Source organism: Rousettus aegyptiacus, unplaced genomic scaffold, assembly GCF_014176215.1.
Source record: "Rousettus aegyptiacus isolate mRouAeg1 unplaced genomic scaffold, mRouAeg1.p scaffold_m13_p_7, whole genome shotgun sequence".
Taxonomy (NCBI): domain Eukaryota; kingdom Metazoa; phylum Chordata; class Mammalia; order Chiroptera; family Pteropodidae; genus Rousettus; species Rousettus aegyptiacus.
In genome coordinates, this window is record NW_023416310.1 from 57765864 (window position 1) to 57910042 (window position 144179).

Genomic DNA, 144179 nt, shown 5'->3' on the forward strand with positions numbered 1-144179 from the left:
GAACCAAGCTGGGTCAGTAACCATTAATATTCTCATTAAGATGCTAGAATAAGGGCCAGCGACATTTAATGTTACTAGTGGCCTATTCTGAGAACTTGTCTCCATTTTACTTTATTCTTTTTATTAGTCTATTTAATCAAAACAAATATGTGTGCTAAAAAATATATATATATATTAAATCACAGCAGCAATATACACTGTTAAATCAATCCCTCTGATTCTACCTTCCAGAGCTAACTACTGGGTATACATATTACTGTATCACTGCAGACTTTTATCTGCTTGCCTGTCACACATGTTCAGTGAGCACATACTCTGAACCAGGAGCTATGCTTGGCACTGGGCACATATGTGAACTAAACAGAGGTATTGTCTGCTCTGGGGAAGCTTACAGTCTAGTGCGATGCCAGACAATGAACACCCCCAAATGAAAAACCACCGTGACGAGTGCTTGTTCAAGCCGTTTCACAGGGAGGTAGATGGGGAGGGAGGGGGCAAAAATAAGGCACATTGGTCAGGATGGAGCAGTATCCCACCCCCTAACCTCACCCACAGTCCTCCCACCCCCTGCAGGCCCTGCTTAAATAGGGTTCAGATAGCAGAAAATCTGGTCTATTAAACACCTTAGAATTTACTCACTGTCCTCCATCTTCTCTGTTACCTCCCCAGTCCAAGCCCCATCTTGTCTCACCTGGACTATAAATCAGTTTTCATCCACGTTTACCCACCCTCTGAGCTGGGCTCCAGGAAGCAACCAGAAGAATCTTTTTAAAATCAATCTGATTATGTCTCCTCCAGCCAAACCCCTCATATTTCCTATTGTTCTAGGATAGTTCCTGATAAGTACCCCACTCTTGCACCTCTGGCTTCTACCTATTCCTCAGTCTCCAAAGACTAGCCACAACTGCCTCAACCCTTTCCAACCTTTCTATTAAATTCAAGCGCCTTCCAATCCTGGAACAGATAGATAGATAGACCTGCTCACGCTGTTCCTAGTGTCTCTACCGGTAATCCCTCACCTTGCCAACTTCTACCTTTTCACGCGTCTGCTAGATTATCACTTCCCTGCCTACTTAACCTCATTCATGCCCCTCTCAGCTTTGTTTTCTTAGTTGAGATGCTCTGTATTAAGAATATGGCCATACTATAGGGTAGGAAGCAAAGTTTGCAAAACAACATCCGGTTAACAGACTCCCTAGGGCATTTCCTTCTGTTTAGGGCTCTCTTCCCAGAATCCAGGAGGTTCCAGTCCACCCTTCTACAAGGGAACCTGTGGGAAGTTTGAGGAACTTGATCTTCTTCAAGCTTTCCATCTGAATCGACACCCGTCCTTCTTTCCATTGTTCAAATAAAAAACACAGAAGATATCCACTCTTTGTTTTTCTCACAAATGTTCCATTTGTATGTATGTACAACTCTTCTTTATATAATTGTCTATCGATGGGCACTTAGGGTGCTTCCATATCTTGGTTATTGTAAGTCGCACTGCAGTGAACATAGGGGTGCAGACATCTTTTTGAATTAGTGTTTTGGTTTTCTTTGGATAAATACCCAGAAGTGGAATTGCTGGGTCATAGATAGTTCTATTTTTAATTTTTTGAGGAAACTCTAAACTATTTTCCATAGTGGCTGTACCAATTGGCAGTCCCACCAACAGTGCACAAGTGTTCCCATTTCTCTACATCCTCGCCAACACTTGTTGTTTTTTGATTTATTGATGATAGCCATTCTGACAGGTGTGAGGTGATATCTCATTGTGGTTTTAATTTGCATTTCTCTGAGTATCCTTTCATATGTCTGTTGGTCATCTATTCTCTTTGGAGAAATGCCTATTCAAGTTCTCTGCCTATTTTTTAAACTAATTTTTTAAAATGTATATGTTCATTTTCATGGCTGTGTCGTAGTTTATTCTATGAAAAATATACATACATACACAATCACAGATCATTTACCCATACATCTGCATGGTGAATGTTGCTAGTCCAGGGCCGTTTTAAACAACACCTCCTGATATACATGAGTCTGCATCACTGTAGACTCCCTAGGAGTGAGATTTCCATGTTACATGGCATTGCGTATTCAGCTTTGACAGACATAGTAACACCAAATGTTTTTCAAGAGAGGTTCTACCAGGTAAATTCTCCCTTAGAAGTGTTCGAATACTTCACTTTCTTTCTAGTACTCGGAATCGTCAGACCTCACATTTTGTACCTAATTGTAATAATTAAAATCAAATTCAGAATAACAACAACAACAACAACAAATCGATAGGCATATTCTAGTTTACAATGATCCTGAGTACCTTTTCTAATATTTACTGGCTATTTAGATTTTTTCTTTTCTGAAGTTCTGCCCAAGTCTCTTGTGCTTTGCATCTTCCCTTATCTATATTTTGAAAACAAGCCACTTACTAGCTCTGTGTGTATGAGATCTCCTACTCTTTGCCTTATGTTTTCATTCTCTTTGTGGTACATTTTGATGGACAGACTTTCTTAATTTTAATGTTATCAAACTTAGCAATGAAATTTATAGAGTTAGTGCCTTTTTAAGACATTTAAGACATATTTTCCTAACCTTAGACCAGGGTCTCTCCACCTCAGTACTGTTGACATTTTGGGTTAAATATGTTTTGTAGAGGTTGTCCTGTGCATTGTAGGATGTTTAGCAGCATCCCTAGTGTTTACCCACTAGATGCCAGTAGCGACCTTCTTCTCCTAGTTGTGAAAACCAACAGTATCTCTAGACTTTACCACATATCCCCTGGGGGACAATATTGTTCTGGTTGAAAACCACTGCCATAGATCAGAAAGATATATTGTTATACGATGTTTTGTAAAGCTTCATAGGTATATGATTCAAATGGAATTGATTTTTGTGCAAACTGTGAGGTAGATGATGGGGTTCAAGGAAGGTTCCCTCAAAATATGACATTTCAGCATGTAGATTATTTTGAGCTAAAGACAATCAAAACTCAACAGACTAAAGAAAAGCTTTTATTGCCTCCTTAACTGACTAACGAATTTGGATAGAGAGCCTGTACCAGGAAGAGAGCTATTACCAAAGGTAACATTTTTTTTTTTAACATAAGAAAGACTGTTCCACATGGTATAGCAAACATTTGTTTACCAAACATTTGCTCTTCCCATCTCCCTAGGAGTTATTTTTCTCCCCTTTGAAATCCCAGTCCATACCCCTTCTCCTTAGCTCAGTATGGCACATACACCTCAATAACCTGACCGTTACGAGGCCTTCTCCTGTCTTTGTGGGGCTCCTGTATGTCTGAAATCAAATTTTCTTTACTCATGTTACTCTGTCTTATGTCATTTTAATTATTAAGTCAGCCAAAGGACCCCAGAAGAGAAGAAGGAAACCCTTTTTCTCTCCTATGGTTTTGACGAGCCAACCAGGAGACTCCAGCAGGACAGTGCTTGCTCCAGGGCTGCTGCAGGTAAGAGATCCTGGGACCTCTGACAAGCACTAGCAGAAAGAATTCGTATCACATCAGTCTCCTGGTTCTCCACCTGCGGGGTCCAATGGAAGAGAGAATAGTGAAAATCCTTCTCATTTTTTAAATTGAGATTAGCTGAAAATATTTGTATGAAAATTTGTTTTTCTCCTGTTAATGTATCTTATGTCAATTTTATTATTAGACCAGTTGAAGAACCTGGAAACACATAAGGAAGAATTTTTTTCTCCCACATAGGCATTGCTCTGCAGGTTTGGGGTACCAAAGCTTGGGGTGTGCCATTATGGAAGCTGGAAGAGTATGTGAGGAGCCGTGGGCAGATGTGACATAGCTTTATTCAGGTATAGCAGACACAGGCAGGCACAGGCACACTTCCAGCTCCCCCCAGCCTGTGCAGGTGAGGCTGTTCTTATAACAAGGTGCATAATAATGGCTTAAGGCCGGATACTGTAATCAGTCACAATCTACAGATTATATAGGATGCTTTATTTAAGGTTACATAGGATGCTGTATCTAAGGTCACCTGGGACGCTGTGGCTAAGGCTGTCAGGAAATCTACGTCAGGGAGGGAGCCTGGCTGCATCCATTTTGTTTGTCAGTTCCCTCACCCAAAAGGCTCCTACTTCATTTTGTAACTGGAAGGCAACTGAGTCCAGGGCTCATGCTGCCTGTGCTGCTCAGCCAGTAGACCGACACAGTAGCTGAGCTATTTAGAATAAGCATTTATTGTCAGAGCACCAGTGATCTGAGAAGGCAACATGTTAACACCTTCAGAAACTGCCTTGCCTTCTCAATCCAGCTTAAGGTATTTAAGGGGAAATCTTGGTATTATTCCAGGGGCTATGTGATGTTCTGGGAGTTCTGTTATGGTTCATGGAGCCTTCCCACTCACTGGCCATGTGTTCTTCCAGTGGCGTTGGCAACCCAGGAACAAAGATGGAAGTTGTCTGGAAAGAATGCTAGACCAGAAGGATTGTGGTCAGTAAGCATAAGGGTATTAATCATAAGTTTCAGGGCAACTTTCTATGGCAGGGATGCTCCAAGCTCTTGGGGACAATCTGTTAAACTACAGGGTAAGGAAAAGTGAAGCTAGGGATGCTGTGAGGCCTCTACTATGGGGGTCTCAACTGGGCCCTTCTTCAATTTGTTTTCCCATATCAATATTCACCATTTATTGAAAAGTCTGTCTTTCTCACTGCTCTGAAGTGCTGCCTTTGTTATTAATTAAATGTCCATCTGTCTGTTTATGGTTCTGTATTCTGTTGTATCTTTGCACCAATACCTTTGCAGAAAAATCAGACCAGCGAGAAACCAAGTACCACTCAGAGAGTTGGAGAACTCAGATTTTTTACGCTGGCGGTCCCAGAAGAGCTAGCACTCTGAAGATCTGGGCCCTGAGCTCAGGGGTAACCTTATTTTCATAGGGCTTATCCGCAAACGAGCAAAGGGGATACATCTGTTATCTAGACAGAACAACCACAACAATATGTCTGTTATTTAGAGAGCACAAGCAAAGGGGAAGGTGAATCTTCAGTTGATCTCAAGGTCACTCTGCCCTTTTCAACCTATGTGGCAAGCATGTCTACAGGAGCAGAACAAAGAACTGGTTACAAAGTTAGCCATTTGAGTGGAAAATTCCTCTTCGATACCTCTCTGTCGTAATTACTATGGTTTTATAATAGTCTTTATAGCTACCAAGCAAGACCTCTCCTTATCTTTTCCTTATTCAATTGTCTTAACTATTCTTGGCATTTTGTTTTCCATGTAAATTTAAAAATTGGCTTGTCAATTTCAAAAAAAAAAAAATAATAATAATAATAAATAAAATAAACGTTTGGGATTTTGCTTGGGATTCCCTGAATCTACAGACCAGTTTGAGGAGAGCTGATATCTTTTCAATATTATGTCTTTCAATACATGGACATAGTTTATGTCTCCATTCATTTGAGGATTCATTATTATTTTGTCTTCCCTGACATCAGTTCCTATGTGTGTTATTTTCCCCACACCATCAAGCAATTAATTCTGGCACCCTCTACTGGGAGTTAGCATTGGATCCCACAGGTTAAGGGCTGAGTGTTTCAAGATCCCTCACCCTGCCCTTCAGATGCCAATCACAAGTCCAGGTTGTCACCTGTGCTTCTGACCAATTGGCTATAGATCAAAGAGTCCACCTCCTTCCTTGGGTTACATTAATTTGCTAGAACAGCTCACTGAATTAATATTACTTACTAGATTACCAGTTTATTATAAAATATATATTACTCAGGAACAGCCAGATGAAAAAGATGCATAGGGCAAAGTATGGGGAAAGGGTGAGGGGCTTCCATGCTCTTTCCATGCACACTATTCTTCCTAATCTCCACCTGTTCACTAACCTGGAAGTTCTCTGAACCTCAGCTTTTTGGGATTTTATGAAGGCTTCACTACACAGTCATGATTGATTAAATCATTGGCCATTGAACTCAATCTCAAGCCCCTCTCTTCTCCACAGAGGTTGTGGGGTAGGGGTAGGAATGGGACTGAAAGTTACAACCCTCTAATCATATGGTTGGCTCCAGCCTCCATCCTTAGGTGACCTAAGGGCCTTCCAAAAGTCACTTTATTAACATGAAAAAGATATCTTTAATAATCTCGGCACTTAGGAAATTCCAAGAGTTTTAGAAGCTCTGTGCCAGGAACAGGACAATGACCAAATAATATTTCTTATTATTAATATCACAATACAACAGTGGTAGAAATAAGATGAGGTGGAGGACTGGGGCCCCTGCTCCACCCAGGCGTTTTCGGGATCATTGCCGCAGGCAGCATGTCTTGGGCACTGCTTCACCTTTGGACAACTCTGACTCTGGCTCAGCACGGTGAAATTCACACTTCATTATTGGCTCCCTGATGTTGAGCTCTAATTATTTGATATTCTGATTTAATTAACATGTATAGCATGGCACTGGCACATTTCATTTTTAGATAACCTCTTGAGATTAAAAAAAAAAAAACATGTTAAAGATGAAGAAAATGAAGGCTTAAAGAGGTTAGCCGGCCTGCCCTCAGCCACCTACAGTAATCTGAACATGTTCAACTCTGTCTTCTGATTCTGAGGCCAGTGCCTGCCCTCATTCCATTCTACCACCCTATTCTGGGTAGGGTTTCCTCCTGCTGTTTTGTAAACTCTGGCCACTGGGAAGGTATCTGATAAACAGAAGGCGGATGCTACTTACTGGCTGTTGGACTCGCTGAAGTGAGAGCAGGGGAGGGCTCAGGAGTCACTTCTTGCTGGTGTTGCCTAGACATAGATGCTGAAGCCAATCAGAAGGAATATTCTCTTTGCTGTTATGGGACAATTCCTGCTCTATCCCAACCCCTGAATACTCTCCAAGCCCTAAAATAAATCCTGGTGTAGAGCATGTATAAGCCAAAGATATAACTTTCTCACTTTATGCATTTCCCATGACTCTCTCTTATCCCTTCAGCTGCCCCTGTGCCTACAGATTCACCCACTATCCTGGAGTTCAACCAACCAAGAACATCTCTTGCTTAGCCCATGTCATCCGCAAAGGGAAACAAATACTGCATACTTCCAATATGGACTTTTTCTTTTGAGAACGTGGGATACCTGCGGTATGAAATTTGACTTGTCTCGTTTGTAACAAATGAGGCGAGGTGAGGCTGCTGCACAGCTTCTCTTTTGAAAAAGGACTATCCAGTTAGATTTTCATAACTGTTCTTTCCTCAGTGGACAACTCAATGCTTTCCCTGTCTTCCTTCAGTCTTGTCATAATGTACCCAAGGATGATACAAACCCATCTCCACGAGCAATAGAAGATGCAAAAGCACCACCCTTTAGCAATGTCTGTGTACTTGAATACTTAATTATGAATGAGCTTTTGCAAAGGGAATTTTATTTTATCTATAGAAACATAAGTGGCTCTATGGGAAATACCTTTTAATGCAGAAAGTAGATTCTACCCCAAACCAGGTGTAATACAGTTGACAGAGTTAGAGGTGCGGATACTCACGGAGTTAAAAGTTCCCTATAACTTTTGAATCTCCTAAAACTTAAGTTGTCCTCGGGTACCCCTGGGCCTTCTGTAGGTCCTTCTTTCACTCCCTGGGTGCCTTACTTATAATTATGCCATTAATTCATCTTTAATTCATGTTGAGAAAACTTGCTCATTTTAAATCTCACCTTTCTTATGAGAATATTATACTGAAAACATTAGCCTCTTTTGCAGACGTTTTTATTTGCCTCTTGGTTTATTAGTGACTTTTCGCATCCTTTTTTTTTTTTTTTTTGCCGGCAGGTTGCCAGGGCTGAAGTGCCAGTAAATTTGCACTCCCGCTCATTCCTAGCCCCGCCCCCCCGTCCCCCCTCCCCCGGGGCGGGGGGGCTTGGCTCCCGCCTGTCCTCACCAAGAACACAGACAGGCTCTTTAGGAGAGACTGGTTTGGAAAGCTGTCGACCAGTAAGTGCGGGATAAAATACAAGTTTTGCTCAGAATTAAAGGGAATTAAGGGTTGGGTGGCAGTAGGAATGGGGAGCGAGGCTGTTTCTGGAAGAGCGGTCAGAATTTACCTGAAGAAAGTGTGTCACTAATATGAATTAATGATGGAGAACAAGGTGGCCTCGCCACATCTTCAGTCTGGGAGGGAAGACAGCGAGCAGAGCGATGGAAACAAGGGTTGCCAGTCAGCACCGAGGGGCCTCTCTGGAGCGGGGCCTGTTATTTGAGCAAGGGGGACGGTCCGCCCACTGGAGGCGCAGCAGAGCCAACACTGACCACCGGTTTTGCAGCGCAGAAATTAAAGCAATGTATTGGCAGGTGCCAAGCCAGGAGATTGGTGAGCTAGTGCTCAAAATCTGAACTCCTCTATGGCTTTTTGTTGTTGCTCACTTCCTGCTGTGTGGCCCGGTTCCTAACAGGCCACGGACTGATTACTGGTCCATGGCCTGGGATTTAGCGACCCCGACTTTAGACTCAATGCTCTAATATCTAAACATGTTTATAGTTGACTGCTGGTTTCAGACCTTTGAGACCATCCAGTCCAACAGTCTCTTTTTCTGCCTAGAAACTGCCTGTTACCCCTTTTCCTTTCAGACCAAGGCTATAACCTCACTTTTGAAGGCCCCCCAGGTCTGTGCCCACTGTTCTCTGAATTTTCTCTCATATACTCGGAGGCCAGTGACTCCCTCCTTCTCTTCTATGGTAAACCCATTTCCTCACCCTTGGTTCCTCCAGGAAGCCCCTAGATGCCCCCTGGAATCAAGCCAGCACCTATCTGCAAGGTGCCTTTACCCATCATACCTCCTCCTGGATTCTATTCCAGCTCCTGTAAGGGGTGGGGTTCTAACCTCAGACCTGGAAGGAGACATTGTAACTCTGGATAAATTAGTGTCTCTGAGCCTCAGCTTTTTTCCACATGAAACAGCCAGACCAATGACAGTTCCCTTTGTGCAGCTGCGAGGATGAGATGTGCAGCAATGTTCCATGTTTGCCGAAGCCAGGGCTCCGTCAGCATCCATTATTATTAGATACCCTGGTCTCCAGGCATATGAGATACAGTTGGATGTCCACCCTGAGTACCATACTTTATGCCCCTGGAGGAGCCAGCTGAATCATGAAGTGCTCCTGCCTCCACTGTTTCCAGGGGAAATAGCATATTGTGGGGTGGGCAGGGAAGAGCCTTGAGTGCTCCCCACCCCCAAAGTGATTAGTACTGTAACCTGGGGCATGCAAATTCATATCTTGGCTTCTGCTGCCCCATCCTTCCAGTTCTTCCACATGCTCTTCTCTGGCATTCTAGATTGCTTACAACTTACTAAAGCAATGTGCCCCAGCCTGAGGGATGACTCCTCTTCGGCTTGCAGAGGTCATTTTATTGAGTATTTATGCTCTGCCAAGCACTTCACATATATTCTCTCATTTTATCCTAAAAATAGCTCTCCGAGGGTAATTGTTTTATCTCCATATTACAGATGAGAAAAACTGAGACTCAGAGAGATTAAGACATTCACCTAAAATCATGTAGTGTATAAGTTAGTTTTTGCTTCATCATAAATTGCTCAACAAGTTAAGATTTAAAACAGTAAACATTTATTTCTCACAATTTTGTAAGTTTTCTGGTTTGGCTCAGTGGTGGCTGCATGGCCAAGGGGCCTTGTATCTCAGGGTGGTGGTGGAAGGAGGAGTTCAATGTCAGCTGAGTGGGGACACAGCCATGAATTTCTCATTATTCAGCAGGGCTTTTACAAGGTGGCCGAGTTCTAAAAGTAGCATGAAAGCAAGCACAGTCACTGCCTAAATCTAGCTTGTATCATATTTGCTATTGTCCCATTGGCTAAAGCAGGTCATAAGGCCAAGCCCTTATGGGAGGAGACTATCCAAAGGGTGGATACAGGGACAGAAAATTATTGCTGTCATTTTCCCCAACAACAAATCTATGATATATTACCTGTAAATGTTCAACTGGAATTAAAAACCAAGTTGTCAGGTTTGAAAGTTCAAAATTGCCTTGGATTTATTGCCCAGGGTTTGGTAATCCAGAACACTCCATGCATTGCTGAACTAAGTTAACAACCTTTTGCGTGCGCGCGCGCGTGCGCGCGCGCGCGCGCACACACACACACACACACACATACACACACACCTGCGACTATTTTGCATACTGTTGTAATTAATAAACAAAAATTACAGCTTTATTTATTCTGCTTCATTGACCATCTTCTTTAGAGACTCCAAGTATATTCGGATCTCTGCTTATCTTTTATCATCTTCTTGCAAGATTTTTCTATTATTTTCTTTCCTTTTGTTGGATTATCATTATTCTTTCTATAGTGCTTATACTTTGTTATTCCTGTTAACTTTTATTTCTGAAATTGTATTTTTACTTTTTCTGTGTTTGTCAGTCATTGTTTAGCAACCACTTCTGGTTCAGTGAATATTTTTGACTGAAAAATATAATTACTTTTTCTTTACTGCACTATATGTTATTTTCCCTGGAATTAATAATTGTCTTTTTCAGCATTTTATTTGAGTTCTTTTTCTGCTTTATGTACTTCTCTCGAAACTTTTACTGTTTTCTTACTCTCTTTCAGCCTTGTTTGAAGTGTCTTCTTGTCAAAGTATTTTAGCTCATTTTTCTCTTGTTACACTTCATTGTGGCTAGATCATATTCCCCATCCCCCTCATCTTTTTCAAAGTTTAAATGAAATGTATTAACTTGGAGGACATTTCTGTGGAGAGAATGGCCTAGGGTACCTTTCCTAGCTTCATGGCTTGAGGGCTCCCTCTTTCTTATTGTGAAGGGCTCAAAATATGGCTACTTCTCAAAACTACTCCTGGCTTAGAAAGGTTCTTCTGCTCTCCTATAGGCCTATAGGTCTTGCCTGCCAAGGTAGTAGTCTTACCTTGGATGTTATATTTTGCTGTTACAGTACTATCGGGGTTCTGCTTCAGCTTGGACCTTTCCCTGCTTCCTACTATTTGAACCATCTCTTTCCCTCATCCCCAGTGCTACTTCCTTGCTCAATTTGGTTTCTCAATCTATCACTTTTCTTTTTAGGCAAGGCTTTGTCCTTCTGGAAGGATGTATTTGCTGGATATTTCTGAAATCCTCAGGGTTTAGAAGACCACATTATTCAATCTGTCGGTGCTTCTGTTACAAGTTTTGCACTCACCAACTCAGAGCCTGTGATGACTCCTTCCAGTTTTGTGGTTCTCAGACCTATTTGTCCTGTTCGGTACAGGAATAAATGATGGCTTGAGAAAGGGTGGTAGCAATGAAGATGTATAAGCAGAATTTGGTGATATAAGCAGGAGGAATTATGGTTGGGTCTAATGTAGGAAAGGAAGGGTCAAGGGTGAGTTTTTTGGCATGAAAAATGGAGTTTGCATCATTATTTGCAGATATAGGGAAGACTGGGGGAAGAATGATGGATGATGAGGGAAACAAGTGCTCTTGTTGTTCGAAGTGGAAAAAATATCAACGAATGCAGTTGGATATATCTAGAACTCGGGGGAAAGATCTAGCCTAGAAACAGAAATGTATAGATGTCATCAACTGTCTTAGTCAGTTTGGGCTAAGATTGGGTGGCTAAGCTAGCATTCTGGCCTCTTAAAAGGGCACTCATCCTATTCATGAGGGCTCTATCCTCATGGCTAATTATATCACAGACCCTACCTCCATATACCATTGCTTGGGGGATTAGATCTCAACATATGAACTTAGCAGTGGGGGAATATTCAGTTCACAACATCAACGTACTCATAAATTTAAAGCCATTGGCCTGGATGGGATCATTTATGATGTGCAATTAGAGCGATGGCATAGGACTGGCTCCTGATGCAATATACATGATGTGTTTATAGGCAGGTGGAGGCAGAACCAGTATAGATCACAAAAAGGAGGAGCTGTGGATGTAGGGAAAATCAGTAGAAAATGGTGCTATGAAGCTGAGTGAAGATTATTTCAGGAAGAGGGACTGACCAATCCCAGATGGAAGCTGTTGAGAGGCTGAACACAAATGAAAAATATCCACTGGATTCGACAACATGAAAGTAACTGGAGACCTTGACAAGAGCAGCTTCAGGAGAGTGGTAGGGATAGAAACCAGATTAGAAGAGATAGAGGAGAGAACGAGAGGTAAAAAGTGTAGACAGCTGATGTAGGCACATTTTGACATGAAAGCAGATAGCTGAAAGATGTAGGGGGTTAAGGGAGCTTTTTGTCATTTTGTTTTCTGGAGATAACAGAAGCATATTTATATACTAATGGTGCAGGAGAAGTCCTTGGGAAGTAAAAGGGTATAGGGTCCAGTGCTCAAGGGAAGGGATTAATAAGAGCAAGGACACCTTTATTGGTAACAGGAGAGAAATCAGACAACACAATACTAGAGGGAGTTTTATAGATCTGGTGGTAGGACAACAGGTCTTCTTCTGAAGGCTTCTGTCTTCTCACCTGAGTATAAGGTGAGGTCATCAGCTGAGAGAAAAGGTGTCTATATGGGAGGCAGTAGGGAAGAGGAGGTTTGGGAAGAGAGGAAATATAAGACATCTTTGAGAGTAGGAAACTTACTAGGGAAACCTCGATGGATTGAAGGTTTGTGGTCATAGTTTAAAATAAAGCTACATGCCAACTATCCCTTCTCCCCTTCTCCTCTCCTTCTTTGCTATCTGGGGCCTAGTGAGGTAGGAGGCTAGGCAAGGTGGTGACCTAGACAGGGGTCACGGATGAGTACTAAGGGGAGAGGAGAGAAAGTGGGTGCAAATATGAATAAACAAGGCACAGCAGATAAGGAAATTTTTAGAACTGTAAAGTGTGACCTACCCAAAAGATCTTGCCTCTTAAATACAAACTGCTCAGGTATCGCCTTCCAGAAGAAAATCATCATTGAATAGGAATAGATCACTGATACAGAACAACAAACGTAGAAATTGGCACACTTTATTATAAACATGTCTAGAATATAAACTGATTTTGTATCAACTCTTTGAAACTTTTAAAACTATATGAAACTTAACCTTATTATTATTATAATGTATTTTATTTTCTACTTTCCAATCTAGAAAATACAAAGAGCTTCAAAAAACAAAACATAGATCTAACATAGAAAAAAAAATCAATCAAATTGCTTCACAGAGAAAACTAACAAACCCAATCAAGATTTGAAAGCCTATTAACCCTCAATTTAAAATAAATGACTTCCCAAGGGAAAAATACTTCCATCATTGCAATTTGATGGATAAAAGCGAAGCCACTTTCATTAAGGGAAATTACATCATATATAAGAAAAATGTAATAATGTTTTTAGAAACTGAGAAGAAAGTAATTTACATGTTGGAGATCAAGCATACTAAATACTTTCTGTTCACTTGGACTTTGTTGGAAATGAAAGTACCTGTTTACATGAAAAAAGTGATATGAACATGAACATCATAAAACCAAGCTCTTCCTCAACTTTTTTTCAATTTAACTTCAGGAGAATCAGCTCAAAATCCAAGAATAGACTGGTCCCAAAGCATTTCCTCCTCTGTCCTTTCTTTGCCTTGTTCCTTTTTCTCTTTTCTACGCTTACGTTCCTCTTTCTTAGAGGCTATATCTCGGCTTTTTTTCTCCTTTTGATTCTTAAGCTTTTCTGTACTGATCCAGATTGTTTCCACCTCTGTTTTGTTTCTTCGGATGCTCTTGTGTTTGTCTAAATTTATTTCCTCACAACCTTTTTTCCTCTTATGCTTGGGCCGCTTCTCTGGTGTTTCTCTGCCTTCTTCTGGGTGCCTTTTTCTCTTCCGATATACCTGTTTATGACTGGCTTGATGGGCACTGGTAGTGTTTTCTGAGGAGAGGTGCTTATAAACTCCAGATTCAACACTGTATGAGCTATAATTATACTCTCGCTGACTAGGGTTCAGGGGTACTGGTTTTTCTGAGAAACAGTCCCTGGTGAATTGACAATAGTTGAGGGAGTCTAGTCTTAGCCCCCTGTCATGAACTGGAAGCCACTTAGGTAGCTGGTTTTCCACTGTCTGTGAAATACTGCATGATCTTGAGTAGGTTTGGATGGTTTCAGATGGGAGTCTTTGATCGAACATTCTATACCCGGGTCTGGAATCAATCTCTTCTTTGTACCTACAGGTTTTCAAATAGTCTTCTCTCATCTGTCTGAAACAAGTTTTTGGTTCTAAGCCTCTGGCTTTCTGCACTTTGATGTAATCTTCAAGTTCATCTTGAAAAGAGTCATATGTCTTCTTTGAATGCTTCATTAGGTTGACAACATGGGATTCTCTGCAGAGAAAATAAGAGAAAATTTTTACTCACTTATTTTGTTCTGAGTATATCCTTTGTTCTTGAAGAGAGCTTTAAAAAAATATAAGACCAAACAAATTAAAATCTAATTCATTATAAAGTTAAATATCATGACATATGCCAAAAAGGAACAGCAGGACAGTCAAATACCTGCCAGGCCACTCACAAGGAACTTTACCCTTCTCAGAAGTAGGATAAAATGGCAGAAAGTTGCTGACATATAGAATTGTACTGTAGGGCTAAAAATGTGTGAATAAGGACTACACATCCATGGTGGGTGACCTGATCTAAATGTTCATATATTTATTAAAGTTTTGATTTATCAGTTTCTTGTATATTATTTTCTAAGAGAAATAAAAGAAACATGAAGAAGTAATTTGACTTTAAAATCTTCAGTTCAAACAAAATTAAATAAACATACATACTCACCTGACTAGAGTACTGTAGGACTTAATAATAAAGGGATGTTTATAAAGTGTTTGGGAATGCTTGAAATTAGAAATTCAGCTATGAGATAAAAAATTCTTAGTACAGGGCATGAGGGAAGATGAAAGGACAGAGTTCTGTCTCTTCTGTATAGGAGTTGGATTTCATTCCGCTACTTATGATTGGTGAGAAATGCATTCTAGAATGCCTGCTGGTTTGCTTTCTCTCTCTATTAAACTACTGGTGAGAGGGTTAAGGGAGGAAATGGAGGTTAAAGCTGAGAGAGGAGTTGGATTGACAGAAAAGTTTCAGAAGAAATTTAGAGTAGATATACTAGTTTTTTGTTTGCTTGTTTAATTTTTTTGAGATGAGCAGTACTATTCCTGATTCTTTCCCTTTACCTTGCCTAAAATCCTGCAAAAGTACAAATACAGCTGAAAATATATGTACAATAAGATGACAATGCCTTAGATATTTTGGTGATACATTTTATCTCCAAAAAGTAGGAGGTAACATAACCCACGCAGAACTAAACATTTCTTCCCTTTAAAAGAAAAAAGTGTGACAGCATTCTAGAGTCACTAATGATCAGCTGTCTTACCTGAGAATTTGAGATTGAAAAGAAAGTCTATGTGAAGTCTAATTTGGAGTAAAAAAATTTAGCTATTATTCAAATTAAATAGTATAAAAATTCTGAATAGAATAAAATACTGTAACAAATATTTGATTAAATGTGGACAAAAGATATGAACCAACACTTTGGAAAAGAATACATGCAAATGGCTAATAAACACATAAAAAGATATCATTAGTCATCAAGTCAATGTCAATTATAACCATAATGAGATACCACCAGGCACTCACTAGAATGCAAAGTGAGCACAGAATGACAGAAATAAAAAAGACTGACAATACAGTTGTTGATGAGGATACAGAACAACTGAAATTTTCATATGTTGTTGGTGGGGATGTAAAATGGTACAACTTGGAAAACAGTTTGGCAATTTTTGAGGAAGTTAAATATACACCTACCACATGATCTGGTTATTCTACTCCTAGATATTTAGCCAAAAGAAAAGGAAATAAATACAAAGACTTATACATGAACATTCATAGCAGTTTTGTTTGTAATATCCCCAGAAAGGAAAACATCTACATGTTGATCAACAGAATGGATAAATCAAAATAAATAGTAGTATGTCCCTATAATGGAATATTTTCAGTGATAAAAAATAAACTACTGATACACTCAAAAAAATGGATGAAGCTTGAAGAAATACCAAGTGAGAGAAGCCAGTCCCAAAAGACCACAATGGTGCAGAGATCAATAAAGAGGTAAATGGAACCTTACCCTTATCAGGCTGAGAACTTGGTGGAGAAATCTGATCATATTCAACCATTAACTGCTTCACTTTCCTAGCATAACTTTCCCCAAATAGAGAGACTCTGCAACAATTACGGAGCTAAAAAACATGATACAGAGATTACAATATTTATTTTTGTCCAATACTCCACTCCCAGTCATCTGAAACCAACCACAATCTTGTTATAAAAATTAAATTATTCAAAGTTTAGATTACATCATTAACATGGATCAATTATCTGAAAATTCACAAAATCCATCTTCAATTTATCATTTTGTTTCCTGTAACTCTGAAAGTAAAGCTCACTTTTCTCACCCTGAGGGGCGGGGCGGGGGGGGGGGAATATATTTTCTTTATTTTAAAACAAAGTGACCCCAAATGTACACCTATAAATTTAAAGATGGCACTCATAATTTTTAATATATTTAGTCTGAAATAAGAGTTTAAGAACAGTTCTGCTTGCTTTCAAATCAAAGCATAAGCTTCAATAGAAATAATCCTGATTCAGAGGCCCTGTATTTTAGAACCTACTTTAAAATGTGAAACCTCTGTGATTCAAACTATTTTAACTACTCCTACATATGCCTTTTACAAAAGGTATTTATAAAAAGTTCAGTCTTTGTTCCTTCAATGTGATACCTATGAACAAAATAAAGAGAGAATAAGGTAGAAGGTCGTATTAAATATTTAAGGTAATATTTTTAATTTTCGACTAGATATTATTTCGCATACCACCTTGTCTTAATTTCCCGTGTGCTTGGAAGACTATAGTACTAGTTTTTTGCTCATTAGAATTTTAGTATGAAAATATTTAGTAAGCCTCTAATATTAAGTGATGATATATTTTTACTTAGTCTAGAAAATACCATTCTAAGGGAGAAGTTATTGGGGCACCAGTAGTAGTCTGAATAGAAATTGTCTGGGATAACAGTACTAAAAGGCTGGGCTGAGAAATCCAGCCTTGGAATTTTGTATTCTATAAAAGGCACAATCTCAAGAAACGCAGTCCATTTTAAGACAGTCACTGATTCTAGTTATACCACTAATATCACCTGAAGATCCCATGGGAGAACCACAAACCTCCACAGTTGGTACAAACACAACCACAAGCAAGGTTCACTAAACAAGGCTCAGACAAGCCATTCAAAGTTTGTCATAGTCATATTCATAGATTTTCTAGACCTTTTGCTAAAAGTGTTTCTCACAACAATAAATACTGTCAAAATTACTACATTTACACTTGAGGTCTATCTATACTACTATCTAAAGTTCCTAACAGTTGAAATTTTATTTTATAGATCTTTACTAGTTTATAAATATAATACTACTCATGGAACATCCAAATACTTTCTATGCAGCCATTTAAATGAATGAGTTGGAACCACATGTACTGTCATAGAGATATATCCATGACACATTAAGAGGAAATACCAAGATGTAGAACTATATCTACATTATCTACCTACCTGCCTATTGATTCACAGACCTAAAATACAATTTTAGTATAAAGACACTCAATCTACAGAAGCAAAAATTAAATATATACATATGTATTTACTGTAAGGGAGGAGTTAAAGAAGCTAGACTATAACCTGTTCACGCCTGTTCCTAGAGAGCGCGGAAGAGGGAAGAACGCAGGTGACTTTAGACCTCTGAGTAAACAGCCTAATGATATTTGCTAATGATATCTGAAATGTCATCAAGATATCCCTGGCTAAGATTGAGGACTAATGTCCTGAAGACTATCCCATAAATTAAACAATTCTCTGGGATATAAAATGTAGATGATTCATAATTTAAACGCTCCCACTGTGTGTGGTGAACCTTACTTAGAAACCTCAGATGCATGACCAATGTAGGAATTTATAAATTTATGTAGGAAAACATGATCTGAGGAGCCATCTTTTATGTACTAGACATCTCTGTTTAATTAGAGCCTATTGATTATTTGTACCCTTGAAATAATTAGCAGTTAGAAACTAGGCAATATTACTGATTCTTATGAGTCTGACTTGATCATCTGTTGTTAGCCCAATACCTATAGAAAACAATCTGAAAAGATACACACTTTGGAAGTTATAAAAGGTGTAGGGGAGAACATTTAATATTTTGCTCTCTGCACATGTCTGTATTTTTTTTATTTTTGCAAAGAACATATATTACTTTATAATTAAAAGTTCCGAAAAAATTAATTTAAAGGTTCTACAGGATAACTTCAAACTAAGCTTAATTCTTAGTACCAGTGTATAGATGAAGAGATTTACTTTAATATATTATGTTCAAGAATTATAAATAAGAAACATTTTGGAAAGGACTTGATGAATATTTAAAAATATTTCTCTGTTATGTATAGTATCTCTAAATTATTTTTAGTTGTTTTAAAGTATATAATGTAATTTACATTTGTCTCTAAAGTCAGAAATTTAAAAAGGCTTTCAGAACTTCCCTTATTCAGAATACACACAACCTGACCATGCTGATGTGACACTGATTTTTCTATTAAAGTTCTTTAATAAGAACAGGTCTATACTGTCTTTTGGTGACAACCAAAATTTAGTATATAGATGGAAAGTTTACTGAAGAGTAGTCATTTAGAAGCTCAAGATACCCTAAAACAGAACAATGATTTCCCTCTCCATTCGACCCTTACTACCAGATTTCCCATTTCTAAAAGTCAATGTTCTAAACTGTGTGGATGAAAAAAAAGGGGAGGTTAACTGAAAAGTAACCTCACATGGTGGTCTGATCACAAATTCCTAATTGGGCAGGTCACTGTAGGCGTGTAACTTTTTAGTAAAAGATTTATATTTGCCTTAAGCAAGGCTTGTCTATTGTTTCTGTGCATCTAGGTTAACATGCCTTTAAAATAACCACCCTTTAGATAGAACATAATCTTGTTAACTAACTAGTAATCCAATTCCCACTTTGCAACCCTCCCACCCACCTCCATGTAATCTTATTATCTCTTCTTAATTTCAAATGCATAAAAAAACTGCAAAGCTATTATTTTCTGGAGCATTTGAGATCTTGCTCCCTGGCCTGTGTTGTCAGTTTGGCTCAAATAAACTCAAAAATTCTCTTATTGGTTTGGACATTTCTTACACTGACAACTGACACTAAATTACCTTTAACCCTTTCCCTCACCAAGTTCTTACTTTAATTTTTAAATCTCCATTAAATAGTACCTTATTCCCAGATCAAAATCTCGTATTTCTATCAAGTTCTGACTTATGTCAATTCTAGCTTTATAATGTTTTTTCAAATCTATCCCTCTATATTGCAATTCCCATAACACTACTTAGTTCAAGTTCTTCGTGCCTTTGGGCTTTATTTATGAAACTTTATCACTACTGAGTTTTGTCTTCAAGGTACCATGGTGAGTACTTTGGGACTAGATAGGAAAAAAAGGAGATAAATATTTATTGACTATTTTTATGCCAAACAAGAGATTATTCTTTCAGTCTTTTACCACTGCAAGGTAACTAGAATTTCGCACATTTTTGAAGATTAAGACATCAGGATTCAAAGAAATTAAAATAACTTGCCACATGTGTTAATTGATCAAACTGGATCTTAAACTTTGGTTTGTCTGGACTCTTTCCATTATAAATACATAGTTGTTCCATGAATTGGGGATTATAAATACCCAAGACAATTCCTAATATCAAGGAATTTACAATTTTGTAAAAATGATATGCAAAGAACTATAATGCAGGACAAAACTGTGTTAAGTGCTATAAGACAGGAGAATGAGTTTGGTCTGATCCTTACAAAAAGGGTAAAATTTAAAGAAAAAATGAGTGAAGAAAGGGTATTCTGGGCAAGAGGATATTCAAAAAAGCATATCTGCTTAAGAAATAACTAGATATGCATGAAGGTAGTGAAAGATAGTGCAATAAAGGTAGAATGGGGCCAGATCATAGTAGGTCTTATTTGGGCATTTAATTCTACAGTCAATAGAGGAACAAAAGAGACTCAAAATGGAGATATTGGTAAAGAGGGTATTGCAAGCAAAAGATAACTGGCCTGAACCAGAAACATGGTAGTGAGAACAGAAAAGAAGGGAAGAATTTAAGAGATATTCTATGGGTAGAATCAAAGGAATTTTTGATAGCTGGGGAGAGAGAAGGTACAAGAATGGAGAAGCAACGATATCTAAGACTTTGATCCCAGGTAAAGTTATCTTTGTAAGCGAGAATAATGAAAAGAATAGAGTTATTGTTACTGCTGTTGTTACTGTTAAGGGTGGAAAATTTTCAACTTCTGCTTCTGTAATCGGCTTGCTTGTTTGATGTTAACCAGGGTGTGGTTCTAGGCTTTATAAACTGCCTCTTTTGAGAGCTCAGGACTGATCTCCTCTAACCCTGCGTGGTAGAGAGTCAGTAACCAGCCGGCTAATAGAGGCTCACAATTCATCTCAATTGGCTCCGTGGGTCTTAGATTTGATCGCGCCACAAGAGTTACTATTCCCTGGAAGGAAGGAAGTGGGGAGTGGAGTGGAGAAGGATTATATTAAAAAATGAACTTGATTTTGAAATAAACTAAGATTCTATCTATCGTTCACATCTGTCCTTATTTTCTTCTATTTCCCATTCCTTTATGTGTTCAATTCCTCTACATGAAACTGGGTTTAGATGAATCGAAGGTGTTTCTATGTGCCTTGAAATTCCCTACAAATTAAGATTACAAATTAACATAGTTGGGCACTTGAACTAATGGTGTATGTACCAAATTTTCTGAACATGGTGGGCAACAGGAACCATTAGAAAAAAGAAAGAAGGCATGGTAATAACTTCTAGGTGTTGCAGAAATCCTTTCTCAGAAAATTTTGATGCTACCTCTATTTTTTTTATTTTATATATTTTGTATAATGAGTACTATTCGCTTGTTTTATTACAAAATTGTAGCATTCTTTGAAGAACACAGACCATGATTATTGTGGAGTACAGTGAAATTATCATTTCTCCTGACCTGGATACTTTTCATTCTTACCATTTTATTTAGCTTAGCTTTTTTAAGTAGGTGCCACATTATAGATTTCTACTGACTGCTGTAATTGCTAAAATCCTCTCCTATTTTGGCTGTCTTCTCCCAACTGGTACTTAATGTAACTGATTACTTTTTCTAAATGCAGGACTTTATATTTCATCACGTCATGGGTTTAGGTCACCATTCTAATCTATGAGTATCTTTAAAATTAAAAACACTTTATCTTATAGTCTTTGATATTTGCTACAGTTCCCACACATAGTTTTTATATGCATTCAAGTCTATGCCTTCATTCATGTCACTGGTGAAAACTTTGAGTAGGACAAGAACAAGATGACACCTATGGCATTCTACAAATAATTCACCCTTTTTCTGCTTCTAGGATTGATCTTTTCATCAGCAATCTTTGGTTCTAATCAGAAAGATTAAGAATTTGATAGAATCTGAGTTTATTTGAAAATTAAATTCAGTGTCTTTCTGAATACTAGATGCTTCCCCACTCTACTCCCTACTTCTTTCTTGTGTATCTGATTACTCAAATCTATCTCCACTACATAGAAGTCTTACTTTTCACTGATATTTGAAAGATACATGACATGTCCTTCTAAACTACAACCAATGGTTCTCAATTTCAATCATTTTGACCAATGCATTCCATAGGCAGACTTCACTTGTCTTATTGCCAAGAGGTCTAGTGGGTATATAGCCTAAAGAGACCAATCACCAAAAAAATGCATTTCAAGTTTCATGGTTAACCTTAAAAACTCATGATCTTCCTGAATGGCAGTCTTAAGACAACCATTTTAAATAAAAAGTCTTTAAGTAATTTTTAAATAAAATGTGCTATTTAAATTTTAAGTACTTCCTGGTATACTGCTGAATATCTCAAAAACTTCATGGAAATCTGAATATCCATCCTCACTGTAAGAAACATTCCTCTGATCTACCAGATTTTCATAAAAGAAAATGAGGCATGGCATCCTTTGTGCTTTCACTAAATCCACATTGGTTTTTGATGTTCATTAAAACTTATCCAGCATTGCTCTTATCATGTTATATAGCAGATACTACTTAAGCGCTTATAAAAAGCAACTAATTTTATCCTCCTAAGAACCCTATAGGCTAAGTATTATCATGATCCACATTTTATAGAAGAAGAAACTGAGGCAGAGAAAAGTTACGTAAAGTTAGCAAATGACAGAAGTGGTCTAGCTTCAGAGTCTGTTATTAACTGTTATGCTTGGTTACCTATCTAACTGACCTAAAACTTCTCAGTCCCCACATTCTGAAATCTACTTCTCCCTTCTGAAAATAAAAACATTTTCTAATCTCTAGGCTTTACACATTTCTCCATTAAAAAAATGAAAGGCAAACCATAATGGGAGAAAACATTCCCATTTCATATATCAGACAAAGGATTTATATCTAAACTATATAAAGAACTCTTATGACAAATTCAATTCAAAATGGGCAAAAGATTTAAATGGACACTTCAGAAAATTTTATATATATATATACATGTGTGTGTATATGTGTGTATGTGTACATATATACACACACATCCATACACACACACACATAGCCAAGTTGAGATGCCAGTACACCATCACTAGAATGACTAAAATTAAAAGGACTGAAAATATCAAGTGTTGTTAAAGACGTCAAACTAGAACTCCTCTACATGACTAATTAGAATTTAAAATGGTACAACTTTAAAAAGCAGTTTGACAATTTCTTTAAAAGTTAAATATCTACCATATGACCCAGTTATTTCACTTGTATAAAAACATATGTCCATGCAAAGACCAGCACATAAGTGTCCTTGGAATGTTTATTTGTAATAGCCCCAAGTGGAAACAACCCTAATGTCTATAAACTGATGAATAAACAAAATGTGGTACCCATATAATATTTGGAATAAAAAGGAATAAAATAGCCATGCACACAACATGCACGAATCTCAAAATCATCGTGCTGAGTGATTCTACTTATAAACAGTTCTAGAAATGCAAAGTGATAGAAACGAATTAGTGGTTGCTGGGGATGGGGTGGAGGGAGGAATGCATTTTAAGGGGGCATGATATGACTTTTTGGGTTGATGGAAATATTTGGCATTTTTTTTTATGATGGTTTCATGGTAGTATCACCTGTCAAAAATGAATTGTACACTTTAAATATGTCCAGTTTATTGTAAAGTTATCTTAGTAAAATGTACTATAAAGGAGCTTAAAGATCTATAATGGATGTTTTGGAAAAAGAAATAATTGCACCTTGATTTTTTTAAATGGAATTTTAAATGTTAGCTTTGTTTCTAGAAAGGTTATCCACCTAGCCAAGTCACTTATGCTAAGCTACTGCCTGTCATAACATTACTTACGTCATTGCTCCTAGGAGCCAGACAAAGGGACTCTAGAGTCATTTCTGGCATTTATTAGCTGTGTAAAATTGGTCAAGTTTTTCAACCTCTCTGTGCCTTAGGTTCCTCATCTCTAAAATAGGTATGTAAAAAACCTCTCAAAGAGTTGTTGTGAGCCTTAAGAAAATCAATATGTGAAAAGTGCTTAGAAGAGTGTATGGCACATAGTAAGAATTGTAAGAGTTCTTTATATCATTTAAATATGTCAACAAGAGTGAGCTTTTTTTAGTGTTATTTAGGAGTTCATCTATTTAACTGACAGTGAAATGTTTTCCCAACTAATTACTTTAGTAACTACAGAAAGCCAAATAAAGGTAAACATGACAGGAGTGCCAGAAAGGATTACCTAATTCTTTGTATTCCGAGATAACTCACATTTTAGAGGGAGTTTTTAAAATGAAAGCTGAAAGTTGGACTTAATCCTTGTTGTCTTTTTCTGATTGCTTTGACTTTGAACCAATTCTGCAGATTTCAGTTTATGTCCTGTTTTAACGTGTACTAGATATACTTTAATAAGAAGACTATGGACTATCAAACAGAAACAAATAGGGATTCTAGGTATTTTATTAATTACTTATAGGCTAGCATTAGGTACCAAGCAAGAAATAGGTTTTCTCGACTGAAACTCATCTGGAGTATTTTTTAGAGGTACCTTTTAAGATTTTGGGTGAAAAAAATATAGCAAAATTCTGAAAACTTGATGTTCCTATTTGTATTGCACCTACACCACAAACCTAGTTATAGATGAACACCCACAAAGCCATTTACTTGCTCACTGACTTACAGGAATGACATCATAGTAGAAAGAAAAAGAATACGGAATCTTTTATTTTGGAGAAATGAAACTATTCAGGTTGTTATTCAACAGCTGTGCAAAGCTTGGCCTTTTTTACTTCAGTAAATATATGAAAGTAAATATATAAATTACTGTGTTAAATATGAAACATGAATAATATGAATTACTTCTAATTCAAAACTAACTAAAAAGAGCTTCATATCTTAATAAAATACTAAGAACCACTCTACTTTTCCTAATTCTAGACCTGTCAGAGAATTTGTTCCAATCCAACAACCCCTTTAGAAATCTCAAAACCTGAACCAATTAGTTTCAAGTATACAGTACATTGGTTAGAGACATTTATATAGTTTGTAAAATGATCCCAATTGCTCCCTCCCTCCCCTGACCCTGCACCTAGCCAAAGTATTAATGCTAACTGTATTCTGTGCCATGCTCCCATTCCTGTGACCAAATTAATTTCTAATTTGTACTTTAACCCTTCACTGAATTCTCCCAGCTCCCAAGCCCCCCTCCCCTCTGTCATCAAATTGGCCATCATATTTGTGAGTCTATTTTTGATTAGTTTGTTCTTTTTGTTCTTTAGATTCCACATATTTTAATAAGTATCAGGTCTGATGAATAAATCTACTGAATTTGAGTGAAAAATTTAATAAAAATTTTCATGCCCCACAGCACAGTATGTGTTGTGACATGGCATTTAAATATAATACAGCATAAAGTTTTTTTATGTTTATTTAAAAAAATGTTTTAAACTTTTAAAAAATGTTTATTAGAAAATGTTTACTTATTAAATATCTTTAATTTTTGAAGAAAAAAATTTTGAGCAAAATTAGGATGTTAATTTGGTCAATATTAGGTATATGTAGCTCAATTCTTCCTCTTTAATAAAGACATCAAATAAATGACATGGTCTTATATTTTTAAAACTAATTCACTAAGCAGCATTAGAAAATGTTTTACAGCTTTCCATTACTGGCATCTTTTTTTCTCTCAGTGATGTAATGTAGCATTCTCTGTATTTTGTTAAAGCTACAAAAAGTATTGTTTTTTGATGCAATATTAGTAGTAGTTTTAAAAATGTCAATTTCTAATTGCTTGTTGCTAACGTTTAGAAATACTATTTTGTATATTGACCTAGTATTTTGTGCCTTTGCTAAATTTACTTATTACTCTAGTAGCTTTTTCCTAGATTCTTTGAGGTTTTATATACAGATGATTGTATCATCTATAAATAGAGTGTCATTTTTTCTTCTGTTTTTATTTCTTTTTCTTGCCTGACTGTATGGCAAGGACCTTCAGTATGATGCTGAACAGAAGTAGTAAGAACGTACATTCTTCCCTTGTTCCTGCTCTTGAGTTTTACAATCTTATAATACCATAATAATCTCAGGAAAGACTAAGCAGAGCAGGGCACTAAGTTTTAGGACACTAGATAGCTTATTCTGTTATCTTTGCCAAAACATGTTCTTTTATTCCTTTTTACCTGAAGGTCAAATGCCATTTAAAGAGTTTTTAGAGATCTTAATTGTGCTAGAAATGAAGTCCAAGACCGGTCAGCATCATGAATACTCTTAGCTACATTAGTTATTAAGCTTGCCTTTCCAGGAAGTGAGATTAGTATCTGACCTATGAGTTTCCCAAGCTCTAGCTATTTCATACTAATACAATAATCACAAAAATAACTAAAGGCTTACTATGGCATATTTCCAATGACAAAATACAAAGGACTTAATGAAATCATTAATCAGGAGTACTTGCTACACCTTTAATATAAAATTTATGTTTTTCACTAAGTCTTTGAACATCAATATTGCTAAGTATTCTATGGCTAGCTAGCTCAAGAATCATGCTTGTTAAATTGATTTTACTTGAACCCAAGCAGATATCCTACATAGAATGCCATCTGATGCATGGTACTCCTTTCAAAGGGTAGTAAATGTGAATGTGTCCCTAAGAAGGGGGGTGGGGGTGGTGGAAAAGTGCCCTAACATATATGTGATAAATATAGCAGTGGAAATCTTAAGTTAATCATTTTAATATGCTTAGTCAATATTTTTTACGTATTGACACCTAGTAAAGACAAATAATCATTCATGTCTTTCTAGGTAGCCTCCTCCCTAACCATTCTAGCTAGCTGCCAATATTAGATTCACAACATAATGTAATCTGGTCTGTCTATAGCCCTGGACAGAGCACAGATTTATACAAAACAATGAACTACTCCTGATTATCTCAGGAGTCTGGCTAATCCGGATTTAAAATTGCACTTTTTCCACTTACTCTTCCCCTCCCCTACTACCTAATTTCACTAACAAACATTACTGCTTAGCTCGTTAAAAGAGCTGTGCGTAATTCATCTGTATATCCTTAGTACTGAGTATAGTACTTGGTACATAAGTGAAGCTCAATAAATGTTTTCTGAATAAATGTAAGAAGGGCTATTAGCTAGATTTTCTGTCACCTGACTTGAATCTATGGTTAATATCATAAACATAAAGGAAAACATTTTTAGGCAATTGCTATGTAAATGGGTTAATGATTCGGTAAGTCAGAAATGTTCTTTATTCTAAAACTGAGTCTATTTTTTTTTCTTAAAAAGCAGATAAGCAAGAATTGTTTGTTGAGGTTGTTTTTAGTTATTTCTCGGGAATGCCATTACTTGGTGAAAAACTTTTTAACTGTCAAAAATATTTAAGAAACCTCATTGAATGAATTATAAAGTGTCCTAGAACAATATTATGACACTTTGACCATAAATTCTATGTATAATTATTTTTTATATAAGTTTGCTCATGTGGTATTTTGGGTTTTGTAACTGAGTTTCTCAATTTCCTATTTGTGATCTTAAAACTTCTATATATTCCTTGCTTGCTCAATTTTTAAGCCTTACTGACATCTGTTCATTACCAAGTACAATACAGATGAGCTCTTTATAAGAGTGTTACAGCTATAGGTGAAAAGAGATAAGCAGATGCTTTTCAAATCAGTCTTAAATATCCCATCAGGATCTTGAAAGTAGAATTTTAATAACTGGAAGCATAACAATTCTTTGATATCTTTTGGAGGAATCTCCTGACAAAGCTTTTTTTTTAAGAAAAATAAGATACTAGTTAAATAACGAGCAAAATTTTCTCCTTATGTACTTTTTTAAAAATTAAATTTATTGGGGTAACATTGGTTAATAAAATTATATGTTTCAAGTGTACAATTCAAAAATACATCATCTGTATATTGTTCACCACCTTGTTTACGTACTCTTAATTGGCAATTATTTAAGACATAAATATCTAAACTAAAAATGTACTGAGTCTCACTAGTGTTTTAAATAGTATATCAAATATTTACCATTTAAGTAGCCATTAATTGAACAGTTAATGAAGGATATTTACCTGAAATAAAGTTATAAGAGGTAATTTTTTAGGTACTAAATTATATATTTTTTCAAATCCTAGTGAATAGTCTTAATCCTAACTCAACAGAGATGTCATTACCCTCTGACTGTCATCCTGTGGCCATTATAGATCAATTTTCATGTGTTATGAACTACCATTCTAGTACACAGTCATGCTGTGAAATGATTATCAATATGGAACTGTAAATCAGTTGTAAAGTTGTAAAGCTGTCAAGGACCTCAGAGTTTAGTTGGTGCAAAGTTCCTCAACCTTAACAGTACTTATGTTTTGGGTAGGAGAATCCTTTGTTGTGTGTGTTGGGGTGAGTGAGGTGGCTGCCCTGTGCATTTTAGGATGTTTGCAGGATTTCTGGCCTATACCCGACAGATACCAGTAAGCCTGCTTTATCCATGCTATTCCTTGCCCAGTGGTTAAAACCAAAAATGTATCTAGACATTGCCAAACGTATTCTGGGTGGGGTCAAGGGGCAAATTTACCCCTGGTTGAAAACCATGCAATTGGGCTAATCCAATTTCCCCTTTCCACAGATGACAAAACTCAAAGAAGAAAAATGTTTTAGACTTTGAAAGGTTGAAAGAAAAATCTGGGACTTACTTGAGGTCATACAGTGGAGAAACTAGCACTAGATCCTATTTCTAGTCAAGAGTCCTATTCTAGAATTCTTATTATACCATCCAGACATGGTGTAGAAAGGTTTCTGCTAGTATTGTGTGAACTGACATTGTTAAGTCTTTAGTGATTTTTGTACATATTCGGCCATCACAAAAAAATACAAAAAGAAAATGCCAAGTCAGGCAAAAAACTGTTTTCCATGAGAAACTGTTTCCAAATCTTCCTATGATCTGGCCACTGGAACCAACTAAATTGTGGACTTGCCACCTACCAACTGCGCAGTCTTACTTGGTGAGAGGCAGGATGTTTGGTATGAAAACAGAAAACCTACATTTTATTTTTTCTATCAGAACAATGATATTAACCCAGGCTGATTGAAGACACTAAGTCTTCCAAATTGCCCTAAGAACATCGTTTGGTTGCAATGAATTTCTGATTTCCATATTTAGTGATTGAAATTTACATTTCACACAAAAAAATATATCGTGGAAGGTGAAAATGAAATTATTTTATGAGGTAATATTTATTAGTGTCCCTCCAGGAGAAATAAATTTAAATTATTCTACAATAGTTAGGCATCCACCAACTTTCACTCTGGAGACAAAATGCAACTTAAGGCAATACAGCAAATGCTAAGGATTAATTATTAAAGATAGTTAAATGTTTTACTGAAATGATGTGCCGTGAGATCAAGCTCCATCTGAAATCATTTCCACTGCCTTACAGCCTTATCTCAGTTCGGAATAAGCATGCTGTTTGCAAGTAAATAGTCTTGTAACTTAAACATCTCTTAAGACTGAGTGAGATAATCAAGAAACAGCTTTTCATGTAAGGGGAAATGTGTTGGTGAGAACTTTAAATATATTTTTCGCATTCGCAGGTTCACTCCTAAACCTCTGAACAAACAGACTTGACCAAATTCTAATCATGGCCTCTAGGAGCCTAAGGAGGAATCCACCCACCCTCCTTTGAGCTGTTAGGAAAAGCTCAGGGTTATCAAAAGAAATTTACTGTTTGTTTCAGCCAACACCTGATGATAGGCTCCTGATCTCTCTCCTTTTAAGAATACTTAACTAAAAACAGCTTTCAATTGTAAATCATTCCTCTGACCCTTGAAGATGTATGTGTATTTCTTACAACTTAGAGGTGTCTTGAGGACCTGAAAGTCATTTCTTTGAAATGCAATCATCAGGAAGGATGGGCCTCAGTCTCCTTAGTCACTGCGGCAGGGAAGAATCCTAATTTTCCTTAACACCTGCAAGTAGACCCAGCTAACTGCATTCGCACTGACCAACCTTTGTAATCTTTCACTTTCCTGACTGTACTGAACCCCACCTCTCTTTCATTCCTCATTTTCCCGTTAGAACGCCCAGTCACCTCTGAGCAAACTGAATGGAGCTCAGCTTTCTGGCCTGCTGTCAGTAGTTATTGAATAAAATGTTTTCCCGGCACTAATGTCTGGCTTTGTTCTTTTGACATTGGTAGATACACATTAAAAGTCAGACCAGTATCAAGGTAGGCCTGTAAATCTTAGAAGCTTGTTTTACAGGGTGTTTGTTGTCCTCGAAAAGCCAAGGAAAACTCTCAAAAACCTCGCCCCCTCTTTCCTTCCCCTAGGGTCCCTGCAACTTTAAACTCTCATGCTACTTCCTACCCTACCCAAGTTCCTAACTCTACTTCTCCCTGATTATCCTAACTACTTTCCAGGTTGTCAAATTTCACCCAACGGAGGTTTGCGCCCTTCCACTCTCCGGCCTTTAATTGCACCTCTGTGTCCAGTCTTGGGGTTTCCTCACCAACGCTCCTTCTCGTTCCCTGACATCTACCTGGCCGCCTCTCTTTCCCACTCTCAACTCCACACTCCATTTGGGGGCCCTGGCGCCCCTGTACGGGGGGAGGGGCCGGGGGGGGGGGAACGAGGGACTCGGGTCCTAACCGAGTCGGCCATTTCGTACACTCGGGGCGCGCCCAGCTGGGCACGCAGGGCCTTTCCTGGGCCTCGGCGCTGCGGGGCTGAGACGGGGCTGCCCCCGCCGCCGGGGCGGGAACTCACCTTCTCTGAGGCAGGGGCGGGCGTCTACAACTACTGTCCCCCACCCCGCCAAGGCCGCCGGCCGGCGGACAGGCCGAGGTGGAGGTGGCGGAGAGGCTGAGACAACCGCTGCCGCCAACACCGCCTCCGCCGCCGAGCAGGCGGGGTGTGGGGAAGGAGGAGGCGGAGACCGGGAGTCCTGAAGGGAAGTTGCCACCACCACCCGAAGCTGACTGGACAGCGCCGACGCCATGGCGGCGAGGCGCGCTATTGCGCCTGCGCTGCTCGCCCGTCGCGTAAAGCCCCGCGGGCCCCGCCTTCCTGCTGCGCCGTCCGCTTCGCCCGCCTCTCGCGGACTCTGCTCTAACCCGGCTTGCGCCGGGCGTTCCCTAGCAGCCTCTCCGCCGTCACGTTGGGGGGAGAGGGAAGCACGTGGGGCCTCTCACGTTTCTGACAGTGAATCTGAAACCAAATAAGAAAAAAAAAAGAAAAGTAAAAAGGCTGGAATCCTTGGCTTCTACCTCCAGAGCATCTGAAAATACACAGTTCTTTCTTAGAAAAAATGCTTTATCTTTCTTTCCTTTGCCTAGGGCCTTTAATACTCAGGGTAGGTTAAGCAAAATCCTTGGTCATGATATGCTATCATCGATGGTTCATAAACGATCTTTCTCTTGCTCGCTCTCTCTCGCTTTCTATCAAAATATGTATAGGTCCATATACGCGCCCGCACACATGTAAATCTCATATTATTCTCCACCTCCCAAGGACATCACTACCCTGCTTTGTAGTCATCATTTCCTTACATATAAATCTTTATCACGTGTACCTGTAGCTGAAAGAAATTTAGGTTGTTTTTGAATTTCATAAGATTTATGTCTTTATGCAGTCTTACAGGACTGTTTCACTCAACATTTTGAGGTTCATCCAAGCTGTTGTATATAGGTGTTATTTGTTCGTTTCATTGTACAATATTATACCCGTTTTCCTGTTGATGGGCATGTTTTCTGATGCATGGTATAAGTTACTCTTGGGTATCCTTTCCTGTCACATTGCTGTTGCTAGTTTGAGGTTCTTACTATCTTTTGTTAGAACCATAGTAATAGCTGCCTAATTGATATCCTTCCTCTGACTTCACTACTCCAATCTACTGCATATTGCTGCCAAAGAGTTCTATCTAGAAGTCATTCCTGGCTCCCTATCGTCTGTTGGAGAAATGAAACATGAGGCCTACAGGACTTCTTTGCACTTCCCTGATCTCCTTTTCCACCTTTTACCTTCATCTCCCCAACCTCTTTTCACTTTATGATCCAGCAATGTTAAACTTTTACCGATTCTTGTAAATACTAAGCTATTGTATAACTCAGCTTGTTATACATGTTTTTTCCTCTTCCTGTAATGCCTCATCCCTACTTCTTAATAAACTCATCCTCCCCTCAGAAGTAACTACTACCCTGAATCCAGCATTTCTCATTCCCATTACACCTCTACTACATATGTATCTCTAAGTAAAATGAAGTATTGCTTTGCATGATTGAAAACTATTTATTCCTTTCCTATTTGTTATTTTATGACTCACCATTTTTATATTAATGTATACTGAGATATGAAGTTCTAATTCATTCACTTTTACAGCTCTATAACATTCCACACTATATGAATACACCATGAGCTGTCAGTTGTCCTATTGATAGATTTTGAGCTTGTTTCCCATTTTTGCTGTTACAGACAGTGCTGCTCTAACATTCATGGGCAGTCTTCTGTGCACATATATTAGAGTGTCTCTGAGAGATATTACTTAGGAGATATTGATGCTTTTTAACTAGGAGGCCTTGATAATACCCACCTCAAAGGGTGTTGTGAAAGTATATGAAATATTGTTAAGTAAAGAACACTTTCAAGCATTCAAAAGGTTATTGTTGCCTTTAGAATAGCTTTGAAATGTATGTAACACACTAGGACATAAAAGGCAATAGTCTGGTCCCAGAATGATAAACAGAAGTATAATATATGTTCTTCTGTAGCTCCCTCCAAACCCAACGGATTGTAGTTGTCTGCACATGTCATGCTATTTACCTCCACATCTCTACTCATGCTGCTATGTCCTTGGGCCCGAAATGGTCTCCTCCAGTTCTGGTTCTCCTCTTCCCTACTTATCTTCATTGACCACTTCTTCTCTGAAGCCTTCCCTGGATACACTTTCCCCTTTGCCTCCTATATCTCTTTCACCATTTTTACATAGTCTTCCATTATCCTCTCTAAATGGCCAATGTCTTGAAGACAGGGCCTGCATTTTATTCATTCTCGTATCAGGGCACTCACTGAACATAGTGCCTGATACATGTGCTGAAATATGCATGCAGAATGAGAGAATTTAAGAATTCTTGGGAGAAAAGCAATTGGCAGCTATAAATATCTTGGAGACAAAGGAGGAAAGATGGAAGCAAGCATGCTATTTTAGCAAGAATGTCAGAGAGAGTGAAGTTTTATGGACTATTAAGTAGGGAACCTACTCCAGTCATCCTGGAATATAAGTGCTAAATATGCACAAGCAGTTTTTCTTTGATCTTGTCACTCACAGTGATTTTGAAATGAATGGGTAATGAATGTATATGAAAGGAGTGAGCTCCTCCTGGCCTATTTAACATTGCCAGGCATTAACCTATTATTATTATTATTATTATTATTATTATTATTATTATTATAAAGCAGGGGTTGGCAAATATTTTCTGAAAAAGGCCAGATGGTCTTTGTTGCAAATATTCAACTCTGCTGTTGTAGTGTGAAGGAAGCCATAGGCAATACATAAGCAAGTGAGTATGGCTGTTTTCTAATAAAATTTTATCTATGGTCATTAAAATTTGAATTTCATATAATTTTCACTTGTCACGAAATATTCTTTTCATTCCCCACCCACCTCACCAACTGCTAAAGAAAGTACAAACCGTACTTGGTTCAAAGGCCCAAAGGAACCTTGTTGAATCTGGCCTAAATGAAATTTTGCTCCAGGTACAAAGGAGGTCACAACCAGTGATAAAGGGCTGTTCTTTTTTTTTTTTTTTTAATTAGTCTCAAGTATACAGTACATTGGTTAGATATCTATATAGTTCATAAAATGATCCCTCCAATTGCTCTCTTCCACCCCTGACCCTGCACCTAGCCAACGTATTAATGCTAACTGCATTCCCTATGCCATGCTCCCCATCTCCATGACCATCCATCATCTAGTAATTTGTACTTCTTTAATCCTTCACCCCATTCTCCCAGCACCCAACCCCACCTCTCCTCTGTCTGTCACCAAATTGTCCACTATATTTGTGAGTCTGTTTTTGATTAGTTTGTTCTTTTTATTCCCTAGATTCCGCATATAAGTGAAATCATACAGTGTTTATCTTTCTCTGTCTGACTTAAATACCTTCTAGGTCTATCTAAGCAATATCTTTTTTCATTCCCTTCCTTTTAGTCTATGTGTGTCTTTTAATCTGAAGTGAGTCTTTTGTATTTTTTCTTCTTAAAGAAGTCCCTCAACATTTCCTGTAATATTGGCTTGGTGGTGATAAATTTCTTTAGCTTATTTTTGTCTGGGAAGCTCTTTATCTGTCCTTGAATTCTAAATGAAAGCTTTTCTGGATAAAGTATCCTTGGTTGTAGATTCTGGGTCTTCATCCTATCAAATATTTTGTGCCAAGCCCTTCTGTCCTGCACAGTTTCTTTTGAGAAATAAGCTGCCAGTCTAATGGGTGTTCCCTTATAAGTAATTAGTTCATTTTCTCTTGCTGCTTTTAATATTCTTTCTTTGTATTTAACCTTTGGCATTTTAATTATGATGTATCTTGGTGTGGGCCTCTTTGGATCCCTGATTTTTGGAATTCTCTGAGTTTCCTGGGGGTTTTATGTACATTTCCTTCACCAGGTTAGGGAAATTTTCCATCATTATTTCTTCAAAGAGCTGTTGAAAAATCTCGATTTTCTTCTGTTACACCGATCAGATGGATATTTGGACCCTTAGTAGTGTCCCATATTTTCCTGAAATTATTTTTATAGTCTTGGCATCTTATCTCTTGCAATTCCCAAAAGTTTATTGAGCATCTTTATAACCAGTGTTTTGAATTCTGCATGTGGTAGATTACTTGACTCTATTCTATCTGGATCTCTGTTCTGTTCTTTCATATGGTTTCTGCTTTTTTGTCTTCCCATTTTGGCTGCCTTTCTGTGTCTGTTTCTATGTACTCAGCAAAGCTCCTAAGTCTCCTGTCTTATTAGTGTGGATTTGTGAAGTAGGTGTCCAGTGGCACAGTCCTGAGAGGGGTTCATCTGCAGGCCAAATTTAGCCCAAGCCTCTACTCTTCCAGGGTTACCCATTAAGGTTTAGCAAGTAATCCACAGATGCTGTGCTTATAGTTGCCTCAGAAGGTCACACCAGAAACCAATGCCAGCTGCCTCCAGTGTCAGTCTAGGCGCTGCTCAGCAAGGAGCACCTCATTCGCTGAAGATATACCTGGATGTAGCTTACGTGGGACCGAGAGATGGGGGAGGTGGAGTTTCAGGGAATCCTCTTGGGCAGAGTGACCTCTGTTATCCCAGCTATGGCAATGATGTGTCCACACACTGGCAGGAGGGAAGGCTCAAGAGAGAACAATGGATACTGCCAGCACCTCTGTACAGAGCAGATCTCTACTTGGCCCTCGCTCGGACAATATCTGCCTGTAAGTCCCTGGTGCCCGCTGTGCACAGCCTAATCAGCACTGGTGCTCAGAGTGAGTAGATCCATCACTGTGAAAATCCACTGGTGGATGCGGCCCCTTTAAGCGATGTCTCCCATCACCTCCGCCTCTGCCTCTGCCTCTGCCTCACTCAGCTGCTCAAGACCAGGTATCCCCGCGTCCTCGCCCTATCTTACCTTCTGCAGTTGCAGGGTGATTTCTTGGACTTCTCCTTAGCTGTATGGCTTGTTCACCTAGATCCCACGTGATTTTTCCTTGCTGCTGCTTCTTGTTTCTGTCACAACTTTGGTCGCCAGAGGGGTAAATAGAGCCTCTATCATCTACGTCATTTTTTGCCTTTCTAAGGGCTGTTAATTTACTAAATCAGGCTTTTAAAAAGATTTAAAATCTTGCTGCTCTCTTGATTTTCCACTAGATGGTGGTCCCTGCAGGTGCGGGGATCAACCAGTGGGTCTTTCAACAGTGGGGATGATTGGAGTTTCTAGGATACAGTAAGATAAGCAGCCACAGTATTATAGGCACATAAACTGTACCAGTGATTCAAAAATTAGTATAAATCATTACTTTGGGTTTTATTTACATTTCTACTTTCACATTTATTTCTATATATTTGCAGAATTGCAACATGTCCAACTAAACAGAACACAATCATTCCCTGAAGGCCTCTTAGATTATTTGCTCAAAAGGGCCAGGACAACAATATGAGTACAAACTATGGTTAAAGATTTGGAGGCTGCAATGTGAAATCTGATAACATATTCTACCCAAGATGCTGGTTAACAAGTGGAGTTTATAGTGAGAGGATACTTGAAGTCTGTGTCAAATCTTGTGAATGATAACTCTTTCCAAAACAGCTCCCACTCTTGACCTCTTAATGTCACCTCTTCTACCTTTGAGGTGCATGACTGGGGACCTGGCATTATCCTTGCTTAGCATTATCCTGCAACAGTTGCCTCACTTTAGGGTATGGGAATACTAGTTAGTCATAGTAATGTTCTTTGTACATGTGTAGGGACTGAGTTGGAAGAGAAGTTCAACTGAAATAGAGGTAGTAGATAGACCCATAGTAGTCATCCTTGTAATCTCCTTGTCTAAAATCTCCCAGCTCAGACCTTTCTCCTGGACCAGCTTGAGCTTGAGTTGTCTCATTTTCTCCCTTCCTTACCACCCTCTTTATCCAGACACATGAAAGAAAGAAACTGCAGGGCTAGTAAAATCATTAACAATGGGAAAAGTTTCCATCTTCTTAAAGTGGAAAGGGGTTCAACAGAAACATGATTATGAAAGTCTGTGAAGCTCAAGTCTACAATCTTAACCACTATACCATATTGTCACGTGGTTATTTCTACTCTGGCCCCAAGTTTGATCTCATAGAAAATGCAGAATGAATCTACTTCTTCCATACATTAATGTATGACATTGAAGAAAGCTCTCATGTCCTTCCTGAATCTTTTCTTCTCTGGCTAACCATCTCCAGCAAGGCAATAAGAAATTCTTTTGAAATTATCTATGTACTTTTCCTGATGGCTAAGACTAGCAATTATCAATGGAGTCAAGTACCGTCACTTAGAGGGCACCTTAGAAATGTGAAGGAAGCTATATATGGTTGTAACAGTCATTGTGAGGTACAATTTGCATATTGTAGGGAGGGTCGGGGCCATTAAGAAATGTTTGTATTCCAGTGGGGGGAAAAATTGGAGTGGGAGGACAACAAGGGCAGATTAGCAAAAAATTTTTACACAGGATTTGTGTTGATGAAACATAGGACGACCTGTGTCCCTTTTCCCATTACCAGCCAACAACCTGATAACTAATGCCAACACCTCCAGTCTCAATCTTGGACAGAGATGCCAGATGTCTTGCCAAACAAGGGACACCTTGATATAGTGTAGAATCTTTGCCCATCCTGCACAACCTCAAATATCCAGGTGCTCATTTCGGGTAGTGAAAACTGTTTTTATAATTATCTAACTCCAGAATTCTATTTTATATTTAATTGTAGAGTAGTTTTTGTAAAGTTTTAAAATGCACTAAAGTTTTCAAAAATTCAACTTCTCATTAACTGAAGGAAGATTATACTTTCTTTCATTCAGAACTTGACTAAGAGTCAGTCATCATTTCAGAAAACCATGTCACAGACAACAGTGCCCTATGTGGTATTTGTGTTTCCAAATTCAACCTACAATTTTAGCTTTCACTATCACAGTGATTCTACTTAGGAGCAAACATCTGACTTCATCATATTTTCTGATGTAGTTGTACCCACTATACGCATAGTGAGCACTTGACATATTTAATTTACAACAAACATATATAATTTTATTATAAGTAACTTTCATTATATTTCTCTTTTATTAGGTTAGATTAGTGTCAGTTCATTTTGGTGGTAATGACAAAACACCACAGACTGAGTTAGCTTATAAACAACAGAAATTTATTTCTCACAGTTCTGGAAGCTGCAAGTCCTTGATCATGGTGCCAGCAGCATGGTCTGATGAAGGCTGTTTTATTTAGGTTACAGACTTCTCATTGTGTCCTCATAGAAGGATCTAGTGATCTCTTCAGAGCCTCCTTTATAAGGCATTAATCCCATTCATGGGATTATGAGGTTCTACCCTCATAATTTAAGCACCTTCCAAAGTACTAATACCATAATTTTTGGCAGGGAGGAGAAGGATTTCAACTATTGAATTTGTTGGGGGACACAAACATTCAGAATATTGGAGTTAATAATTTATGTCTTTTAGGTATGAACTGGTAGATTATATTATGTATGAATTTCATTTCGAAGGAGCAAAAGAGATGTTATATAACATTTACTATAATGAGACATAAGTATAATACTTTATGTGTTAGTTTCATGTTGCTGCTGTAACATTACCACAAACTTAGTGGCTTAAAATAACACAAATTTATTATCTTATAGTTTGGCCCCTTCCTCCATTTTCAAAGCCAAAAATATAGCATATTCAAATGTCTTGCTGACTCTGACCTTCTCGCTTTTATGTCACACCTCTTTCTCTGATACCGACACCCCTGCCTTCCTCTTATACAAATTCCTATGATTCCATTGGGCCCACTTAGACTATTTAGGATAATCTCCTTTTCTCAAGATCCTTAATTTAATCACAAAGTCCCTTTTACCATGTATGGCAACATATTCACAGATCTAAGGATTTGGACCTGGATATCTTTGGAGGGCCATTATCCTGTCTATCATGTGTTAATAATATAATACTTATTCTGATAAGGTTGAGACTCACAGATAGAACTAAAGCATTGGGCTCGATGCTCTCTCTCTTTCTATTCTTAGGACAGGTAGATTTTGTCCTCAACCTTGGTTTAGGCTGAACCAGTTTCAGGGATACACTGTTTAGAGTAACATAATCCCTGCCAGACTGAGGGAAGGCTCTGGTTGTTGCAAGGACCCGAGTTGCCAGGGTATATGGGACTAGGCATTTATTTGAAGCTAGCCTGGATTGAATAACTCTAATATTTTTTTTGGAAGCATGTAATGTTTAATTTTTGGGGTACCCAACTTTAAATGTCTTAAGTTGTTTTGCTTTTCTGCATACATTGGGAGTCACTGAAATATTCTCTAGCTCTAGGAACTATTTGTTCTGACCTGCAAATCAGGATATATGGTATGTCAAAGGATATTTGATCTGCTTCTAAGAGTCGAGGAGTTTCAGAAGATGCGGTTTGGTTGAAGACATATTCGAATTTCTAGCACATTTTGATAGTTTTGGGAAGACAATGTGACAAAAAATTTCTAAAAAACTAAAATAGGTATCATTTAATGAGTTCTTTATGAAGTACCAAGTACTATACTACGTCCTTTATTCATATTATCTCATTTAATATTCATGACAATTCAGAGAGGTAGAAATTATTACTCTTGTTATACAGGTTTTATCTCAGAGTTGTAGTAGTAGGCTCAGAATTCAAATGCAGATCTGACTCAGAAGCTAATGCTTGAGGATTACTACACTTAGAGATCTAGAGCACAAGGTTCCCATAAATAGATGTATCACAGAAACTAAAAATATTACATGGAAGATAGCCATAGCTCCAGATCTGCAAGTGTCTTTCTTTTCAACCTGAGTGAGAGTTGGTATTTAGTTCACTGGAGATTTTAGAATGATCTCTCCCATGTTTTCACTCCTGCATAAGAACGGCAAAGCACGTAGGTATTTTCCAGGCAGTAATAACAGGTTAAAGAGAGATTTGGTAGAAAGAAGTGAGGTTTTTATTTTAAAGGCCTGCCTCCTATCATCGTACAGCCTACATCCAGCACACCTGCCTTATCAGGGAGCTTCCAGACTTCCATACCCTGGTGGGGGTGCTTTGGGAACTGCAGGTAATACTGGAGAAGAAGAATGCCCCTTGGAGTCTAAATTGTACTGTTATGTATATGCCAAAGTGATAGTACAGTGTCTACCATCAACTTTCAATTTTCTAAAAATAGTCCAACCTGGGAGAGAGAATAAGCGGACAAGGGGCCATCTCACTTGAGAAAGTATAAGCCTGACCGATGAAGGGTCCCAGAGCAGCAGGCTTCATCTCTTCTCTTGGACAATTTCAGCTGTCTACTTTGGATTGACAGAGGCATCTGGCTGCTAAAAATACCCTATTGACCAAGTGCTCTCTAATCTAACCAAAGCTGAGCACCACTGCCATCCTAGACCGAACTTCTTGAAAAGGAACTTTTCAAGTTTTCAGGCCCACTCTCAGAATCACACGCGCCCATGGTCATTTTTTGCTCTGTCAGCTTTGCAGGGTGATGAATGACACCCTTCCCACATCACTGTCTTCTTGCTTGCCCATCTCTGCCTCCGGGAAAAGTGACAGAGGGGGAGGTGAGGGCCCAGTGGTGAGAGGGGGAAGGGAGGGGAGGTGGCTTGTCCATTTATAGGCTCGTTCTTTGGGATGCTGAAGGTGCTGAAATAGCAGCAACAACAAGCGGCTTGGCTCAGTGTTAAATATCTGCAGTGCTGCCTGAAAGACTGTGAGATGACAATAGGGAGAATGGAGAACGTGGAGGTCTTCATTTCAGATGGCAAAGGCAGGAGTCTGAAGGCCGCTAAGGAGTTCTGGGCTGCGGACATCATCTTCGCTGAGCGGGCTTATTCTGCGGTGGTTTTTGACAGGTATGAAATGTGGGGAGCTGCCTTTTTTCTCCTCTTGGTTTGGTCGATGCCAAAATCTAAAGCTCTTTGTTCTCAAAATCATCAGGAAAAGGATAAAATCTAGGTGATCATTTTGAACAAAATGGCATTTCTACCAGTTGTTTTCTGACATAACTTTCTACAAAGAGTCATTGCCAATGTGATTTGCTCTGGTCCCTAAGAGGGTTGTAAAAGTGACCAAAGCTTTGGGGTGCTTTCTCACAATATCAGTGAAATTGGCTGAGTGGATGTGCTGGGAGTGGGAGGGTGGAGGCAAAGATGTGGAAAAGTGTGAGTGGTGCTGTAGTAAACACCTTCTTACAGAAGGCTCCATGTTTTAACTTCTTGGATATAAGAAATGTATTAGAGGATTAAATAATTGATGAGAATTTAAAAAAGAAATTATAAACACACGAGTAACACTGGGATGCATTTACCTTTGAAAAATTAGAATATCACTAACAATGTTAGAATCCCTTATCCTTGTCCCCTCCATCTTTTCCCAGGAGTAATTCTTGTTATGATTTTAATGTATTTCCTTCTAGAATGTTCTTGCTCTATTACATACATATATTTGCATTTATCGAAATTTAAAGCTGTCTAGTTTGTCTATTATTATTTTGGAAAAATGCTATTACTCTTCAGATGTCATTCCAGAATTGCTCTTTTCACTAAACATATTTTTGATATTTATTCTTATGAAACTGTAAGTCTATAGATGCTTCTTTTAAATATCAAATATCTATTTCTTTAACCCACATATAGATTTATCCATGTTGATTCATATGCTATGTGGATCATCAATTTTAACTACTGTAAATACACTGTCATACAAACATGTGGAATTTTATTTATCCATTTCCCTATTGAAAGACACTGTGGGTTCCAATTTTTCATAAAAACAAACATTTCTGCAATTAAAATCCTTGACTGTCTACTTGTGTACATGTGTGATTATTCTCTAGGATATATGGCTTGAAGAGGAATTGCTGTGCCATTGGGTGTGGTGTTTTCAGTTTTAATATGCTCTCCAAAGTGGCTCTTTTAAATTTGCATTCCCATTTCCCTACAACCCTGTCCATACTTGACTACCACACTTTTAAAGCAGTATAAATTTTTATTTTTATTTTTTTTAAAAAATCTACATTGTGATTAAATCATGACAATATTCTCTGATCCCAAAGTCGAGGTGACCCGCCTGACTTTTATGTGGTCTGAATCATGATGGCCTTCGACAATCTAAGGCTTCATGTTGGCTCACTATACTGAGCATTCTGAGAATGGGCACTGCTTTTCAGAGATAATTTGATATGTTTGATTATGAAGAAATTCTCCTTTTTTCCTGCCTACCAAGACTTTTAGAGAAAAGACAGTGAATGGGGCATATGGGCATATGGCTGACCACCACCTGAAGAATATAAGGAGGCTTAGGTGACACTAATAGCTCTTTAGAGAAAGCTTGTCCTATTTCATTAATTTAAGTGTGTGTGTGTGTGTGTGTGTGTGTGTGTGTGTGTGTGTGTGTTGGGGGGTAGAGGTGAGTGCGGTTAAATAGTCATTTGGATTCAAAATTAAGACATAAAAAGCTAGAAACACAAGATCTCTGAACAATGATCTTGGTGCTGCCATCTTGCCTTGTATAGAATACTGCCACTGGAGTCTCTAATTCCCTAAAGGTAATATAGCCAATCGATTTCCTTTCAAGAATGTTTGGAATTGAGTGAGTTTTCCTTCCACTATAAAAATAAAACTTAGGAAGAAAAATATCTTCAGATGAAGATAACCACTCTTTAACATTGTTGTACATTTCCTTCCACCTTGTTTTAAAACAGATTTCATTTGTTTGTAATACACAGCTATAACCTTATTATATAAAATATTATTTTATATAATAATTTAATTGTCTTCTATATTACTATATACTCTTTATAAACATAGTAGTTAATGGTTGTATGCCACCCTACCACTCCTTTATGACTGTCCATTTAGGTTATTTATATGTTTTTGTTACTATAAATAATTCATCATTCATTTGAAGTAATAACGACAAAAACAACCTTTGTGTACATTCCAGATAAACTGTTACATAAAAACTTATTATTATCATAATAGTACTGAAAATTAAGATGATTAGGGTAAGTGATCTTTAAAATGATCTTTAAAAATCTAAAAGAGATATTTTCTAAAGGTGATTTTCCCAAAATTGTCACTGCAAAGATGAGGGTATACTTTTTATTTGGATATATATGATACAGACTGAGGAGATGTCAAAGGAAAACATTTTCCATGCTGTCTTCACTCTCATTTTAGGCTCCTGGTGAGACTCTACAACTGTAGATGAGACACCTGATTGAGGAGGTAGGACTGAGTTACCCACAAAAGTCATTCTACGAAAGAAGTATGTTCTAATCTATATGTTAACCTAAAAACAAAAGGCCAAAGTGAGAGGCAACAAGCATTTATTTGAGATTAAAAAAAAAAAAAAAAGAATAGCTATTCAGGACACACTGATTCAGGCAGAAACCCAGACAGTATTCCTATTAGGAGACAAAGGCAATGAATATTTATGAAAAATGGAAGGAGAACGATTACATCAATAGAAAGAAGGCATTTTTTATGGGTGCAGATAAGCTAACATAATGACACTAATTCTAAATAATGTTTTTAATTTTCAGTCCGGTAGTCATAAAAGCTGCGTTCTTGTTACCTTTGTAAACAATTCTTTGGGTATAATGTGGTTTTAGGCCCAGCCCAAAGATTATTTTAATATTCTAAAGATTTGAGGCATAAGACATGCAAGGCAGTTCCTCTGAGATGGTAGTTTTGACATTATTTTAGAGTGGCTCTATTTATATATATATATTTACACATGTTATTGCAAGCCAGGCTTACTTAGTTCACTTTACATCAAATTAAATGAGAAGATAAATGATTTTAATCTTGAGAGTGCAAGGACTTCAGCAAGATTAGATCTTTATCTTTTCTCTGCTTGATCTTGGAAGGACTCTTCCAGGCTTCTGTAGTAGAACTTCAATCTTTTCCAAATTGAAAAATCAATCAGTTGGTTAATCCAGTTGACCCATAGACTGAGATCCGGAGGGCACAATTTTTCACAATATGAATAAAATTGCATCATCACCCTCACCATAATTGTCATTCTCTTCAAACAATACTCACAGCCACTAGATACATGGCCAAACTGGAATAGATTCAGAACTGACCAGCTGATGGAATTCGAAGCATGTTTTACAGTAACATTGGAGAATTTCTCCTAACAAATAATAGCTGTCATTTATAGCAAAGAAGATTTTGAACTTTTTTTTTTTAAATGATAGAAAGGTGAGAACCAAGCATCTTAAGCAGAAGTTACAGAGTCGGATTTCAGGTGAAAATGGAGGTGGAGGTGTGGGGAAATGCTAGTCAGAGCTCAAGTCATTTAAGAATTAAGTAGGCCTGGAAACCCTTACCTTTAGAGGCACCGCCTCACAGTATGTCAAAACATAGCCTTTGCTTATCACTTCTGAGTGGATTTTTATAACTTTGCTTTTGAAATTGTTATTAATTTCCATTTTTCATTTTTTGTTTTAAAAAATTTTGGAACCATTAAAAGGTATTGGTCTCAAATCATTTCCTGGTTCACCTACAAGCTTTTAATCCCTTGACACTGAGCCTCTGTTGCCTAATGAGTAGAACGGGACTTTCAGTGCTGTCTGGAGATGGAAAGAGCTATTTCCAAGATTGTGACAACCTGGCAGAGAAGATGTATGTGGAAAATTGGATAATAGAGGGGATTTAAGTCATATAACTGAAGATCTCTTCCAGCCTTATATTCTATAAATTATAGTCTATGTGCAAAGGATTCCAGTGCAGCAAGAGATGAGTGCTCGGCTAATATAGGAATGGAGCTTGTTCTAATTATCATTTTATTTTAGCATCAAATATAGGAAAGAGCATGGGAATAGTGCTTGTGAGCAGTACTAGGAGCCAAAAATACTATTCAATTACTCTTTTTAACAGTCCCAGATATCTTGAATTTAGAGTGGATCTAGCTTATAGTTTCCTAACCTGGGTCCATGGGTCCTTAGCTAGGAAAACATCTATAATTAGAGAATCAAAGTTTATGTGGATAAGCAGGTTGAGAGCCATTGGATTCATTTAATCCTTTCTCATAGAGGGGGAAACTGAGGCATAGTGAGGTAAAGAGCCTTCCCCAGTTCACACGGGGCTTAATCTTCTGGGACAGAACTGAGTATTCTGGGATCTTCTTCAGTTACCATCTCTTAACCACTCGCCCTCCTCAAGTGGGCCCAGAATTGCAGATTTTTTTTTGTTAGTCCAATTAATAATATTTAATCTTAATAAAAGGAAGGGTACCCATTCATCAATTTCAGAAGAATCAAAATCTGGTTCTGGGGCCTGCAAATGATTAGATCCAGAAACTCAGGTGAAAAATAGGCAATATACATGTGATTACATAGGGAAAAAAAGTCCTCGTAATAACAAACCAATGTATTAGTTACTTGCAGTTTCTGTAACAAATTACCATAAATTTTAGTAGCTTAAACAACACTTCTGGAGGTCAGAGATCTTGAATGGGTTCACAGGACTAGGTTTTTTTTTTTTTTTGACTTTTCTAGCATCTATAGTCTGTCTGTTGTGATATGTGATTTGTAAAAATATAAGGTAGTCATGCATCACATGAAGTTAGGAGAGGTTGGAGGTATAGACTTGTGGGACTGAGCCCTTGTAGGATCTGATGCTATCTTTAGGTAGATAGTGTTAGAACTGAGTTGAATTGTAAGATGCGCAGCTGGTGTTGGAGAATTGTTTGGTGGTGTAAGAAACTACCCACATACACATTAGAATTGGGTGCAGAATTGAAACTACATTCCTGGGTTCTATATCAAAGCCAGTAGTAAAATATTTTCTTCCCCTCTGACCTCTTGCCTCCTTCTTATAAGAACCTGCCTCCTTCATATTAGGCCCATCCCAGTGACTCAAGATTATCTCCCCATCTCAAGATTCTTAATCTTAATCACATCTTCAAAGTCCCTTTTGCCATGTAAGGTACCATATTTGCAGTTTCGAGGGATTAAGGGGACTGTTCAGCCTACCACAGCCAATAATATAATTTCTTGTTACTCCAATTTATCACAAAAGATTTAAGAAGGAGCAAGGAAAAAAAAGGAGACAAGGCAGTAAATTATTTTTAAAGTTCCTTAGGTAAAAATTTGAAAAGCTAATAAATGATTCTGTTTAAGAAGTTCAAGGTGCCCAAGACATTATGTAAATATGTATGTGTGTAGGGGAAAACAAAGACGAGAACCTGAGAAAAGTAGAGTACTTTTAAAGAAAGTACTGTCGGCAGGCTTTTTTTTTTTTTTTTTTTTTTAAATATATATATATCAAACCAGTTATGGGCTTCTTCAGGGTCAGTGAAGACAGCTGGGCTTTTAGCCAGTGTAATTCTGGGTGGGCCTGTGGGAACACCAGAATTAGCCATGGCATATGCACAAATGCTTTTGTGGCCTTTAAGCTGGTAACAGCTGGTGGGTGTGTGGTAGGGGACAAATGATGCTATAAATGAAAGTAATTTAATAAAGGAATTGAAGAAATTCCTGAACAGGCTGTTCGGAAAATGAATGAATAACTATTATTTTAAAGTATTCAGGTTACAACATTGAATGTTTGTACTTGATTATGAGGCTAAGGATAGTAGATTTAGAAATATGTCCTTAATTTGGCCCTCGTAGCTGTGAAGGTAAGCCATGTTGATATGTCACATGACCTGTTATGAGTTTTATTGCTGAATTTTACTAAATAATCTTTAAATAAAAAAGTTTCGGAATAGTTGCCTTTACACACAGATTAGATCAAATGCCACGTTGTCCCCATAACATTGTCTTTCTCACTCATTTGCATCTGAAGATGTGTTTTGAACATGAGAAGTGGGGTTTGGTTGCATCTAGAGTGTAGGAAATGCATACAGGTCTGAATGTGATATGTGAACCTTGTCACGTGAGTTGTGGCAGAGAAATTCTTAAGACTTGCTATTTTAATAATAAAAAAAGATGTTAAAAACAGGCAACTTCTCAAAACTAGAACAATCCAAAAATTTATATAAAACCACAAAAGACTATGAATAGCCAACACGATTTTTAGAAAGAAGTACAAAGTTGGAAATATTGTGCTCCCTGATTTCAAAATATACTATAAGGCTATAATAATCAAAACAGTATGGTACGGTATAAAAACAGACACATGAATCAGTGGGACATAATAAAGAAATAAACTCTCACTTCTATGACCAATTAATCCCCAACAGAGGAAGCAAGAATGGAGAAATGAAAGTGTCTTCAATAAGTTGGGAAAACTGGACAGATATATACAAAAAAAGAAAGAAAGAAAGAAACTGGATCACTATCTTATAACACATGCAAAAATAAACAAAAAAGGATTAAAGACTTAAATGTAAAATCTGAACTCATAAAACTCCTAGAAGAAAATATAGGTAGTAAACTTTTTGACATTTGTTTTAGCAATATCTTTTTGGATATATCTACTTAGGCAAGGAAAACGAAAGCAAAAAAATGGGATTACATAAAACTAAAAGCACAGTGAAGACGGTCTATTGAATGAGAGAAGGTATTCACAAATGATATCTCCAATAAGGGCTTAATGTCCAAAATACATAAAGAACTCGTGCAACTCAACATAAAAACATCTGATTAAAAAATGGGCAGAGGACATGAATAAACATTTCTCCAAACAAGATATACAGATGGCCAACAGACTCATGAAAAGATGCTCAACATTACTAATTATCAGGGAAATGCAAATCAAAATCGCAATCAGGAGGACCAGTCAAGATGGCATAGAAGGTAGTCTTTGTACATCCCCTTGTGTGACCACATCAAAATTGTGACAAAACCACAGAGCAAAGAGCAAGCAGAGTCACTTGGGGTATGGGTGAACAGAAACCCTATAAGTAGGGAGAGAAATAAAAAATCACCTAAAAATGGTAGGAGATACAAGGCTGCCAGGTCCCACACAGGCTGAGAGAGACAAAAGCTATTGAGCTGCAGCCAGCAGGGACAAACGTTCCTCTTAAAAAGACCATGATCATGACTGGACTTATGCGGTGACAGACTCACTTACTCTGAGTTCCAGTGTTGGAGGGGCACCAGGGATATATAGTGAGATACTGAGTTGTTGGGCTTTGAGGTAAAGGCTAGAGGGTAGTCTTTCTCCCATGCAGAAGTGCTGCTAGTATCCATTGTTCCTTTGCTGAGCACTCCTCCCTCTCAGCATGCAGAAGCAGGTGCCGTCATAGCTGAGACATTATCAAACTAGATAGACAACAGAGGTTGCGCCACCCAGAGGATTTCCTGAAACTCTGCCTCTCCCAACTTGCAGCCCCACCTAAGCTGCATCCAACGGTGTCCTTGGTGTGCCCTGTTGAACAGCTCCAAGCCCCATACTCATAATAGCTAACCTTGGTTTCTGGCGTGGCCTTCTGGGGCAATTATAAGCATAGCATGGGTGGGAGCCATCTGTGAATTGCTTGGTGACTCTTACCAGGTAGCCCTGGAGGGGCACAGCCTGGGGCTAAATTTGGCCTACAGCCATACTTCTCTTAGGACTGTGCCACTGGGCCCCACAGGATATTTATTATACAAAGCTATCCTACTAAGACCAGGAAACTTAGGAGCTTTACATAGTACATAGAAACAGTCACAGAAAGACAGCCAAATGAGGAGGTAAAGAAACATGCTTCACATGAAAGAACAGAACAGAGCTCTAGAAAAAGATTTAAACAAAGTGGAGTCAAGCAAAGTAAGAGATGCAGACTTCAAAATACTGGTTATAGAAATGTTCAATGAACTTAGGTGAAGAGTAGATGAACTCAGTGAGAACTTTAACAAAGAGATTAAAAAAACATAAAAATGGAGATGGAAATTATAAAAGGGAACCAGGTAGAAATGAAGAACCAATATCTGAGATGAAAAGTATATTAAAAGGAATAAACAGAGTGGATGAAGAGGAGGATCAAATTACCGATATAGAGGATCAGGTAGTACAGGACATCCAATAAGAATGGCAACAAGAAAAAAGATTTTAAAAGAATAAAAGTAGTTTTTTTTAAATCTTTTTTTTTTTTTAGGTGAGGCAACCCTTGGTTAACCTCACAGATTGCAAGTATCTTGTCAGTTTATAATCCCTTATTTTTTTTATTTTTTATTTTTTAAGCCTACAGCATCTGGTCTTCCTAGGTGGTCTCTCATCCGAGTACTAACCAGAGCTGACTCTGCTAAGCTTCTGAGATTAGATGAGATCAAGCTTGTTTAGGGTGGCATAGCTATAGACCAAAATGGGGATAGTTTAAGGAGTCTTTGGGACCACCTTGAATATAAAAATATTTGCATCATAAGTGTGCCAGAAAGGGAAGACAGAGAGAGAGCAAGAAACTGAAACCTATTTAAAGAAATAATAATGGAAAACCTCCCTAACCTGGTGAAGGCAATAGACATACAAGCCCAGAAAGTGCAGAGTCCCAAGCAAGATGAACCCAAAGAGATTCACACCAAGACACATCATAATTAAGATGCCAAAATTTAAATGCAAAGAGTGATCTTAAAAGCAGCAAGAGAAAAGCAGTTAGTTACCTCCAAGAGAGCTCCCATAAGATTCTCAGCCTATTTCTCAATAGAAACTTTGTAGGCCAGAAGTGCTTGGCATAAAATATTACAAACAATGAAAAGTCAGGACCAGCAACCAAGATTACTCTATCCAGCAAACCTATCATTTAGAATCAATGGACAGAGTTTCCCAGACAAGAAAAAGATATAGGAGTTCATCACCACTAAGCCAGTATTATAGGAAATGTCGGAGAGACTTCTGTAAGAAGAAAAAAATTTGTATCAGAAATATGAATAAAGAATGGCAATAACTACACATCTATCAACAAGGATTTCAAATGAAAAAGAATCAAATGCTCCAATCAAATGTTAGGATGGTTGAATGAATAAGAAAACATAGGCTGTCTATAAGAGACTCACTTCAGATTAAAAGGCACTCACAGATGGAAAGTAAAAAGATGAAAAAAGATATTGCATGATGGACCTAGAGGGAATTGTGCTGAGTGGAATAAGTCACACAGAGAAAGATAAATGCTACATGATTTCATTTACTGGTGAAATCTAAATAATAAAGTTAACAAAAAAATGTAAGAAACAAACTCATAGATACAGAAAAAATTTTGAGAGTTACTAGATGGAAGGTTTGGGAGAGTTGGTGAAAAAAAGGGAACAGATTAAGAAGTTCAAGTTGGTAGTTACAAAATAGTCACGGAGATACAAAGTACAGCGTAAGGAATATAGTCAAAATGTTGTAATAACTATGTATGGTGTTAGAGGGGTACTAGATTTATTGGGGTGATCACTTTGTGAGTTATATAGATATCTAATTACTATGTTGTACATCTGAAACTAATATAATACTTTATGACAAGTATAATTGAAAAATAAGAAATATTAAAATAAAGAAAACTGTCAACAAAACAGAGAGGTAACCAATTGAATTGGAGAAAATATTTGTACACAATGCCTCTGATAAGGGCTTAATATTTAAAATATATATAAAAAAACCTCATACAACTCAACAACAAAAACAATCCAATGAAAATATGGGAAGAGGACCTGACACTTATCCCAAGAAGAAATATAAATGGCCAATAGACATGCGAAGATGCTCAACTTCACTAGCTATTAGGGAAATGCAAATCAAAACCACAATGAGATACCACCTCACACCTGTTAGAATGCCTGTTAACAAGACAAGTAAAAACAAATGTTGGAGATGTTGTGGGGAAAAAAGGAACTCTAATATGCTGTTGGTGGGAATGCAAATTGGTACAGCCGCTATGGAAAACAGTATGACATTCCCAAAAAATTAAGAATAGAATTATCATACGACCCAGCAATTGTTCTGGGATCTATCCTCCAATTTGAAAACATTTATCCATAAATATATATGTACTCCAATGTTCATTGCAGCAATGGCCAAGACAACCAAAGTGTCCTTTAATAGATGATTGGCTAAAAAAGATGTGGTACATATATACACTAGAAGATTACTCAGCCACAATAAAAAATAAAATACTATCATTTGTGACAATATGGATGGATATTGAGGTAATCGTGCTAAGCAAAATAACTCAGACAGAAAAAGTTGAGAACCACATAATTTTACTTGAATGTGAAATATACACATAAACACTCAAACAAGAAGGAAAAAGTAGTGACAAAAACATAAATGTAAAGAGGGTGAATAAAAATGGTAGTGATTTGAGAATGTGTGTGAACTTAAGTGACTATCAACTTAAAATAGACTGCTATAAATATAGCGTAGTACATATGAAGCATGTGGTAACCACAAACAAAAAATCTGTAAGAGATATACAAGAAATAAAGAGAAAGGAATCCAAACACAGCACTAAAAAAAAATCAATATACAAGAGAAGACAGCAAAAGACTACAAAAGGAACAGAGAAAAGCTACAAAAATAATCAGAAAATAATTAATAAAATGGCAATAGCTATTTGCCTATCACTAATTACTTTAAATATAAATAGATTAAATGCTCCAATCAAAAGACTGGATGGCTGAATGAGTTAAAAACCAGACTTATACATAGGCTACCTACAAGAGACTTGGTTCAGATCAAACGACACACACTGACAAAAGTAAAGGGATGGAAAAAGTTATTTCATGCAAATGCAGCAACAACAAAAAGCTGGATAGCAATACTTATATCAGACAAAATAGACTTTAAAACAAAAGGTTTAACAAGAGACAAAGAAAGTTATTTTATAATGATAAATGGATCAATCCAATAAGAGAATAAACACTTGTAAACATTTACACACCCAGTGTAGGAGTACCTAAACATATAAAACAAATATTGACCAACATAAAGGGAGAGATCGATAGTAACACAGTCATCGTATGGGACTTTCACATCCCATTGACATCAATGGATAGATCTTCCAGACAGAAAATCACCAAGGAAACTGTGGCCTTTAATGGCACATTAGACCAGATGAACCTAATTGACATTTTTTGGACATTTCATCCAAAAGCAGCAGAATATACATTCTTCTCAAGTGTACATGGAACATTTTCCAGGATAGGCCACATGTAGGGCCACAAAAATTTCTTAGTACATTTAAGAAGTTTTATATCATATCAAGTACCTTCTCTGATCACAGTTGTATAAAACTAGAAATCAATTATGAGAAGAAAACTGAAAAACACATACACATGGAAGCTAAATAATATGACACTAAGTAATAAATGGGTTAACAAAGATATACAGAAATACGAAAGATTACCGGAAAATACTACAAACAATTATATGCTAACAAATTGGACAACTTGCAAGAAATGAATAAAGTCCTAGAAACATACAATTTTCCAATGTTGAATCAGGAAGACACAGAAAATATCGACAAAACAATAACTACTAATGAAATTAAATTAGTAATCAAAATATCCCAACAAACAAAAGTCCTGGACTAAAGGGCTTCACAGGTAAATTTTACCAAACTTTCAAAGAAGAAGTAAAACTTATCCTCTTCAAACCATTCCAAAAAAATTGAATAAGAAGAACGTTTCCCAAACTTATATTACGAAACCACCATTACCATGTTACCAAAACCAGAAAAAGACACTATAAAAAATATTATAGACCAATATCCATGATGAACATAGATGAAAAAAATCCCCAACAAAATATTAGTGAACCAAATTCACCAATACATTAAAAAGATCATACGCCATCATCGGGTGGGATTTATTCCTAGGATGCCAATATGGTTCAATATCTACTAATCAATGACATACACCACATAAACAAATTAAGAAATAAAAACCATATGATCACATCAATAGATACAGAAGGAGTGCTTGACAAAATCCATCACTGATTTATGATAAAAACTCTCAGCCAAGTGGGAACAGAAGGAACCTACCTCAAAATAACAAAAGCCATATATGACAAATATAGCTAATATCATACTCAACAGTGAAAAGCTAAAAGCTTTTTCTTTAAGATTGGAAACATACAAGGATATCCATTTTCTTTACCTTTGTTCAACAAAGCATGTGTAAATCCTAGCACAGAAATCAGACAAGAAAAAAAAATAAAGCCATTTAAATTGGAAAGAAATAAAACTGTCATTATTTGCAGATGACATAACACTACATATAGAGAACCCTAAAGAGTCCACCAAAAAACTATGAGAGCTGATAAATTACTTCAGTAAAGTAGCAGAATACAAAATCAATATTGAGGAATAAGGTACATTTTTATACATCAATAATGAACTATCGAAAGGAAAAATTAAGAAAACAATCCCATTTACAATTGCATCCAAAAAAAGAAAGAAAGAAAGAAAGAAAGAAAGAAAGAAAGAAAGAAAGAAAGAAAGAAAGAAAGAAAACTTAGGAATAAATTTACCCAAAGAGGTATAAGCCCTGTATTCATAAAATTATAAGAAATTAGAAAAAGAAATTGAAGAAGGTACGAATAAATGGAAACACATACTGTGTGCATGGATGAAATGATTAACATCTTTAAAATGACCACAATATCCAAAGAAATCTATAGATTCAGTACAATCCCTATCAAAATATCAATGATGTTTTTCACAGAACAAGAAATAATCCTAAAATTTATATAGAACCACAAAAGACTTCGATTAGCCACAGCAATCTTGAGAAAGAACAAAGTTGGAGGTGTCATACTACCTGATATTAAACTATACTACAGGGCTATAGTAGTCGAAACAGCATGGTACTGGCATAAAAACAGATATATAGATCAATGGAACAGAATGGAGAGCCCAGAGATAAACCAATACCTATATGGTTAATTAATCTATGACAAAGGAGACCAGAGTAACAGTGGAATAAAGACAGTCTCTTCAATAAATGGTTTTGGACACATATATGCAAAAGAATGAAACTGGATCACTTTATTACACTATATACAAGAATAAATTCAAAATAGATTAAAAACTTAAATGTAAGGCCCAAACCATAAAACTCCTAGAAGAAAACATAGTTAGTAAACTCTCTTACATTGCTCTTAGTAATATTTTTTTCTGATATGTCTCTTCAGGCAAGGGGAACAAAAGAAAAAATAAACGAATGTGACTACATAGAACTAAAAAGTTTTTGCACAGCGAAGGAAACCATCAACAAAAGGAAAAAACAATCTACTGAATGGGAGAAGGTATTTGCCAATAATACATCTGATAGGGAATTAATATCCATGATATGTAAAGAACTCACAGAACTTAACATCAAAGGAATAAACAATCTAATTAAAAAATGAACGGAGGATTTGAGTAGAAATTTCTCCAAAGAAAATATACAGATGGCCAACAAACACATGAAAAGATTCTCAATGTCACTAATCATCAGAGAAGAGCAAATTAAAACCACAGTGGGTATCACTCATACTTCTCAGAATGATTATCATCACTAAATCAACAAACAATAAGTGTTGGAAAGAATGGAGAAAAAGGAAGCCACGAGCACTGTTGGTGGGATTGTAAACTGGTGCAGCCACCATAAAAAACAATATGGGGTTCCACACAAAATTAAAAATAGAACTACCATATGATTCAGTAATCCAAATTTTGAGTATTTATTCAAAGAAATTCAAAACACTAATTTGAAAAGACATATGCATCCCTATGTTCATTGTAGCATTATTTGCAATAGCCAAGATATGGAAGCAACCTAGGTGTCCATTGATAGACAAATGGATAAAGAAGAAGTGGTACATATATACAATGGAATGTTAGTCATAAAAAAGAATTAAATCTTACCATGCAACAACATGGATGGACCTAGAGAGTATTATGCTAAGTGAAATAAATCAAATAGAGAAAGGCCCGCCATATGATTTCACTTATATGTTGAATCTAAAAAACAAAATAAATGAACAAACAAACCAAAAACAAAGTCATAGATACAGAGAACAAACTCATGGTTGCCAGATAGTAGGGAGGTTGAGAAGCTGTGTAAAAAAGGTGAATATGTACAAATTGATTGTTATTAAATAGTCATGGGAATGTAAAACACAGCATAGGGAATATAGTCGATAATATAGTGATGGCTATGTATGGTGTCAGGTGGGTATAGACTTAGGGAGAATCACCTTGTAAATTATATAAGTGCATGACCATTATGCTGTATACCTGAAATTAATATAATCTTGAACATCAACTGTAATTGAAAAAAATTAGAGATTTTTTTAAAAAAGAAAAAAAATGACAACCTTTGTTCCCCAACTTGCTTTTTATTGGATCCATAGTGTTCTTTTAGGTGGCAAACAAACAAACAAACAAACAAGTAGGCAATCCCTAGGCCTATGTAAAGAGGCAGAACCACCTAATTTTTTACACTAAAGTATATAATAATGCAAACATGAATCCAGCAGTTTTCCTAAATGGTTTACACAAGCCATTTAAAAAGAACATTGGGTAGATATCGTGGGAAAAAGAACCAATTCTGGCCATGTTTCTCTTCTCTGCAAAAGCCTTCAATGGCTACGCTTGTCTGCAGAATAAGGACGTACTACTGAGAGTTGCATTCCAGGTCCTCTGCAGTCTGGTATCTTTCCAACATTATTTCCCAATATGGTACATCCTATGATCTCATCAAACAGCTACTCCTATCTCCTATACATATATGCTCTCCCACCACGTGAAGCCTTTGACTCACGCCAGTGCCTCTCCATTGGAAGAACTTGACATTCTCTGAGTACCGACTCAGCCCAGCTTTAGATGGTCAGGACGGTGTTTCCTCCCCTCCTAGGTGATTGCCTGCCTGAGTTCCTTGCCTCCCACAATTCACTGGAAGTCAGGTCTTTCTTGATCCCTATAGCAAGTTACCAGCAGTCCTGGACAGCATGCCTCACCTTGCTTACGTGCGTTTATGTCCCTGCCCAATATGGGAACTGCTCAAAGGCAAGGTTTGTGTCTTGTTTATCTTTAAGACTCTCTATCATTTAGCTTCATGGGAAGTACAGAATAAATAGCCAATAAATACTAGTGAAAGAAAGAAAAAGTAGAAAGAAAAAGGAAAGGAGAGAAGAAATTTAAAATATTGTATAGTTCTCTGGGATGGGATCTTTTTAAAGACATGCCTCCTCCTACTACTGATTTTTGAGGACAGATTTCCTGGCCAGCTGAGAGTTTTTAAGCAGCCAAGAAAGCCTGAACTGTTGATCCAATTGTCTCTGGCTGTGTTTGTGGAGGGCTTGTCCAACTTGTAGGGAGCTTCTCTTTATGTCTATCTGTCCAGTAACTGGTTATTGCCATACAAGGAGCTGAGCAGCAGCTGCCTTTCCATCCCTCTTGACTCTGACAGATGACATAACCCAGGACTGCAGAGCAAAACATGAGTAGGGACCCACTGGCTGAAGCAGGGCACTCTCATGCAGGCAAAGCAGGAGGGCTTTGCTCTCTGTACTGGGAGCAGTGTCAGGCATCAGAGACCTCTATGAGAATAACATCCCTGTGAAGATATTGGTCACTACTTTAAATGGTTGTTGGGAAGGTTTAAAAAAGAAAATTGCTAAAACATATCTTTGCAAAGTGTTGTGTAAGTGGTTCTTTTGGAATGAGAAAAGTGAGAATAGGAGGAGAAATGAAACTTGCTGAAGATTACCCAGCTAAGCTGTCTGGTTGAAGCATTTTTTTCTTCTGGAATCCAAAAAGTACTGTTAGGACTTCATTTCTTTTGTATTCTTTCACAAGGGAAGTAAAAAAGGGGAAATATTTCTGTCAAGGAAGTACCCTTGCCCACCTACGAGGATTCTTTTCTAGTCTGGAGGTCTTCCTTTCTGACAGATGCCTGAGAAATAGTGGATGCTAGAGATCACCTGGCCCAATCTCCCTATGTGACAGATGGATGGATGGGTGGACCAAGCTGATGTCTGCTGAGCACTCATCCTGCGCCAGGCTCTGAGTTGCCTATTTTATTTGTTATTTCATTTAACCCTCAAAATCACTTCGAGACAGAGGAATTTTTAGCTTCTTTGTAATTTTCTTCTTGCTTGAATTTTTAAAAATAGTATGTTTCTTTAAAAAGTTATAGTTATTAGTCTAGGCGATATCAGGATCTAGATGACACGATTCCCATTTTCACATAAGAAAATGAAGGCTCAGAGAGGTTAGAGTGCTTGCTTGAGGTTGCACAGCCAGTACATACTGGAATCAGGAGTTGAACCTAACTGTGATTGACTCCAGGCATGACTTTTCATAATAACCACCAACATAAGGAGACGGAGACAAGAAGGAAACACTTTTTAAAAAAGTTTCCCAGTCTTGCCTACCTGACATTTCCCTGCATACCACATCAGAAGGAGCAGGATTTAGGTTTTCTCTCATCTCTGAAATTCTTGCTAGTTAAAGTTGTAGCATCAGCATTACCCAGGAGATTGTTAGAAATACAGAATCTCAGGCCCTATCCCAGACCTACTGAATTAGAACCTGAATTTTAAGACCTTTGGTAATATACATACACACTAAAGTTTGAGAAGCCCTGCTTTGCATAAAACCTTCCTTCTTCCTTCTTAGTAGTTCCAGCCTCACAGCTAAGCCTTAATGGCAGATGAGGTGATAAAGAGAAAGGTCCTTATTCTAAGGAGATGTAAATTAGGAGAGAACTCACAATGCTTGCTGGGTTTCCTCAGCTTTTGAAACTTGACTCTAGGCCCCAGCAATATTGTAGAATGGAATCTAAAATAGGTATGTGAGCCTGTAGAAAATAGTTTGGTAGTTAACATTTGGAACCCACTCTGAGTTCACCATAAGAAAAAAAAATCATTCCAAGTTGATCACATTTTCTTTTTCTGAAAAGTAATTAAAAGTTTATGATAGCAAAGTGATTGTAAAGAATCTCATGAGCTAATATGAAGATGAGATATTATTGAACTAACAGTCAAATTGATTCAAGACCTGATAAGTTGTTATATATGTGATTGTAAAAGTCAATCACCTAGTCTGGGGTGAAGTCTATATTGTATCACTTCAGGGCTCTGTCTCCAGCCTTCTCCTTGTCAAAGTGATTATTTGTGACTTTGAAGACATGAGGGGCATTCCACTAGAATGTTCTATGGACAGAACTACAGTTCATGGCACCTAAATTATTCTATAATCAAGCCTTGTCAGAAGTGTTTTAAGTCAGTTCATGGGAGCCTGGAGGCAAGCACCACGACAGGTGTATTCTCTCCCTTTATGCCAGGCTAGGAAAATTTGCCCTAGTGAGCCTCATAGGCAGTGTGAACCGAAGAGAGCGCCAGATGTTGATCCCCAGTGCAGACAGTAAGGGACCATTGTCTGCACAGACTTTAAAAACAATAGCAAAACTAGTGAAAGTCAATCTTTTTTTATTATCACCATGTGCCAGCAATTCTAAACAATGTCAGGGATAAAATACTCTTCCTTGAAAAAAAGAAATGTTGGTCTAAGTTCTAAATGATTGTAATTGAGTAAACTTCAAATTTAGCACATTTTAAAATTACTTATCCTTTAATAAACACTGTATTCTGCCTGAAAGTTAATTCAGAGGACTCCTAGTTGTTTTCAGTGAGAATAAGTTTTTAAGATTCAGAATTGTTTGAGCTTGCATTGGCCACAGTTGTCATGTCTCTAATCCCCATGACACTACATCTTTCTGCATTTTAAGTAGGTTAGAAATAAGCAGGAATTATAAAATATAAAGAAGCAAAACTTCTGTTATTCTAAAACATGTAGAGTTTTATTAATATTTAAATATTAAAACAATGGAACAGTGTGAGAACTATGAAGTGTAATATGTTTGATAGGTACAAATTTCAGTTTCCACATGAAATATGTATATGAATGTGAATATATGTGAATAAAAATATGAGAGTATTGTAATAGGATATTCTAAAAATGTCATTCTTCGTATAAAATACTAGAGCAGTCCCAGTATGGGGTTGTTCTCTGATGGGCACCCCTGAGGCAGATAGCCATGGAGCTCCAAGTGACAAGTTATAAGTGACAGCCAACATGCTTGTGCTTACTTCTAACATTTCCTCTCCAGCCCACTTCCTGGCTGTCTTCCCTTTCATTCCTGCTTTGGATTTGGATTCCTGGTCTGGGTTCTGATACCCCAGAGGTGGGCATTCTCTCCTTCTTCCTCTTCGAATCTAAAACATGCTCTCTCATTTGCAGATGACACAAAGCTTAACATAGTGATATAATGATGACAGAATAAAAATTCAAAATTATCTTGACAGTTTGGAATGCTATACTGAAAGCAATCAGATAGGGATGAAGGTGAAAACCTCATTTCAGGTTAAAAAATTCAGTGCCATGAAGAAATTGGGGGATGGGACGGTGGTGGTAATGGATATGTTTACTATTTTGATTGTGGAGATGGTTTCATGGGTATACGTGTATGTCAGAGCTTATCAAGATGCACATTTTAAATATATGCAGTTTGTGTAGGTCAATTGTACCTCAGTAAAGCTGTTTTAAAAAGGCAATGCCATATGGACAAAAAGAGGGAATCTCTGACTTGGCTATAGCACCTTTGAGAAAACTTGGGAAGTTCTAGTGACTATATTTGTTATTTGACCTTAAATAAATGTGATTTTTTTTTTTTGCTAAAGAGGTTAATGGAAGCACAATGTCCAGATCCAGGAATTGTGACTAGCACCATACCTGGATACTATATTCTGTTTTGAGCACCATAATTTAAAGTGTGGTGACCCAGGGTCCTACCCTTGAGTGGCTGGGAGACAAGATTTGGAGCCTCTTTGGTATCAAAATTACCTGGGTTCTTCAGCAACCCAGTCCCTGCTAACAAATTTCACATTCCTTCCATCATAATCCTGATGAGACAGATGTGAGAAATTCATAGCTCCCTTTCTCCATGGGTTTGGAGATTTCACTAAATGGTCAGGGTCCTGTGTGAGTTCCCTATACTCTGTTCTGCTGGGCACTCATGACAAACAACCTTCTCAAGCAGGATTGGCCCCCTCTGTGACATAATAATGATGAACCGTGGATTCTACGCAATTCACTAAGTATGTCAGTGTAATTCTATTCTTCCTTTCTCATTAGGAAAACTCAAGGGAATGCAAAGTAATGAGAAGACATTATTATGTGAAGAACCTTCAATCTGCTCTAACTTATAAATAAGCACTAACCTTTAATGCTCTTAAATATTATGATTATGAACAAATTACTGGCAACGCACCTCACAGCAGATAGGCATGCAGCAGTCTATTGAGTTGACCACTGAGAGGCTGAAAACTGCCTGGGTTCCAGGAAACCCACGATCTAGCTTAGAGCATTAGCTCATGCAGCACCCTTAGCTTGGCTCTGTACCTGTCTCTCCATCTTTTGATGTTGTTCAGACTGCTGGGCCTAGCCTTTGGGCTGGTGCTTGAGCCTGAAGCACTAGCATTGGCTGCTGGATCTTGCTTGATTGCCTTGCTATGCTCGCTTTCCTTTGACTTGAGGGATGTGCTGTTGGCGCATTAGAGACCAAAACAGTGTGAGATTTCCAGAAACTTGTATACAGAACTGTTGAAAGAGCAGGGAGTATTTAACTTGGAGAAGGGAAATGAAAGGAAAGCATGGCAGTGGTCTTCAAATTTTTGAAGGACTGACATGACCCAGCTTGTTCCATTAGACAAGGATACAGAGGACCAAATTCAGTTATAGGAGTTTGTTTTTCTGGAAGGCAAACTCGAGTTTAACAGGAGGAAGTCCTTGGCAATTAGGAGTGGCCACTAATAGACTAACTGTACTTAGAAGCAGCAAAATTGTTTTCACTGTGAGAATTAGAAAATGCATGGTCAGGGATAGACACAAGGGATTTCTGTACTTGTATATTCTGTTGAAGGTTCTTCCTTCAGGGTCTAGAATTCTATATTTCTAAAACCCCCTTTTCTCTCATACTTTTGATAGCCCTATTTAAACTGTCACTCCAACCTGAGTTTACAGATCCACTTTCTCCCAGGTTGCTCAGCACTTCCCTGCATGTTACTGAACTTTTTATTATTTCTCTGCTTCAGTAGCTAGGATTTCTCTTTCCCATATTGCAGGAGCATGCAAGTTGTGCATCATATCAGATTTCACTTTCTGGGTGTCAGGTTATGTCTTGAAATATATCTCCATACTACCCTATGACCTTGTCTGCCTTAATTGCAGCTTTAACTCTCTAATGGGAACACTGGGAGGCCAGAGCAGGGGGTAAGGAGCCTCATCTTCCTACATCTCTCTCCCTCACCTGCCGAATGGGCATGCATTCTCCCATATCACTTCCACTCTCTATGAGCCAGGAGGCTAAATTAAATAACATCAGTAACCTTGTAATCCTTTTTCATTAATTTTTAAATTTTCAAATACAGTTGGTATACAATATTATATTAATTTCAGGTATGCAACCTGGTGATTAGTATTTATATAACTTGCAAAGTAATCACTCCAATAACTCTAGTATCCCTCTGACACTATACATAGTTATTACAATATTATGGACTATACTCCTTATGCTATATTTTACATCCCCATGACTATTTTGTAACTACCAATTTATACTTCTTAATTGTGTCCCTCTTTTCACCCACCCCCAACCCTCCTCCCATCTGGCAACCATCAAAATATTCTCTGTATTTATGAGTTTCTTTCTGTTTTATTTGTTTGTTTGTTTGTTTGTTTGTTTATTCTTTAGATTCCACCCGTAAATAAAATCATATGGCATTTGTCTTTCTCTGTGTGACTTACTCCACTTAGCACAATACCCTTTAGGTCCATTTATGTTGTAGAAGATGGCAAGATTTCTTTTTATGGCTGAGTAATATTTTACTGTATATATGTACCATCTCTTTTTTTTTATCTATTCATCCATTAATGAACACAAAGGTTGCCTCTACACCTTGGCTATTATTAATAATGCTGCAATGAACATATCGATTCACCTGTCTCTTTGAGGTAGTGTTTTGGGTTTCTTTGAATAAATACCCAAAAGTGAGATTACTAGGTTCTTCTTCATCCCTCAGTTTGGCTTTTGTTTTAAAGTCTATTTTGTCTGTATAAGTATTGCTGCCTCAGCTCTGTTTGTTTCCATTTTCATGAAATATCTTTTCCATCCCTTTACTCTCCATCAGAGTGTGTCTTTTGAATTATTTATTTATTATTATTATTTATTATTATTTATGCCTACAGCACCTGGTCTTCCTAGTTGGTCTTCCGCCCAAGTACTAACCAGGCCTGACTCTGCTTAGCTTCCAAGATCAGACATGGGGTTGTTCAGGGTGGCATGGTTGTAGACCATGGACCATGGTTGCACTGGGGTGCGAACCCAGGACCTTCTGTGTGTAAAGCAGATTTGCTAACAACTACACTATGGAACCAATCTGTGTCTTTTGATTTTAAGCGAGTCTTTTATAGGCAGCATATTTGAGTCTTGTTTCATTCATTTATCTATCTTTTGATTGAAGCATTTAATCCATTTACATTTAAAGTAATTGTTGCTAGATATGTTATTATCACCATTTTATATTTCATATTCTAAGTCTTTTTTCTTCTTCTTCTTGAAAAAGTCCCTTTAACATTTCTTGTAATATTAGTTTGGTGGTGATAAACCCCTTTAGCTTTTTCTTGTCTGGGAAGCTCTTTATCAGTCCTTCAACTTTAAACTGTAGCCTTGCTGGATAGAGTAGTCTTGGTTGTAGGTCTTTGCTTTTCATCACTTTGAATATTTCATGGCAATCCCTCTGGCTTGAAACATTTCTGTTGAGAAATCATCTGATAGTCTTATGGGATCTCCCTTATAGATAACTAACTGCCTTTCTCTTGCTGCTTTTAAGATTATCTGTTTGTCTTTAACTTGTGACATTTTAATTATGATATGTCATCATGTGAGCCTTTTTGAGTTCATCTTGTTTGGGACTCTCTGTGCTTCCTGGGCTTATATATCTATTTCCTTCACCAGGTTAGAGAAGTTTTCCATTATTATTTCTTCAAAAAAGTTCTCAATTCTTTGCTCTCTCTCTTCTCATTCTGGTACCCCTATGATGTGGATGTTGTTATGCTTGATGTTCTAGAGGCCTCTTAAACTATCTTCAATTTTTTGAATTCTTTTTTTTTTTGTTGCCGTGTTGATTATGTGTTTTTTTCTACCTTATCTTCTAAATTGCTGATTAAATCCTCTGCTTCATCTAATCTACTGTTGATTCCCTCTAATCATTCTTCATTTCAATTTTTGTATTCTTCATTTATGACTGGTTCTTTTTTATGCCTTCTACCTCAATTTTAATTTTTTCTATCTCTTTGTAAAAGTTCTCACTGAGTTCATCTGCTCTTCCTTATAACAAGTGTTTTAAGCTCTGCATTTGGTAGATTGCTTGTCTCCATTTTGTTTAGTTCATTTTCTGGAGCTTTGTTGTTTTCTTTCATTAGGGACATGTTTCTTTAACTCATTTTAGCTGCTTTCCTATGTTTGTTTTTATGTATTATGTAGGGCTTCTATGTCTCCAGTCTTAGTAGAGTGGCCTTATATAGTAGGTGTACTGCGGAGCTCACTGGCACACTCTTTCCTGGTTACTTGAGTCAGGTGCTTCAGGTATGTCCCTTATGTAGGTTGTGTGTGCTCTCTTGATGTAGTTGAGCCTTGGTTGCTGTTTGCGCATCAGTAGGAAGGGTTGACCCTCAGGCTGATTGTGAGGACTTGTCAGTGAAGGGCTATACCTCTGGAGCAGGAATTGCTTTAGCAGGGCCCTGGTGCATGCCTAGTCTGTTCTTTGGATGGGTTGTCCTTGAATACAGCCCTAGGTGGTGCTCTGGCTTGGAGCAAAGCTGGCCGTCAGCATGCCAATATTGGGGCCTCCTGGGAGGCCCCTTGCAAGAGGCCAAGTTTAGTTGTAGCCTATACTTTCCCCAGGGCCACCTGGCATGAGCAATTCACAGATGGCCACCACCTGCACTAGGGTTAGAGGTGCCTAGGGAGGCCAAGCCATAAACCAAAGCTAGTGCTTCTAGTGCCAGTCTTCTCAGCAAGAGGTATGGGGGCACGCTGAGGCCAGTCGCTGCTTATTGGGGTTTTGTGAACCTTTGAGAGATTTTAGGAAAGTCTGTAGCATGAGCCAAGGCAGGCCATTTGTATGGAAGAGCCACTGGAAGCAGCTCAGGTGGACCTACAAATTGGGTGGGTGGGATGAGGTCTCAGGGAATTGCCAGCAAACAATGTTAGCCTCGTTGATGGTGACTCAGATATGGTGGCAGCTTGCATCTCCATGCCAGGAGGGGCAAGAGCTTAACAAAGAAACAATGGCTTCTACCAGCACATCATTCTGGGAGAAAGTTGCCTCTCTAGCCCTCATCCTGAAGCCAAACATCTCAGTTCCTCCCCATAAGTCCCTGGAGCTCTTCAAGCACCTGCCCCAGCACTGGAGCTCAGAGCGATTGAGTTTGTCAGTGAGTAAGTTCATGCATGGGATCTTTAAGAGGCATTCCAGTCACCCTTCATCTCACTCTGCCACAATCTCTGCTGGTTTTTACAGCCAGATATGGGGACTTCTCTTCCTAGGACTGGAACCCTGGTCTGGGGAGCCTGGCGTGGAACAGGGAGCCCTAGCTCCTCTGAAGTGGGGGGAAACTTCGCAGCTGAGAAAGCACTCCTAGTTTTTAACTGCCATATGCTGGTGTGGGACCAGCCTGTTATGCTTCTTCATTTCTCCTGCCATTGTTCTGCAGGAGGTGGCTTCTTCTGTGTGTCCTTAGTTGTAGGAATTCTGTTCAACTAGACTTCAGGAAATTCTCAATGATGGTTTTTCTGTAGTTTAGTTGTAATTTTGATGTGGTTGTGAGAGGAGGCAAGCACAGCATTTACCTTCCGCTATCTTGACCAGAAATCACCTTATAATTCTTAATGTCCCAAAGCATAGAACTATGACATATGTCATAGTGTGGAGACCTCATTTTGTGTAAAATATATCATGTTTCATGTTGCATCATATTGTGGGTAGTTATAACTTTTTATTCTTTGGGAAAAGGGACAATATATTTTAGCAATGAAAAGGGCATGTCACACAGAATGCCCCTCCCATGCTATGGTGCCAATGACCTGTGATTTTTAACAAGAGGCCTATGAGAGACTTCCTGGGTTCTTCAAGTATCCTCTCCAATGTGTTCCAGGAACACCTTGTCTCCCCTTATTATAGGATTCCTCACACTGCATGATACTTTCAAGTTCAACTGTTCCTTTAAAAACATGTGGTAGTCCCAGTACCTACAGGTAATAAACCTATACTTGCTGAATTAAATTAAAAGGCTTATATGCAGAGATTAATAGTGTTCCCATTTGGTTCATTTTAAAATATCTGCTAAAAGAATAGTTACAGCTAAAAGGGAATTTTGAAGCCTAAGCCCCTCATTTTGAAAAGTGGAAGTTTGAAGCTTAGAAAGACAAGTATGGCCCACTGAGCCAGTACTTGATCCCTGGTCTACCAAAGGTCAGTGTGGTCCCTTTCCATGGTGCTCCGCATCCCACCTTAATCACATGTTTTCTCCCTTTATTTCCAGCCTCGTTAACTTTGTGTGCCACACCTGCTTCAAGAGGCAGGAGAAGCTCCATCACTGTGGGCAGTGCAAATTTGCCCATTACTGTGATCGTACCTGCCAGAAGGATGCTTGGCTGAACCACAAGAATGAGTGTTTGGCCATCAAGAGATATGGGAAGGTGCCCAATGAGAACATCAGGTTAGAGCTGGGACCTGGGGTAATGTTTGGGATCCCCAAATGTCAGGTGTGTGTGTGTGGGGGGGGGGGGTGGTTGCAATGGCAGCATTGCCAGGCCCAAGGAAGCTGGGGAGAGTGCAAATCAGGACAGAGCCTCAAAGAGACTGAATATGGTCACTTCCATGAACTCCCTTTAAGTCTGGGAGCTCATTTCAGAGGAAGAATGGGGTGTCTACCTAAAGCAGTGGTCCAAAATGTAGACACTGCAGATTCATTCTGAATGTCTCTCTAATGTTTAATTAAAAAATTGATCTGCCAATGTTAAAAAATTGGAAAATTTCACATTAAAAAATTAGGTTTTCTGGCCTTTCTTGATAAAAAAAAAAAATCTAAAAACTTGGCAAAATGACCTAGAGCTCAATAGCATCTACCCCCTTTACAAAATACTGAGCTTTTCAAGTAATCACAGCTCCACCAGTCCAGGTAATTGTACATGCAACCCTCTGCACTCATTCTACCTGAAAGGCACTTGTATTTGCAATAATCAGTGGCCTCCCAGGTGACCATCACTAGAAATCTCAGGGCTAATACCTGGGGAGCCCCAGTTCAAGAGCTCTACCAGGTCAAGGCCTGACACTAGGCTGCAGGTAAGTGCTTATGAAGCCTGTAGTGGAGAGCAGAGGAGAAGGGGATGATGAGGTTGGATTAATTTTCACTGTGTGTGTAGGATTTAAAGTTAAAATACAGAATCATCATGTGCTAGTAATTTTTAGGAAATTACAAAATGAAATGACTCAGTCAGCCTCCCCACTCCCAATAGCTCCATTTATTGAAATCCTACTTCTTTTTTTGTACTTTCACATGCAATTGTATGTATGTATGTATGTATGTATGTATGTATGTATGTATGTATATATGTATGTATTTTTAATTTTGGCTTTATTGAGGTATAAGTGACATAAGATTGTAAGATATTTAAAGTGTACAATATGGTGATTTGATATACATGTACATTGTGAAAGGATTCTTCCTATCTAGTTAATTGACACATCTATCACCTCACATTTATCTTTTTTATGTGTGTGAGAACATTTAAGTTTACTCTTAGTAAATTTCAAATATACAGTACAGTGTTATCAATATAGTCATCATGTTTTACATTAGATCCTTGAAACTTATTAATCTTATAACTAAAATTTTGTACACTTTTATCAACTTCTCCCTATTTTCCCCAACTACCAGCCTTTGGCAAACACTTTTCTACTCTCTGATTTTATAAGTTTGACTTTTTTTTTTTTTTTCAGATTCCACGTATAAATAATGCCATATAGTATTTGTCTTTCTCTTTCTGGCTTGTTTCACTTAGCATAATGCTTTCAAGCTTCATCCGTATTGTCCCAAATGACAGGATTTTCTTCTTTCTCATGACTGAATAATATTCCACTGTATGTGTATATATCTCATATCTTCTTTGTTCGTCTGTTGATGGACCCTTAGCTTGATTCCATGTCTTGGCTATTGTGAATAATGCAACAGTGAACATAGGGGTGCATGTATCTCTTTGACATCTTAGTCTTTAAGGCCCAAAGCAAATGTCACCTCCTGTGATAGGAGCTCACTCCCTTTAACTGCACTGTCCCTGTTGGTAGTTTCTTCTGATACTGAATTGAAATCTGTCACCCATTAGTCTCCACTCTCTGAGTTTTGTGACCATCTCCCTAAAATTAGGAGGGAGTAGACACATTACCCCAAGTCTTATTTTCCCTAGTACTGTCCTGGTCTCTATGTAGGGACATCTTGGTTTTCAGGTACCCGGGATCCCCAGCAGGGAATCTTTGCAGAAATAACTCTGTGATTCAAATGAAAGGAGAAAAGAGCCTGTGTTTTGCTAAGGGAGTCTCTCTTCAGAGATGGGGTCTGCCCTAGGCTACCAGTCCCTCCCAGGTACCTGGCCAGCCTGCAGGCAGTGAATGGCAGAGGGTTGCCGTAGTGTCCCCTGGTTACAAGCTTCAACTTGTGAGTATGGGCTGCCTAGAATTTAATGAGGGAGCCCTCCTTGTCCTCAGGATTAAGTACACCCCTCTATCTCACACCCAAAGCCCTGTGCTCTCCTGAGCTCTGTCTTGTCCCTCTGGCTACCCCTTTTCCTCCTCCAGAACCATCTGCTCTAGCCAGGCTCGGCCCCTTCCTGTTTCTTGCTTATGCCATGCCCGTGGCTATATCTAGACCTTTGCTTATACTGTTTCCCCACCTAGATTTTCTTCTCCATCTTCTATCTAATCATTAAGAATGTAAATAAGTTCACACATGATGTGGACATCCTTTGTTTTCCAAATACCTCTGGAAATTAGCATGGTAGGGAATATGTATTATCCTCACTTTACTGGCCACTAAATAGGTTCAGGGAGATCAAGTGACTTGCCCGGGGTCACACAGTAAGAAGTGGAAACAGGCGTGAACTCAGGTCATTAGACTTCATTTCCAATGCTCGTCTCAGCTATACTATCAGGAGACCCAGGCTTCCATAGCTCATGGTGTCCCTAGACCCCTTCCATGGCCTCCTAGACCCCACATGACCTGGCTTTTCCCCACTTCTCCACCTTCATTTGCTCTCCAGTTCTCACTTCCTGTGCTCCAGCCACCTTGGCCTTCTTGCTGTTTCTCCATCATGCCAAGCTCATTCCTTCTTCAGAAACTTTATACTCTCTGCTCTTTCCCCATCTGCACAGACCTGGCTCCATCTGTTCAGTCTACTTTCAGCTCAAGTGTGCCTCCCTTTTGCCACTTCCCCTGATCTCCTTGGCTCTTCTGCCACCCCCCGCCACTCGCTATCGTGTTATCCTTTTCTCTGTAGCACTTAACACTAGTGTAAATAATTTTTTTCAATTAGCCTTTTAAAAAAATTTCACCTGACATTCAATATTATTTTATATTAGTTTCGGGTACAGCATAGTGGTTAGTCTATTACTCACCTGGCACTACACATAGTTATTACAATATTATTGGCCATATTCCCTATGCTGTACATCACATCCCTGAGACTATCTTGAAACTGCCAATTTGTACTTAATTTTTTACTCAGTCCCCTAACCCCCTCCCATCTGGCAACCATTAGTTTGTTCTCTGCATCTGTGAGTTTGTTTCTGTTTTATTTGTTTATTTTGTTCTTTAGATTCCACATGTGGGATCGTATGGTAGTTTTCTTTCTCTGTCTGACTTATTTAACTTAGCATAATATCCTCTAGGTACATATATGTTGTCAAAAATGGCAAGATTTTAATTTTTATGTGTGAGTAATATTCCATTGTATATATTTGTACCAAATTTCCATAACCAATTGTCTGTTAATGGGCAGGCACTTGGATTATTTCTATATCTTGATTATTTTAAGTAGCACTGCAGTGACAGAGGGTGCATATATCTTTTCAAATCAGTGTTTTGGATTTCTTCAGATAAATACCCAGAAGTGGAATTGCTGGGTCATAAGGTAGTTCTATTTTTAATTTTGTGAGGAAATTCAAAACTGTTTTCCATAGAGGCTGCAGCAATTTGCAATCCCACCAACAGTGCATGAGGTTTCCCTCTTCTCCACATCCTCGTCAGCATTGTTGTTTGTTAATTTATTAATAATAGCCATTCTGTTGGGTTTGAGGTGATATCTCATTGTGGATTTAATTTGCATTTTTCTTATGATTAGTGACATTGAGAATCTTTTTGTGTCTATTGTTTATCTGTATGTCCTCTCTGAAGAAATTTCTACTCAAATATTCTGCCCATTTTTTAATTGGATTGTATTTGTTTCTTTAATGTTAGGTCATATGAGTTCTTTATATATCTTAGATATTAACCTCCTATCAGATGTATCATTAGCAAATATCTTCTCCCATTCAGTAGATTGTCTTTTTGTTTTGCTGATGGTTTCCTTTGCTGTGCAAAAAATTTTAGTTCGATGTATTCCCATTTGTTTATTTTTTCTTTTGTTACCCTTGCCTGAAGAGATACATCAGAGAAAATATTACTAAGAGCAATGTCAGAGAGTTTACTGCCTGTTTTCTTTTAGGCGTTTTATGGTTTCAGGTCTTACATTTAAGTCTTTAATCTATTTTGAGTTTATTCTTGTACATGGTATAATAAAGAGATCCAGTTTCATTCTTTTGCACATATGTGTCCAGTTTCCCCAACACCATTTATTGAAGAGACTCTTTTTACCTTGCTGTTATTTTTGCCTCCTTTGTCATAATTGACCATATAGGCATGGGTTTATCTCTGGGCTCTCTGTCTGTTCCATTGATCTATATATCTGTTTTTATGCCAGTACCATGCTCTTTTGATTACTATATCTTTGGAGTATAGTTGAATATCAAGTAGTGTGATACCTCTAACTTTGTTCTTTCTCAAGATTGCTGTCGCTAATCAAAGTCTTTTGTGGTTCTATATAAATTTTAGGATTATTTTTTCTAGTCCTGCAAAAAATGTCATTGGTATTTTGATAGGGATTGTACTGAATCTATAGATTGCTTTGGATATAGTGGTCATTTTAACAATATTAATTGTTCCATCCAGGCACACAGTATAGGTTTCCATTTGTTTGTATCTTCTTCAATTTCTTTTTCTAATTTTTTATAATTTTATGAATACAGGTCTTTGGTTAAATTTATTCCTAGGTTTTCTTTTCTTTTTTGATACAATTGTAAATGGGATTGTTTTCTTAATTTCTCCTTTTGATAGTTCATTATTGGTGTATAAAAATGCACCCTATTCCTGAATACTGATTTTGTATCCTGCTACTTTACCGAAGTAATTTATCAGCTCTCATAGTTTTCTGGTGCTCTTTAGGGTTCTCTATACGTAGTATTATGCCACCTGCAAATGAAGACAGTTTTACTTCTTTCTTTCCAATTTGGATGGCTTTATTTTTTTTCTTGTCTGATTTCTGTGGCTAGAATTTGCATGCTGTGTTGAACAGAGGTGAAGAAAATGGACATATTTGTCTTGTTTCCAATCTTAAAGAAAAAGCTTTTAGCGTTTCACTGTTAGTATGGTATTAGCTGTATTTGTCATATATGGCTGTTGCTATATTAAGATGTGTTCCTTCTATTCCCACATGGTGAGAGTATTTATCATAGATGGATGTTGGATTTTGTCAAATGCTTCTTCTGTATCCATTTATATGGTCATATAATTCTTATTTTTCACTTTGTTTGCATGGTTTATCATGTTAATTGATTTATAAATGTCAGACCAACCTTGCATCCCGGGAATAAATACCACATAGTATATGATATTTTTAATGTACTGCTAAATAAAGCTTACTAATATTTTGTTGAGTTTTGCATGTCCATTCATCAGAGATCTTGGCCGATAATTTTCTTTTTTTGTAATGTCTTTTTCTGATTTTGGAATCAATGTAATGTGGTCTCATAGATTAGTTTGGGAGCCTTCCTTCCTCTTGATTTTGGAATAGTTTGAGAAGGATAGGTGTTAATCCTTCTTTGATGCCAGTTAGTCCAGGACTTTTGTTTGTAGGGAGGGTTTTGATTACTAACTTGATTTAGTTTGTAGTAATCTCTCTGTTCAGATTTTCTGTTTTTTTCCTGAATCACTGTTGGAAGATTGCATGTTTCTGGGAATTTATCCATTTCTTCCAGATTGTCAAATTTGTTGGCATATAACTATTTGTAGTATTTTCTTTCTTTCTTTTTTTTATTTATTATTATATATGCCTACAGCACCTCGTCTTCCTAGATGGTCTCCCATCCAAGTACTAACCAGGTCCGACTCTTCTTAGCTTCTGAGATCAGACATTGGGTTTGCTCAGGGTGGCATGGCCATAGACCATGGACCGTGGCTCCACTGGGGTGTGAACCCAGGACCTTCTGTGTGTAAAGCAGATGCGCTAACTGTTACACTATGGAACTGTGTCCTGTAGTATTTTCTTATAATTTTCGTATATCTGTGGTGTCAATTTTCATTTCTTTGCTTTCATTTCTGATTTTATTTATTCAGAGCCTCTCTCTTTTTTTCTTGATGACTCTGGTTAATGGTTTATCAATTTTGTTTATCTTTTCAAAGAATCAATTCTTGGTTTCATTTAAGCTTTTATTTTGATTTCTTAGACTATATTTTGCTTATTTCCGCTCTGATCTTTATTATTTTCTTCCTTCTATGCACGTTCGGCTTTTCTTGTTTTTCTTTTTCTAGTTCCTTTCAGGTGTAAGGTTAAATTGTTGATTTGAAACTTCTTTTTTGAGACAGGGCTGTATTGCTATGAATTTTCTTCATAGAACTGTTTTTGTAGTGTCCCATAAATTTGAGGCTGCTGTATTTTTATTTCATTTGTTTCAAGGTATTTTCTCATCTTTTTCTTGATCTCATTATTAACCCATTCACTGTTTAGTAGCATGTTATTTAGCCTTCATGTGTTTGTGTATTTTTTAGTATTTTTCTTGTGATTGGTTTCTAGTTTCATTCTACTATGGTCAAAGAAGATGCTTGATATGATTTGTTTTCTAAAATTTACTGAGACTTGTTTTGTGTCCTAATACATGGTCTATTTGGGGAAATATTCCATGTGTACTTGAGATGAATGTATATTCTGATTCTTTTCAGTGAAGTGCTCTAAAAATATCAAGGAAATCTCTCTGATCAAGTGTGTTATCTAAAGATGCCATTTCCTTGTTGATTTTCTGTCTGAAAGATCTGTATATTGGTGTCAATAGAGTGTTCCAGTCCCCTACTATAAGTGTATTACTGTCAGTCTCTCCCTTCAGGTTGCTCAGTATTTGCTCTATATATTTAGGTGCCCCTATTTTGGGTATATAAATGTTTACAAGGGTTATATCCTCTTGTTGGATTAATCATTTTTTCATTATGTAATGTCATTCTTTATCTCTTGTTAAACCCTTTGTTTTAAAGTCTATCTTGTGTGATATAAGTATTGCTACTTCAGGGTATTAAAATTTCCATTTCCACAAAATATCTTTTTCCATTCTTTTACTTTCAGTCTGTATATGTTTTTTTTTTCTTTTATTTTCTTTTAAATTTGAAGTGGGTTTCTTGTAAACAGCATATGTATTGGTCTGGTTTTCTTATCCATTCAGCCATACCATATCTTTTGATTGGAACATTTAATCCATTTAAGTGATTATTGCTGTGTAGTTATTTCCATTTCATTATTTATATTTATGTTCTTTTTTTCTCCCTCTTCTTCTTTTTAAAGAAGTCCTTTCCACATTCTTGTAATACTGGCTTGGTGGTGATGAACTCCTTTAGCTTTTTTTTTGTCTGGGAAGCACATTATTGGTCCTTCAATTTTAAATTGTAGCCTTGCTGGATAGAGTAGTCTTGGTTGTAGGTGTTTGCTTTTCATCACTTTGAATATTTTGTGGCAATCCCTCTGGACTGCAATGTTTCTGTTGAGAAATCAGCTCACAGTCTTATGTGATCTCCCTTGTAGGTGACTAACTGCCTTTCTCTTGCTGCTTTTAAGATTCTCTGTTCGTCTTTAACCTTTGGCATTATGATGTGTCTTGATTTGTGCCTCTTTGGGTTCATCTTCTTTGAGACTCTGTGCTTCCTAGGCTTGTATGTCTATTTACTTCACCAGTTTACGAAAGTTTTCTATTACTTCAAATAGGAGGGGTGGTTAGTGGTGTTCACCAGCTTAATGCAGATTCAGATTTGGTGTCAATGCCTGGACTGGGGACACTTGGCAAAAGACTCAGAGCACACCAAGGCCAACCCCTGCCTGTCTGGGTTTGAAGACCTCTAATAGTTGTCCCAGAAAGACTGCACTGAGGCCTGGGCTTGCTGCACAATGGCAAATGTGTCTCGGGTGGTGCACAAGCCAAGGCCAGCTCCTTGCTACTGAAAGAGCCTCCCGCAGTTCATGGGCACTGGCTGGCTGCCTGCTGCCAACAGTGCCTCTGATGGCATGCAAATTCAGTGGGGCAGGATTCCAGGGGGTCACCAGGTCTGAGTGGGCAGATTTTACCAGGCCAAATGCACATACATATTTGGTTGTGTGGGGAAAGGGTTCAACATAGGAATGATGGAGCCCTCACATAGGCTGCATAGGAGGATGGCTCAACACAAGGACAATCATGGCTGTGCCTTCGGCCCTCGCCATGAAGCTACACAACTCAGTCTCTCCTTGTATGTCTATGGTACCTCCCAAGCTGCTGTCCCTTCACTGGAGCCCTGAATGAGTGCCTATGAGTGAGTGAGTCTGTGCTCAGGCCCTTTGGGTAGATTTCTGGGTTTCCAACAGCTTTCTATCTCTCTCTGACAGATGGAATCCTCACTGTTTTTCAGGCAGATGTTGTGAGGGCTCCTCTTCCTGGCACTAATTCTCTGGGCTGGGGAACCTGGTGTGGGGCTGGGACCTCTCACTCTTTGAGGGAATCTCCAAAGCTGAGGCACCTCTCCCATTTCTCAACTGCCATGCATAAGTGTGGGGCCAGCCCATTTCATGTCTCCACCCCTCCTACCAGTCTTGATGTGGCTTCTTCTTTATATCCTCAGTTGTAGGACTTCTGTTCAGCTAGTCTTAGATGTTCTCAAGGTTGATTGCTCTATAATTTAGATTTATTTTAATGTGGTCATGGGAGGAGGCAAGCACGTTGTTTACCAAGCTTGCCTTCCTGCCTGCTCTCTCAAAATATGGTAATTATTGTTAACCTAAATGTTCTTTTTAACATATCTCCCCCACTAGAAGAAGCTTCATGATAGAAGAAATTCTATCTGTCTAGAATCTTGGGCCTGACACAGTACCTGACAGGTATTTGGCACTCAGTAAGTATTCATAGAATGAATGAGTGCAGTGTAGCCTCCCTAACATTGTCCCTCTCCACAGGCTGGCTGCACGCATCATGTGGCGGGTGGAGAGAGAGGGTACTGGGCTCACAGAGGGCTGCCTGGTCTCCGTGGACGATCTGCAGAACCATGTGATGCACTTTGGGGAAGAGGAGCAGAAGCAACTTCGGGTGGATGTGGACACTTTCTTGCAGTATTGGCCACCCAAAAGCCAGCAGTTCAGCATGCAGTACATCTCGAACATCTTTGGCGTGGTATGATTTCTCATAAAGTAGATGCGGGGTGGGACAAAAGTTGGGATTGTCCAACTAAGAGCAGCTATAGTAGTTGAGGATGGGTAGGCAAAGAAAGCAGAGGAGACACACACACACACACACACACACGCGCGCGCGCATACACATTAAGGCAGAGTAGGACACACAGAGAGGAACCAAAACAGATATTGGAGAAGACTTGTGTGAGACCCAGATACAGGAAGGAGAGAGACTTTCAGAACAAATATTTACATCTTTGGCCTTTTTAGAATACAGCTACTAAAACTTTCAAGGTGGTGTTGCATTTTAGCAAATACAAGACTCTTTCATGGTACTAATCTTGAGGGTCATTTGGAGTCACCCACAGAACAGGAGACTGTTTGGTTTCCAGGCTCTCTAAGAATTTCCAGAATGAGACCAGGTTTTCTTTTCTATTCTTTTCTTTCCTTTTCTTTCCTTCCTCTCCTCTCCTCTCCTCTCCTCTCCTCTCCTCTCCTCTCCTCTCCTCTCCTCTCCTTTCCTCTCCTCTCCTCTCCTCTCTTCTTTTCTCTTTTCTTTCTTTCTTTTCTTTTTTTATTTTTTAACTTCCAATAGCTAGATGGTGACTTGTCCCTACTCTGTCTGTTAGCTGTCTTTTATCTTTTCTGCTGTGTAGATTAACTGCAATGGTTTTACACTCAGTGATCAGAGAGGCCTGCAGGCAGTGGGTGTTGGTATCTTCCCCAACTTGGGCCTGGTGAACCATGACTGTTGGCCCAACTGCACCGTCATATTTAACAATGGCAAGTGAGTATGTCTTTCACTGGGGTGGTGAGATGGGGGTGGGGAGACCTTACGTTATTTTCTCTACTTGACTTAAGTCAAAGGTAAACTGTTGAATCTGAACCAGCATGGATTTCAAATGAGAAGAAAGTAGAAATTTCATTCCAGAATAATTGTGGCTAGGAGAAAGGTAATGAGGAGGATAGCAAAGAATTCCACATGGGTAATTTCTGAGTCTTTTTATGTTTCTTGAGATTACCTCAAGACATGTTATATATGTTAGATAAACCTCTAATTACTATTTAAACCCATTTCCTGTTTAGAAAAAAAGTGCAGCTCACTGCCAGCATTTATTTAATTTTACACAAGCACACTCTTTGGGGCTAAAGCAAATCTGACTGGTTTTCAATGTAAAAATAAAATTAAAAAAAACTGTTCTTGGAGTTATTTTTAAACAGAACTATCTCTGATCCTAATGTAACAGAAATGTATGCATAAATTGAATTCATCAAATGAATCTTTGGCTAACAACTGTTTGAGAATATTAACATTATGCATAGGAATGTTATGTTTTCTATGATTTGACATTTTCGGTGATCAAGAATTGCTATATTTTGTAAATGGAAATACAACTACTAAAATCAGGATACTGTAAATAGAATGATGTAATTTGATTCCAAAGACTATCAATATGCTAGAGTGGTTTGAAAATAATAATAAAAGTGAGATATTTTGTCACAAACTTTGGGGGCACAAATTAGGGGCACAGATTAGGACTATACTCTGAGTTATCTTGGGGTAAATGCTGCAGCTATGAGCACTGCTGGTGAGTATTCTTGAGGCAAATGGGAAATGGGTTAAAACTTGATGCCTGGGATTATCTATCCAGAGGTCATTGCAAAACATCATAAACTGAGAAGCAGAAGTGGATATTAGTCAAGGTCCCAGCAGAAATCAGAAGGAACTCTCATAGTTTACCTGAAGAGAATTTAATAAAAAGATAATTTATAGAAGTGTTATAAAATGGTAGAATTTAAGAAACTAACAAAGAATGCTTAGGTGTCAAGGATCTAGCAACAACATGAAAACATCATCTCTAGACCTGGAAGAGCAAGTAGAAGTATTGTTCCTGTGGTTGGTGAGAGCTATAGCCATGGGGGAAGCTCCACCCTCTCCACCCCAACAGCTTGGCTGTGCCTGTAGAGAAACAAGCCACTGCTGGAACCATGATGAGGCAGAGAGAGATCCAGTAGAGTAAACACCCCAACCTCTCTCTCTCTTCCCATCTTCTCATCTCCCTCCATTGGCTGAATCCCAACCAGAAGCAAGAAGGCAAAGGAACCTGGGTGACAAAGTCCTCAGAGGTCAGTTTTCCTGCCCCCAAGAAGGCACAGGTTAGGGGACAGAAAGACAAAGAGTAAAATTTGGGGCCAAGGCGCAAATGCAGAAGAGTCAGCAAACAGGATGAGCCTCTTTTTGTCCATAGTTCAGACTGAGGGTATTTGTATTTGGAGGAATGAGGCCTGAGCAATATCTCTTTACTTTTAGAGACAAGCTCTTATGACTGACTTAAGCCATTAACAATGAGCAAGTTTCCCTCCACCCCAAACTCCCTGGAAACTAAAGACAATGGTTTCTTGTTCTCAGCAAAGAATTAAGCCTAAACCCCAATATAATAGCAAGGACTCTAATTTCCCTTTTACTTCCTATTTCTAGAAGCAAGATCCCACATGACACCAGGTTCTTTAGCAATTGCAAAAATCACTCAGGACAGGAAAGTTTATTTTAGACTCAGATGATAAACTTTTCCCAGCATTCATGTTTCCCTTCCTAAGCCTCTTGGGGTCTCTGGCCTGGACTTCATGGAATCCTCCCCAGAGGGGCACTAGTCCAAGGTTAGCCTAGTTGTCAGAGGGGATTAAATTCAGCCACATATGGAGCTGGTCTTTCTGGATACCCCTCCCCTACGCAGTGGTGACCCAGGGCTCTTTCTGTCACTACATATAACAGCCACAGGAACCTGAGAACCTGCTCTTCAGATCTTCATCAGCATCTGCTCTGGCTTCTATACATCCACTAATTTTGAACAGCCACATTTTACCTGGGCTTCTTGGTTGTCATGCAAGAAAAGGTGACTGCAGTCACTGTCAAACTGCCTGCCACAGTGGAAAGAATACTGGTCATGATGTTAGGAGCCCAATTCTAATCTCAACATTTTTTACATGTTACCTGTGTGACCTAACCACTTTCTATATACAATTCAAACTTCATGAGATAGACATCAAAAGAGGTAACACTTATTTGTCTGAGATGCTTGTTTGTGGGATAATAATAGCTTTCTATACTTTTTTTAGCTCTACACTTTTAATGCATTATCTCATACATTTCATTATCAGGTTATAGATGAGAACACTGACACTAGGGAAGGCTGAGTACTTTTGAACCCAGAATTTCTCATTTCAAATCCAGTGTGCTTTCCACTATATCAGGCTGCACCTTGTCAAGTGAGCCCAGCTACAGGGCCTGGTATAAAGGTTGTTGTTATGGCCAAAGCTTTGATTGCATAACCTGGAATGCTGTGCACCTTTGCTAGCTGTGCAGGATCAGCCAATGGTAATGATTTCCATTTGGGTGTCTGTTTTGTCTTTCAGTCATGAGGCAGTGAAATCCATGTTTCACACTCAGATGAGGTGGGTCAGTTCTTGCAAACATCCCTGTTCCTCTGACCCATCTCCCTCACTTGCTTGGTTTGCTGGGGCCACCCCTTCTGAAGACTACATGGCTGCTGTCCATTTGTAATGTTCTGTACCCCAGAGTCTTTGCTGAACGCTGTATTCTTAATGCATTTAAGTTAATCGTTTTGTTCTTCACCCACTCACTACCTGTTATGCCTTTGTTGTACTTTGCTTTCTTTCTTTCCCCTCTTTTAGTCCTTACATCTTTCATTCTTCCAACATCAAACCATGGCAGTCTGTTATGGTCCATATCATCTTAGCAAAAACGACATTGTCCCTCCAAATCCTGCTTATCATGAGATGAGGACTGCTGATATTTCTGACCTACTAAGGGATTATGTTTGTTTATAATTCCCAACTTTTCGCTCAGACTGGGTTCTGAAAATCACATCCATAACTGTGATATTTTTGATAAATATTTATTCATAGTATTCCGTTTACTACTTCTGGCCAACTATGAATTAGTAGTTTAGGTTAGATTTTACTTTTGACTTTTCTTAATCATAAACAAATGGCACCAGATGAGTCTTTTCCTTAAACTGGGATTGAAAGTACTGAAATACCCTTTGAATTTAGAACAAAATTCTGCATGGTAGTTTAGGCTTTGAGAATGTGGGAGGAGGAGTGGTTTGTGCACTTGAGTCTGTGTTGGCATGCATTGCATGTGACTTTGGATAATTCACATCATCTCCTGGGTATTTGGTTACATATATATATAGAGCAAAGGTTCAAGATGAGAGTGTCTCTAGAAACCTCCCCAATCTCTACAAGAAAGACTTAAATTAGTTGCCTACTTGTGGCTCAATTGGCTAAACTATAAAATTGCAGGGTGTTAAAGATGGAAGGGATCTGGGGTCCAGAATGGGTAGTAGTCACTATTTATCCTCTGATTCCCAACTCTAGGTTTGGTAAAATGGGGTATACATATACCCATTTTTTTTTTCATATATAAGTGACATTAAATTAGTTTAGTTTGAAAATTCTCTAATATCATTGAAGTAATTTGAGATACTCTGAGACCTTATGCGAATTGGCTTACCCATGATGAGAAATAAAGCTACTGGAAATCTTAGCTTAATTGCTCACCAAATAATTGTTGAATGGGGATATGTTACTGTGCCGAACTGCCTCTTCAAAGAGGGCTGGTGGAGGTAGAATTGCTTACTTATCCCACCAGGACCAAATGCCAGAGATCCACACTCAACACTGGCCCCGAACTATTTAGTACATTAGTAGAGTCCTAAAATTGAGGGCTTTGGTACAACTCATTTCTTGTGCATTGTAGACTTGGGAGGCAAACTGCAAACAATCAGGCGAGGCCAATGTGATATGGTAAAATGTGAATGGAACTTAGTTCTAATCTTGACTGTCACCGAAGTTCTATGGGACCTTTGAGGAAATTACTTCCCATTTCTGGGTATCAGTATCCTCATTTGTGAAATGAGGAGATTGATTTCCTGTAGCTTGGACATAGGATTCTAAGCAGAGCTGTGAGTAAAATCACTGGGCGCTCCTCTCCCTCTTACCTTTCATTGTTCGGTAATAGCTGATGCCAAAAATTGCGGTGAGGATGAAAGGAAAGAAGAAACAAAAGGTGAATGGGAACTTAGATTTTTCTAGGTGCCATACGAGTTGTTTTTGTATATATATTTTCATATTTATTTGGCAAGTCAGTGTACTCTACTTTGGGAGAAGGCTTTTTAACCTTAAGTGGTTACCTCTGATTTCCAGATATGCATGTCACTGCCATTCAATAGTTGGCTCAATTGTCACCTCAGAGCATTTGTAAGGTGATGCCTTTGACTGCGCCCCTCTGTGGTGCTGAAATCTTGTCCCACCTTTCATAGTGTCTGATAGCCTCTCTGGGAGATAAAAGAATTGACCATGGATGTCTCTGTAAATGCTTTCCCCAGCCTCTGCATCCTGCTACTCACTCTCTGGATGGTGGTTTCCTGCTGGGTTGTGAGACACCAGAATTCTGGGTAGATATAAGAGCATAGTTTAGGATCCAGCTTTCAGGGCTGTTTTCTGTAGCTTCTGGCCTTGTGAGGGAAAGGGCATGGTTGAGAGTCCTGTGAGCTTATCTCTACTTGTTTGGCTTAGCTGGATGTTAGTTCTGCAGTGGGATTTTGTCTTCAGCACATTCTGTACCTATTACATGGTAAGGTGTGGCATACTATAGGTAATGGAGGGTTAGGTATAGGCTGGAAGGGAATTGAAATGCCATATGTTCTTGCTAACCACCTTCAACCAAAGAGCCATGTCCCCCAATAAACACAAAAGTGAACAATGCAGAGGACTAACAAAGCCAGGCTTTGTTTACCATCAATGATATCCTGAATAACTCTCTTCATATAATGTTGGCCTGAACCACTGGTTGAGGTTAGAGGGCCTTATAGTTAGACACAGAATAGATGAAAATTGTGGGTAACTGAATGTGTGTGTTTCTGAGGGAGCAGTTCCCAAACTAAGCAGAAGTGACAATCGGTAGCAGAATGTACAGGGATAATTGCAGGCATGGAAGATATGTATGGTTTTAAGACCAAGCCCAACCATCTATCAAGAATCTATTTGAGTAGATTTCAGAGAAATTAATGGAATGGAGCAGATTTGATTGTTATAATGAGTAGAGCAGAATTATTCAAAAAATTATCCTCTAGGTCACATCTTTCCATTTTGGAGGGAATGGGAGTTTTCTCAAGTTTTAGTGGAAGTCATTGTCTTTGAGACTCAACTCTTTAAAACTTAAAGAGAACAAATGCCACTTGGATAGCCCTGGATTTGATTTACTCTTTTCCTTTGCTCTGCTTCAGAATTGAACTCCGGGCCCTGGGCAAGATTGCAGAAGGAGAAGAACTGACAGTGTCCTATATCGATTTTCTTAATGTCAGTGAAGAACGCAAGAAGCAGCTCAAGAAGCAGTACTACTTTGACTGCACTTGTGAACACTGCCAAAAAGGGCTGAAAGATGACCTTTTTTTGGGGGTAAAGGATGACCCGAAGGTACATGTGGCCCTGGTATGGGTATGTTTGTGGCCACCTTCTCGAGGAGCCAGGCAGGGGTGGATTCTGCAGCTAATCAATGTACCCCTTCCCACTAGTTCCCAGAGGACCAGCCTGTAACCCTTGGGAAGGCTGTATGAGGTGGTGGACAGACCACTATTGATAGGTCCCAGCTAGTATCCTGGCACCACCACTTGCTAGGTGTTTTAATTTGGAGACATTACTCAGTTTTCTTATTTGTAAAATAGAAATAATGGCATCCACTACAAGGGGTTGTTATGAGTATTAAGCAAAATGATATATGTGAAGGTGTGGCATATAGAGTAAACACTCAGTAAAATTTAGTTCCTCTCCTTTCTCTTTGCAGTTTAATTAATGCTGAGGATTTTATATATCAAGACCAGATAAGCAAAGAGATTTGTTGTTTGGTTATCACAAAGATATTCCTAGACCCATGGAAATGGACAATGTGGAGATTGGACAATGTTTAGATTGGTTAATATGCTTAACTCTTAAGTAGCTATTGCCTAATTAATGGTGAGACCACTGATCAGAGAAAGGTTTACTGAAAGGTATATCAGGAGCTCAGCTGAGGTGTTGGAGTAGCCAATTAAACCAGCAAGGCCTAAATCACTTCTTGCGATGGTATAAGCAAGAGGGCTAAACTGGAGCAGGTGCTGACTCCCTGTTCCATTTTCCCCCATGAAAAAGTACACTGGTGGGAGGTCAGGTGGATTAGCACAGATGTGGCTGGTAGTGTCACTGCTGAGAACAAAAGACTCCAGCAGTTTTGTGGTTCTCAAGCTGAGAGGTTTGGTTAGAGAAGGTTAGGGGAGAGGGCATGGGGGAAGGGCTAGGAATGGAAAAGTACTGGGTGCTGAGTCTGAGTAGAAGAAAAGTATCTTCAAGTTCCCCTGTGTCCTCCCCAATAAGGAAGCCTCTGTAGAGGCGCCTAAAGAAGACTTCAGCTCAAGGCCTCAGGTAAGAGACCAATATAAAGGCACAAGGGCTAAGAATGCAATATTCGAAGAGCGTGACCAGCCAGGGGGATCTGAGTGCTTGACTGGAACCCCTTTCAGAGACCCCCCTGCACTGGCTGTGCACCAAGTCTGGTGTGGAGAGGGCAGCTTACCCCCATGAAGCCCACTAGGTAAAGAAGCTTTTTGTAATTGCCTATGGTCAGGTCTGAAAAATCACACATAGAATTTTAAAAAATTTTACTAAAGTGACATTTGTTAATAAAATTATATAGGTTTCAAGTGTATGATTCAATAAGACATCATCTTTATATTGCATTGTATGTTCACCACTCAAAGTCAAATCTTCCATCACCATATATTTGGCTACCTTTATCTGAGCCCTACTCCCGCAGTTCCTTTTTTAACCAGGAGCTGGGTTCCTCTGGGAAGACTAACTGAGCACTCCGATATAACTCATAGTCCACCAGTGCATTTGAGATACAAATACACAGATACACTCTTTAGTTAACTTCTGTATCCTGTGTGTGGGCAGAAATTTATCTTGGTTAGAATAAAACAAAACTGACTCTTTTGGTACAGATGGTGGGACCCCTCTCACTTTATTACTCAGTGGTGTCAGTGCTAATGTTCAGATAACACTATTCCCCCACCTGATTCATCCCTCTTTTTCATACCCTGGCTATTCTGGACTACTTATTCTGGGGGGACTACTTACTTATTTTTATTCTTTTGACTAAGCAGTTCTACTTTTAAGAATTTACCCTGTAGATAGACTTGAACATATACACAAAAATATATGTATAAAGAGATAAATTGTAGCACTGTTGGGAACAACAAAATATTGAATAAAACCTAAATAACCACCAACAGGGAACCATTTAAATAAAAGAAATATGCTGTGGTAACTAAAAGTAATGAGATAGATCTTTGTGTACAGATAAAGAATGAACTCAATTTTTTATGGGAGAAGAATTAAAGAGTCAAACATTGCTATCTGTGTTAGTTTCTTAGGGATGCCATAAGAAAGCACCCCTAGCTGGGTAGCTTAAATGAGAGAAATTTATAGTTTCACAGTTATGGAGGCTAGAAGTCTGAAATCAAGGTGTCAGCAAAGATGGCTCCTTTTGAGGGCTCTGAAGGAAGGATCTATTCCGAGCCTCTCTTCTTGAGTTGTAGATGGATACTTTCTCCCTATGTCTATTCATGTTGTCTTTCCTCTGTGTATGTGTCTTTCTCCTCACCTGACATTCTTTCTATAAAGATATCAGTCATATTAGATTAAGGAACAACCTACTCCAGTATGACCTCACCTTAACTAATTACATGTATAATGACCCTATTTCCAAATATGATCACATTCCGAGGTGCTTGGGATTAGGACTTTAATATATGAACTTGTGGGGGGTGGCAATTCGACCCATGATACTGTGTGTACTACCATTTATGAACATTGAAAAGGACATATACATGCACACATAGAGGTCCATGCACCCACAAGTGTGTGCAAACATAGTTAGTCTCTATACAGACAGAAGTAGGAGGAGGACACTGTGACCACCAGATCAATGATGCCTGGTGTGGAGAAGTTGAGGGTCATCTCTACCAGGCAGGATGCAAAGCAGCTGAGACCCAAGGATTAATATATTCTTTATGGGAACAACCCTAGTTCACAGAATCAAAGATTCTGTATCTCAGGAAATGTGTATTGGCATGTATGTGTGAGACACAAAGCACAGTACTGTAGAGGCTACAAAAAAGAATAAACTATTGTGTCCACCTTCACTCTGATCTTCCAAAACCTGTGAGATAACATGTATCTTATCTGCAAGGCAGTCAGCCTTCCCTCCTGGCGCCTGGCCCTGAGTATTTTTTTCATCACTTATTCCCATCTCTCTCTCTCTCTGTCTCTCTCTGTCTCTGTCTCTCTCTCTCTCTGTCTCTCTCTCTCCCCCTCCCTCTCTCTCTTCTATCTATCTATCTATCTATCTATCTATCTATCTATCTATCTATCTATCTATCTTATCTCTCTCTCTCTTTCTCTCTCTCTCTCTCTCTCTCTCTCTCTCTCTCTCTCTCTCTCTCTCTCTCTCTCTCTCTGTCTATCTATCTTTGTTAAGAGGCCAGAACCTCTATTCTTCCTTCCAAAATTAAATGAAACAACCTTATAATCCTTTCTCAAAATATTTCAATATTTACCTGTCAGATCCAACTGATAAGGAGGCGAGATGTGGCCATTAGTTCTTGTTCCTTCATTTTAGATATGCTGTTATCAGCTGGTGATGCTATGCTCACATCTTCTAATCTGAATTGCAGAGCTGGCATCTCTCTTGATGTGAAAAGTCAATCATTTCTGCTTGAACCTACCTGGAACTAAAGCAAAAGATTTTTTTATTTTTATGTCAGATTGTGGCTCTCTCTTAAAATAAATAAATAACTCAAAATAGAAATAACAACCAAAAAGTGAGCAAAAAAAAATTGAGTATAACTCTTTAAAAGCAACTATATCATGGTTCAAGATGGTGGAGCAGATAAATGCTGTGCTTGCCTCCTCTCTCATCAATCTCAAAATTACAACTAAACTACAGAACAACTCTGAGAATTGCCTGAAGTCTAGCTGAACAGAAGTCCTACAACTAAGGACATACAGAAAAAGCCACATAAAGACTGGTAGAAGGGGTAGAGGTGTGGAGGGGGTTGGTCTCACACTCACAGATAGAGTTAAAAATGGGAGGGATATCTCTTCTGGCTGTGTAGGTCCCCCCCAAGAAGCAAGGGGTCCCACCCTCAACCAGGTTGGGACAGCCCCACAATTTCTGGCTATGAAAGCCAGCAGAGATTGTGCCTGAGTGAGATGGAAGGCTACCGGAACCTAGGCATTCCTCTTAAAGGGTTTAATGTACAGATTTATTGACTGATGGATTCACTTGCTTTGAGTTCCAGCATTGGAATAGCAGCTTGAAAGGTGCTAGGGACATGTGGGGAGGAACTGATTTGTCTGGTGTCAGGGCAAGGGCTAGAGGGGCAGCTTTCTTCCAGACAGAAGTGCTGGCAAAAGCTATTGTTTCTTTTTTGAGCACTAACCACTCTCTTCCACCATATCTGAGTCTCCAACAACCTAGCCAATACCATTCACCCAACCACGGCGATTTCCTGAGACATTGCCCCACCCAAATTTAGGGTCACTCAAGCTGCTTTATTTCCATGCAAATGGCCTGTCTTGGCTCATGCTGCAAACTTTCCTAAACTCTCAAAAGTTCACAAAACCCAAACCAGCAGCATCTGGCCTGGGGGTGCCCCATACCTCTTGCTGAGCAGCCCTGAGCCTGGTATTACTGGCAGCCAGCCTTGGTTCATGACTTGGCTTCTCAAGGCATCTCCAAGCCCAGTGCAGGTGGTAGCCATCTGTGAATTTCTTGATGGCTTGTGCCAGGTGGCCCGGTGAAGTGCATAGGCTGTGGCTGAACTTGGCCTATGGTGGGTCCCCTCTCAGGAGGTTCCGAGCGAGTACACAAGGGATCAGCTTCAGACCAAATTGGAACACCATCCGGGATCAATCAAAAAATGGCATACATAAAGGGCAGACTAGGCACACACCAGTGCCCTCCAAAGGAAATCCTGGTGTGTAGGATCAGGCCCGGCACAACAGCGCCTCCACTATAGTCACAGGCTAGTCCTCATGACCAATCAGCCCATGGGTCAATCCATTCTCACTGAGGTGCAAACGACAACCAAGGCTCAACTATAACAGGAGGGCACACACAACCCATACAAGGGACATACTTGGAGCATCTAGCTCAGGTGGTCATGGAAACTGTCACGAGACCCTTCAGGACACCTACTACATAAAGCCACTCTACTAAGACAGGAAGACAGCAGCCAAAATGAGGAGACAAAGAAACACGTCTCAAATAAAAGAACACAACAAAGCTCCAGAAAAAGAACTAAACAAAATGGAGACAAGTGATCTACCAGATGCAGAGTTTAAAACATTGGTTATAAGGAAGAGTAGTAACTAATTCTTTCCTCCATTTAGTCAGCTCTATCTTCTAAGCTTGCTATTTCGTTATTCATCTCTTCTAATGAGTTCTTCATCTCTTGAAATTCTATTTAGTTCTTTTTTAGAGTTTCAGTCTCCTTGGTAAAATATTCCTGTCATTCATTGATTTTGCTTCTATGTTATTTGAACTGTCGATCAGATGTTTCTTGCATCTCACTGAGTTTTTTTCAGTAGTGCAATCTTAAATTCTCTGTCATTAAATCACAAATTTCTATATCTTTAAGCTTGTTTTCTGGAGATTTTTCATTTTCTTTCTGAGCTGCCTTGGTCACCTTGGTTTTTCATAATGCTTGATGAACTATTTCTCTGTCTAGATATTAAGGGGAATATACTCTGCTTTCTAAAAACTTTATTATATATTGATCTCTTTTTAGCAGGTTGATAATAGGTTTTTCTTTTGATTTTCTGTAGGAGGTTCCCAAGCCTCCTGCACTGCTGAAGCCTCCTGGATCTCTGCTTTGAAATCAAAATTTCCCTTTATTGTCTGGGGAGGTGTGTGTTTTCTCTGTGACCAGGTCACCTTGGTCTCAGTGCTCCATTCCCATGGGAGAATGTGAAGAGCAATGGGGGTCTGAGCCTCTGAAAAGGCCCAGAAGCCCCAGCAGTGCCCCAACAGTCATATACGGTGCTTCACTGCTTCTTTTCTAATCAACCATAGTAGGCGGCAGTGGGGTGAGCTGAGGGAGGCCAGTGGTGTGTGTGGCTGTTTTCTTTCCAGTAATGCTGACCCTCAAGCTTTAGCTATTTCGCTTCCATATCTCCACTCCTGTCACTGGGACCAGGTGTAGTGTGTGGTTTAGTTCTGGTTGCTGCAAATTTCCTTAAGACTCAATGCCAGCTCTGGGAAGGTACAAGGGTGAGGGAGAGGGAATGCTCTGGAATGGTTGGGGGGAGGTGGCCAACGTCTGTGATTCAGCTTTCTGCCTCGCAATGGCTATTGCTAAGACACAGCTGTCACTCCTCTGCATCTGATCTCTGCCCTGCTCTTTTTCTGGATCACTGGGCTCTGCCATGTGGAATATGCTGATCACTCAGGCAGAACTGTTCAAGGCTTCAAAGAGTTTAAACAAAAATTGCCATGTAATTTCCTCTTCCCTTTTGTCCTGCAGGGAGCTATAGGCTGCATCCCACAGTGCCTATCTCTGTCTCTCTCTCCCTTTCTACCTCCATTTCTCATGTGGAATGCCCACCTTCAGATACTCTGATGCACAGATCTGTCAGACATGCTGTGTGCAGGTTGGGTGTTATTCATTGGATTGTAGGTGTCCAGCTTGTTGTAATTTCAAAGGGAGAGATCAGGGGAGATCTCTCATGTTGTCATGTTTTTAATCATAAAACAATTAACAACTATTTTAAATGTAAATGTAAGAAATGCTCCATTTACTACATCAAAGCATAAGGTCGCTGAATGGATAAGGAAATAAGACCTTTATGTATCCTACTTACAAGAGACCCACCTCAGATGGGAAGACACAAATAAACTGAAAGTAAATGGATGGAAAAAGATATTTCATGAAAATGGAAACAAATAAACCAAAAACTGGAGTAGCAGTACTTATATACAAAACAAAACCTATAACAAAAGACAAAGAGGGCTCAGTAATTCCATTTCTGGATATTTATCCAAAGAAACCCAAAACACTACTTCAAAGGGACATGTGAATCTGTATGTTTATTGTGGCTTATTTACAATAGCCAAGATATGGAGGCATCCTAGGCGTTTATCAATGGATAAATGGATAAAGAAGAGGTGGTACATATGTACAATGGAATATTACTCGGCCATCAAAAAGAATGAAATCTTGCCATCTATACAACATGGATGGACCTAGAAGGTGTTATGCTGAGTGGAGTAAGTCAGACAGAGAGAGGCATATGCCATGTGATATCACTTACATGTGGAATCTAAAGAACAGAATAAACAAAGAAATAAAACAGAAACAAATGCATAGATACAGAAAACATTTTGATGGTTGCAAAATAGGAGGAGATTTGGGGGGTAAAAAAGAGGGAAGGATTAAGAAATACAAATTAGTTACAAAACAGTCATGAGGTTATAAAATATAGCAAAAGGAATATAATCAATAATATTGTAATAACTATATTGGTGTGAGATGGATACTAGATTTATTGGGGTGATCATTTTGTAAATTATATAAATATCTAATCACTATGATATACACCTAAAACTAATATAATTTTGTATGTCAATTGTAATAGACAAATTTATAAATCATTTAAAAGAGAAATGTCAAAAGAAACTGGTGAAATTAATTTCAATAATATATTTTTAAATCAAAGCTATCCAAAATATTATCATTTCATTATATGCTCAATATAATAATATATTAATGAGAAATGAAAGCAAATGTATCCTAAGGCATAACAAAAGGCCGTTGTATAATGTAGTAGAAAGAATAATGAAAAAATAGTTAGGAGGCTTGTGTTCTAGTTCTGCCTGTGACTCTGAAGGTCTGAGCTTGGGCAGTCTCTTCCTTTGGGACTCAGTTTCTTCACCTGCAAAATCATGAGTTGAATTAATTTACTAACAGTTCATTCAAGCTGGTTTATCTATGATGTCAACACAGTTATTTTTCTTTCTTTTCCTTATAATTCCTTATCCCAGCTTAATAAGCACCTGTCAGTACAATAGACTTATCCTCAAACTTTCAATTGACATCAAAATTATTCCTGACACCTTAATGTATGTATATGTAAACCTGGATAAAAATTAAAACCAAATATTAAAAAATTAGAAAATAACCACCAGAATTTATAACATTTTCCTTGATTGTAGCTTCGGACTTTCTTTCTTTAGCCTGCTTAAGTTTTTATTTTTCTCTCTTATCAGTTTTCTCCCATGGTTTTCACAAAATGAATGTACCAATTTTTCAAGGTTGGGGGATCAGTATTCCTCTTTCCCCCTCTACTTTTTCTTTTGGCTCCTCCTCTTCTGGCTCCCTTCCCTCTCTTCCTCTCTGTTTTCTATTTTTGTGATGCTCTTGAAGAGGGGATTCTCTCAGTGGGGCTCATTAAATCCTACTTGCAGATCAGGTTTTCCTGTCTTTATTCTGAAAACAGAACCTGTGGAACTGCCCATTTCCCTTCTCAGAATACTTTTATCACATATTGCATGTGTTAATTAACAACCTTTTAGCCAGATTGTTTTGGAAACCTTGGCAGCTGCCTCCTTGAAAAAAAAAATGATTCACTCCTACAGCTTTAAGTAACACTCTTCCTTATAATAACAAGTTGAGCAAGACTATTATTAAGACCTAACCACTTGGTATTTTCCCAATCTACCCAAAAGATATTGATTACTTCAGAAGATTCACTGAGAATTTGGAGTTTTAAAAATGATGGAACTTACAGTAGATTAGAGACTAATGGTCAAAAACTAAGTGTGATGTCATGAGCCACTACTTGGGCAACAAGCTATGGATGAGACTAAAAATGCAGATTTGAAAAGTTGATGGTATAATGCTGGACTACCAGTCACAGATCTCTGCACAACTGAGCAAGACATGGACCTCCCTCATACTATTGTGCTTGATTCAAAGGGTCTTAGGAAAGCAGACACACACCGAAATGACTTGTCTGAAACCATGACATATTTCAAGTTAACAGAAGGCTAAGCAGCACTCAGTTTAGAAGGTATCCAGAAGTCAGAAATCTCAGCCAAATCAAAGGTCAAGACAAAGGTTAAGTCAGGAGTGAGACCTGTAATCAGAAGTTAGAGCGTGGATAGATGTATCACTTTTTGGGGTCAGGCCATGGGACAAGTACAAGAAGACGTGTAGAAGAATTCCCAGGAGGCTCAGTTATGGAAGGATATGGAAACAAAGGTAGTCAAAATTATAGGAATAATCAAGAACTTTGCAGAAACCAAAGTAGGTGAGGTGGGTAGAATAATCAATATAATACTTCCTTTAAAAAAAAAAATCCTGACCTGGAAGCAAGCTGTCCTAGTTAGGGGCCTTTCCTACTGAAAGAGGTTTCAGAATTAGCTCAAGACTGAGGGAAGATCCTGATCTCCATCTCTAAAGGGTGTGTGTGTGTGTGTGTGTGTGTGTGTGTGCGCGTGTTTATGGGAACAAATGCCCATCTTCCCATTAGGTTTTGGTAGTTGAATGAAAGTAACCTCACAAAACAATGTATATAAATGGAGCTCTTGGGCCCAATTCCTTAGAGTGAAAAATTAGACAACTAGAGAACTGGTTAAATAAATTATTCTAGCTTTATGTGGCGAAAAACTGTACAGCTATTAAAAGTGATGACATATTTTTATAGATATGAGGGAATATCCATAATCTATTGAGTGAAAAAAAAAACAGAATATAAAAAGAAATATGGTGCCATTACAATTAGAAAAATAATTGATGTTATTGGCACACATAAATGCATCAGGACTACAATTCAACATTGATAAAGTCGTATTGAGATACTCGCTGGAGCTGTTGGGCATAGCAAGGAAACTTTTTCTTGGACTTTGAAAATTTGTCACTCTTTCTTTGAAATTATGGTGCCCTCATGGACTTCTTACTTATGGTACCTTCTTACCTCAAATATCACAATCTCATATTTTTTTTTTTACAATATCCTTGGATTGCTCAGGCAAATGCAATATGCCTAATGAGTCCGGATTTCACAGAGACAGCTGACAAATTCTCTCATAATATATTTTTGGTGAATACAAGAAAACATGAACTGATGCTAAGGCACTTGGAAAGGTTTTGATGCCCATATTCACAAAAGCCATATTTAGTGAACTCCAGTGTCAAAGTGGAGTACACAGTTTTAGTCAAGTCTTCAGCTTCTGTCGTTAGCCCTGTGCTGGTCAGTATTTAGATCAATGATGGGCAAAGACAAAAAAGCAAGGGAATATCCAGAGAATCTGTGGCGACTTGAAGTAAAGAGGAAAAATGGGAAATATTTTGAATAATAGAATAAGAATTCAAAATGCCAGAGAAAATACAACAGAGATCAATGTCAGTTTCTACACTGGGTCAAAAGCCCTGTTGTGAGTACAGATTGGAGATGACTGGCTGGCAGCAAGTCTCTGGGAATTTGTCAATGAAAAAAAGGAGTCAGAAGCATGGCAGAAAATCTATCGGGGTCTTGAGCAGCATTTACAGAAATGAAACATTCATAACGCGAAAGGCATTAATTTTGTACTACATTGAACATCAAAATGACAACTATTCAAAGAGGTAACTCAATGTTCCTCCTTCTCCTAGCCCTCTCAAGATGTGGTAAAGGAAATGATACAATTCTCGAATGATACGCTGGAGAAAATTGACAAGGCTCGCTCTGAGGGTTTGTACCATGAGGTAAGAATTCAGTTTATTGGGGATGGGGGAAGGGAGGAAGGCAGTAAGTTTCTCCAGTAAGGGAGTGAAATGGTGTGGGTGAAGTTGGAAAGGCCACCAAGCAGGTTGTTTTTCTGGATAATGTCCCTTGGTTGAGACGAGGAATACTCTCACCCTTAAGCTTTTATTACTTCTTAAGGGTATATTCTCAGTGACTGTTCAACCCACTGAAACTGTGTCTGAGGAGAATACAGGCAGCCTGACAAATGTCCCCTTGTGATATCTCAGGTTGGCATCAGAGATGGAGGAATGGAGATGACAATGGGTTGCTTGCTTTCCCATAATTAAATTCATGTCCTGGCTATAATTTCTATTCTCTGTTAATGAAGCATTAAATCCTGGCCCTTGAGGCACCAAGAGTTCTCAACTGTCTGTACACTAGACCATTGAAAAATCCTACTGCTCAGATCCAGACACAGGACAATTTCACCAGAATCTCTTAGGGCAGGACCCAGATATTAGGATTTTTAAAGCTCACAAATGATTGCACTGTGCATCCAAAATTGAGACTCACCATTAAACACTTGCAGGATGCTTGCACTGAATTCGCCTTGGCAGCTTTTTGGAAATTTGTTTCCTGTGTCTCCCCCCCTAAAATGTGATTTATCCAATCTGCAACAGAACACAGGGACAATGAATCTGTATTTTTTCCCAAGCTCTTTAAAGAACTTAGTTGCATAGCTGGGTTTGGATGCTACAATGGCATAGCAGTGTGGGAGATTAATTTCTGTTAATTTATACCTGATTTTTCCTTATCTTCATTTTTATTCTTTACTCATTCATTTCTAATTTTGGAGCCCTTATTGGAGTGGCTGATACAAGACATGCTTTCTGCCTCGTAGGAGTTCTGTCAGGTGGGGGAGACAGTTAATGACAGTTAATGTTATTAACGACATGGAAAATCTATCTCAGAAGCATGAGTTAGGAGCTGGAACAAGCGGGGCAGCTCTACTCATTCCATTCCTCCATTTTTTCTCCTCTTCATTTCTTATTTTCTCCATTCAAAATTGCCAGGTTGTAGGGCTAGACACACCCCCATGGGTTTAAAAGAATTGTCTTTAAAACGAATTGATCGGCAGCCCGTATTTTACCACACTCCCACTCAGTTGCTTCATGGGCCTCTGGGAGAGTCTCAGACCAAAATTAGTTTTCACTTTTTTAAAATGGGAAGAATTGTGTGGCATTTCTCCCATTAGAGTGTCAAGAGAAGAAGATGAGAACAACAAACAACTAAAATCTAAGGGCAATTTAACTCTGTAGAGTGCAAACTAAGCCTATATCTATGCATGAATCAGCTGGAAAAGCCTTACTCCCAGCTGATTGGGGTCAGGCCCATCTCCTTTCTCACCAGGACCAATGTGGTATCCTCCTGATGGGTCTTCTAGCTTCCTGGGAGCCTCCATCTCTGTCTACCCATCTTGTATATTCCTAGCAGGGCCGACCTGACTGTTTAACCTCCTGACTATTTAACCTCACTGTGCTTAAGGACCACCCCGGGGCTTATACAAACTATAGAAGACAGGGTCCCGCCCTTAGATATTTGGTTTCAATTGGTCTGAGGGGAGAGCCCCAACATAGGTGTTCTTAAAAACGTCTCCAGATGATTCCAGAGCAAAGCCAGGGTAGAGAATCATGGGAATGTTGGTTAAGACAAAGCTCAATTGCTTAGTTTGCTCAATTGCCTACTATCTGTGTGACTTTGGCAAAGCACTTACCCTCTTTAGGCTTCAGTTTCTTATCTGGTAAAATGGGAATATTGGTAGTACTTATCTCATTAAATTGTTGTGAGATTAATATAATATATACATATATATGTAAAATAATATAAAGATGGACATATATCTTTCATAACTCCCTGCTATCAATTGATTTATTTATGAAAACTCATTTGGCAATGTCAGTTGTATCTCTTCTGTTATCCTTTCTCTATTATCCTTACATCTTAGCCAAATAATACCATTTTGCTATTCAAATCAAAAATGGTGCTTTTCCACCTGGCAGCAATTTCCTCAACCTTCAAAGAATGAGTGTCCTTTGACGATGTCATCATGATGCTCCCAATATGTGAATTAAACATGTGCTGTGGTACATTGGTAATAGACCTGTGTTTCTTCTAGGTTGTGAAATTATGCCGAGAGTGCCTGGAGAAGCAGGAGTCAGTGTTTGTTGACACTAATCTCTACATGCTGCGGATGCTGAGCATTATTTCAGAGGTCCTCTCCTACCTCCAGGCATTTGAGGAGGCCTCTTACTATGCCAGGAGGATGGTGGATGGCTATATGTAGGTGATGATCCCAGATCTCAGATAGTCACCTGGAAATGTGTCTATTCAAGGCATGAAAAATAGATGGCCCCATAGCAGGCACCAGTAATCAGTCCTCTTTACAATGAAGCCTTTTTACCACGGTACTCTGAGTAGTAATGACCAAATAATCAGAGTTGGTACCTGAGATGAAACCTATTTGTAATCTCTGGTCTTTCCCCAATTCTCCAGGTCATCTAGCATTTGGTGGCATCTTCTGCTTTTGATTTCCTTAAGGCTAAGTCCAGCTTGATTTTAAGTGCTTGCAAAAGTTTTTCCTGCTAAGAATCAACATAGGCAATTCTGTGAGCTTTCTTTTATTAAAAAAAAAAAAACAGGTGTCAGTCTATGGCCATGCTACCCTGAACCCTGAACAAGCCCATCACATCTGATCTCAGAGGTTAAGCAGGGTTGGGCCTGGTTAGTACTTGGATGGGAGACCACCTAGAAAGACCAGGTGCTATAGGCGTAAAAAATAAAAAAATAAGGGATTGTAAACTGACAAGGTCCTTGCCATCTGTAAGGTCAACTAAGGGTTGCCTTACCTAAAAAAAAAAGAAAAAAAAAAGTTATTCGCTCTTTTTGCTTAGAAATTATAAAATATTATACCCTTGCCTTCCCTTTGCCAATGTTCCCTCTGTCCACATTGGCATGTGCATTTGTATTTCTAGTCAGATGAATAAGTTGGCACAAGAAGGTTCATTATTGGGAGAGAATGTTAATCATAAATAAAATGTAGGAAAACTATATAACATGCTAAAAGGAAGCTCTGTTAAGAAGGTGCCAAGGAGGTGAAAATACAATTCTGTCCCCAAAAGGATATTCAAGTTATTTTTTTCCCTTTGAATCTTACTCCTTTCCAGAAAGAAGGCTGGGGTCCTACTGAGAGTTATCAAATACTATGCAGATATAAGAATATGTGTTATGATTATTTTGTATGCCCCTACAGGAAGCTCTACCACCCCAATAATGCCCAACTGGGCATGGCTGTGATGAGGGCTGGGCTGACCAACTGGCATGCTGGTAACATTGAAGTGGGGCACGGGATGATCTGCAAAGCCTATGCCATTCTCCTGGTCACACATGGACCTTCCCACCCAATCACTAAGGACTTAGAGGCAAGTAGCATCTCAGGGTTAGGCCTCCTTGCTAGCTCTGAGCTCTCTGAGGATGAGAGTTAATTCTGGATTCTGCTTTTGGAAAGTCCATAAATTGCCTGCCAGACCTGAAGAGAACTCAGAAATGCTTGAGCCCACTCACCTTGTTTTACATATGAGAAAACTGAGGCAGGCTTAGGGAAGGAGAATAAGCTGTCCATAGTCATATAGCTAAGGGATGGCAAAGCTTAGACTTGAATCCTGAGATATTTTGGATTGAGAAAACCTAAACAGCGATGTGTGTGTGTGTGTGTGTGTGTGTGTGTGTGTGTGCATGCACATACATGTATGTGCAACTATGTACATTAGAAAATGTGCTACATAGAGTAGACTTAGGGATCATGGGGTCTGAAATCAGACTGCCAGGATTGAGTTCTAGTTTCACCACTTTCCAGCTATGTGACTGCAAATATTGCATATGTAGGCCTCAGTCTCCTGATGAGTTAATGTGTGGAAAGCAGTTAGAACAGTGCTGGTTTCCTTTGTGCTTTAAAGGGCTGGTTTATTTGAGAGTGACAAAGTTCAAAGAGCTGTCCTAAAACAGTGTAGTATAGGAAAAGATGACAGACATTGGTATCATAAAATGTATGAGAAGATGAACTTTATGTCTAGTGTATTAAGCTTGTCAAAGGCAGAGATTTGTCATTCTTATTCATTGCTGTATCCTTAGTCCCTCAATGATTCCTGGCCCTAAATAAGTATTTCTTGAATGAACATATGGGAAAGTGAAGGCTTTTTTTGTGTTTCACATACTGTAATCTTCCTGGCCTATTGTAAAGTATGAAGGAAACTTACTCATTTCATGCGTGAGAAAACTAAGGGCTTGAAGGGATTAAATTGCTTGCATAAAGTTCCACAATCTTAGGCGGGACCTAAATGCAGGGACCAGGGTTCAAATTCAGGTCCCTACATGATGGTTCCCAATAACAAAAATTCTCTGCTGAGAGTGACCCTTCAAGCTACTCTCTCAGGAGTCTGACTCCTTCTCCCTAACAAACTGATCCCACTACCAGGACATTTTAGACCCCTGTGGATAAGTGTGTGTGTGTCATCTGAAGGAGTACAGTTGACTTGGTGACTGAGAGTCATTTACTCCATTGTCTGCCCTTCCCATAAGGGTCAAGATGAATTAGAAACCAACATGTCCCAGGGGCCTGTTATCACTGTTTATGGTGTGTCTGTGTCCTACAGGCGATGCGGGTGCAGACAGAGATGGAGCTGCGTCTATTCCACCAGAACGAGTTCATGTACCACAAGATGCGTGAGGCTGCCCTGAACAACCAGTCCATGCAGGTCATGGCCGAGCCCAGCAATGAGCCAACACCACCTCTGTTCCACAAGAAGCAATGAGGATCTGCCTTGTGTTGGGGCATCATGGCTGGGGAGCTGGGGAGACATTCTGGAGGTAGTGGGTTTCTTGGGATGTCGTTGATGAGGAAGTCACAGTAATGCTCAACCTTGTTGCTATAGGAATGTACTATCCTGTGTACCCCAGCATATTTTGGTTCATTTCAACTCAACTCAATTCAACTTAACTCATTCTACAGCCCAACTCATCCTACAAATATTTATTGGGTGGTAGGCCCTAGAGATAAAGCTCCAAAGTAGCTGAGAAGGCAAAATGTAAACAAACAATTAAAGTGTTATGTAGTAACAAATGCAATGGTAAACTATATGGAGAGAGTGGGTGAGGTAAAGAACATGTGTATGGGAGGGGTGTGTGTGTGTGTGTGCGCGCGCGCGCGCGTGTGTGTGTGTGTGCATGCAGTAGGGAATATCATGAACGGAATGACTTCTGAGCTGAGGGTGGCAGGTGCCTGGAGTCTCAGGTGGCTGCTTACCCATATGTATAAGTGTCTCTGGGTCTGCTGGTCTTATCCATGGTGAGGAATATTCAGGATTTGGCTGACTAGGATGGGTGATGTCCAGTTTCCTCAGGTAAGCATGGCGTTATAAAGAAGGGGCTGTGTTTGGACCAGTTAGCTTCTACTTAAACAACTGAAATCTTTTCATAATGGTGCATACACAGGCAGAGGTGGGGGCTTTGCCCAAACCACTTGAGGCTTCAGTTTCAAGTCTGGGTCCCAAGTATTACTCTGAAATTATTTTTAGAACAGGGAGGAATATCTCTTTTCCCCACCCTCACCACCAAGCTGTGTGATTCCTTGTGATTCCTTGTGACAATATCTGATTTTTTCTGATTAGTGGCCTACTAGGTTTGAAGATGTCTTTTCAGGGTGAAGCTGAGAGAGGAACTCAGGAACATACATACCTGATGATCACAGGTCCAGCAGAATTGGCCTTTGTGTTTTATTTGATTACTTGTGCCTGAGTAGTCTTTATCCGCTTTGACTTTATCACTGGCCCCAGTAAATCTCTTTACTTAGTAATGGATAATTATGACTTGCCTTGCTCAATTTCTTTCACTGTTCATGACCTTCAGCTCCTGCTCTTCTTATCAGAAGGAACATATAATCTGGACTCTGCACACTGAGGCTATGATCTCTTCAGGGATGTGACCAACTGGCTTTCATTTTATGGGAGGTTACTTAGTTTCCATCCAAAAGTGAGAGACTTGAGAATCAACCAAACTAGTTGTCCTGTTGTCCCATTATCTTCTGGGATCCCAAATTTCTCATTAATGGTTTAGTGGGAGGTCCTAGATCAAAGCCCTTTATGTGAGGTATTACAAAATCTGCACCACCTGGGGCCATCTTTGACCCCAGAGCTCTAGCTAACATCTTGAAGTCAAGTAATCCCACTAAGCCCTAGATCTGTCATCTCTGTCTAAAGTGTTAGTTTCTTGATCCCTACCATTTAATCCTCAGCATAACACACTGCCTCCCTCTGACCATGTCCAAAGTTCTCTGCAAGAGTGCCAAAAACTTTGTTCAAAAACTTTGCAAAGGTGCCAATTCTTTGCAGAATACTTGTATGTGGATTCTGGCTCTTCTTTGAGGATACCTGCTTCTCCAGAAGCTTTCACAGGAAGATCAACAGTTCTTCCGAGTCCCTGTACTACAGGCTTAGAGATAGCAACAGCATTCTCTCAGGGATCCATCTGGCACATTCAAATTATTGCTCTTCTACCTTCATACAAAACTTTCCCCTAAGCTTTCTTTCTATCTATGTCACTGTTGTCTGGTCATTCTCCCACATTCAGGATCTTATTTTTCATCCCTTCCTCAAATTTTGCATCTCCCATGTCCACTTACACAAATCATCTAAACCTCTTGCTTCACAGATTCTTAATTTACTCAATTCTAGGCATCTTTCTATTTTTTTCCATTAATTCTCTCTCCCGGCCACACCCTGGATACTGTCATTACTCGTAATTTCTCCATTTTTAATGTTTAACTCTAGTCATTGCTTCCTACGTTTCCAGCTTTTTCTGTCTCTTTCTCTACCCCAAATTACTATACGATGTCATGTATACTCTGCTGTTTCACCTTCCTCCTGTCTTCACCTCCTTCCAGATTATCCAGTTCATTAGCACCCTCCTTCCTTTTTGCACATTTTTCTTTCCTGCCACATAGAGTCCCAACCCTGAGTTAATTCATCTGTCTTGTTTTCCCCCTACTGTACCTGAAAATGCTTAACATAGCCAGGGAAAAGGTTGCCTTTCTGAGCAGAGGTGTCTCCACGGACTCCTCCTCTCCTCAGCTGGCTTTTGGGTGCGGCCTGGAAGTACTTCATGTGTCACTCATGGACTCTCTTCTCCTTTTGCCCAGTAGGTATTTCACTCCTGCCTTCACTACTGTCCTCAAGTCCTGCTTCCAGCAGAACCTCACCTCCTGCTTCACGGAGAAAACAGAGGCCAGAAGATGGGATTCCCTCAGGACATCCACACATGTCATGTCTACACCCATCCTTCCCTCCCCTCCTTCTCACATCAGTGGAACAGGAGCACTTCTCCTTCTCCAAAGCTAAATTCCCCACCTGTGCTCTGAACCCCTTCCCCCTCTTATGTCCTTAGGGCTTGCTTCACCTATTACTCCTCCTCAGCCCTGGATCCTTGGCATTTAGTGTCCACTGGCTTCTTCAATGCAATCGATAAACATGCTGGGGACTCTTCATTCACAATCTTCACAGTTGAGCATTTTTTAAATGATTCGACTCTCATCATTATTATCTTTTCTCCACTGCAGTCTGTCTTCCTGAACTCCACAAAAATAGCTCTTACCAAGGTCACCTCTAGTGAATACTTTTCAGCCTTTATATTATTTGGCATCTCTGCATCAGTCAACACTCCCAGCTCTTGATTTCTGGAACACCATTTCCTTGTGATGATCCCCTGATGTGGTTTCTTCATCCTCTTCTCTATTCCTGTTTCTCTACATGTCCTTGGTATGTTGGAATTTCTCGTAGTTGGTTTCTTTCATTCTGGTCACTCTTGGTTTATCCTTATCTCAGTCTGCACACATTTCCTGCATGAGCTCAGCAGGCCCTTTGTTCACCACCTTGAGTCTTATATTTTTAAATCTCTGTTCCCCAACTGTGCTCTTGAGCTCCACCTCCACATACCCTCTTGAACATTCTACAGGCACATCAAACTTGGCATGTCCAAAATAAAACTCTTCTTCTCTCCTTTCTCCCTTCTCCTACATTTGTCCCTCCTCAGCATACCACTTGAGAACACCTGACTTCTGCTTCTATTGCACCCTAGACTTCAGTCAAACTCACCTATTCACAGGTGCCTGAGTGACCCATGTTATCCCATACCTCTCTTTGAGTTTTCTATCTAAAATATCTCATACCTGCCAACTCTTATTCATCTTTCAACATTCAGTTTGGAAATCACCCCAGTTTGTGAAGCCTTCTCTGAATATCTTAGATTCAGCTGGCTGCCAATCTGAGTCCCTCGTATTACTCTTAAACATGCCCCCTCCCATACCATAACTCTTCCTCACAGCATTATAATTGCCTTTTCACTTGTCTGCCTCCTCCGTCAGATTGTAAGCTCCTGGAGTACAGGAGCTGTGTTCCTTTATTCATCTTTCTATCCCTAGAACCTAGCACATGTCTTGAAACATAGTAGGTGCTCAGTTAATGTATGTTGACTGAATGAGTAAGTGAATGGATTTGCTTATCTCAGAGTAGAAGATACATGAAACTGTGTATTTGAGTTTTTATGTTACAGCAGTCAACAAAGGCTATTAAATCCACTGTTTCCAAGCAAATATGTCTGTCTAACTTATTTCTTTCTGGAATTCTATTTAGAGCAGCACTTTCTATGAAACTTTCCGTAATAATGGTAATGTGTTATATCTATATTGTCCTATACAGTAACCACTAGCGGCATGTGACTATTGAGCACTTGAAATGTGTCTAATATGAAAGAAGAAATAAAAATTTAATTTTATTTAATTTTAATCTAAATAGCTAATGGGCTAGTGGCTACTATATTAGACAGTGCAGTTTTAGAGAATACTTTGGTGTAGTTTTTAGGATTATGGACACTGAGACAAATTAAGTTCATCTCATAAACTATTAGCTTGGACTGGTTACTTCATCCATGCATCAGTCTCCTCAGTTCTACCTTCTACACAGAGTTGCTGTGAGAATTACTTTTTTAAAATGTAAAGCCCTTAGTGCTCCATGAGTATCCCAACCATGCTTCTGTTGGGGTGCCCTTTCTCCTAATCAGAAAGTCGAAGTAAGGGGCAAAGATAAGCGGCGGTATGTTGGAACCAGCTCTAACCAGTTTGTGAGGGCTGACTGTGCACATCTCTCCCCAATTCTGGATTCATTAACATTATGTTGATAGCCTGACATTGACTATGGTGGGAATATTTACACCATGCTAACCCACTTAACTTTAGAGGAACATATGAATTGCCAATCTATAAAAAATGAGGCTTGCTACAAGGAAGTAGCAGAATGAATAAAGACCATTAAAGAAATATTTATTTAAAATAGGGTGAAATCTGCATTCTGAAACCTCTACCTGAAACATACATGAGCTCAGCAGATGAGCCCAAGGTCATAACAAACACGTTTAAGACCTCTGATTACTATCCTTCAGATTAAGCTACCTACCTACTGCACCATCAATGTATTGACAGACACATGTGTTAAAGGCCAGATATAGTCACTGCTTGGGTGAATTGCTCAGCGTTTACTTCTCTAAAGGTTGCAGAAGAGAATCTATATAGTTGAGGAACACATCAGAAAGAATAACAGTATTTCTGAGGGCAGTTAGAGGTGCAAGCTTCTAGACCACGACACGCACAGTTGTGGATGATGACATTCAGTGTGTAAAGGTAAATAGCTCTTAGGGAAGTGCCCTTGACCCCTTCTAGTCCAGCATTACATACAAATTACTCAATCTCACATTTCATAGAAATTCCTCATCAATTTCAGAGAAGCACAACATGCAGCATGACCATAGGCCAACGTACAGTTCACTAACTCTGGCATGAACTCAGCACTCATTATCAGCTTTGGCCTCCCCATCTCAACATCCTTGTCCAGGCACAGTGCCACAGTTTCCCAGATGTCTTCAGAAGTTGTATTTGTTGCTTCTTGTTGCTATAAAAAATTGCTACAAACTTAGTCGCTTAAAACAATGCAGATTTATTATCTTACAGTTCCGGAGGTCAGAGGTCCAAAATGGGTCTCACAAGACTAAAACCAAGGTGTCAGCAGGGCTGAGCTCTTTCTGGAGACCCCAGGGGAAAAATCTGTTTCTTGCCTTTTTCAGCTTCTAAAAGCTTCTTCTAGAAAGCCCACATTTCTTAGTTTGTGGCCCCTAGTAAAAAAAATTATATCATTCCTTCTCTGATCCTCCTCCTTTCCTCTTTCACTTATGTGAACACTTGTGATTACATTTGGCTCACGGGGATCAACCAGGATAATATCCCTCTCTCAAGGTTCTTACCTTAACCATATCTGCAAGATTCCTTTTGCCATATAAGGTAATGCATTCATAGGTCCAGGAGTTTGCACATGGACATCTTTGGAGGCCATCATTCTGCTTACCCAACAGTCCTGCTATCACACCCTCCAACAATTCTTGGAAGCACAGCTGCAAGCCTCCAAGCAGAAGACTTGGGACTTGAATCCTGATTTCCAGACTCCAGGAGAATGAATCTTCCTTCCTATAGATCACATAAACAGCCATGTCTAATTTGCCTTGTTTTTCTATTACATTCATCAAGACGGAAGTTCTAAGTTCTCACTTAGTGCATCACAGCCCTATATCATTGCTTCCCTTCTGCTCACCTGTTCTGAGCAGGTGAGGTATCTGTGGAATTCCTTTATAGACTCTGCACCTTTCCAGTAGGACAAAGAGCTGGGACAGTTCAGGAAACCACAATGTGAAGCAGCAAGAGAGAATTCCAGATATGTAGTTTGTGTCCTTTGGTGGCACTTACATTTGGCCTTGTAAGACAGGTTTTCATACTTTATTAATTACCTGTCTTAATAGAGTATATGTTTCTTTTTTACCCCTCTTTAATCCCACATACCCTCTTCCACATCCACCCCCCCCTCACCCCCACCTCCCACCCCCACCCTGCATCCTTGACCCCTGACCTATGGATGTTGTCATTTTCACCTTAAGAACTGGATCTCTGAAGGCAGGATGGGGCATCTCCTCCCCCACGCTCTCAGTGTGCACCTGGGTAGGGGGGCCACGCACTGAGGTGGGGGAGAGTGGCACACCCAGGGTATGGTCTGTGGCTCCACCTGGGTCACGAACCCAGGACCTTCTGTGAGTAAAGCAGACGTGCTAACAGCTGCACTATGGAGCCACCCCATAGAGTATATGTTTCTTGAGGGACAAAATCTTGCCTTCCTCATGATAATAGGTGTTCAGGCAATTTATATTCATCCTGTTTATATTTGAGCTCACTCCTCATTCCTCTCCAGACCTCTACTCACCACCTCATAATCCATCTATTTCTCCAAGATCTGGGACATTAGCTTAGTTGTTTCCCTCTTCCTCATCCTCTGTAATGAGCTTTTATTTTTCAGCCAAACATCTCTTCTCCACTTATTATAACAGCGACGACCCTTCTTCTGGAGACCCTCGTCTACACCATGAAGTTCTTAGGGGGCTGCTCAAGATGGGTTGGCGTAGGATCCAGCCTGAACCTATCATGGCACAGCATTTCCTGGCATAGAGTGATAGCCCGTGAGTCAGTGGTGTGCTGGTAAATATTTAACAGCAGTGTTAAAAAGAGCTCTTATTTATAACATTTGCTGATTTCCATGTCATAAATACTCCCACCATGGCCAAAGTCAAGCTACCAATCTATATATTGAGTTGGGAGCTGGTACTACTATCTGGCTTCAGCACACCAGTGCATGTGACTCAGGCCAGGCAATTGGACCCTTGCCAGGGCCTTTCCGAATTAGAGAAGAAGGAGTCTCTGCTCTTTTCTGGGAATACGAGCTCTCGGTCTGTGACCTGAGAGGTGGGGTAGTCAGACTCACTACCATTTGAAAAGTTCTGGGAGAACATAGCTGACATTGAGGGAGAAAATGGAGTCGATAAGGAGAAAGAGAAGTATTGATGACATTGTTATAAGGCTTTGAATTCACATGGTCTTTCCAGTTATATGAGTCAGTGAACTGCCTCTTCCCCTACTCTACTTTAATTGTGGCCTAAGCCAGTTTAAGTGGCTTTCTTTCACTTGCAATTAAAGGAGTTCCCATCATGCTGGTTTGTCTCCATTTACCCTCCCCCCCCCCCCCATTTCTTGTCCCTCTATCCCTGCCCTACTCTGTGCCCAGAAAGGCTGACCTCTGCTGTCTTAGCCAATAGGAGGCACTGGCAGGAGATAGGAAGGCAGAAGGAGAGAGAGGCGGGATGTTATTTCCCATTGCACTCTCTCTCCCCTGCTCCCTCCCTGCCCAACCAATGTTCAGGTCCTGTTGGGTGGCTCTCTGATGGCTCTAGCTCTCACTGAGCTCCAGTAATCCTGTTCCTTCAGGCCTGTGTGTGCTAATGGCTTTCTGTGGTTGCTAGTCCCTGTCAGCTTCCTTTACTCTAACTACAACTTTGTAAATGGTGCTTGCATTAAATTCTCAAGAGAACCCTTTTGAGTGTGGCTTATTTCCTGTGGATACATCCCTTACATATATATTTATAATGCATTTCTCTCATCCAGTCATTGGAGCCCACTGATTCTAATTCCTAAATATTTTTGAACCGTTTTGCTTTGCTCCATCCTCCCAAGCACTGCCTTAGTTTAGGTCTTCAACACCTCTTGCCTGGACCATTGCTGCTATCTATTCAGCCTTGGCCCATTTCATTGTTCTTGACATCACGGCCAGAATAATTTTTCTATAATATATTTAGCAACATGCTATTTTTGTAGTTGAAAATTCTTCAGTGCTACCCCATGGTCTCTAGGATTAAGTTTAAACTCCTGACCAGCATATAAAGATATTTATGTCAGAGACTCTATCCTTCTCTGACTTGTCTCTTGCCAAGCCCCAATTTATACCACATCTTTCTGCCAAACAAATATCCTTGGATGTTTTGTGAGTCACTTGAAATGTCCCCTCCTCTGAGATATTTTCCTAAGCAAGCAGGGTCTGGAACTTGTACACAACAGCATCATGGTACAGATCATACTATTGCCATGTGAATTTTGGGTTGGTCTCCCTGCTAGTCAGCAAGTCTCCCAGGAATCATTCTCTCCTCAGAGCTTAGTGCTGCCCAGCCCTGACTTGGTTGAATGAGGCAGGTTGTAAAGAAGATACATGTAATTCCATGTATCCATGTTTTTCTGGTTAGAAATACTAGAAAATCATGGGTTGGTCAAAAATCATTAGTGTGTATAGAAAAAGTGCTCTGAAGATTAAATATAGACTAAGTTAAACCCCCTTTTCTAGCAAAAAAAAAATCAATCACTTTTTTTTTTGCAGTAATGGTAATCAGTTAAAAAAGAAGAAAAAGAAAAGAATAAAAAAAATTTAAAAAATGTCTACTTTTGTGTGAATATAGACACTAAAACTGGCTTTTCTCAAATCAATTGGCTCTCTAGGGAAGGATCATTCTCTGTTGGCAAGATGCACACAGAACAGCCAGAGAGAAATGGAAAGGGTCAGGAGGGAAGAAAGGTCAAGGTAAACATAGCCGATACCATCAACGGCTGTTTATTCAATTTATTTAAAGCAGGCTTCTGGCTCAGAGTTCTATGAGCACCCGTACAAAATCCAAATTCAATATCTAAAATTTATTCTCCTTTTCAGGCAAGAACATAGAAACGATCCCCTCCTAAACCCAATTAGGAGGAGACTTTGGGAATTTTTTCCGCTCTCTAGAGGTTTTGCTGAGAAGACCTTATTTCTACTACTTCCCTCTTCATGTGGCTTGAGAGTCAAAGGACCTCAGTTTCACCATTTCTCAGCTGGATTTTCCTAAGCAAACTTCATTTCCTCATTGTGCCTCTTCATCTGCCCACTGATCCTTCTCTGGGCATAAAAAAGCTTCTGCTGATGGTCTGAATGTCAAACCCAGTTTTAGTTCCCTGAGGAATCCAAGTGGCAATAATGATATGTTTTATTTGGATAACACTTGTAACATTTCATGGGCTCCTTATAAAAGCCATGAAAGAAGGTATTTTATTGACCATTTTACAGAGGAGAAAACTTGAGGTCCAAAATCACAAATTAGTTAATAGAATCATGTCTTCGAGGCCAATATTTTTAGTTTAAATCATCTGCTTTAAAATAAAATTCATTGCTCATTAAAAAAATAGTTGTACAAAATTTCTGCCTTGAGAAAGAAAGATTCAAATTCCATAAATAATGCAAAAAGCTCCTTAACTTCCCACCAAATTTCTGTTCCTACTGTAGCCATTACCTGGTGTTACAACCATCTATGATCCTATATATATATATATATATATATATATATATATATATATATATAAATAAATAGATAGATAGATATACACATTGATAAATTTTTTCACATTTTAATAAAAAATACATGAATGTTATTATATGGTTGATATTATTCTAAAATATTTTTTTTAAAAAAATACTTCATCTTAGAGATAGTTCTATGACAGTACACATAGATCTGCCTCGTTCATTTAATCTACTATAGATTATTTCAGAGTATGGCTGTACCACAGTTTATCTAACCCTATTTTACTAATGGGCATTTGTTTTCAGTTTTTGGCTGTTGTATCCTTTTTATGTTTCTTTGTGCATGTTTTTAAACATTTCTCTTGGGAGATATACAACTGTGGAATTAATTGTTAGGTGTTAGGGGATTGCCATTGAAAAGATTAATGAATATTGGTAAAAGATACTCCATATGGGCTGTACCAGTTTACATCTCCACCACCTTGCAAACACTGGATGTTATCAATCTTTTTACATTTTACTAGTTTGATTTGTAAGATGATATCTCATCTTATATGCCTCCTTCTTGATTACTATGAAACTAAGCATATTTTATGTCATGAATTCCTTATTAATGTCTTCAATTTACCTTTCCATTGATTTGTTGGTCTTCTTACTAACTTGGGGGAGGTTTTTATATTCTATTAAGTATTCTATTTTATTTTATATTCTGTTATGTAAGCTACATATATTTTCTCCCACATTGTTGCTTTTTTGGAAACTGTTTACAGTGTCTTTTTTTCATATAAAATTAAAAAATTTTGAGTAAGTAAAATAAATTAATCTTTTTCTTCATGGTTTTTGCACTGTGTTTAAGATCTTCTATGATTCAAGTAATTTATATACCCTCATCTAGCTCTAATATTTCAGATTTATTCATTTAGCCCTTTAGTTCTAGAATCTATTTTTGTGAATGGTATATTATAGGAAAGGGTGTGATGCTAGATAAAGTGGAATAGGCTATGACCAAGCAATGGTCGACAACCTACCATCCATGGGTCAGACTTGGCTGCCACCTGCTTTAATAGAACACAGCTATACCCATTCATGTATTGTCTGTGGCTGCTCCTGTGCTATAGCAGCAGAATTGAGGAGATGTGACAGAGATTGCATGCTCACAAAGCTGAAAATATTTACTCTCTAGTTTTTTACAAAAAGAGTTGGCTGATCCCTGATATAGAGACTTGAATGCAAGTTTAAAAGTTTGTCTCCTATGTCCTAGGCAATGAACTAGGAAGCATTGTGATCAGCACTGTTTATAAGGAAGATGACTATCAGCAGGCTGGAGGTCTGTGGGAGAGAGAGAGAAAGAGAGGTCTTAGGTGGCCTGTGAAACAATCTAAGCAACAAATAATTGGGTTCCAAATCCAGAAGTGAGAAAAGAGGAAGAGGAAATATGACAGATTCATTCATTTATTAAGGCATCTATGGTATTATAATTTATAATAAAATATATATTTGGTCTTCGTCTCCAGTCTCTGACCCATGGCTCCTAAAATGCTTGTAAATTTCTAAGTGACAAGAACACTAGGAGCATCTTTTGTTCTGATGAGGTAACTTTGAGTGGGTCCCGGATTATTCCTGAATGGGGGCTGGTGCCCAGAAAGACCAAGCCATAAGAAAGACCAAGCTTGAAATTTTCAGTCACACCCCACTTCCTCAGAGAAGAAAATGGGCTAGAAATAGAGTTAATAATTGATCATATTTACATGAGGCATCCTCTATAAAAATCCCGGTAGTATGGGGTTCAAAGAGCTTTTAAGTTGGTGAACACATTTATGTACTACAAGGACAACACTCTCCAACTCCACAAGGAGAGAAGCTCTTGTGCCTGGGGCATTCCTAGACCTCAACCCATGTGTCTCTTCTTCATAAGTTTATGTGTATCTTTTATCATATCATTTAACAAACTGATAAGCATGAATTCTGTGAGCTATTCTGGCAAATAATCAGATCTTAAGGAGAGGAGGTCATGGGAACCTCCAATGTGTAGCCAAGTTGGACGGAAGTTGTGGGTAACCTGGGGGACTACTACATACAATTGGCATCTGAAACGTGTGGAAGGGTGGCAGACTCATAGGACTGAGTCTTAACCTGTCACTAGGTAGATAGTGTCAGAATTGAGTTAAATTGTAGCATACCCAGCTGGTGTCCTAGAATTGATTAGGGTATAGAAAAAAAGCCCCACATTTGGTCATAAGAAGTTCCAGCATGAAGTGCTCTTTATGAAAGTATAGTAGGAAAACTAGATTTTCCTAAAATAGTGTTTTTGTTGAGAGCTCTCTGTGAGCTGGACTCAGTTCTGGGAGCTGAAAGATATGATAAAAGTAGAAATGTCAGAGCTTGGCAACTCTTTGGAGATGGGGCATGAACTTTGTATTAGTTTGTCAGTAGTGTAATAACAAAATATCACAGAGTTAGTGGCTTAAACAACAGAAATTTATTATCTTACAGTCTGGAGGCTAGAAGTCTGAGAGCAAGGTGATGGCAGAGCCATGATCCTTCTGAAGAAAAGGATCTGCTCCAAATTCCTCTCATTGCTCCTGGCAGTTAACTGGCTTGTAGCAGCATGACTCTAGTCTTCAGATGTTGTGCTCCCTGTGGGGGTGTCTCTGTCTAAATTTCCACTTTTAATAAGGATGCCAGCCATATTGTATTAAGGACCCACCCTAGTACAGAATGACCTCATTTTAACTAGTCAAATGCTCAATGACCCTCTTTTGAATTAAGGTCACATTGTGAGCTATTGAGGGTTAAGATTTTAACTTGTGAATTTTGGGGAGATGCAATTTAACCTGTGAGAACTACCATAACCTGATATAAAGTATTGTTCAGAAAGATGATTCTTTTCCTACATTCTGCCTCTGTTCATAGAATAGAGGAAATTTCCTCCCAACCTTCCTTTGTCCATTTCTGGCACCTCTTGCTCAGGTCCTCATTCAATCTTCCCTGAAGAGGAAGAATTATTTACTTGTTAGGTCAGTGCCTGCTCTTTTTGTTCATGTCTACTGGTGGGTGGGGCCCACATTCATGGGCACAGCTCTCCTTTGTCTGTCTAGCATTCCTGCTCTCTGTTCCCATGGGGAGCCACCCTTAGGGCCAGCACACTACAGACCCTTTTGCTCCAGCTGACAGGAAAGGTCATTCCAAGGCCATCCTACAGGGCCAGCTACATTTCATGTTCCTCGTAGTGTCACCTGCGTAGGCGGCTTGGGATCTGCTTCAGACCTGACCCAGTTATGATGGAACATGCAGATCATCAAAATTTACAAAAACACAGGTGATCAGTGCTTACAAATACCAGTAGCACCATCAATGAAAGGCCATCAAGAAGAAAAGACTTTTTAAACAAAGTTTACTTTATTATATTAATCTTATACAGTAAAAAAACATAATGTGCAGACTTGTCTAAATTCTCTTGCTGATTCTCTTCAAGACAATGTCACCCAATGTCATGGTCTGAAAGTCAGAAAAGAAAACGTGCAATGCTCATCTGATATTGAATTGTAAGAGATAATTAAGCCATCAAAATAACCCTAAGGATGTTAACATATGAAGCAACCCAAAGATTCCTCTGTTTTTAATTGCAGGGGTCCCTAACCCCCAGGCCATGGATTGGTGTAGGTCCCTGGCCTGTAAGAAACAGGGCCACACAGCAGGAGATGAACGGCAGGCAAAGCTTCATCGGTATTTGTAGTCACTCCCCAGCGCTAGCATCACCACTTCAGCTCCATCTGAGATTATCAGGTATTGAATTCTCATAGGCACACCCATCTCCGGTGCCAAAAAGATTGGGGGCTCGTGTTCTATAGGACCAGAGGAAGCATCGGCAATCTTTCTAAAATTCCACGCCAAGTATCCGTCACTTTTCTTTCTCATGTGGATAGTTTTCCTGCCTATTACTGAATTCCTTTCTACATCAATGGCTCTTAAAACAAGACCATCCAAACCATTCTAGTCTGTTCCAATTTCTCAAAGTTCCTTTGAGTACCTACTATGCACCAAACATGTATTGAATAGCAAACACATATATACATGGAAACACCTAGGCATCCAGCCTGGAACATAGTAGGTAGAGCATAATTTTCCTCCCAAAGCTGTGAAGCATATAAAAATATTGAATATATTAGGTTCATCAGTTTTCGAGTTTTTGAGGTGTGTTTCTTTCTCCTCCTGCCCTTCCTTCTCACTAGTTCTCTCAAAAAAGATTGTGCTAATGATATATGGTAATGTCATCAGAGTTAAAAAGGTATCCCTTAGCTTCAGCAGCAATGGAATGTAATAGAAGGATCCAGTTTTAAATCCTGGTTCTATAACCCATTAGCTGAATGACATTAGAAAGGTCAACATGTCTATTAAATACCTCATCCTGTCTCCCTCACAGGAGATGGGAGGATTAGAGGAGATGGAGAATATTAAAGGACATCAGCCAGGGATAAGTCCAGGCAAATCATCTGCTCCCCAGCTGGGGCTTCCCTACTCTGCTGTGAATATGCTGGAGTTGGGGCGGGGACTGCATGTTCCATGGTTGACTGTCAACCATGGAACTCTCCCTTGGCTGAGGGATTTTTCCACTTGAATTGTGTGATGACAGACCCCTTAAGCAGCATTCTGCCTTCTGTTACTCCTTAAAGCATAGCCTTAGGTCATGGTAGAACCAGAGGGACATAACTGATGGACAAACACTGCATTAAATCAGGGACAAGGCATGTTCAGCAGCTAGGCACAAAGGATGATATGACACACACAACTGGAGTATGCCAGATTCATAAACTGCCATAGGATTGCCATGAACATGGTTCTCCTTATAAATGGCAAAAGGGCAAAAGCATTTGAGCGCCCTTGGCTTGCAAGGCATGTGGAGGTCTCTGTGGCTTCATGATTTGTGCTGAAGCAGAAGGAAAGGGTTATGACTAATAATTACTGCAACATCATAAAACGGAAAAAGCAATGGAAGAGTCCAACTTTTGGCCAAACAGAGCTTTCCTTGTATGTGGGTTCTGTATCAGTGGGAAGAGTTGTTCCATGAATCTGAGGCCCACAGCAGGGAATGAATGGATTTCTGCCCTTTAGCCTGTGAATGTGCCTTGTGGCTATATCCCAGTGAGACTGAGAAAGGTGGACTATGCTGGTAGCTCTGAATGGCCCTGTGTCCCCTCCTACCAAGTTTTTCCCTTGCCCGATCTTATTTGGGTTTGGTGAGGGAAGGGGATGGCAAAGAGAAGAGAAGAAAATGGGGGCAGTTGGAGTGGTCAGCCCTCACCAGGAAAATGGTGGTGGAAGGACAGACAGATGATAGAACCCAGAAGAGGTGGAGGAACACCAGCTGGGGCAACTGCCAGCACTTGTGGAGTCTTTGGTGAATTAGAAAATGCTGCCCCTTTCTAAATATACTGCTCTTCTATCTGTTGGAAAGCTTATTTTCTAAGAATAATATTCCATACTGGCAGGCACTGTAAAATTGTATAGATATACAAATCTAAACTATCTATGATGGAAGTGGCTCTCCTTAAGGTTGTGTAGTGTAGGACTATGGATGACAGCCCTGTGAAACAAACTTCATTCAGAAGAAACTTAGCTCTTCTTTTCTTTGTCCGCTTGTTGCCTCAGTTTCCCCATTTAGAAAACTCAGCATTGTTGGGAAGATTAGAGATAATGTGTGTAAACTGCCTGATACATAGTGGGTCTTCAGCAAGTGGTAGCAGAGATTGACAACAGGAAAGGGAGTGGGGAATGTTGCTCCTCAATCTTCACCTTTCTCCTCCCCTCAAGCATTGGGAACCGCAGCTTGGAGCAACAACTTACGGTAGTGAGTATGTCTCCATTGAGTTCGGTGGTGGACTTGATGCCTTTAAAAGTTGACACCAGTTTGTTCCCACCTTCCATGTTAACCACTGTCTGCAGGGGACAGAAGAAATGGCCTATGAGAAAGTGTCTGATCAGGGAGCAAGATGCTTGCTAATAAGGTTGGTTCCCCTGCGTGGGTCTCTGCTTACAAAAACTAAAGCATTCATCTCGATATAAGGTCAAGCCCCCAGCTCTCTGGCTCTAAACAGAAGTGAGTTGTATCTAAGAATTAAAGGAAATGTCAGAGCTTCTTTTGTCAGAATTTTAATTTATGGTATGTGATCTGGAAATCAGCATAATACAGCTAAGTGGCTCAAATGCAAACACTAAAGTAAACTTGAGTAAAATTTTAATCTCCAAGCTAATGGAGGAAGGTAGTAGCAAAATTTTAAATACTGGCCAGTTAGGTGAGCACATATTTTGCTTTGGTATGGATTATTCCTTCCAGCATGTTTAGCTCTCATTGCGGTATCCTTTTCAAGCTTTATGCATCTGGGAAGAGGTAACAGAAACCCAGCAGGGAGCAGAAGACTCTGGCCAAGGTTAATAATTTGCCTTCAAAATGGACAATTGGAAAAGGCCTGTGATAAAAACCATGATGGCCTGCCCCTTATAATGCACGTGTCAAAAAAAATTTCCTCCTAAAATTTATCAGAGATTTCCTGACTTGTAATGTTATATCTGGAGAAACAGAAATAAGGAATGCTCAGAAGAGGTGAAAAAACCAATGTGCTGGGCCCAATGCACAAAGTTGGCTGGAGGGAAGGAGTGCATATGGCTGTTCAGTGGTGTTGGCTCTGATGGGGTATGTGGAGTTTTTAAGGGAAGAAGAAAGGCTCCTGGTGATGGGCACCCCAGTGCATGGATCTCCCTGCCATCGCCTCTGAGAACTCACAAAGTCCATACTCAGCACTCATTGCACACCTGAACCACAGTCTCGCTGAAGTGATATTGCCCTGCCTTCAGCCTGGGAAGGATAACTATGCCCGTTTTACAGATGAGGTAGTTGAGGTCAGGTGCTCAGTGACCAGCCCGGAAAACTTGATCTGAGGCCCTGGTATTCTGGTGTTGTCAGCATCTCCTACAGGAAGCCACTCCTCATGATCACCAGCTTTAGGCTCAGCAAAGGCCAGTTTACTTTGGAATCAAGGATGACTTCAGGGCTCTGTTAAAGGTTTTTCACTGATCTCCCACTTGCCCACTCTTGGGCCTTAGAGAATCTGAGACTTAGACTCCTGCTCTATGCCTGGTTTCCCCATATCCTCCATATTGGGAGAGCTCAGATTCTTGAGTCAAAGCATCCCAGACAGTCCTTGGAAAATGAGAGTGCTTTCATTAAGAGCTTCTTCCTTAAGAGTTGTCCCTGTCTCCCTACCTCTCACCCCAGGAATGAGTTCAGAGATAGGGTGTCCATGATGGGAATTGTGCAGTGAAAGCCTTGAGGGAGGAAGCCCTGGGGAGAGCAGAGTGTAGAAGCAGAGTGTGGCCAGAGGGGCACCTCTTACCTTGATTTTCTCCCCATTTAGGGTCTCCATCTCACATTCCTCCCCCAAGGTGAACTCGTTTTGGGACACTTTGGACCCAGCGATGATGTTCATCTTGAAGTGCTTCCCATTCTGCACAATTTCTATTACTCCTTTGATATCCTTCCTTTCCTGGATGAGGTTATCAGGCAGACCTGGTGGAAATCATTTGAGATTTAGAGATGAGCAGAGGTGAGAGTTGCAAGGTGGTGGTCACAAGAGAAACTTTGTGGTGTGGAGGGAAAGAGGGAGGGGCTGTATCTTTCTGGAGGCCACAGGCATATAACTGGAGTCCTGTGAGCAACATTGGCTTTGAATTCTGAAAGGAAAGGTCAATGGTCTGACTTGGCCTGTGCTCTATCTTGCCAGTTGGTTTATAAAAAAAAGACACTCCTCTGGCCTGAAGAACCTCTCTGCTAGGGCATACCCTGGTTTTTGCTCATTCTCCTTCCTCGCTCCTCCTCCTTTAACACCAAGAGACTTTGTTCTTTGAGTATAAGCATTTTATCCTTCATACCTGAGTTCACCAATACTGTTTATCTTCCAAGCCAGGTCACTCCTGAGAGTGAGAGGGAGAGCTATTAATAAGTATGCCAAGACAATATGCACACACTGGCACTGTCCTGGCAAACATCTGTCCATCTAGCCTTACCTTGACCTCTGCTGTCAAGGCTCTAGAGGAAGCTGTATCAGGAGTCCCCTGGGACAGAGTTTTACAAATTTCAGAGCATATCCGTGGTGTTATACAAATTGAGGTTCACAAAAGCACATGTGTTGACCATTGGGGTGGAGGGTCTTATAGTATAAGTGAGAGATGTAAGACACAGAGAGATGGCATGACTGCTCTGTAGAAGATCCAAGCTTTCTGCTGGCCCCAAAGGTCCTCCTCTCTCTGCCTTTGCCATCTTTCCCACCCTTCTCCCTCTCAGCACCCTTTCTTGTCTCACTGCTCCTTTTCTCACAAAGCTCCCTCTACTTGGAGCACAATCCTCTTTCCCAGTCCCCAGTGGACACCTACTCATCATTCAAGGTTTAGCTAAGGCTCACCTTCACTGCCATCAAGGCTACCCTTTATATCCTCCTGTGAGTGCCACGTTTTCCTGTACAATCCTCTGAGGGACACAGTGGGTTGAAGTGGGATCTCTGGGAACCTGTGGCTGCTTAAAATCCTGATGCAAACATTTCCTACGTGAGTGACCTTGGTCAGTTTTACTTAACTTTTTAAAGCCTCAGTAGCTTTGACTTTAAAATGGGAAAAATAATAATACCTAAATCAGAGTTCTTTATTGAGGATTCAGTGGGATATTTCACATCAATGGCATATTGCAGTGCCTGGCACTGACTCAGCACTCAGTACAGTACACATTAGGAGATCCTTTATTGGATCTATTTCTTTTCTTTTCTCTTTCTAAACTGTTACCTTGGAAATGTGGTCCATTGTTATCTGTTTCCCTGGTATTTATCCAGCACAGAGCTTAGAATGTGGTTGTTCTTGAATCAGCGTTTGTTAGAAGAATGAATGAATGAATGAATGAATGAACAGTGTTGCACAATCAGGTATCAGTAGAGGTAGCTTCAACCCAAATTAGACTCTAGTTTAGTGGTCCTTTCACTTGCCTCTGGAGTGCCTTGTGCAGTGAATAATAGCACAAACTGCAAGTGACAGCAAAAGTAACATGCATAACCTTGCCCCTGGTCTACATAAAGCCTGAACCTCTCTCTCCATTTCAACACTGAACCCACATTGATGACTAGCCCCCACCTTCAGGGCCAGATTCTCATTGCCATGACTGCCCTCCCCCGCCCCCACCCCTCGCCCCCAGGCTTGCTGTCCAGCCCAGCACTTACCAATCGCCTTCATGAAGGTCTCAAAGTTTTCCTGGCTCTGCAGTTGGTACTTGCCAGAGAAGTTCATGGTGACAATTAGGCTCTCTCCACAGTTGACTTGCAGCAATGCCAGTGGGGCGGTCTAGTTTGGGCTGATTTATAGGAGGCTGTTTCCCTTTGAATTTTGGCCATAGGTCAGCCAGCACCTGTCAGCTCCTTTATGGCCAGGTTCAAATATTAACTTTTGAGAGCATGGTCAAGGAAAAAAACAAGATAAGCACAGAAGAGATTTGCTCTCATTCAGCAAACATTAATGGGTGTCAATCAAGTGCAAAGCCCTGTGGTTCTGCAGCCTTTAAGATGGTACTCTTAAGCCAGACAGAAAAAGCTGAAAATCACATAGTATCACTTATATGTAGGATATAAACCTAAAAACAACAAATGAAGAGGACAAACAAATAGAGACTTATGGACATGAACAATAGACTAGTAGTTACCAGAGGGGTGGGGTGGAGGTTGGAGGTAGACGAGGTAAAAGGGGTCAATATGTGGTGATAGGAAGAAATCTAGCTATGGGAGGTGAACATACAGTGCAAATATATGTATATATGACTTACTGTTAAAGAAATGTATGTGTGTGTATATGTATATGTATATATATCTAAACACATACATGTTTATGCATCCATATGTGTGTGTATCTAGATTTAGATCTAGACAAAGAGAAAAATACCAAAGAATCATGTTAAACTCAAAATCTCACCTCGTTTATATTACCTTATCATTACACAAACTTAATTTCTACAAAATTATCATCAGTCCCTACAGTTATTTTATATTCTGGAAATTCCTCCTCGGTAATAGGCTCTTCTACAGTCAAGTTAGTCTCTTTTTTGAAGTGAAAAATGGTACATACTAAAAAGAAGGTGTAAATCCTTTCAACCAGCTGTGTGAAAACTGAGATATAATTTATTAGGCAGAGAAAAAGGAGGGGAAAGAAAGAAGGTAGCACCGGCTGGGCTAACTGAACACGAGGGATGCTCACATCTTCGTGTTTGCTTCCACACTGCTCTCTTTGCCCTTCTTTCCCTTCTCCATCTGTTTTACTCTATGAATCCTCTGAGCTTGTAGAGCACTTAGAACATACCTATATTCTAATTCCTGCTGGGATTATTTCTCTATGTGTTCTTTTCCATTGTACTTCTTCCTTGGTATTCTCAATACCTGGCACTTGGTAAATGTCCAATTAATGATAGGTCATCAAATAAAAGCTGTCAAATGATAATGAGGCCATGACTCTTCTCATTAAAAGAAAATAATAAATATAAAGAGATATAGTAGTCAGTTTGGCATAACCCCTCAAATCAGAATCACTGGGGCTAGGCAGGAAGGAGATTCAGGTGTGGGTATTTATGCATGTGTGGCCATAACAGGGCTGTGTCTTGGCTAAGAGTCTCATGTGAGAGGATGTGAATAAGGCTGGCAATGTGTGATCCCAGGCCTGATAACCAGCTATTCTCTTCTCATCCTTATCTATTTTTTCTCTTTTGTAATCCTGCTCTGCCATTCTAGCCGTGCCTAGGTAGATGGCAGATTCTAGATAGAGCTCTGTTTCCTGGAGAGTTACCTCCCTTGCTGGGGGATCCTGTCTGTTCCTATGTGCAGCACAATCACCAAGATGACTATATGCTCACACATTCCTCTGTCAAACTGGCAGTCCTTTACTCTGCACCATGGAACTCTCTGGGCTGCTGGGGCATCTGTTCTAGAAGCCAGTCAGCCTTCAGGTTCTAGTTATGCATGACACAGGGGACATGTGAGTGGATGAGGGTTAATGCCAGTGGACATTGGTGCCACAAGAAGACAAGCATGAGAAGCACAGGACTAACACAATTGTGTCGGCACACAGTAAAACTGTGCTCTATTATTTCTACCTACCTCACACATACACTTCAAAACTTTTTTTTAGATATGTCGATTCAGAACCTTAGAAGTCCTCTCATTCACTTATGTGTTCAACACCAGAGCCCTTCTCCAGCACCCTTAGCACTAACATATACCCTGCCATGAAAAGATCACTACCTTCTGAACAGTGTAGCACTGGTTGAATGTGCTGCCAGGTGGATTCTGCCACCCGTAAACCTTTCCTTTTGGTGCAGAGTGGTGTTGCCCTCCCTGCCCGGCCCTCCTCTGACAGTGCCCAGGACACAAAGTGTCTTTTAGGTGACGGGTTGGGAATGGAGAATGTTGAGTTGGCTGTATGCTGAGAACTCACGGTTATTTATAGTCTCTGCAAATGCTCTAGCACCCAACAGGAATGGGAAAATTGTCTCTAAGGATGATAGGCACATCTACAGTCTCCTCTCATTTTGTCCTGAACTTTGATTATAAACCTCTTAGCATGTCTCATTGTATTTAGGGATGTCATATTAGACCCTAATCTCTTCCGGGTGGGACAATGATTTTTTTTTTCATATATGTAAGGAAGTGAAAAAGTCATTATTTTAAGAACTGGCATCAGAATTCCTCTTGGAGAGGAAAGTGTGTGTTTGTGTGTGTGTGTGTGTGTGTGTGTGTGTGTGTGTGTGTGTGTAAATGACTAGATAAGCTGCTTAGGAGAGAGGGTGAGACCCCAGATACATGTTTGGTGAGGGCTAAGTTGGTAAAGGAGAAGAGCTACTGCTGTGCAGGAGACTGGGAGAAGACCAGTTGTGTCTTCTTCTTCCCTCCTGGATGTCAGGGCAAAAGAAAGAGAGAAATGAAGCAGAGAGAAAGGAGAAGGGCCAGTAAATGGATGTGAGGTAATGGGTCGCTAAGACACCCCCAGTAACATTGAGGCAGGAAGGGTTTCTAGAAAGCCTAGTGTTGAACTTGAAGCTGCTCACTTCTGCAAAGTGAATCTCCATTCATCTTTATTTAGTCCCCTCCCCAACTACTTCAAATACTTCAGTAAACTGTGCACCCCAAGAAGAAAGATTCATTTGATGTGAACCCTGACAAGGCATTTATCTGCTGTGATGGACTCCCCATGGTCAACTAAGGGCTCAAATTTTATAAATAATAAGAGCCTAGTGGCCATTTGCTGATAGAGGCTTCTCATGTACTCTGTACTGGGAAGAACCTCAGACTGAACTTGGCTCTGACACTATGCCCTGCTTCTTTACGCCATCAGTCAGAACTGCTCCATAACAACCAATCAAAACGCATAATGCCAAACAATCAGCACTGTGAGATTTGGAACAATCAGAAGTGTACAAATTTGGATATCTCATTTATGTAAAATAGACTTAATTGAGAACCTACAAGGGAAGGGGAGGCGGGGCAGGGTAGGGAGGGACTTTCTTTATAAAAGGCAACCTCCTCTTGGTCTTGATGGAACACGATTTAGGTTGCTACCTGAATCTATGTCTCCCAGTTGCAGCTTTTTTTCCCCCCTGAAATAAATGCTTTATATTCTTAATTATAGCTAAAATTAATTTTGGCTTACACTTGGCATATAAATTTTACGTCCAGACCCTCTGCCCTTGACCAGAGATGTCAGATGACATGCCCCACAGTGCTGCTTTCTGGGCTCTAATGTGGAGAGTGGGAGGGAGAGTGATAAAAGTTTCTCCTTAGGGCAAGTCAGCACTCATGCCAGAGACCTCTAAGAAGCCTGGATCAAGTACTCCTTTTCTGGCATCTGAGAAAAAGCAGGGTTTGTGAGCTGACTTCCTTAGGTCCCTGCTGCCTGCACTTTTTGCCTACCTTGTCTGGGCATGATTCATTTAGAGGCTGGTCAAGGGGCTGGCACAGCTGGTGAAGACCTGACAGCTCCCACAGCAAATGGACAACCTGACGGAGAGGCAGGTAGACCAAAACGACAGACACAAGACTAGGATGTCCTCTTTCCCCAAGATCCTAGATAACGCAATTTTCGGGCAAACTCCAGTGGCCTCCTTTTGGTCATATTTCTTGTGTGTGTGAGTTTTGAGGCCAAGTAAGTTAGTGGCCATTTTGAAATTTCATAGTTGTAAGTAGTTTTCCATAAAATTGACATCTCCATCCACAAGGTAAGTGAACACAAGAAAAGATAAACTTAATTGGAATGACAAAATTCAAGTGGCTTTCAGGAAAAAAGGAAGACTCCCTCATCTTGGGAACAATTTCTGGTTTTTATCAACCCACAGACTCCAGCTCGCCTCCTCTAATTCTCTACTCAGATGAGCGGCATGGAGACTTGGGTGGGGAGGTGACATGCCTCTTAGTAGTCATGATATAACTGACATTCATTTTAGATGAGATACCTTTGCATTTGTATCTGATCCCAGGGTGTCTGCAGTGCTAGCTTGCCTACTTCCTGGGTGTTCCAGGAGGTGTTTTGCAAGCCCATACTCTAAAGGCAGGGCTGCAGATAGGAAGGACTTGGGTTTGGGTTCAGCTCTTTTCTCTAACTGATGTATGATCCTGGACAATAAAGCAGCCTTTCTGAGTCTCCACTTCCTTATCCATTAAATGGTTATGACATTTTCTGCCTGGTAAAAGCACTGTATAAACTGTCAAGTCTTTTAGGAGTATAAAGCTCATGTTAGAGGGGATCAGAACACTTTGCATTTCCTTCTGCCATGTGTCCAGAGTTATCAGGTGTCACCAGCCTAGGACCTTGGCTTGGGGACATACTTTTTCCCAATCCCCTGAGCCATTGGGTAGTGTCTCTAGGCCCTGATTTGCTTTGGTGTAGCTGTCCTACCAGGCGTCTCAGTTCCCACTTTGTGTCTTTTACAGGTCTATGACCTCATTTCCTATTTCTGTGGGGTACAAAATCCCATGCTCCTGGCCATTGGGATTATTTCCAGGTCTGACAGCAACCCTAGATGCCCCAGACTCAGCTCACTGCTTACTGCTTTGACTTTCAGTTTCCTCTGTGCTCCTGACACCTGGGGATTTTCTTTCTTTCTTTCTTTCTTTCTTTCTTTCTTTCTTTCTTTCTTTCTTTCTTTCTTTCTTTCTTTCTTTCTTTCTTTTCTTTCATTCCTTCATGCCTTCAGTCATTCTTCCTTCATCCTTCCTTCCTTCCTTCCTTCCTTCTCTCCTCTCTCTCTCTCTCTCTCTCTCTCTCTCTCTCTCTCTCTCTCTCTCTCTCTTTCTTTCTCTTTCTTAACATCAGCTATAGATATGAAAAACTCTTCATGGTTCTACTTGGACCTTCTAGCTCTGAGTAAAATCAGCTCAGTTGGACATGTTAGTGCTGGAAGTCTTGTGTTTCTATTATTAACTATTTTAAATACTTTTGGTGGGATTTCAGGGTGTACATCCTTCAAGAAAAATTTTCAAAAGACATTCTTAAGCCTTGTTTTTCATTTGCCTATTCTGCCTCTTTACGTTCTAAATTCCTTAAAGAGTGCCCCTCTAACAACTGTCCACTACCTAGAACGGGATCTGCCTTAAAGCCATTTAATATCGATGGAATTTTAGAGTTGTGCATGCTTGAAGAACCCACTGGAGGGCAAAAGTACAAATATGTCAAACAAAATTTGTGGGTGGTGGCTGGCACTGTAAAAGGAATCATACTACACAGACTACACTGAAAAGCATATTCAACAAAATTTCCCTTTACACAATAACTTTTAGGAATCTGATTTAGTTTAGGTCCCCCAGTGAGATCACCTTTACTGTGATATAGTAGAGTGGAAAATCCTGTGGATTACGTGGCAGGTAGTAGAGATAACTGGAGGGATGATATAATAATAAACTCATTTTTTTTTTCCTGCAACACTAGGTCATAAGGTTCCTATTCTGACTATAAAAGCTAATAGTGTTTGCTTGTCTTATGTCTCTGTATTCTTGTCTCCCTTTGCCCTCTGAGAGTTGAAAGCTGGTTCAGTTGAGTTCAAAGTTAGCCTGATACTTCAAAGGGAAATCTCTTCCAAGCAATCCTTGGCCAAGCTGCCACCCAGACCCTGCAATCCTGCATTCTTTCATTTGGAGCTGTGAGCCATCAGCCTTTCCAAGACAGGACATCCCATAAGGCTCAGCTTCACAGTCCCTTTACATGTAGCCCTCTTGAAGTTTCTGCCTTCTTAGCTCCCCTAGAGCAATATCCCCAATAGCAATTTCTATTTTATTCCATTAATTCTATTATAATAATAGTGATAAAATTATAGTTTCCATTAATCAAGCACTAATAGGCACTTTGTCTGTATTATCTCACTAAATTTGCAAAATAATACTATAAGGTAAATATTATAATCCTTATTTTTCAGATGAGAATACTAAGGTATGAAGAGGTTAACTACTTCCAGTTATTTAAATAGGAAAGTTGCAAAATAAGAGTGTGAACCCAATCTGTTGGACTCTAGTATGTATCTTGAAAATGTTGATATGGCAATAGTCTAGGTGCTATTGACCTCTTGAATCATTAACAGGTGGGTTACTGTTGGTACGAAATGTCCTATTACTCTAGACCATATAACATGACAATTGGTGTGCATGAAGAGAGATCTCAAAGAAATGAGAGATCCTGAGGTGGCTGCTGAACACTTGTGTTTGGTTGAGGTGTAATGCGAAGCATGTTTTACTGAATTCTAATTCTTTAAAGTTATGATCCACAGTTTTTCCTGTACTGAATTTCCTGGACTATCCTATTTGGGCCACTCTGTAAGCACATACACTGTGCTGTACAGTGATTGTATGCATCGCTCTGTTCCCTCCTCCAGGGAAGGAACCCACTGAAGCCACAGGCATCAGACTATTCATCCACTTCTCAATTATTTACTCAACAAGTATACTCTGACTTACTATGTGAAATTCATGTGGGGGTCGCATTTTGACTCTTACAAATGAACTTACTAGTCTAGTAGGGAGCATGAAGTGAATTAAAACTGCCTTTTAAATAGGATAAAATATAAATAAACCTTCAAAATGTAGGTGACGATTGAATTAAGAGTATGAAGAAATTTTCTGGTTAGGGAAGGCATCAAAATATTTTCATGAATAGAGCACAAAACATGAAGAGGCATGAAAAACATGCAGTTGCTTAAGAAAGGCATGTGGTTCAGGGAGGAAGGATATAGAAGGGGGGAATGGAAGAGTCTGTGTAGGGAAATTGAAGATGGGAGCTGGAGAGGGGGCCACAAGCAGATGGTGAATGGGAGGCTGGATTGTATTCCCCAGACTAGAATTTCCCAGAATGGGGTACATATCAATACAAAAGATGATTTTAGATAATACAGGTAGGAACACTTTTAATATTAATAATTATGCATTCAATCTAATATGTATTAGAAAAATATACACAAACTTAAGACCTATGGATATTATCATTTAGGATAAAGTCAAGTTGTTGTTTTTAAGGAGTAATGGAGAAAAATAGTACAGGAATCAAGTATAAAAAACAGATACTACTCTATGTATTTCAAATGAGAAAATTGAGTAAAGGGGAATTGTTACCAAGATGTTGGGAGAGCTAAAAGAACAAAAGGAAGAAGTGGATTTGAAGCTGCAAATGTCCCTGGGCTGGAACCCAGAGGTCTACACTTGCTTCTACAGTGTTGGAGATTGATGGTGCCTTCAGTTATGGATAAAATAAAGTGTTGTCACCTTGACAAGGGCTTGAACTATTGAAAAGTTGCCACCTTTCAGGCTTCTGGAATCTAGAACCATTGCACTTCTTCTGCCATAAGAGCAATCACTAGAACTTCCAGCAACTGCTGCAGAAGCAGGATTATCTCTTACTTCTGGCTTCCAATTTTCTGCTGGTTGGTAATTGACATATCTTAGGTCCTAACAGAAAGGTAGTAACTGAAAGAGTCTATAAAGTGTAGTTTGTAAATTCCAAGCCTCTGAAATACAGAGCATAGAGGTGAAGTGAGCGTAAGGGGTGGGAGACAGGGAAAAAACTGACACCAGGACATATGAAAATCTTACAAAAATAAAACAGTGACGCTGATATGCTAGTGGCAAAATTTTGGATATTGCTATCTTAAGTGATGGACAGTTAGCAAAAGTTCTTAAGCATGATCATATTTGTGATTTTGGATGATTACTCTTGAGGCAGCAGGAAAGATGGGCTGTAAGATGATCTGGAGGTGGAGAAATGGTAGTTATAGAAAAATATATAGACTGATTTCATTTGAATTTTAAAAATCCAATAAGCATGATTATGTATATGCATACACCCACATATATGTATAGAAAGTGTGAAAGAGCACAGCCTAGATAATTATCAATGGTTACCTCTGAAGAGAACAGTGGGAAGAGAAAGAGTAGTGGAAAGGTACTTTTTACTTGCTTATATTTGATTTTTTTCCAACAAAATATTTCTTGTATAATTAATTTATTAAGTTAATTAATTACTTTATTTTTAATAATAAAAAAGTCATTATCATATGAGATATATTCAGCCTAACCTCTCCCTCTGCTAGAGAAGAATGGGTCTTGGCTCCTGCCTACAGAGATGAGAACAGTTACTGTCCAGTCTCCTTCCAGATCTAGACCATGATCAGCTGTCTCACTAGGACTCACAATTGCCCTGCTGAAAAACCACCACATTTCTTTCATATGTCCTTGGCTGTTACACAGAGCTACACATCATTAATACTGAATCATATGAATTACCCTATTTACACAACACATTAAAACTCATTTTAGAGATGAACACTCCGAGGCTCATCTTCTTTACAGAAAAGTAAAGAAACTTACTCAAGCTCTCCCAGGTGAGAAACAGAGAGCCAAAATTCAAACCCATGCAGCCATCCCTACCAGTGACATTGATGAATCTGGACCTATCCCTACCCATAATGACATCAATGAAAGTCAGATTCTATCAGATTTCTCAAGTGCATAATGATCCATGGAGACCTACACTCACCAAACTTATAGGAAATTTGTACAGAAACCGGAGCAAATGAATCCATTAATGTCAAAAACACTCTGACTGCTTCCTTATTAATAATGGCCTTAGAAGTGACCCTACTTTGAAGGAACCACTGTATATCCTGTGTCAGGATATTTTTCACAAATACACAAACTTTCCAAACATTTGGGACTGCCTCTCAATAAGTGGTACCTTACCAAATGCTCTGTAGAGTCTTTTAGCCTGCTAAGATCTTAAAGAGAGGTAGGTTCCAAAATGTAACACTGAGTTATTCTGAGGCACTGACAATGGGTAAAGGGATATCCAAATCTCTACTGGTCTGAGGCTAAAGGAAAAATGGGGAGGTGGGCTCCCTGAATTATTATCTTTTCCCTTGTGCTCCAAGTTCTAGTTGAATTATTAAATTTTTTTAAATTGTGGAAATCTAATGAAGAAGCAAAGTTCTCACAAAATACGAAAAGCAACACTTTGCTGTTTACTCTCGGTCTTTTGATCTATAATTGCGAAGATTTCAACCCTTAGAAAATAATAATTATTATACTAAGTCAGAGGTACAATGGTAAAATCAGACAGAAGTTTCAGGTTTGTAATGACATTTCTACTTCTGTTTTCTTTTGTTAATTACTTATAAGTTTCTTAAGGGCAGGGACTGTGTTTTTATGTGTATCTTTGGAGCTTAATGAACTTGCTGAGAGTAGAAGGCACTCACACAAGACATGTTTGCTGAATGGCTGAGTGGACAGATAAGAACAAAACAAATGCCACGAATTTTGTCTGCAAGTGACACCTCTTCTAGCATTTGTGTCTTGGTAGGATCCTTGATTATACAAAGAAACAAATGCCTTGCACACAGTGAAGCTGAGGAATTGATTAGAGTTCTATGAGAAAGGACCTATATTCTATTTAGTAATATCCTTATATACGCATTTTGTAGAAACTCTAAAGCAGATGCCTTGGGAAAAGCCTGAGGAAATTCAGGATTACCTGATGCAGGAAAAAGCTTACAAAATGCATATTGTCCATTGAAAGTAAGACTAAGACTGATCACTTCCTCTGCTGGTAGGTATGTGTGTGAGTGGTGGGCATTTTTAACTCTATGTCCAGCTCTGGCCTCAATTCTTTCTTTCACCAAAGCTACTGGTAATTTGGTTTAATTTCAACTAATTATTTTTGGACTAAATTATTCCCTTATAACTCAGGGCTGTCTTTGCTAAAAATAGCTCTAATGGGAGTTGTTTTCCTAGGTCAGAGCAAAGTTTTCCAAAGAAACTTTGGTATCTTGAGAAAGGGCAAGGTTAGTCATGATAAGTAAGATTCAAGTCTTTATTTAAAAAAATGCGTGGGCCCAAATGGTCTTAGTTAAGTGTCTTAAACCATTTACTTGATTCCTCTTCCAAATAGGCCCAAGTGAAAAACTCTTGACCCTGGTTTTGGTTGATATTTTTCATTGGAGAGACTGATTCAAAGAGACTCTAAATTCCCAAAGGCTAGAATAAAATGTCAGACCTTATCCTTTATAGTGCAGCTAACCAAGACTTACTCATTCCCAACCACCTGTTGGGTTGACACAATACGTACTACAACTTCCATTTCACCAGAGAGGAAACAGACTCAGAAAGGGAAAGCATCTTGGAAACACAGAAGAAACAACAGAGAACACAGGCCTGAGAGTAACCTTATGTCTCCATTATGCCAGAGATGCTTCCCTTCACATTTTCACTCTAAATGCAAAACAAGCTTTGTACAGTATTTTAATGAAGTACACATACTCAGAATTTGAAAATTTTTCTTTTAGTTAATCATGAGAAAGTCTGGCTATTAGATCAGAAAACCAGAGAAATCAGTGCCTGGAACACCGTAGGTGTAAAATAACTATTGAATGAATGAATGAATGAATGAATGAATGAATAAATAAAAAATGAGGTTTAAATATTGTTTTAGAAGCCCCCATGCTGCAGCAATAGTGTCCCCTAGCTTTTCTTATTAGCTCACTTTAGGTCTAGACTGAGATAAGGCAGAAGCTACCTGGGGAGGAGTAGGCTTCTTTGCCCTCAAGGCCCAGGTCCATCCCAGTCCCCATCACTTCCCAGCTCTTGAAGCTTACTTGGCTGGAGCTCTCCATGCTGTGCTTAGGGCCAGTCCCCTGACCACTCTCCAGGACTGAGCCTCTAAGATTGTTTTCTGCTTCTACACACAAGTGGCACATACCTCTCTGATATGTTTTCAATTGTACGCCACCTCTTTCTCTTGCCCTCAGGAATACACATTGGGATCAAGTGATGGGTGTTATATAATCATAGAAAGAATTGTAGAAAGAATCCACATTATAAGAGAAAAGAAAAAAAGAACAAAGAAATTATCAATGAACTTCTGTACTTCATTTGTAAAGCATGACCCATGACACTTCTGGTGAAGGCTCTGCTGATAAGGTTGAATGCAGTTGCTGGAAGTTTCTGTGAGCATTCAAGGATCTCTCCAGGGGTGCTCCTCTCCTACCTTCTCCATCACATTTGAAAAGCACCCGGTTGCCCTGCAAATTGACTACCATCCTTTCCATTCAAATCTCCTTTAGAGAACACTGTACTCTGGTTTAAGAAGACTGCTCTGGCACAAGACTGCATCACATTGTACTTTGAACCATTCACAAACTCAAATGGCCACATTTACAGTTTATTGCTGCCCATCATGTTCGGTGACTCTTAGGGAGGGTCCCTTTTCTCACTCCAACCTTTGCTCTCAATATCTTCAATGCACATGAGAAATGGACATTGCCATCGATTGAAAAGAATGCAGGATTTGTAGTCAGATACCATGGATTCCTGGCCACACAATCTCATCAGCCTCCCTGACCATGATTTTTGATTTGTAGAATAAGAAGCAATTTATTTATTCACTTAACAAATAGATAATTATTTATTTTGTGCATTTACTTTGTTAATATTAACAGAACTTTGCTCATCCCTTGTTGATATGAACAAGTTGTGGCTGTTGTCCTTGAGGAGTTTGCAAAGTTTCAATCCTCTCAGAAGTCAATATGGGCTGTTCTTTGAATTTGTTGAGAGGATTAATGAAGATCAACCATGTGGATATCTTCCTAAAGAATGAAGAGGGGCTAGGGTCACCTCCTTACTCCCTGGTTTGCAGTGTCGAAGTAGAAGGTGTAGAAACAGGAAGATTGTAGAGTGGGCAACTCACTTAACCTTCAGTGGTAAAATGTGTAGGTAAATGTACTATAGAGATCAAATGGTCCAGACTTTGTTTTTATAGATGATGATAAGAGGACGAAGAAGTTAAAAGATTGGCCCAGAGTTCCATTGCTCTTATGTTGGAGCTCATATTAGAACCCTAGACTTGATTCAGTAGTAACTGTAATGTTTCCCTATGCTGCTTTCTGATACAACAGATACTTTGAGTTGTTTCCTAACATCTTTCTTGTTAACATAACTTTTCTTGTTCAGAAACTGTTGCATTTTCTTTTACTGCACCTGTATACATTTCTGATAATCATAGATACTTTCTGTATCGATGTCTCTGTCTATATCAATCCAGAGAGATGTCATTTTTATAATATTGTCATCTCATCAAGTGCATATCCTCTTATATTCTTTAACGGGATTTAAAAAATTTCCCCACAGAGGTATCACTTGTTTTTTAAAGTTAAATCCTAGATGCATTATAGTTTTTGGTGATATTGTGAATGCTATCTGTGGGGAAATTGTATTTTATTTTCTCATCGGTTATTCCTGCTATAGAGAAAGGCTATTTTTTTTTTTTTGGTTGACAGAAATCTCACAACTTGCTGAACTATTTTAGACTAGGACATTAATTTTTTACAGCTTCATTTAGCTCTAGTTGACATATAATAAACTTATACACTGCACATCATGAAATATCTTTTTCTATCCCTTTACTTTCAGTCTATGTGTGTCTTTTGACCTGAAGTCAGTCTCTTGTAAGCAGCATATGTAAGAGTTTTGTTTTCTTATCCATCCAACTACCCTATCTTTTGATTGAAGTATTTAATTCTTTTTCATTTGAAATACTTGTTGCAGACATGTAGTTATTGCCATTTTATTTTTCATATTTTTGATACTTTTTTTTCTTCTTTTTAAAGAAGTCTCTCCAACATTTCTTGTAATACTGGTTTGGTGACAAATTCTTTTAGCTTTTTCTTGTCTGGGAAACTCTTTATCTGTCCTTTGATTCTAAATGATAACCAGGTAGAGTAATCTTGATCGTAAGTCCTTGCTTTTCATCACTTTGAATATTTTGTGCCAAGCTCTTCCAGCCTTCAAAGTTTCTTTTGAGAAAATAGCTGAGAGTCTTATGGGAGATTCCTTGTAGGTAACTAATTGCTTTCTCTTGCTAATTTTAAGATTCTCTCTTTGTATTTAACCTTTGGCATTTTAATTATAATGTGTCTTTTTTGGTGTGGGCCTCTTGTTTGGAATTCTCTGAACTTCCTGGGATTGTATGTCTATTTCCTTCACCAGGTTAGGGAAGCTTTCTATCATTATTTCTTTAAATATTGGGTTTTCAATTTCTTGCTCTCTCTCTCTTCTCCTTCTGGTACCCCTATGATGCAAATGTTGTTATGCTTGATCTTGTCCCAGATGCCCCTTAAACTACCTTCATTTTTTGATTCTTTTTTCATGTTGCTGTTCTGATTGGATGTCCTCTGCTATCCAATCCTCTAAATTGTTAATTTGATCCTCTGCTTCATCCACTATGTTGAGTCCTCTAGGGTACTCTACATCTCAGATATTGCATTCTTCATTTCTGACTGGTTCCCTTTTATGTTTTGCACCTCCATTTGTATTATTTTCTATCTCCTTGTTAAAGTTCTCACTGAGTTCATCTACTCCTCCCTTAAGTTCATTGAGCATTTTTATAACCAGTGTTTTAAAATCTGGTTAGATTGCTTGTCTTCATTTTGTTTAGCTTTATTTTTTTCTGGAGCTTTGTACTGTTCTTTCATTTGGGACATGTTCCTTTGTCTCCCTACTTTGGCCACCTCCCTTTGTTTGTTTCTACACGTTAGATAGGGCTCCTAAGTCTCCCTGTCTTAGCACAGTGCCTTTATGTAGTATGTATCAGGTGGGGCTCTGTGGCATAGTCTTCCCTGGTTACCTGAGCGAGGTGCTCAGGGTGTGTCCTTTGTGTGGGTTGTGTGTATCCTCTTGTTGCGGTTGAGCCTAGGTTGCTGTTTGCATGTTGGTGAGAAAGATTGACTGTTGGGCTGATTGGTTGTGAGGTTTGGATGGTGAGGGGCATAACTCACGGAGCAGAAATTGCTTTAGTAGGGCTCTGGTGTTTTCCTCGTCTGCCCTTTGGGTGTGTTCTCCTCAAATGCAGCTCTGGGTAGTGCTCTGGCTCTAGCATCAGTTGAAGCCAGCCACCAAATGTGCCGGCCCAAAGGCATTCTGGGAGGACCCAGCAGCAAGACAAGTTCAGCCACAGCCTGTGTACTTCTGGAGTCACCTGGTAAGAGTCATTAAGCAATCCACAGATGGCTTCCACCTGTGCTTGGCTTATAGCTGCCATGAGAGGCCAAGTCAGGAACTGAGGTGCTGCCACTAGTGCCAGGCTTGGAGATGCTCAGCAAGAGGTCTGAGGCATGCTGAGGTCAGATGCTGCTTCCTTGGGTTTTGTGAACATTTGAGAGATTCTAGAAACATCCATAGCAAGTCCCAAGACAGGCCATTTGTATGAAATAAACCATGAGGCAGCTTGGTTGGGCTTGCGAGTTGGGAGAGGGAGAGTCGCAGGGTGACCAGTGATAGCCAGGTTGATGAAGACTTAGATATAGCGGTTGTCTGTGTCCATATGGTGGGAGTGGGGAGGATTCAACAAAGGAACAATGGATACTGCTAGTATTTCTATCTGAGAGAAAGCTGCCTCTCCAATCCTTGCCTTGAAGCCCAATAACTCATTGTCTCTTCCTGATTTCCTAGAGCTCCTCCAGCAGTTGTTCCAGTGCTGGATATCAGAGTAAATGAGTCAATCAGCAAGTAAGTCCGGACATGGGCCCTTTAAGAGGAATGTCTGTGGCTCCCACAGCCCTCCATTTCACTCAGTCACGATCTCTTTTGGTTTTCACAGCCAGAGATTGTGGGGACTTCTCTTCATAGCATTGGAACACTAGCTGGGGAGCCCAGTTTGGGGCTGGGACCCTTCTCCATAGGCGCGGTGGGAGCTCTGAAGCCAAGATGACCCTCCTGACTCTCAACTGCCACATGCAGTTGTGGCACTGAGCCATTTCATCTCTTTGCCTCTCCTACCAGTCTTGAGGTGACCCCTTATATATGTCCCCCATTGTAGGACTTCTATTCAGCTAGACCTCAGGCAACACTCAGTGAAGGTTGCTCTGCAGTTTTATTATAATTTTGGTGTGGTCACAAGAAGAGGCATGCACCGAATCTACTTTCTATGCAATCTTGACCAGTCTCCCCTCAATTCGTACGTATTAATCTCTCTCCCTTTTCATCCACCCCCAACTCACCCATTTGGTAACCATCAAAATGTTCTCTGTATCTATGAGTTTGTTTCTGTTTTGTTTGTTCATTTATTTTGTTCTTTAGATTCCACATATAAGTGAGGTCATATGGCATTTGTCTTTCTTAGTGTGACTCACTCCACTCACCACAATACCCTCTAGATCTATCCATATTATTACAGATGGGAAGATTTCATTATTTTTTTATGGCTGAGTAATATTCTATTATATATATGTACTACTTCTTCTTTATTTATTCACCCATTGATAGACACTCAGGTTGCCTGCATATCTTAGCTATTGTTAATAATGCTACAATAAATATGGATTCACATGTCCCTTTGAAGTAGTATTTTCAGTTTCTGTGGATAAATACCCAGAAGGGGATTACTGGGTCCTTGATTTTCTCTTGTTATAGACTTTATTTTAAAATCTATTTATCTGGTATACATATTGCTACCCCAGCTTTTTTGTTTGATTGTTTCAATTTTCATGAAATATCTTTTTTCTCTCCCTCTACATTCAGTCTGCTTGTGTGTGTCTTTTTTTTTTTTTTTACTAACTTGATTGGAGTGACATTGGTTAATAAATTTATATAGGTTTCAAGTGTACAATTCAATGATATATCATATGTATATTGTATTATGTGTTTACCACTCAAAGTCCAATCTCCTTTCCTCATCATTCATTTGACCCCCTTTGCCCTTATTTACCTCCCTCTTACCTTCTTTCTCTCTAGTAACCAATAAACCGTTGTCTGTGTCCATGAATCTGTTTGTCATGTTTAGTTGTTGCTTTCAGTTTTCATACACTGCATATGAGTAAAATCTTGTGGTTCTTAACTTTTTCTGTCTGACTTATTTCCTTTAGCATTTTAATCTCAAAATATATCCATATCATAGCAAAGGGCAGTATTTCATCTTTTCTTCCACTGTATATATGTACCATATCTTCTTTATTCAATCATCTATCAAAGGACACTTTGGCTGTTTCCTTGTCTTGACCACCATGAATGTGGGAGTATATATACATATTTTACAGATAAATGTTTTCAAATTTTGGGGATAGATACCCAGAAGACAGTCATATAGTAATTCTATTCTTAATTTTTTGAGGAACTTCTATTCTGTTTTCTATAGTGGCTGTACCAATTTACATTCTCACCAGCAGCGTATGAGGGTTCCTTTTCTTCACAACCTCTCCAACACTTGTTATTACCTATCCTGTTAATGATAGCCATTGTAACAGGTGTGAGGTGGTACCTCATTGTGGGTTTTTTTTTTTAGAACTCAAACCTTTATTTGTACTGTAATGGGAAAGAAAAGGGATTAGTAATCACATACATGAGGCAACAGTACTGGTTTTTACCAAACAGCAACATACAACTACTTTTAACCATCTATTTTTACAGTTTCAATTTTGCATACCCCACATATTTCCCCATACATGCATGACTAATACTCTAAATTCCAATGACAGTCACTGGTTAACAGATCAGACCAACATATTTTTCAATCTTTTTTTTAAAAAGCCCACAATACTGAAAAACCCCAAGTGCAAAAAGGATTGGGGATTTAAAATTTTTAAAGTGAAATTTAAGAGGAAGATAGAACAAAAAGCCACTGATATTTACCAAGTCAATAGATGCATCTCAGAAACAAGCGATATTATAGTTTTCAGATGTGAATTTTTACAAAGACCACATCTAGTAAAGTCCTCCCCCTATTTTGCTTACTCCTCAAACTAATTTTGGCTAATAGTTTCCCCCTTCTAGACTGGATCATTTAAAAAGTACAAATATTCAAACTAAATATGGAATAACTCTAACCTTAGCAAGAATATATGGATGTTTGCTACCAAATAGTATAGTAATTTTAGTGACTACGAAAGATTATTTGGCTCTCCTTAAAATGACTATGAAAAGATAACAGTAAGCAAAAACTTGCTATTAATATTGAACCTAAAGAAAGGACAAGCAATGCATTCATAAGGCACAATGTAACATACCAAATTCCTTTAGAAATCATTGCATTTTTATATGTAGTGACAGCTGATTATTGAGTAAAAAGGAACCTTGCCTTTACACAGCTATGTACAACTAGAAAAGGTTGTTTTCTCTCCTTACCCCTGGGCTCAGAATTTTCAATCACAAATATCTCAGCGAACAAAAAAAAATGAGTAAGGAACCTAGAAGAGTACACCCAATCTCAAGTGCATGCCCAAATCTCAAACTTAAATCCTTTAAAAGCTCACAGTTGAGCATTTAATGTCTTCCAAGACTGACTGCTCCAGAATGCCACACACTTTTAGCTTCAGACAAGCCCTCAAGCCTGCAAAGCAGTGAAAGATGTCAACCCTCTGCAGACCCAAATTTTACTGCTCATCTTTCAAGTGACTGAGACTCAGGTTTTCAGTTACACCTTGCAGCAAAGCAAAACAATATTGCTTACCTCCCTGCACTTAGAGTTCTAAGAGCTTTTGTGCTTCCAAGAAACAATTTAACTAGCATTAACAATTTACTCATACTAACTAGTATTCTTAGCCCATAAGCTCTGTTGAATTTCCCAGAGCTCTGCTCACTGGTCTTTTCTTCAGAGTTCCCTTCAACCCACATTCCCTACCATGCCCACCCTCCGTAATACATCAATCACCTCTCTCCCTTTGTTCGCCCCACCCCTCTCAGTACCAAGCTGTGCCCTGCCTTTTTCAGAGAATTCTCTTCAACCCACATTTCCTACCACCCGTATCCTCTGCAATATATCTAACCACTCCCTGTGCCCTCCCACTCCTACAACCCTCACCTCAGGATCCTACCATTTGTATGCCAAGATTACTTTGAAATTTAATCAATTAAAATTCAATTTAAAATACAGAGCAAGCTGAATCAAAGATCACTATCAGTACCCTGACAATTCCCTCCTTTTAAGCCGCAATGCAGTCAAAATGCCCAAACTATATCTGCCATTTCTAGCAATTTGGTCATGACCAACTTGTATCCTCCCAGACCACAACACAATGACACACACACACCCCATACACACAATTTGCTTCATCCAAGTATTTGCCTAAGGCATTTCAAACTTGACCATTTCCTCACAGTTCAATCACACTAAGAACTCCAACCAATGCACAGGCAGGTGGGCAGGTGAGAGGGTCACTCGGCTCCATCTGCAAATTCTATCTATAAGGCATCACTCTCCTTTGTGGCATCAATGTTACAATGTTCTACAGCTTAAGAATCTTCTGGAAGTAATGTTCATAGCACAGAACTAGTATGACAGGAGCTCAATCAAGAAGATGAAGCATCTTAAAATCTTCACCCAGAAAAGGAGGGTGCCTGCTGGTATTCACATACCCAGAGGATGGTGATCCCAGATCAAAATTCAAACACACACATTTGTTGGTGGCCCCGGATGCACCTGCTTTGGATTTTTTAAGACTGCCCCCTCAGAAGTTTATCTGAAAACCTTAAGTGATGGCCTCCTGAATACAGGGCTTCCTGAGCAATGCCTGGAAACAGACCCTGGAGAACTTCCTCCTCCTACGACTCTGGAAATTCAATTTGCAGGCATCAAAAAATTAGGTGGGGTTTCCTTCAGGATTTCCCCTCCTGCACTGCTAGGACTCACTGGCCAGGGGCTCCATTTCTCCTGGTGCTATCTGATCACTATAATGAACACTATAATAACAAACCAGGGTCCATGAAGCACTTTTATAACTTTCAGCTGGTACCATCGCTGTGGGCCTGCCCAAGGGTGTACATTCAATCCCCACCCTCTCCACCAGCAAGCAACACAGCCCGGCCCACCCAGTCTCGGCAGGGAGAGCCTTTCCTCCTTCAAAATTACCAACAATACCGACTTCAACAGGAACTTGAGCAATTTTCACAGGCTTACCAGATTACCAGAAGCAATATTTTAAGTAAATGGAGAACCTCGGGAGAGTTAAAGGGAGGAGAAGAGGCAGAGTGCGCTCACAGAAGAGGTTAGCACCGGACCTAGAGGAAAAGTCCAAAGAGGAGCACTGTCACCGGGAAAATAAAGCATGAGTCAATTTTGTCCAGACAGACAAATATCCTGCCTTAGCAGCTCCTTCTTGCCAATCGAACAAAATAGGCACCATGGCAAGTGCTCAGGATGGCACCTTTCCTGCTGAACCATTCCTTAGACTGATCAGGGGTCTGGCCCCACGTCCAGACCTGGGTGCCAACAGGCTGGGCCTGGTCTGGGCCCTGCCCCAGGCCAAGCCAAAATTACATAGCACCCTCGGCCAGAGCTGTCAGCCCTGTGAAGCTAAGTTCAGTTTCCAGAAGACCGGGCCTCATTCCCAGGAGGGTTCACAACCCTTTGTCTGGAAAAATAGGGGGCTGCTAGTATTGACAAGTTCAAGTCCCTGCTCACCTGTTGCCCTACACCCCACTGCCTGCCTTCGTGATCATTTTCAGGGCATCAACTGCCCAATTCCACCCAGTCACCAGGAGGGGTGGCAAGACTCTCAGCCTCTTTCACCTTTTCCTGTCTCTGACTTCCTCTTTCCACACAAACTAGGGACCTCGGGGCACACTCAACCCATGGAAGAGTGGCACCCTCCCAGAGGTAATGTTTCCCTTCTCCAACAGGCAGTAGCAACAGCCTAGCCTGGAGTGTTGCTGTCCTCCCCTGGATTACCGGAGGGCCCTTCCAACCCAGCTCTCCCCAACATAGCTTCCCTAAAACCTAGTCTCCTCTTTATCTGTAGCCTTCCTTCTCCTTGTACCCTCAATTCCCCAGCCTCATCATCTAATTTTATTATCACCTGGCCCCTGAGGCCCTAAACCAGCTACTTCTTCCCACACAACTGAGCCCAAGAGTGAGACCCCTCCTGTGACTAACTCCCTTATTATGGTTTTGATTACATTTCCCTAATAGCTAATAAAGTTGAGTATCTTTTCATATGTCACTTGGCTATTTTTATGCCTTCTTGGGAGAAGTGTCTGTTCAGGTCCTCTGCCCATTTTTAAATTGGATCGTTTGGGGATTTTTGTTGTTGCTGTTGTTGAGTTGTATGCGTTTCTTTGTATATTTTGGATATTAAGCCCTTGTCAGAGGCGTTGTTTGCAAATATGTATTCCCATTCAGATGGTTTCCTCATTGCCTTGTTGATGGTTTATTTTGCTTGCAGAAGCCTTTTAGTTTATCTTTGCTTCTACTTACATTGCTTTTGAAGTCAAATTCATAAAATCCTCTCTAATTCCAAGGTCCATGAGTTTAGTACCTATGTTTTCTTCTATGCAATTTATTGTTTTCAGTCTTATATTCAGGTCCTTGATTCATTTGAGTTAATTTTGATGTCTGGTGATAGAGAATAGTCTAGTTTTATTCTTTTGCATGTGGCTTCCCAATTTTCCCAGCCTCATTTATTGGAGAGGCTTTTTTTCCTTCATTGTATGTTTCTGGCACCTTTGTCAAAAGTTATTAGCCTATACTTCTGAGGATTTATTCCTGGGCTCTCAATTCTGTCCTTTGGTCTATGTGCCTGTTTTCCTGCCAAAAACATGCTGTTTTGATTATTGTTGCTTTGTAGCATAATTCAAAGTCAGGCAGTATGATACTTCCAGCTTTGTCCTATTTTTCTCAGGATTGCTTTGGCTATTTGAGGTCTTTCGTGCTTCCATACAAATCTGATAATTTTTTGTTCTATTTCTATATGAAGTTGGTATTTTGATGAGGATTGCATTAAATCTGTATATTGTTTTATGTAATACAATCAGTTTAACTATGTTGATTCTTCTAAACCGTCAACACAAAATATCTTTCCATTTCTTTGTGTCTTCTTCGATTTCTTTTAATAGCATCTTATAGTTCTCAGTGTATAAGTTCTTCACATACCTCATTAAGTATATTCCTAGGTATTTTATTATTTTCATTGCAATTGCAAAATAAATTGTGTTTTCCATTTCTTTTACTGAAATTTCATTGTTAGTGAATAAGAACGTTGTGCATTTTTATACTTGATTTTGTATTCTGAAACTTTACTATATTTGTTTATTGTTTTTAATAGTTTTTTTTTTTTGGTGAAGAGAATCATGTCATCTGTGAAAAGTGAGCATTTGACTTCTTCATTCCCAATTCATATGGCTTTTTTCTTTCTTTTGCCTGACTGCTCTACCTAGGTCTTTCAAAACTATACTGAATAATAGTAGTGATAGTAGACAACCTTGTCTTGTTCCTGTTCTTAGACGAAATGCTTTTAGTTTTTCACCAATAAGTATGATATTAGCTAAGAATTTGTCATGTATGGCCTCTCTATACCAATTTTATTAAGTATTTTAATCATAAATGGATACGGTATATTGTCAAATGCTTTTTCTGCATCTGCCGATATGAGAAAAGTTTTTATCCTTTATTTTGTTTATGTAGCTTATCACATTAATCAATTTGCATATGTCAAATCATCCTTGTGCTCCTGGAATGAACTCCACTTGATCATGGTGTATAATCTTTTTACTATATCATTGTATTTGATTTTTTAGTATTTTGTTTAGGATTTTTGCATCACTATTCATCAGAGATATTGGTCTATAGTTTCCTTTTTTGTGTTGTCCTTGGCAGATTTTGGTTTCAGGGTAACGATGGCCTCATAAAATGAGTTAGGAAGTATTGACTCTTCTTCAATTTTTGGAAGAGTTTGAGAAGACTAGCTAATAAATAATCTTTGAATGTTTGCTAGAATTCACTAGTGAAGCCATCTGGTCCTGGGCTTTCACTTTTGGGGAGGTTTTGGTGATTGTTTCAATTTTCTTGCTGTTGATTGATCTGGTTAGATTTTGCAGTTCTTTGTGATTCAGTCTAGGAAGGTCATATATTTCTAAAAACTTGTCTATTTTTTCTAGGTTATTGAATTTGGTGGCATATGATCTTTTATAGTATTCTCGTATGAGCATTTGTTTTTTGGTGGTATCTGTTTTAACTTCTCTTTTATTTCTGATTTTATTTATTTGTCTGTCCTTTCTCTTTTTTCCTTAATGAGTCTAGCTAAGGGTTTGTCAATTTTATTGATCTTTTCAAAGAACTAGATCTTGGTTGCTTTATTTTTCTATTCCCTTTTTGTTCTCAATTTTACTTAATTCTGCTCTAATTTTTATTTTCTATTGTTTTTTGTCTTCTTTTAATTTTTACTCTGATCTTTATTATGTTTTAACCTCTAGTTACTTTGAGCTTAATTTGCTTTTATTTTTCTAGTTTCTTAAAGTGAGTGCTTAGATCACTGATTTAGAGATCATTTTTTTTCCCACTGTCTAATGCTATAAATTTCTCCCTAAGCACTGCTTTAGAAGCATCTCACTAATTTTGATGTTTTCATTTTCATTTAGTTCAAGATACTTTCTAATATCTCTCTTAATCTCTTCTTTGATCCATGGATTATTTATCTGGGCAGTCTTCCAGATACTTTTCTATTGCTAATTTCTAATTCTATCATGAACAGAAAATACACTTTGCATGACTTGAATGTTTTTAAACTTATGAGACTTGTTTTAAGGCCCAAAATATGGTCTATCTTGGTAAATGTTTCTTGAATATCTGATAAGAATTTGTTTTCAGCTTTCATTTGGCACAGTGCCTCAATCAGGGCAAATTGTTTTTTCAAACCTGATGTATCTTTACTAATTTTCTCTCTACTTGTTCTATCAGTTGCTAGGAGAGGGGTGTTGAAATCCCCTAGTATAATTTGGAATTTGTCTAGATCTTGCAGTTCTATTATTTTTTATATCATGTATTCTGAAGCTCTATTATTGGATGTATATACATTAGGTTTGTAATGTCCTCTTGAAGAATTGACTCCTTTATCATTATGAAATTGTCTTTTTTTATTTCTGGTAATAAACTTTGCTCTGAAATTTATTTTGTTTCATATAGCCATTTTAGCCTCTTTTTAAATTAGTGTTAACATGATATATATTTTTCATTCTTTAATTTTTAAATGATTTGTGGCTTTATATTTAAAGTGCACCACTGTAAGCACCAAGTAGTTGGGTCTTACTTTTTTATCTAATCTGAAAAGTTTGCCTTTCAATTGCAATATTTAGACCATTAACATTTTTGAAAGCAGCTTTATCAAGATATGCAATTCACCCATTAGAAATGTGTAATTAAGTTTTTAGTATAGTCACAGGATTGTACAACCTCACAACCATCTAATATTAGAGCATTTCCTGCCCCCCAAAAAGCCCTGTACCCATCAGCTGTCACCCTCTATTCTGCCATACCCTACTCCCAACATTATGTCTCTAGAGTTGCCTAGTCTGGACATTACACAGAAATGGTATATCACACAATATGTGATCTCTTGTGACTGGCTTCTTTTACTTAGCATATGTTTATAAGGTTCATCATGCTGTAGTATGTATCAGCACTTCATTCCTTTTTATTGCTAAATAATAGTCCTTTGATGAAGATACCACATTACTTATCCATTCACTAGTTCATGAACATTTGAATTTTACTCAATTTTTGGTTATTAAAAATAAAACTACTACAATCATTTGTGTATAAGATTTTGTACATACACAATGTTTTCATTTCTCTAAAGTATATGCATAAGAGTGAAATTTCTGGGTCATTTGGTAACTCTGTGTTTATACTTTTGAGAAACTGCCTAGGTGTTCTTTAAAGTAGTTGTACTATTCTATAGTCTTGCCAGCTGTGTACAAGGGTTCCAAATTTTCCACATCCTCACCAATACTTGTTATTGTCCATATTTTTCATTATAGCTATCCTAGTGGGTTTGAGTGGTGTATCATTGTGGTTTTGAATTGTATTCCCCTGGTGACTGATGAATTTGAATATCTTTTTATGTGTTCATTGGACACTTGGTTATCTTCTTTGAAGAAAAGTCTATTCAAATATATGCCTATTTTTAAATTGGGTTATTTGTCTTTTTATTGTTGAGTTGTAAGAGGTCTTCATATATTCTGAATACAAGTTCCTTATCATACATATGATTTGCAAATATGTTCCCTCATTTTGTGAGTTTTTTTCACTTTCTTAATAGTGTCATTTGAAGCAAGAAAACTTTCAATTTTGACTAAGTCCAGTTCATCAATATTTCTTTTATTGCTTTTGCTTCCAGTGTTGTATCTAGAAATCATTATCTAACTAACAGACCATTAATTTTTGAAGTGTTCATTGATGTGGTTAAGTTTAAACCTACCATCTTGTTATTTACTATTTGTCTCATTGTTATTTATTCCCTTTCTTCTTTTTCTGTCTTCCTTTGGATTAATTATGTATTTTATGCATTCATTTAAATTCCATTGATTATCACCTTTCACTTTATCTACTTTATTTGTTAGCTATAAAATCTTTACCATCTTTGTGATTGCTTTAGGGTTTAGAGTATACATTTTAAAGTTATCGTATGCTAACTTTAAGTGATATTGTGACATGTCATATAGTATAAGAGCTTTAAAATAGTATACTTTTATTTCTCACTTCCTGACCTTTGTGCTACTGCTGTTATACATTTTACTTTTGCCTATGTCACATAAAATGAACTGTGGAATAATTTCCTTCATCTTTCTTGTGCTTAAAGTTTGTTGAGTTTCTTGGACCTGCACATTTAGAGCTTTAATTAAATTTGGAAAATTTTGGTTATTATTTCTCCAAAATTTTTTCTGTACCTCTTTCTCTCTCTTGTTTTTTGGTGTCTCTAATCATCCCTCTATTAAGCTGCATAAAGTTGTCTCACAGCTCACAGATGCTCTATTTATTTTTTAAATTATTTTTCCCCTCTGTTTTACATTTTAGATAGTTTTAATTGCTGTGTCCTTGAGTTCCCTGATCTTTTCTTTTAAAATATTTAATCTGCTTTTAATCCCATCCAGTATATTTTTCATCTCAGACATTGTTTTCATCTCTAGAAATTCAATGGGAATTTTTAAAAACTTTCATCTGTACTTAACATGGTGAACATACAGAATATAAGTACAATAACCATTTTTAATGTCTTTGTTTTCTAACTTCTATGTCAGTCTGAGAAGTTTCAATTGATTGAGTTTTCTCCTTCTTATGAGTTGTTTTCTGTCTCTTTGCAAGAGATCTTTGTAGTTTTTGATTGAATGTCATATATTGTAAATTTTACCCCTTTGAGTTGTGGATATTTTGTATTTCCATTAATATTCTTGATTTTTATTCTGGGATACAATTTTATCATTTCAAAATAATTTGATCTTTTTGGTTCTTGACTTTAAGATTTGGTAAATAGGACTGGAGCAGTGCTCTGACTTGAGATAATTATTTCCCACTATTGAGACAAGACCTTTTAGTGTAATATATTCAGTGCCTCATAAATCATGTAGTAGAAACAGGCACTATTCCCAGGTCTATGTGAGCACCAGGCACTATTGCCTCTAATGCATTTCTTGGTTCTTTCTTTGGCTTTGGGTAGTTCCCTTGCTAATCGGTTCTCTGCTGAATACTTGAAAAGTACATTTTGCTGATCTCTGGGCTTCTCTGCCTGTACGACTCTCTTCTTTCTTACACTCTATTCTGCAAACTCTAACCAGATTGGTCTTCCTGGACTTTCAGCTTTGTTTCTTCAGTTCAGCTCAAGGGATTTGCCATGGTCTGCCTGGGTCTCCCTTACCTGTGCCATAGACTAGAAACTCTCTCAAGGCCATAATTTGGGGTAGTTGTAAGGCTCATATAATTTATTTCCATTCTCCTGGAAATCAGTTTCCTTTATTGCATGCTGTTGAGTATCTTAAAAACTGTTGTTTCATATATTCCATTTGTTTTTGGTTGTTTCAGGCAGGAAAGTTAACCATGGCAAGAAACAGAAGTCCTCTCTTTCTCCTTTTCTGTTGTTGATGATCATATAATCTTCAAATAATAGCAATTTAATATCTTCCCTTCTAATCCATGTACCTATATATTTTTTCTTGCCTTATAGTCTTAGCCAGGACCTCTAGAACTATGGTAGCAATAATGGTCATAGTAAGTTACATTGCCTTATTTCTAATTTTAAAGTCTTCTTAAGTTTTTAACTAAGTATGATGGTTGATATAGGTTTTAGCCAACAAACTTTACTTACTTCAACCTATTTCATTTGAGTTCAATAATCTCCTTAGCATAAATATAAGCCAAGTATTTTATTTTAGGTACTGGGTATGGAAATATGCAGGTGGTAAAGACTTTGAGGAAGAATTTATAGTTTAATAGGGAAAGCAGAAAAGCAAGTCCAAATGCAGTGTGTTACATGCTGAACAAGAGCTATGCCTAGGGTACTATAGGCATAATATTAAAGGATGTATGATTTGCTTGAAAGAAAGTGTGTGGGGAGAAATGAGGGAGGACTTCACAGAGGTGGTGATACTTAGGCCTAATCTTGAAGAATGAGTAGGAGTTCAACAATCTGACTAAAGGCAGAAGAAAAAGCATATGCCAAGCAGAGAGCTGTGAAAAGCAAATAGTCGACATGACTATGAGCAATGAATGTTTGAGGAAAGAATGGGAGTGGTGAGAAGTGAGCTTCGAAAAGTAGACTTGGTTGAATCATAATGGCATTTGGATATACTTTACCTTTCATTCTGGAGGGTGACTACTTTCTGAATTGACTAGAGGTGAATCTGTGAATCATATTTATCTAGGTTGGGGCTTAAAACTCTGGAGGGCATGTTGTGTATTTTCATTGTTTTATGGTTTTCAGTGTCAACCAAGGAAGTCATAAAAGAAGTTTAGTGGAATTAGAGGACTTGGGTGGGAGGAAGTGAAGAGCAGCATTTTAACAATCCTACTAATTTTCAGATTTCATAAACAGTAACACTTTCAAAAGAATTTGGGTTACAAAGAAGTTAAAATATAACAATAATAATAAGTACTGTAGACTATCACGTCATCCCATAATTAACAACAACAAAATAACAACAAAGACGAATAAACAAGAAAGGCATAATCTCAGACAGAACAGTTGGTAACCACATTCTGGTATGTTATCTAACCCAGTCATAATGTAATAGTGGCATTTTCAAACTGGAAATGAGGAGGATGGGAGGCTGATGAGGGAAATAAATATTTTGGGCAGGCAAGTCCTCTGATCTGTCCGCAGTGGTCTCACCCTCCTTCTACCTAGGTCCTCTTCCTCCAGGCTAGAAATAATGATGACTGTGGTTGACATTCCTGTGCCAGCACACATGTCTAAGCTGGTGGATCACAGCTTTAGTGGTCCTGAGTTTGCTCTTTCCATCTAAGAACTTCATCCTGTGACCATTGAGCTAGTTAGTCATGAGCCACAGATACGATTAATCCCACTGAGATTTGGGAAGCAGCAGAAACCAATGGATCTTTTCATTAGGCCTGAAATGGTCTGAACTTAGCATTAAATCTGGAGGCCCCTCTAATGACCCTAGATCATGGGCGAAGCTGCACCCTGGCTCCAATCTTGATCAAAGGTATTCTTATGCCTGACAAAGATGGCTAAAGACCTTTCGGTCTCTCAAGTGTAAGTATTGCCCTACTCTTCCCAGCAAATCTGAGCCTATGGACTGAATGAGGAATAAGCACCAGCCATTATTAAAATTGTTACTCATTTAGAAAGGCCGTTCTTACTAGGATCTGAAAGACAAAGTAGCACTGGGGCCACTTCCCCAAGCTGATCTGTTTAGCTTTCACAATCATCAGTTTCTGATTAAATACAACTCTTTTGAGATATTTTGTTTTCTTATAGCCCTGGATATCCTTGGTCCTTTATCACTCCCAAGAGGATTAACTACTAATGTCTTGGTAAAGGTGGTGGAGATTTATATTCTTTTTATCTATACTGAGACCAGCATTTTAATCCCATAAAAAGCAGTATAAAGTGCCCATTCAATGGAGCCAGAAGACCACCCATGAGCTGGGATTTTAAAGCTGCTGTCCGCATTTGAGTCCTGCTCTCTCTCCCCAGCCAGCCTGTCCACAACATTCAGAATCCAGATTAGCCTTGAATGCCAGAGTTGAAAGGGATATGTTCTTTGAGAACATTCATTCCAAGAGATTGTAACTAAGCATCAATAGGATCCTAAAGGGTCTAAGAATATCCTGAAATTGTGTAAAAAGTACCATATTGCATTTTTCTGATAAGGTGTTTTATTAGACTCTCAACCTTCACCTCCCAAAAACTTCAAGAAGCTCTGACATAATGTGATCCCTTTGTACCATAAGGAAACAGAGAAGTGAAGGATTTTACTCAAAGTCCCACAGCCAGAAAGCAGTGGAGTTGGACTAGAACTTATAGGTTGGCTTTATCCCGCTTTCTACCCCTGCTTAACCCACTTCCCATTTAGGAAAAAAAAAAAAAGTGCAGCTCACTGCCAGCGATAATTTAATTTTATGTAAATACGCTCTTTGAGGCTGAAGCAAATCTGACTGGTTTTCAATGTGAAAGTAAAACATAAAAATTGTTTTTGGAGTTATTTCTAAGCAGAACTTATCTCTAATCCTAATGTAACAGAAATGTATACATATATTGAATTCATCAAATATATCATTGGCTAACAATTGTTAGAGAACAATGTTAATATCATGCTTAAGAATGCTCTACGTTTTCTAGGATTTGCATTTTCAGCAATTGAGAATTACTATATTTTATAAGTAGAAATATCACTACTAAGAACAGAATACTATAAATAGAATGATGTCATTTGTTTCCAAAGACTATAGATACACTAGAACAATGCAAAAATAATAATAAAAGTGAGATAGTTTGTGGCAAACTTTGGGGGTGAGGTTAGAACTGCAATCCACGAGTTATCTTGGGGTAAATGCCGCAGCTACAAGCACCACCAGCGAGTATTCTTGGGGCAAAAGGGAAATAAGTTAAAATCTAGAGTAGAAATCCTCCAAATGGTCCTTCTAGCATCTGTATCAAATTAAACATTCAGGTGTTGGGCCCATCATGGACCTGCCAAGTCAGAGTCTCTGAGACTGGAATCAAGCTCTTTAGACAGCTATTATAGTGTGTTTGTGCACACTAAAGCTTGAGTATCTGAGACCATTCCTAGAATTTTAAAATGCACATAAAAACATACGTAAAAGTTAAAGTAATAAGACCATTGCAACCACTTTCAACTCTTTTAGCTACTTTTTCGTGATACTTTTCTTTACATTTCTTAGTAACATCATTTTGTGATATTTCTTTTTCCTTCTTTCCTCCTTTCATTTTTTAAAAAAGTTTTAAATATTATTATCTGCTTTATTATCATAGAAGATTAAGATCATGGGACTTATTTTTGGTAGTTTTCAAGTAACCAGCAGGCACTTCTCTGTCATCTCTATTGTCAGGGAATGACCCTGAGGCACAATTGATGTACCC

At 38.9% G+C, this 144179-nt stretch overlaps 3 protein-coding genes and 1 pseudogene across 6 annotated transcripts; 2 read left to right on the forward strand and 2 right to left on the reverse strand.

Moving 5' to 3' along the window:
* Window positions 1–12891: 12891 nt before the first annotated feature.
* Window positions 12892–30585, reverse strand: KRCC1 (lysine rich coiled-coil 1). 2 transcript variants are annotated; one of them, XM_016136364.2, is made up of 3 exons: window positions 30339–30585; window positions 16044–16155; window positions 12892–14245 (listed from the first exon to the last, which is right to left on the reverse strand). In XM_016136364.2, the coding sequence occupies exon 3, from the start codon at window positions 14221–14223 to the stop codon at window positions 13453–13455; it is 771 nt and encodes a 256-aa protein (XP_015991850.2). In that variant the 5' UTR covers window positions 14224–14245; window positions 16044–16155; window positions 30339–30585; the 3' UTR covers window positions 12892–13452. The 2 variants fall into 2 exon arrangements, with proteins under 2 accessions (XP_015991850.2, XP_015991854.2); XM_016136368.2 differs by lacking the exon at window positions 16044–16155.
* Window positions 30586–39964: 9379 nt separating this feature from the next.
* Window positions 39965–101899, forward strand: SMYD1 (SET and MYND domain containing 1). 3 transcript variants are annotated; one of them, XM_016136335.2, is made up of 10 exons: window positions 39965–40188; window positions 64847–65023; window positions 73857–74070; window positions 74726–74856; window positions 77484–77522; window positions 80381–80570; window positions 90845–90937; window positions 93094–93257; window positions 94228–94396; window positions 95627–101899. In XM_016136335.2, the coding sequence occupies exons 1-10, from the start codon at window positions 40052–40054 to the stop codon at window positions 95783–95785; spliced, it is 1473 nt and encodes a 490-aa protein (XP_015991821.1). In that variant the 5' UTR covers window positions 39965–40051; the 3' UTR covers window positions 95786–101899. The 3 variants fall into 3 exon arrangements, with proteins under 3 accessions (XP_015991821.1, XP_015991839.1, XP_015991830.1); XM_016136353.2 differs by lacking the exon at window positions 94228–94396 and having other exon boundaries at window positions 40015–40188; XM_016136344.2 differs by lacking the exon at window positions 77484–77522 and having other exon boundaries at window positions 40015–40188.
* LOC118605642 lies at window positions 93623–93747 on the forward strand (annotated as a pseudogene).
* A 6743-nt stretch (window positions 101900–108642) lies between the features above and the next one.
* Window positions 108643–114659, reverse strand: FABP1 (fatty acid binding protein 1). The gene is made up of 4 exons (XM_016136323.2): window positions 114523–114659; window positions 112657–112829; window positions 111110–111202; window positions 108643–108763 (listed from the first exon to the last, which is right to left on the reverse strand). The coding sequence occupies exons 1-4, from the start codon at window positions 114587–114589 to the stop codon at window positions 108713–108715; spliced, it is 384 nt and encodes a 127-aa protein (XP_015991809.1). The 5' UTR covers window positions 114590–114659; the 3' UTR covers window positions 108643–108712.
* Window positions 114660–144179: the final 29520 nt, after the last annotated feature.

Coding starts and splice junctions, on each gene's coding strand:
- SMYD1 (XM_016136335.2), top strand. CDS start 40,052: ATGACAATAGGGAGAATGGAGAACGTGGAGGTCTTCATTTCAGATGGC. Junction 65,024..73,856: donor GTGCCCAATGAGAACATCAG/GTTAGAGCTGGG, acceptor CCCTCTCCACAG/GCTGGCTGCACGCATCATGT. Junction 77,523..80,380: donor ATGTTTCACACTCAGATGAG/GTGGGTCAGTTC, acceptor GCTCTGCTTCAG/AATTGAACTCCGGGCCCTGG.
- FABP1 (XM_016136323.2), bottom strand. CDS start 114,589: ATGAACTTCTCTGGCAAGTACCAACTGCAGAGCCAGGAAAACTTTGAG. Junction 112,830..114,522: donor GACCTTCATGAAGGCGATTG/GTAAGTGCTGGG, acceptor GATTTCCACCAG/GTCTGCCTGATAACCTCATC. Junction 108,764..111,109: donor ATGGAGACATACTCACTACC/GTAAGTTGTTGC, acceptor TCTGACTTTCAG/ACCATGACATTGGGTGACAT.
- KRCC1 (XM_016136368.2), bottom strand. CDS start 14,223: ATGAAGCATTCAAAGAAGACATATGACTCTTTTCAAGATGAACTTGAA.